The 121896-nt window shown below is 40.2% G+C and overlaps 11 protein-coding genes and 2 long non-coding RNA genes across 19 annotated transcripts; 3 read left to right on the forward strand and 10 right to left on the reverse strand.

Annotated features, from left to right (window-relative positions):
• Window positions 1-23851: 23851 nt before the first annotated feature.
• On the reverse strand, window positions 23852-28657 carry LOC113160622 (ceramide synthase-like). The gene is made up of 6 exons (XM_026357973.1): window positions 28539-28657; window positions 28328-28411; window positions 26645-26870; window positions 26079-26174; window positions 25058-25167; window positions 23852-24802 (listed from the first exon to the last, which is right to left on the reverse strand). Exons 1-6 carry the CDS (start codon window positions 28655-28657, stop codon window positions 24577-24579), a joined length of 861 nt encoding a protein of 286 aa, XP_026213758.1. The 3' UTR covers window positions 23852-24576.
• Window positions 28658-29730: 1073 nt separating this feature from the next.
• nlk1 (nemo-like kinase, type 1) lies at window positions 29731-41965 on the reverse strand. Of its 2 annotated transcripts, none has more exons than XM_026356388.1 (12): window positions 41635-41965; window positions 40601-41008; window positions 39599-39728; window positions 39430-39485; window positions 37866-37972; window positions 37406-37491; window positions 37058-37267; window positions 36678-36779; window positions 36157-36243; window positions 35658-35856; window positions 35248-35341; window positions 29731-34585 (listed from the first exon to the last, which is right to left on the reverse strand). In XM_026356388.1, the coding sequence occupies exons 2-12, from the start codon at window positions 40906-40908 to the stop codon at window positions 34537-34539; spliced, it is 1428 nt and encodes a 475-aa protein (XP_026212173.1). In that variant the 5' UTR covers window positions 40909-41008; window positions 41635-41965; the 3' UTR covers window positions 29731-34536. The 2 variants fall into 2 exon arrangements, with proteins under 2 accessions (XP_026212173.1, XP_026212183.1); XM_026356398.1 differs by lacking the exon at window positions 41635-41965 and adding an exon at window positions 41299-41619.
• Window positions 41966-43081: 1116 nt separating this feature from the next.
• On the reverse strand, window positions 43082-44427 carry LOC113157575. Its single transcript, XR_003298502.1, has 2 exons — window positions 44324-44427; window positions 43082-43918 (listed from the first exon to the last, which is right to left on the reverse strand). It is a non-coding gene; the product is annotated as an uncharacterized LOC113157575 (long non-coding RNA).
• On the reverse strand, window positions 44426-52175 carry LOC113157554 (myc-associated zinc finger protein). 2 transcript variants are annotated; one of them, XM_026353126.1, is made up of 8 exons: window positions 51494-52175; window positions 51087-51235; window positions 49701-49851; window positions 48449-48846; window positions 47193-47455; window positions 46882-46945; window positions 45152-45323; window positions 44426-44780 (listed from the first exon to the last, which is right to left on the reverse strand). In XM_026353126.1, exons 2-8 carry the CDS (start codon window positions 51117-51119, stop codon window positions 44455-44457), a joined length of 1407 nt encoding a protein of 468 aa, XP_026208911.1. In that variant the 5' UTR covers window positions 51120-51235; window positions 51494-52175; the 3' UTR covers window positions 44426-44454. The 2 variants fall into 2 exon arrangements, with proteins under 2 accessions (XP_026208911.1, XP_026208902.1); XM_026353117.1 differs by having other exon boundaries at window positions 51087-52175.
• Window positions 49847-50851, forward strand: LOC113157583. Its single transcript, XR_003298503.1, has 3 exons — window positions 49847-49964; window positions 50141-50240; window positions 50433-50851. It is a non-coding gene; the product is annotated as an uncharacterized LOC113157583 (long non-coding RNA).
• An 800-nt stretch (window positions 52176-52975) lies between the features above and the next one.
• On the reverse strand, window positions 52976-56560 carry cdipt (CDP-diacylglycerol--inositol 3-phosphatidyltransferase (phosphatidylinositol synthase)). Its single transcript, XM_026353140.1, has 6 exons — window positions 56383-56560; window positions 55950-56084; window positions 55564-55717; window positions 55184-55265; window positions 54996-55077; window positions 52976-54559 (listed from the first exon to the last, which is right to left on the reverse strand). The coding sequence occupies exons 1-6, from the start codon at window positions 56423-56425 to the stop codon at window positions 54417-54419; spliced, it is 639 nt and encodes a 212-aa protein (XP_026208925.1). The 5' UTR covers window positions 56426-56560; the 3' UTR covers window positions 52976-54416.
• Window positions 56561-58005: 1445 nt separating this feature from the next.
• Window positions 58006-78672, reverse strand: taok2a (TAO kinase 2a). 2 transcript variants are annotated; one of them, XM_026349851.1, is made up of 20 exons: window positions 78189-78672; window positions 73086-73226; window positions 70312-70383; window positions 69869-69970; window positions 69650-69695; window positions 69462-69558; window positions 68978-69091; window positions 68546-68637; window positions 68353-68446; window positions 68114-68195; window positions 67858-68028; window positions 67212-67421; window positions 66900-67028; window positions 66418-66654; window positions 65954-66082; window positions 65542-65745; window positions 64882-65121; window positions 64477-64689; window positions 63921-64103; window positions 58006-63733 (listed from the first exon to the last, which is right to left on the reverse strand). In XM_026349851.1, the coding sequence occupies exons 2-20, from the start codon at window positions 73215-73217 to the stop codon at window positions 62864-62866; spliced, it is 3417 nt and encodes a 1138-aa protein (XP_026205636.1). In that variant the 5' UTR covers window positions 73218-73226; window positions 78189-78672; the 3' UTR covers window positions 58006-62863. The 2 variants fall into 2 exon arrangements, with proteins under 2 accessions (XP_026205636.1, XP_026205628.1); XM_026349843.1 differs by having other exon boundaries at window positions 64468-64689.
• A 1862-nt stretch (window positions 78673-80534) lies between these two features.
• On the reverse strand, window positions 80535-83124 carry LOC113158859 (heat shock 70 kDa protein 1-like). The gene is made up of 2 exons (XM_026355151.1): window positions 83041-83124; window positions 80535-82652 (listed from the first exon to the last, which is right to left on the reverse strand). Exon 2 carries the CDS (start codon window positions 82615-82617, stop codon window positions 80698-80700), a length of 1920 nt encoding a protein of 639 aa, XP_026210936.1. The 5' UTR covers window positions 82618-82652; window positions 83041-83124; the 3' UTR covers window positions 80535-80697.
• Window positions 83125-85648: 2524 nt separating this feature from the next.
• Window positions 85649-92429, forward strand: LOC113158865 (serine protease 27-like). Its single transcript, XM_026355163.1, has 6 exons — window positions 85649-85814; window positions 87015-87035; window positions 87912-88074; window positions 88510-88778; window positions 90004-90146; window positions 90807-92429. Exons 1-6 carry the CDS (start codon window positions 85760-85762, stop codon window positions 91086-91088), a joined length of 933 nt encoding a protein of 310 aa, XP_026210948.1. The 5' UTR covers window positions 85649-85759; the 3' UTR covers window positions 91089-92429.
• A 452-nt stretch (window positions 92430-92881) lies between these two features.
• jmjd8 (jumonji domain containing 8) lies at window positions 92882-97086 on the forward strand. The gene is made up of 9 exons (XM_026355197.1): window positions 92882-93113; window positions 93527-93622; window positions 94255-94303; window positions 94982-95078; window positions 95213-95281; window positions 95554-95673; window positions 95889-95956; window positions 96142-96276; window positions 96531-97086. Exons 1-9 carry the CDS (start codon window positions 93007-93009, stop codon window positions 96609-96611), a joined length of 822 nt encoding a protein of 273 aa, XP_026210982.1. The 5' UTR covers window positions 92882-93006; the 3' UTR covers window positions 96612-97086.
• Window positions 97087-98355: 1269 nt separating this feature from the next.
• Window positions 98356-102749, reverse strand: LOC113158876 (STIP1 homology and U box-containing protein 1-like). 2 transcript variants are annotated; one of them, XM_026355176.1, is made up of 8 exons: window positions 102596-102749; window positions 101637-101820; window positions 100939-101137; window positions 100611-100776; window positions 100417-100507; window positions 99466-99522; window positions 99235-99351; window positions 98357-99136 (listed from the first exon to the last, which is right to left on the reverse strand). In XM_026355176.1, exons 2-8 carry the CDS (start codon window positions 101754-101756, stop codon window positions 99011-99013), a joined length of 876 nt encoding a protein of 291 aa, XP_026210961.1. In that variant the 5' UTR covers window positions 101757-101820; window positions 102596-102749; the 3' UTR covers window positions 98357-99010. The 2 variants fall into 2 exon arrangements, with proteins under 2 accessions (XP_026210970.1, XP_026210961.1); XM_026355185.1 differs by lacking the exon at window positions 102596-102749 and having other exon boundaries at window positions 98356-99136.
• Window positions 102750-103675: 926 nt separating this feature from the next.
• On the reverse strand, window positions 103676-111946 carry LOC113160568 (calpain-15-like). The gene is made up of 12 exons (XM_026357889.1): window positions 111786-111946; window positions 108360-109455; window positions 107822-108030; window positions 107449-107632; window positions 106744-106967; window positions 106507-106632; window positions 106193-106345; window positions 105926-106087; window positions 105542-105762; window positions 105311-105456; window positions 104925-105103; window positions 103676-104502 (listed from the first exon to the last, which is right to left on the reverse strand). The coding sequence occupies exons 1-12, from the start codon at window positions 111944-111946 to the stop codon at window positions 104325-104327; spliced, it is 3039 nt and encodes a 1012-aa protein (XP_026213674.1). The 3' UTR covers window positions 103676-104324.
• Window positions 111947-114020: 2074 nt separating this feature from the next.
• amdhd2 (amidohydrolase domain containing 2) lies at window positions 114021-121297 on the reverse strand. 3 transcript variants are annotated; one of them, XM_026362033.1, is made up of 12 exons: window positions 120972-121297; window positions 119704-119857; window positions 119480-119616; window positions 118269-118408; window positions 117990-118044; window positions 117548-117760; window positions 117207-117295; window positions 116773-116917; window positions 115914-116021; window positions 115725-115793; window positions 115496-115597; window positions 114021-115369 (listed from the first exon to the last, which is right to left on the reverse strand). In XM_026362033.1, exons 2-12 carry the CDS (start codon window positions 119784-119786, stop codon window positions 115290-115292), a joined length of 1221 nt encoding a protein of 406 aa, XP_026217818.1. In that variant the 5' UTR covers window positions 119787-119857; window positions 120972-121297; the 3' UTR covers window positions 114021-115289. The 3 variants fall into 3 exon arrangements, with proteins under 3 accessions (XP_026217818.1, XP_026217811.1, XP_026217803.1); XM_026362026.1 differs by having other exon boundaries at window positions 115725-116021; window positions 121163-121297; XM_026362018.1 differs by having other exon boundaries at window positions 115725-116021.
• Between the last annotated feature and the right edge of the window lie 599 nt (window positions 121298-121896).

Raw genomic sequence — 121896 nt, forward strand, 5'->3', positions numbered from 1 at the left:
TTCACTCAAAACCATTCCCTCTTACTATAAAAACCACACTTTGCCCTCAGACATCACACACACTACAACATACTGTAGTCTTACACACAGGTGCAAGAAATTCAAAACAATATTTCCAAAACTTGCTTGTGGTTCCTTCCCTCAAAACTCTTTTCACATGATGAACACAAAAGACAGAACCAATGTATACAATAGCACACACACTAAATAAATCAATAAAGATATAACTTCGCCTCAGCATCCCGTCTTTGGTCTGGGTCAGGTCAGACAGTCTCTATATTGGGTCGAGCCAGGCACCAGGGGTCAAATCCTCTTGCCTGATCCACCCCTGGCACACATCTACTGACAGGTTCCTTTCATGGTCTGGAGGTTCTCAATCTTACACTTTCATCATCAATCATAAACCATGCTGAAAAAAAAACTTAGAAAGGGAGAGTAAGCAGAAAGAAGGATGTTGGAAAACCTCGGGTTATTGGAAGTTTTTGATGATGGAGGCGACGGTGAAGCATCTTTGTCCTTGTTTTTTTTCCTCCTCACCCCCGTACTCCTCCTCCTCTCCCTCGTTGTCCACCTCTTCCTACTTTTCCTCCTCATCCTCCGCCTCTTCCTCATGCTCCTCTTCCTCCTCACCCTCGTCCTCCTCCTCATCATCCTTCTCTACCTCCTCCTGCTCTTATGGTTTGGAAATTTTAGTTTAAAAACCTGGTTATAGTGTTTTAGCAATGGAGAAAAACAGTAATCACTGTGTGAAAGTGAAATTTAGATTTTTAGTGCACGTGGACACTGTGTGGGACAAATCAAACTGCAGCTCACACAGAGACAAGCTGAGCATAAAGTAGCATTAGGTAATGGACGTGCATTAACTATCCAATTTGTAGGGCTAGAAAATGTCTTCTACTTAACCCAACACCTACTTCATCCCTGTTCAGGCAGAGTTGAGGACATTTCTTCCAACAGTCAGATCAGATGTGTAGTCTAATCTACACAGACCCTAGATTTAGTTTTCTAGAGTCATGTTTTCATATTGATGATGATGATGATGATGGAAATGTTGCACTGTATGTAAGACAGTAAATGTTAACTAACTAGTTATTATTTTAATGATCGGTCCAACATAAATATATTAAAATGTAATATTATTATTTAAGACAAAGAAAAACAACAAGTGATCACATCTGAGAAGAAATCTATAGTCCCTACTATGTTATTTGTGAATATCCATACATTCATTATTGTACAACTTTTCCTGTTAATGGTCACAGGGTCTGCAACAATTTTATCAATGGAGCCTGAGCAGGGACAGCGTTACTGTAGGAGTGATGTGATCTGATGTAAATAAGACTAAAATAATACATTATGTAGAAGTTATGATTATTGATATTACTATTGTAAATGAATCAGCACTGGTGACAGTTTATGATCCACTGAACCCTGACAGTCGTCCTCTGACACTGGTTTGCGTTTGTCAGGACAATAGTCAGGTAGGAGAAATCCATACTGTTATATCCAATCAGCTGTGACTGATATTATTCTAATTATCATACAAGTTTGGCATTTAGATTTTTCAGTATGTGTTGAAGGAAATAATTGTTTGACCTCCTCCAAAAAGTAAATTTAAGTTTTTATCAAGATCATTTCAAAAGGCAAAGATACAGTATAAATTAAAATACTGCAGTCCTGCAGTCTCTAAGAGGTCAGGTGACGTATCTTGCTGCTGTATGTCAAATGTTTAAAACTTAACTGATTAAACCCAAGTCTATATTCAAAGGAGATAAAAACTACCAAGTTATTTAAAGCCCAGTACTTGTTAATTATCATAGAGAGATCATCTGATGATTAATTGTTTTGCTAATGAATTGTGCTGCATGTTTTGTTCCATTTAGTTTTCTGTTGATACAAAGTCCAAACTAATTTCAGCAGTGTATCAGTCATGTCTTACCTTTAAGATCAGCAGGTTTGCGCACACATACTGTACAAAACACTCTTTCTTCTTACTGATGGTATGGTGAATCCTCTGCAGCCTGCTAAACCTATTGATACATTATATACTGTAGAGGCAAGTTGAAAGAAAAACATCACTTATGTCTATCCAATAGAATTAATATATTTATATATTTAATTTATAATATTTTCACGTGATGAACACAAAAGACAGAACCAATGTATACAATAGCACACACACTAAATAAATCAATAAATAAATAATTTCACCTCAGCATTCCTTTGGTCTGGGTCAGGTCAGACAGTCTCTATATTGGGTCTAGCCAGGGAGCGGGGGTCAAATCCTCTTGCCTGATCCACCCCTGGCACACATCTACTGACAGGTTCCTTTCATGGTCTGGAGGTTCTCAATCGTACACTTTCATCATCAATCATACACCATGCTGAAAAAAAAAACTTAGAAAGGGAGAGTAAGCAGAAAGAAGGATGTTGGAAGATCTCGGGTTATTGGAAGTTTTTGATGATGGAGGCGACGGTGAAGCATCTTTGTCCTTGTTTTTTTTTCCTCCTCACCCCCGTACTCCTTTTCCTCCTCCTCTACCTCCTCCTGCTCTCCCTCGTTCTCCACCTCTTCCTCCTCCCTCCTTGACCTAATCCTTCATTTCTCCTTGGATCCATTGTTCCATATCTCAGTGAACTGTCTCAGACGTCTTATCAATCTATTGAAGGATCTGATTGATGTGTTCCTTTGGAGTTGTGTGCTAGTTGAGTTCAAGCTGTGCTGACTTGAGTGAACAGTACTAAATTCTAGTGCCTTTAAAATGACCACATGGTGTACGCTAGAAAAAATAAACGGATTTGTGTGTGAAGTTCTGTGAAGTGTAGGGAACTGGGGGAGCTTTTTAATAAATAGTGTTATGGTTTGGAAATTTTAGTTTAAAAACCTGGTTATAGTGTTTTAGCAATGGAGAAAAACAGTAATCACTGTGTGAAAGTGAAATTTAGATTTTTAGTGCACGTGGACACTGTGTGGGACAAATCAAACTGCAGCTCACACAGAGACAAGCTGAGCATAAAGTAGCATTAGGTAATGGACGTGCATTAACTATCCAATTTGTAGGGCTAGAAAATGTCTTCTACTTAACCCAACACCTACTTCATCCCTGTTCAGGCAGAGTTGAGGACATTTCTTCCAACAGTCAGATCAGATGTGTAGTAGGGCCATTTGCTCTGCTACACAGACCTTAGATTTAGTTTTCTAGAGTCAAGTTTTCATATTGATGATGATGATGATGATGGAAATGTCGCACTGTATGTAAGACAGTAAATGTTAACTAACTAGTTATTATTTTAATGATCGGTCCAACATAAATATATTAAAATGTAATATTATTATTTAAGACAAAGAAAAACAACAAGTGATCACATCTGAGAAGAAATCTATAGTCCCTACTATGTTATTTGTGAATATCCATACTTTCATTATTGTAACAGCTTTTCCTGTTAATGGTCACAGGGTCTGCAACAATTTTATCAATGGAGCCTGAGCAGGGACAGCGTTACTGTAGGAGTGATGTGATCTGATGTAAATAAGACTAAAATAATACATTATGTAGAAGTTATGTTTATTGATATTACTATTACTATGAATCAGCACTGGTGAGAGTTTATGATCCACTGAACCCTGACAGTCGTCCTCTGACACTTTGGTTTGCGTTTGTCAGGACAATAGTCAGGTAGGAGAAATCCATACTGTTATATCCAATCAGCTGTGACTGATATTATTCTAATTATCATAAAAGTTTGGCATTTTGATTTTTCAGTATGTGTTGAAGGAAATAATTGTTTGACCTCCTCCAAAAAGTAAATTTAATTTTTTATCAAGATAATTTCAAAGGCAAAGATACAGTATAAATTAAAATACTGCAGTCCTGCAGTCTCTAAGAGGTCAGGTGCCGTATCTTGCTGCTGTATGTCAAATGTTTAAAACTTAACTGATTAAACCCAAGTCTATATTCAAAGGAGATAAAAACTACCAAGTTATTTAAAGCCCAGTACTTGTTAATTATCATACAGAGATCATCTGAGGATTAATTGTTTTGCTAATGAATTGTGCTGCATGTTTTGTTCCATTTAGTTTTCTGTTGATACAAAGTCCAAACTAATTTCAGCAGTGCATCAGTCATGTCTTACCTTTAAGATCAGCAGGTTTGCGCACACATACTGTACAAAACACTCTCATTCTTCTTACTGATGGTGAATCCTCTGCAGCCTGCTAAACCTATTGATACATTATATACTGTAGAGGCAAGTTGAAAGAAACTTATGTCTATCTAATAGAATTTATATATATATATATATAATTAATAATATTTTCAGCTATTATTCCATTAACATTAGTGCATTTTATTAAGTGTCTTTTTTTTTAAACTTAAAAGTTCTTCCAATCATATGTAGTTAAACATAATTAGATCTGATTTACTTATTTATTTTTTTTATTTAGTTTGAAACTAAAGACAGAAGAAAGGGTTCAAGAAGTTAACAATAAAGTCTCAATCTTTCTCGAGAAAGCTATAAACAAAAAACCAAAATGAGCCTGAACTCCTCAGGTTGAAATGAGTTATGCAGCTTTTTGCCTTTGACAACAAAGATACGAGGAAACGACGACTAGAAACAAACTGCAGAGTCTCCTAAACGCAGCAGGACAAACGAGAAAGTGAAATGAACGAGGTTGAATAAAGATCATTTCAGATATTCATATGTCCACTAATAGACGCTGTCATCGCCTGTTCTTCTTTTCCTATGATAAATATCTTGTAGATAAATTTATACACAAATCAAGAGTTGTCATCCCCAGTAAGTTGGGGGTGGGGTGGTGGAGTGGCCTTAAGGTCCGGGACAAAAAAACAAACAAAAAAGCAGAGAGACACAAGTATCAATAAACATACTTACATAATTAAACATTTAAATGCTCTATAAAGCACAAATCCCTCAATGGAAAATCACTAATTACACACGTTGCCCACTACGTTTACATTTTCAGTGCTGCTCTGCTGAGGTAGCTGAAAGTCAGGCACACCCTTGATGGGGACACCGTGCTCACTGGGTCACGCTGCTACAATAACAGCCTGTGAGTGTATTTATGTATGTATGTCGTTCAACATAAAGTCCAGCGAATACCCACACACTGTCTCATGTGGTGAAACGTGTTCATGGTTCACTGTTACCATTTTCATTCTCTTCCATCAGAAACACGAGCGAGGCTTCAGAGACCTTCACCACCTCCTCCCTGTATTTTCTCTCTCTCTTCTTCTTCTTTTTTTGTCTCAGTAATCGGAGCCTCGCCCTCGTCACCTGCTTGTCCCTTTTGTTTTGACTCATGGTTTAAAGTCAGATGTTTGGTTTGATTTTCTGTCTCTAAATCGTCAGTGCCGGTTCGGTTGAAGGGCTGTGATGCCGTTACTCAGACTGCCCTCGCTGTCAGCTTTGAAACTGTCCGGTGGCGAGTTTGAGTGTCTTGTCAACAGGCGGAGGGCCCCTCTGCAGATCAGTGTGAACCAGTAGAGCTGGAGGGGCCAGAGCAGCGCAGCCCCCAGATTACACTGCCACGGGGCCACCAAAGGCACCTTGTACACTGGGATGGATGCATACCTGCAACAGAGGACGGAGGGTGCTGCTGTTAGAGCCACACTACAAACCACCCCCTCTTTAAACTGTTACATACTGAACTATTATTACACTGTTTGAAGTATGTGCAACAAGAATTTCCATACAACTGAGATTTTTTATTCAAAATAAAGTGCTGAGACTGAAAACTGTGGGAAAGAAGCTTTAAAATGAGTTTATAAAGCAGAACAAATTGAAGAAGTTCAAGTACAGTCGCAGATGGATGCACAGGTCTGTTACCTGCCGTAGGCGTAGTACAGGTAGGGGAAGAGCAACACGCGACAGCTGAAGAACGTGAGCAGCATGAGGACTCCGTTCACTTTGTGCAAGAGAGTGTGCTGCTTCTTATACTGAGGGGAAGAAAACACAGAGAGTCAGACACAGAATTACACACTGAACATAACAGCTGTAATTAGATAGTTAACATACTACATACAAATGTATTGTATTCTAAATTGTATTCTAGTTTGCTGCTTTCCTCCAGCCACTTGTCTGCTGAAGGTTTCCTGACAGTAGCTGGTTCCAGCATCTGGTCAGTTAATGATCCAACACAGAGAACAACGGATATGTCGGCACTAGGAAGAACTGTCAATAAATGTAAATGTACTGAAATATCAGCATGAAAAACTAAGGATCTTTCTGGTACAGTAAATATCACGATGTCTGCTTTGGTAAGAAGGTGTTGATGAAGATCATGTGGACCTGGGTTTCAGTACACCTGTCTTAGAAAAACTGTAAACACTGAAACCCGGGTTGGTTTTTGTATCAGAAGGCATTTATCAGATCATTCAGACATTCTCACTACAACAACTGCTGGTTATCTTCTATACATGATTACAATGACATATATTATCAGCTGTATCTAGTTGAACAGTACAAACTTAATGTGGGACAGAAACAGCAGCTGGTAAATGTGCAGCTGATCATTGCACTTTGTGTTCTGCAAAGTATCGAACCGTGTCAAATACATGTAACATACATGGAAATACTCCAGTAAAGTCAATTTCCTTAAGTCAATATTGTACTTACTGTAGTTACTACCACCTCTGATTATTAGCCTAATGTAGAGAACTGTAGTTAATTTATAACTGTGTTAAGTATGTAGATAAAGTATCTGGATGTGAACTCATTACACTTGAAATACAGATGTTGAAGAACCTCTGCATTAAACTCATTTTTAATACGAGTGACTTGTCAGACAGTTTAATGCTTGTTATATACGTTTGTCTTCCAATGATGCTGCTGTATTTTATTAGTAGAAGCTGTTCTTTTATGTGTGGTACATCAAGAAAAAAAAAAGATAAACCCCACTTACTCTCTGATGGATTTCTTCAGTAACAGTACTAATACCACACTAACAAATACTTACTTACTAATATTTAAATAAAAGGGATTTAAATCATATGATTAAAACATAATTATTTAACACATTAACATGTAAACATTAATGTGTAAATACCTCAGAGGGTCAGTCGTCGCATTTGAACCTGTCAAAATAGCTCATTATTATTTATTTAGTTAAATTTAGCATTTCTCTAAAGGGAAGCTGCTCTTCACAGTTTCCTCTTAAAGTTAAGACACATTTAAAGATAAATGTTCTTCACAAAGCAGCTCAGTCAAAAAAAAAGCTCCTAAGATGGAAAGTGTTAATGAAACGTTACACAGATCACATCGTGCAGGGAGCGTCTTAGAGATGTGAACTAAACGTCGCTTTTATTCTAATTTGTCTGAGTGAATAACAAACAAACCACCAAACAAAGAAAAAAACATCTTAATAGTTCCTGACATTTATCTGTGAGAGTTCAACATATCTGCACTGTATCTGATTCTAGTCCTCAAAGCAGTAAACACAAATCTTCACTCAAAACCATTCCCTCTTACTATAAAAAACACACTTTGCCCTCAGACATCACACACACTACAACATACTGTAGTCTTACACACAGGTGCAAGAAATTCAAAACAATATTTCCAAAACTTGCTTGTGGTTCCTTCCCTCAAAACTCTTTTCACATGATGAACACAAAAGACAGAACCAATGTATACAATAGCACACACACTAAATAAATCAATAAAGATATAACTTCGCCTCAGCATCCCGTCTTTGGTCTGGGTCAGGTCAGACAGTCTCTATATTGGGTCGAGCCAGGCAGCGGGGGTCAAATCCTCTTGCCTGATCCACCCCTGGCACACATCTACTGACAGGTTCCTTTCATGGTCTGGAGGTTCTCAATCGTACACTTTCATCATCAATCATAAACCATGCTGAAAAAAAAACTTAGAAAGGGAGAGTAAGCAGAAAGAAGGATGTTGGAAAACCTCGGGTTATTGGAAGTTTCTGATGATGGAGGCGACGGTGAAGCATCTTTGTCCTTGTTTTTTTTCCTCCTCACCCCCGTACTCCTCCTCCTCTCCCTCGTTGTCCACCTCTTCCTACTTTTCCTCCTCATCCTCCTCCTCTACCTCCTCCTGCTCTCCCTCGTTCTCCACCTCTTCCTCCTCCCTCCTCGACCTACTCCTTCATCTCTCGTTGGATCCATTGTTCCATATCTCAGTGAACTGTCTCAGACGTCTTATCAATCTATTGAAGGATCTGATTGATGTGTTCGTTTGGAGTTGTGTGCTAGTTGAGTTCAAGCTGTGCTGACTTGAGTGAACAGTACTAAATTCTAGTGCTTTTAAAATGACCACATGGTGTACGCTAGAAAAACATAAACAGATTTGTGTGTGAAGTTCTGTGAAGTGTAGGGAACTGGGGGAGCTTTTTAATAAATAGTGTTATGGTTTGGAAATTGAAAAAACCAACAGCAGGTGGAGCACGGTTTGCAGAGACCTGTGAATCTTTTCTTGAGATCTGTCTGTATTTTACTCATCAGCTCACTACAGAGACATCAAGCTCCTCCACATACCAAATTGCTCAAAGTGAAATTTAGATTTTTAGTGCACGTGGACACTGTGTGGGACAAATCAAACTGCAGCTCACACAGAGACAAGCTGAGCATAAAGTAGCATTAGGTAATGGACGTGCATTAACTATCCAATTTGTAGGGCTAGAAAATGTCTTCTATTTAACCCAACACCTACTTCATCCCTGTTCAGGCAGAGTTGAGGACATTTCTTCCTACAGTCAGATCAGACGTGTAGTAGAGCCATTTGCTCTGCTACACAGACCCTAGATTAAGTTTTCTAGAGTCATGTTTTCATATTGATGATGATGATGATGATGGAAATGTTGCACTGTATGTAAGACAGTAAATGTGAACTTACTAGTTATTATTTTAATGATCGGTCCAACATAAATATATTCTTCTTCTCTTTTGGCTTTTCCCATCAGGGGTCGCCACAGCGAATCATCCTTTTCCACCTCACTCTATCATGAACATCTTCTGCCCTAACATTAGCCAACCTCATGTCCTCTGTTATAACATCCATATATCTCCTCCTTGGTCTTCTTTTCTGTCTTCCCTCTCTTCTTCTTCCTGACCTCCAGAGTCATCTTACACACCACCATGCGGTGCTGTCTGGCTACACTCTCTCCTACCACCACTTTGCAGTCACTAACCTGTCTCAAATGACCTCGTCTACATAGGATGTAGTCCACCTGCGTACTCCTACCTCCACTTCTGTATGTCACTCTATGTTCCTCTCGCTACTGGAAGTAAGTGTTGACTACAGCCATTTCCATCCTCTTAGCAAAGTCCACCACCATCTGTCCTTCCAGATTCCTTTCCTTCACACCAAACCTGCCCATCACTTCCTCATCACCTCTGTTGCCCTCACCAACATGCCCATTGAAGTCTGCTCCAACAACAACTCTCTCTCCTCTGGGGATACTCTCTATGACCTCATCAAACTCACTCCAGAATCTCTCCTTCTCTTCTAACTCACAGCCAACTTGTGGAGCATACCCACTGACTACATTCACCATCATCCCTTCATTTTCTAGCTTTAGGCTCATCACCCTGTCTGAGACTCTTTTCACCTCTAGAACATTGTTCACAAACTCCCCCTTCAAGATCACTTCTACCCCGTTTCTCTTCCTATCCACACCATGGTAGAACAGTTTGTATCCTCCTCCAATGCTACGTGCCTTGCTGCCCTTCCACCTTGTATCCTGCACACACAGAACATCTACCTTCCTTCTCTCCATCATGTCTGCCAGCTCTCTGCCTTTCCCTGTCATCGTACCAACGTTAAGAGTCCCTATTCTCAAACCTATGGTCCTGCCTTTTCCCTTCTCTCTCTGACCACGAACCCTTCTGCCTCCCCTCTTTCTTCGACCAACAGTAATCAAATTTCCACCGGCACCGGTCGTAGTTAACCCGGGCCTTGACCGATCCGGTATGAAAGCGTTATTGATGATTCGCATGGTTATTTTGGCAATTTTTACACCGGATGCCCTTCCTGACGCAACCCTCTCTATTTATCCGGGCTTGGGACCGGCACAGAAGTAACTGGCTTGCAACCCCTGTGGCTAGATTCCAACATAAATATATTAAAATGTAATATTATTATTTAATACAAAGAAAAACAACAAGTGATCACATCTGAGAAGAAATCTATAGTCCCTACTATGTTATTTGTGAATATCCATACATTCATTATTGTACAACTTTTCCTGTTAATGGTCACAGGGTCTGCAACAATTTTATCAATGGAGCCTGAGCAGGGACAGCGTTACTGTAGGAGTGATGTGATCTGATGTAAATAAGACTAAAATAATACATTATGTAGAAGCTATGATTATTGATATTACTATTGTAAATGAATCAGCACTGGTGAGAGTTTATGATCCACTGAACCCTGACAGTCGTCCTCTGACACTTTGGTTTGTGTTTGTCAGGACAATAGTCAAGTAGGAGAAATCCATACTGTTATATCCAATCAGCTGTGACTGATATTATTCTAATTATTATACAAGTTTGGCATTTAGATTTTTCAGTATGTGTTGAAGGAAATAATTGTTTGACCTCCTCCAAAAAGTAAATTAAAGTTTTTATCAAGATAATTTCAAAGGCAAAGATACAGTATAAATTAAAATACTGCAGTCCTGCAGTCTCTAAGAGGTCAGGTGACGTATCTTGCTGCTGTATGTCAAATGTTTAAAACTTAACTGATTAAACCCAAGTCTATATTCAAAGGAGATAAAAACTACCAAGTTATTTATAGCCCAGTACTTGTTAATTATCATAGAGAGATCATCTGAGGATTAATTGTTTTGCTAATGAATTGTGCCGCATGTTTTGTTCCATTTAGTTTTCTGTTGATACAAAGTCCAAACTAATTTCAGCAGTGCATTAGTCATGTTTTACCTTTAAGATCAGCAGGTTTGCGCACACATACTGTACAAAACACTCTTTCTTCTTACTGATGGTGAATCCTCTGCAGCCTGCTAAACCTATTGATACATTATATACTGTAGAGGCAAGTTGAAAGAAAAACATCACTTATGTCTATCCAATAGAATTAATATATTTATATATTTAATTTATAATATTTTCAGCTATTATTCCATTAACATTAGTGCATTTTATTATGTGTCTTTTTTTTTAAACTTAAAAGTTCTTCCAATCATATGTAGTTAAACATAATTAGATCGGATTTACTTATTTATTTTTTTATTTAGTTTGAAACTAAAGACAGAAGAAAGGGTTCAAGAAGTTAACAATAAAGTCTCAATCTTTCTCGAGAAAGCTATAAACAAAAAACCAAAATGAGCCTGAACTCCTCAGGCTGAAATGAGTTATGCAGCTTTTTGCCTTTGACAACGAAGATACGAGGAAACGACGACTAGAAACAAACTGCAGTCTCCTAAACGCAGCAGGACAAACGAGAAAGTGAAATGAACGAGGTTGAATAAAGATCATTTCAGATATTCATATGTCCACTAATAGACGCTGTCATCGCCTGTTCTTCTTTTTCTATGATAAATATCTTGTAGATAAATTTATACACAAATCAAGAGTTGTCATCCCCAGTAAGTTGGGGGTGGGGTGGTGGAGTGGCCTTAAGGTCCGGGACAAAAAAACAAACAAAAAAGCAGAGAGACACAAGCATCAATAAACATACTTACATAATTAAACATTTCAATGCTCTATAAAGCACAAAACCCTCAATGGAAAATCACTAATTACACACGTTGCCCACTACGTTTAAATTTTCAGTGCTGCTCTGCTGAGGTAGCTGAAAGTCAGGCACACCCTTGATGGGGACACCGTGCTCACTGGGTCACGCTGCTACAATAACAGCCTGTAAGTGTATTTATGTATGTATGTCGTTCAACATAAAGTCCAGCGAATACCCACACACTGTCTCATGTGGTGAAACGTGTTCATGGTTCACTGTTACCATTTTCATTCTCTTCCATCAGAAACACGATCGAGGCTTCAGAGACCTTCACCACCTCCTCCCTGTATTTTCTCTCTCTCTTCTTCTTGTTATGTCTCAGTAATCGGAGCCTCGCCCTCGTCACCTGCTTGTCCCTTTTGTTTTGACTCATGGTTTAAAGTCAGATGTTTGGTTTGATTTTCTGTCTCTAAATCGTCAGTGCCGGTTCGGTTGAAGGGCTGTGATGCCGTTACTCAGACTGCCCTCGCTGTCAGCTTTGAAACTGTCCGGTGGTGAGTTTGAGTGTCTTGTCAACAGGCGGAGGGCCCCTCTGCAGATCAGTGTGAACCAGTAGAGCTGGAGGGGCCAGAGCAGCGCAGCACTGCCACGGGGGCCACCAAAGGCACCTTGTACACTGGGATGGATGCATACCTGCAACAGAGGACGGAGGGTGCTGCTGTTAGAGCCACACTAGAAACCACCCCCTCTTTAAACTGTTACATACTGAACTATTATTACACTGTTTGAAGTATGTGCAACAAGAATTTCCATACAACTGAGATTTTTTATTCAACATAAAGTGCTGAGACTGAAAAATGTGGGAAAGAAGCTTTAAAATGAGTTTATAAAGCAGAACAAATTGAAGAAGTTCAAGTACAGTCGCAGATGGATGCACAGGTCTGTTACCTGCCGTAGGCGTAGTACAGGTAGGGGAAGAGCAACACGCGACAGCTGAAGAACGTGAGCAGCATGAGGACTCCGTTCACTTTGTGCAAGAGAGTGTGCTGCTTCTTATACTGAGGGGAAGAAAACACAGAGAGTCAGACACAGAATTACACACTGAACATAACAGCTGTAATTAGATAGTTAACATACTACATACAAATGTATTGTATTCTAAATTGTATTCTAGTTTGCTGCTTTCCTCCAGCCACTTGTCTGCTGAAGGTTTCCTGACAGTAGCTGGTTCCAGCATCTGGTCAGTTAATGATCCAACACAGAGAACAACGGATATGTCGGCACTAGGAAGAACTGTCAATAAATGTAAATGTACTGAAATATCAGCATGAAAAACTAAGGATCTTTCTGGTACAGTAAATATCACGATGTCTGCTTTGGTAAGAAGGTGTTGATGAAGATCATGTGGACCTGGGTTTCAGTACACCTGTCTTAGAAAAACTGTAAACACTGAAACCCGGGTTGGTTTTTGTATCAGAAGGCATTTATCAGATCATTCAGACATTCTCACTACAACAACTGCTGGTTATCTTCTATACATGATTACAATGACATATATTATCAGCTGTATCTAGTTGAACAGTACAAACTTAATGTGGGACAGAAACAGCAGCTGGTAAATGTGCAGCTGATCATTGCACTTTGTGTTCTGCAAAGTATCGAACCGTGTCAAATACATGTAACATACATGGAAATACTCCAGTAAAGTCAATTTCCTTAAGTCAATATTGTACTTACTGTAGTTACTACCACCTCTGATTATTAGCCTAATGTAGAGAACTGTAGTTAATTTATAACTGTGTTAAGTATGTAGATAAAGTATCTGGATGTGAACTCATTACACTTGAAATACAGATGTTGAAGAACCTCTGCATTAAACTCATTTTTAATACGAGTGACTTGTCAGACAGTTTAATGCTTGTTATATACGTTTGTCTTCCAATGATGCTGCTGTATTTTATTAGTAGAAGCTGTTTTTTTATGTGTGGTACATCAAGAAAAAAAAAAAGATAAACCCCACTTACTCTCTGATGGATTTCTTCAGTAACAGTACTAATACCACACTAACAAAATACTTACTTACTAATATTTAAATAAAAGGGATTTAAATCATATGATTAAAACATAATTATTTAACACATTAACATGTAAACATTAATGTGTAAATTCCTCAGAGGGTCAGTCGTCGCATTTGAACCTGTCAAAATAGCTCATTATTATTTATTTAGTTAAATTTAGCATTTCTCTAAAGGGAAGCTGCTCTTCACAGTTTCCTCTTAAAGTTAAGACACATTTAAAGATAAATGTTCTTCACAAAGCAGCTCAGTCAAAAAAAAAGCTCCTAAGATGGAAAGTGTTAATGAAACGTTACACAGATCACATCGTGCAGGGAGCGTCTTAGAGATGTGAACTAAACGTCGCTTTTATTCTAATTTGTCTGAGTGAATAACAAACAAACCACCAAACAAAGAAAAAAACATCTTAATAGTTCCTGACATTTATCTGTGAGAGTTCAACATATCTGCACTGTATCTGATTCTAGTCCTCAAAGCAGTAAACACAAATCTTCACTCAAAACCATTCCCTCTTACTATAAAAAACACACTTTGCCCTCAGACATCACACACACTACAACATACTGTAGTCTTACACACAGGTGCAAGAAATTCAAAACAATATTTCCAAAACTTGCTTGTGGTTCCTTCCCTCAAAACTCTTTTCACATGATGAACACAAAAGACAGAACCAATGTATACAATAGCACACACACTAAATAAATCAATAAAGATATAACTTCGCCTCAGCATCCCGTCTTTGGTCTGGGTCAGGTCAGACAGTCTCTATATTGGGTCGAGCCAGGCAGCGGGGGTCAAATCCTCTTGCCTGATCCACCCCGGGCACACATCTACTGACAGGTTCCTTTCATGGTCTGGAGGTTCTCAATCGTACACTTTCATCATCAATCATAAACCATGCTGAAAAAAAAACTTAGAAAGGGAGAGTAAGCAGAAAGAAGGATGTTGGAAAACCTCGGGTTATTGGAAGTTTCTGATGATGGAGGCGACGGTGAAGCATCTTTGTCCTTGTTTTTTTTCCTCCTCACCCCCGTACTCCTCCTCCTCTCCCTCGTTGTCCACCTCTTCCTACTTTTCCTCCTCATCCTCCTCCTCTACCTCCTCCTGCTCTCCCTCGTTCTCCACCTCTTCCTCCTCCCTCCTCGACCTACTCCTTCATCTCTCGTTGGATCCATTGTTCCATATCTCAGTGAACTGTCTCAGACGTCTTATCAATCTATTGAAGGATCTGATTGATGTGTTCGTTTGGAGTTGTGTGCTAGTTGAGTTCAAGCTGTGCTGACTTGAGTGAACAGTACTAAATTCTAGTGCTTTTAAAATGACCACATGGTGTACGCTAGAAAAACATAAACAGATTTGTGTGTGAAGTTCTGTGAAGTGTAGGGAACTGGGGGAGCTTTTTAATAAATAGTGTTATGGTTTGGAAATTGAAAAAACCAACAGCAGGTGGAGCACGGTTTGCAGAGACCTGTGAATCTTTTCTTGAGATCTGTCTGTATTTTACTCATCAGCTCACTACAGAGACATCAAGCTCCTCCACATACCAAATTGCTCAAAGTGAAATTTAGATTTTTAGTGCACGTGGACACTGTGTGGGACAAATCAAACTGCAGCTCACACAGAGACAAGCTGAGCATAAAGTAGCATTAGGTAATGGACGTGCATTAACTATCCAATTTGTAGGGCTAGAAAATGTCTTCTATTTAACCCAACACCTACTTCATCCCTGTTCAGGCAGAGTTGAGGACATTTCTTCCTACAGTCAGATCAGACGTGTAGTAGAGCCATTTGCTCTGCTACACAGACCCTAGATTAAGTTTTCTAGAGTCATGTTTTCATATTGATGATGATGATGATGATGGAAATGTTGCACTGTATGTAAGACAGTAAATGTGAACTTACTAGTTATTATTTTAATGATCGGTCCAACATAAATATATTCTTCTTCTCTTTTGGCTTTTCCCATCAGGGGTCGCCACAGCGAATCATCCTTTTCCACCTCACTCTATCATGAACATCTTCTGCCCTAACATTAGCCAACCTCATGTCCTCTGTTATAACATCCATATATCTCCTCCTTGGTCTTCTTTTCTGTCTTCCCTCTCTTCTTCTTCCTGACCTCCAGAGTCATCTTACACACCACCATGCGGTGCTGTCTGGCTACACTCTCTCCTACCACCACTTTGCAGTCACTAACCTGTCTCAAATGACCTCGTCTACATAGGATGTAGTCCACCTGCGTACTCCTACCTCCACTTCTGTATGTCACTCTATGTTCCTCTCGCTACTGGAAGTAAGTGTTGACTACAGCCATTTCCATCCTCTTAGCAAAGTCCACCACCATCTGTCCTTCCAGATTCCTTTCCTTCACACCAAACCTGCCCATCACTTCCTCATCACCTCTGTTGCCCTCACCAACATGCCCATTGAAGTCTGCTCCAACAACAACTCTCTCTCCTCTGGGGATACTCTCTATGACCTCATCAAACTCACTCCAGAATCTCTCCTTCTCTTCTAACTCACAGCCAACTTGTGGAGCATACCCACTGACTACATTCACCATCATCCCTTCATTTTCTAGCTTTAGGCTCATCACCCTGTCTGAGACTCTTTTCACCTCTAGAACATTGTTCACAAACTCCCCCTTCAAGATCACTTCTACCCCGTTTCTCTTCCTATCCACACCATGGTAGAACAGTTTGTATCCTCCTCCAATGCTACGTGCCTTGCTGCCCTTCCACCTTGTATCCTGCACACACAGAACATCTACCTTCCTTCTCTCCATCATGTCTGCCAGCTCTCTGCCTTTCCCTGTCATCGTACCAACGTTAAGAGTCCCTATTCTCAAACCTATGGTCCTGCCTTTTCCCTTCTCTCTCTGACCACGAACCCTTCTGCCTCCCCTCTTTCTTCGACCAACAGTAATCAAATTTCCACCGGCACCGGTCGTAGTTAACCCGGGCCTTGACCGATCCGGTATGAAAGCGTTATTGATGATTCGCATGGTTATTTTGGCAATTTTTACACCGGATGCCCTTCCTGACGCAACCCTCTCTATTTATCCGGGCTTGGGACCGGCACAGAAGTAACTGGCTTGCAACCCCTGTGGCTAGATTCCAACATAAATATATTAAAATGTAATATTATTATTTAATACAAAGAAAAACAACAAGTGATCACATCTGAGAAGAAATCTATAGTCCCTACTATGTTATTTGTGAATATCCATACATTCATTATTGTACAACTTTTCCTGTTAATGGTCACAGGGTCTGCAACAATTTTATCAATGGAGCCTGAGCAGGGACAGCGTTACTGTAGGAGTGATGTGATCTGATGTAAATAAGACTAAAATAATACATTATGTAGAAGCTATGATTATTGATATTACTATTGTAAATGAATCAGCACTGGTGAGAGTTTATGATCCACTGAACCCTGACAGTCGTCCTCTGACACTTTGGTTTGTGTTTGTCAGGACAATAGTCAAGTAGGAGAAATCCATACTGTTATATCCAATCAGCTGTGACTGATATTATTCTAATTATTATACAAGTTTGGCATTTAGATTTTTCAGTATGTGTTGAAGGAAATAATTGTTTGACCTCCTCCAAAAAGTAAATTAAAGTTTTTATCAAGATAATTTCAAAGGCAAAGATACAGTATAAATTAAAATACTGCAGTCCTGCAGTCTCTAAGAGGTCAGGTGACGTATCTTGCTGCTGTATGTCAAATGTTTAAAACTTAACTGATTAAACCCAAGTCTATATTCAAAGGAGATAAAAACTACCAAGTTATTTATAGCCCAGTACTTGTTAATTATCATAGAGAGATCATCTGAGGATTAATTGTTTTGCTAATGAATTGTGCCGCATGTTTTGTTCCATTTAGTTTTCTGTTGATACAAAGTCCAAACTAATTTCAGCAGTGCATTAGTCATGTTTTACCTTTAAGATCAGCAGGTTTGCGCACACATACTGTACAAAACACTCTTTCTTCTTACTGATGGTGAATCCTCTGCAGCCTGCTAAACCTATTGATACATTATATACTGTAGAGGCAAGTTGAAAGAAAAACATCACTTATGTCTATCTAATAGAATTAATATATTTATATATTTAATTTATAATATTTTCAGCTATTATTCCATTAACATTAGTGCATTTTATTATGTGTCTTTTTTTTTAAACTTAAAAGTTCTTCCAATCATATGTAGTTAAACATAATTAGATCGGATTTACTTATTTATTTTTTTATTTAGTTTGAAACTAAAGACAGAAGAAAGGGTTCAAGAAGTTAACAATAAAGTCTCAATCTTTCTCGAGAAAGCTATAAACAAAAAACCAAAATGAGCCTGAACTCCTCAGGCTGAAATGAGTTATGCAGCTTTTTGCCTTTGACAACGAAGATACGAGGAAACGACGACTAGAAACAAACTGCAGTCTCCTAAACGCAGCAGGACAAACGAGAAAGTGAAATGAACGAGGTTGAATAAAGATCATTTCAGATATTCATATGTCCACTAATAGACGCTGTCATCGCCTGTTCTTCTTTTTCTATGATAAATATCTTGTAGATAAATTTATACACAAATCAAGAGTTGTCATCCCCAGTAAGTTGGGGGTGGGGTGGTGGAGTGGCCTTAAGGTCCGGGACAAAAAAACAAACAAAAAAGCAGAGAGACACAAGCATCAATAAACATACTTACATAATTAAACATTTCAATGCTCTATAAAGCACAAAACCCTCAATGGAAAATCACTAATTACACACGTTGCCCACTACGTTTAAATTTTCAGTGCTGCTCTGCTGAGGTAGCTGAAAGTCAGGCACACCCTTGATGGGGACACCGTGCTCACTGGGTCACGCTGCTACAATAACAGCCTGTAAGTGTATTTATGTATGTATGTCGTTCAACATAAAGTCCAGCGAATACCCACACACTGTCTCATGTGGTGAAACGTGTTCATGGTTCACTGTTACCATTTTCATTCTCTTCCATCAGAAACACGATCGAGGCTTCAGAGACCTTCACCACCTCCTCCCTGTATTTTCTCTCTCTCTTCTTCTTGTTATGTCTCAGTAATCGGAGCCTCGCCCTCGTCACCTGCTTGTCCCTTTTGTTTTGACTCATGGTTTAAAGTCAGATGTTTGGTTTGATTTTCTGTCTCTAAATCGTCAGTGCCGGTTCGGTTGAAGGGCTGTGATGCCGTTACTCAGACTGCCCTCGCTGTCAGCTTTGAAACTGTCCGGTGGTGAGTTTGAGTGTCTTGTCAACAGGCGGAGGGCCCCTCTGCAGATCAGTGTGAACCAGTAGAGCTGGAGGGGCCAGAGCAGCGCAGCACTGCCACGGGGGCCACCAAAGGCACCTTGTACACTGGGATGGATGCATACCTGCAACAGAGGACGGAGGGTGCTGCTGTTAGAGCCACACTAGAAACCACCCCCTCTTTAAACTGTTACATACTGAACTATTATTACACTGTTTGAAGTATGTGCAACAAGAATTTCCATACAACTGAGATTTTTTATTCAACATAAAGTGCTGAGACTGAAAAATGTGGGAAAGAAGCTTTAAAATGAGTTTATAAAGCAGAACAAATTGAAGAAGTTCAAGTACAGTCGCAGATGGATGCACAGGTCTGTTACCTGCCGTAGGCGTAGTACAGGTAGGGGAAGAGCAACACGCGACAGCTGAAGAACGTGAGCAGCATGAGGACTCCGTTCACTTTGTGCAAGAGAGTGTGCTGCTTCTTATACTGAGGGGAAGAAAACACAGAGAGTCAGACAAAGAATTACACACTGAATATAACAGCTGTAATTAGAAAGATAACATACTACATACAAATGTATTGTATTCTAAATTGTATTCTAGTTTGCTGCTTTCCTCCAGCCACTTGTCTGCTGAAGGTTTCCTGACAGTAGCTGGTTCCAGCATCTGGTCAGTTAATGATCCAACACAGAGAACAACGGATATGTTGGCAGTTTTATCTCTCTGTCACAAAGACGACGTCAGACTCAGGTGATTTTACTAGAATTTCTGTCAATAAATGTAAATGTACTTAAATATCAGCATGAAAAACTAAAACTATTTTTCTGGTACAGTAAATATCAAGATGTCTGCTTTGGTAAGAAGGTGTTGATGAAGATCATGTGGACCTGGGTTTCAGTACACCTGTCTTAGAAAAACTGTAAACACTGAAACCTGGGTTGGTTTTTGTATCAGAAGGCATTTATCAGATCATTCAGACATTCTCACTACAACAACTGCTGGTTATCTTCTATACATGATTACAATGACATATATTATCAGCTGTATCTAGTTGAACAGTACAAACTTAATGTGGGACAGAAACAGCAGCTGGTAAATGTGCAGCTGATCATTGCACTTTGTGTTCTGCAAAGTATCGAACCGTGTCAAATACATGTAACATACATGGAAATACTCCAGTAAAGTCAATTTCCTTAAGTCAATATTGTACTTACTGTAGTTACTACCACCTCTGATTATTAGCCTAATGTAGAGAACTGTAGTTAATTTATAACTGTGTTAAGTATGTAGATAAAGTATCTGGATGTGAACTCATTACACTTGAAATACAGATGTTGAAGAACCTCTGCATTAAACTCATTTTTAATACGAGTGACTTGTCAGACAGTTTAATGCTTGTTATATATGTTTGTCTTCCAATGATGCTGCTGTATTTTATTAGTAGAAGCTGTTTTTTTATGTGTGGTACATCAAGAAAAAAAAAAAGATAAACCCCACTTACTCTCTGATGGATTTCTTCAGTAACAGTACTAATACCACACTAACAAAATACTTACTTACTAATATTTAAATAAAAGGGATTTAAATCATATGATTAAAACATAATTATTTAACACATTAACATGTAAACATTAATGTGTAAATTCCTCAGAGGGTCAGTCGTCGCATTTGAACCTGTCAAAATAGCTCATTATTATTTATTTAGTTAAATTTAGCATTTCTCTAAAGGGAAGCTGCTCCTCACAGTTTCCTCTTAAAGTTAAGACACATTTAAAGATAAATGTTCTTCACAAAGCAGCTCAGTCAACAAAAAAAGCTCCTAAGATGGAAAGTGTTAATGAAACGTTACACAGATCACATCGTGCAGGGAGCGTCTTAGAGATGTGAACTAAACGTCGCTTTTATTCTAATTTGTCTGAGTGAATAACAAACAAACCACCAAACAAAGAAAAAAACATCTTAATAGTTCCTGACATTTATCTGTGAGAGTTCAACATATCTGCACTGTATCTGATTCTAGTCCTCAAAGCAGTAAACACAAATCTTCACTCAAAACCATTCCCTCTTACTATAAAAAACACACTTTGCCCTCAGACATCACACACACTACAACGTACTGTAGTCTTACACACAGGTGCAAGAAATTCAAAACAATATTTCCAAAACTTGCTTGTGGTTCCTTCCCTCAAAACTCTTTTCACATGATGAACACAAAAGACAGAACCAATGTATACAATAGCACACACACTAAATAAATCAATAAAGATATAACTTCGCCTCAGCATCCCGTCTTTGGTCTGGGTCAGGTCAGACAGTCTCTATATTGGGTCGAGCCAGGCAGCGGGGGTCAAATCCTCTTGCCTGATCCACCCCTGGCACACATCTACTGACAGGTTCCTTTCATGGTCTGGAGGTTCTCAATCGTACACTTTCATCATCAATCATAAACCATGCTGAAAAAAAAACTTAGAAAGGGAGAGTAAGCAGAAAGAAGGATGTTGGAAAACCTCGGGTTATTGGAAGTTTCTGATGATGGAGGCGACGGTGAAGCATCTTTGTCCTTGTTTTTTTTCCTCCTCACCCTCGTCCTTCTCCTCATCCTCCTTCTCTACCTCCTCCTCCTCTCCCTCGTTCTCCACCTCTTCCTACTTTTCCTCCTCATCCTCCTTCTCTACCTCCTCCTGCTCTCCCTCGTTCTCCACCTCTTCCTCCTCCCTCCTCGACCTACTCCTTCATCTCTCGTTGGATCCATTGTTCCATATCTCAGTGAACTGTCTCAGACGTCTTATCAATCTATTGAAGGATCTGATTGATGTGTTCGTTTGGAGTTGTGTGCTAGTTGAGTTCAAGCTGTGCTGACTTGAGTGAACAGTACTAAATTCTAGTGCTTTTAAAATGACCACATGGTGTACGCTAGAAAAACATAAACAGATTTGTGTGTGAAGTTCTGTGAAGTGTAGGGAACTGGGGGAGCTTTTTAATAAATAGTGTTATGGTTTGGATATTGAAAAAACCAACAGCAGGTGGAGCACGGTTTGCAGAGACCTGTGAATCTTTTCTTGAGATCTGTCTGTATTTTACTCATCAGCTCACTACAGAGACATCAAGCTCCTCCACATACCAAATTGCTCAAAGTGAAATTTAGATTTTTAGTGCACGTGGACACTGTGTGGGACAAATCAAACTGCAGCTCACACAGAGACAAGCTGAGCATAAAGTAGCATTAGGTAATGGACGTGCATTAACTATCCAATTTGTAGGGCTAGAAAATGTCTTCTATTTAACCCAACACCTACTTCATCCCTGTTCAGGCAGAGTTGAGGACATTTCTTCCTACAGTCAGATCAGATGTGTAGTCTAATCTACACAGACCCTAGATTTAGTTTTCTAGAGTCATGTTTTCATATTGATGATGATGATGATGGAAATGTTGCACTGTATGTAAGACAGTAAATGTTAACTAACTAGTTATTATTTTAATGATCGGTCCAACATAAATATATTAAAATGTATTATTATTATTTAAGACAAAGAAAAACAACAAGTGATCACATCTGAGAAGAAATCTATAGCCCCTACTATGTTATTTGTGAATATCCATACATTCATTATTGTAACAACTTTTCCTGTTAATGGTCACAGGGTCTGCAACAATTTTATCAATGGAGCCTGAGCAGGGACAGCGTTACTGTAGGAGTGATGTGATCTGATGTAAATAAGACTAAAATAATACATTATGTAGAAGCTATGATTATTGATATTACTATTGTAAATGAATCAGCACTGGTGACAGTTTATGATCCACTGAACCCTGACAGTCGTCCTCTGACACTTTGGTTTGTGTTTGTCAGGACAATAGTCAGGTAGGAGAAATCCATGCTGTTATATCCAATCAGCTGTGACTGATATTATTCTAATTATCATACAAGTTTGGCATTTTGATTTTTCAGTATGTGTTGAAGGAAATAATTGTTTGACCTCCTCCAAAAAGTAAATTAAATTTTTTATCAAGATCATTTCAAAGGCAAAGATACAGTATAAATTAAAATACTGCAGTCCTGCAGTCTCTAAGAGGTCAGGTGACGTATCTTGCTGCTGTATGTCAAATGTTTAAAACTTAACTGATTAAACCCAAGTCTATATTCAAAGGAGATAAAAACTACCAAGTTATTTATAGCCCAGTACTTGTTAATTATCATAGAGAGATCATCTGAGGATTAATTGTTTTGCTAATGAATTGTGCTGCATGTTTTGTTCCATTTAGTTTTCTGTTGATACAAAGTCCAAACTAATTTCAGCAGTGCATCAGTCATGTTTTACCTTTAAGATCAGCAGGTTTGCGCACACATACTGTACAAAACACTCTCATTCTTCTTACTGATGGTGAATCCTCTGCAGCCTGCTAAACCTATTGATACATTATATACTGTAGAGGCAAGTTGAAAGAAACTTATGTCTATCTAATAGAATTTATATACACATATATATATATAAAATTAAAAATATTTTCAGCTATTATTCCATTAACATTAGTGCATTTTATTATGTGTCTTTTTTTTTAAACTTAAAAGTTCTTCCAATCATATGTGGTTAAACATAATTAGATCTGATTTACTTATTTATTTTTTTTATTTAGTTTGAAACTAAAGACAGAAGAAAGGGTTCAAGAAGTTAACAATAAAGTCTCAATCGTTCTCGAGAAAGCTACAAACAAAAAACCAAAATGAGCCTGAACTCCTCAGGCTGAAATGAGTTATGCAGCTTTTTGCCTTTGACAACGAAGATACGAGGAAACGACGACTAGAAACAAACTGCAGTCTCCTAAACGCAGCAGGACAAACGAGAAAGTGAAATGAACGAGGTTGAATAAAGATCATTTCAGATATTCATATGTCCACTAATAGACGCTGTCATCGCCTGTTCTTCTTTTCCTATGATAAATATCTTGTAAATAAATTTATACACAAATCAAGAGTTGTCATCCCCAGTAAGTTGGGGGTGGGGTGGTGGAGTGGCCTTAAGGTCCGGGACAAAAAAACAAACAAAAAAGCATAGAGACACAAGTATCAATAAACATACTTACATAATTAAACATTTCAATGCTCTATAAAGCACAAAACCCTCAATGAAAAATCACTAACTACACACGTTGCCCACTACGTTTACATTTTCAGTGCTGCTCTGCTGAGGTAGCTGAAAGTCAGGCACACCCTTGATGGGGACACCGTGCTCACTGGGTCACGCTGCTACAATAACAGCCTGTGAGTGTATTTATGTATGTATGTCGTTCAACATAAAGTCCAGCGAATACCCACACACTGTCTCATGTGGTGAAACGTGTTCATGGTTCACTGTTACCATTTTCATTCTCTTCCATCAGAAACACGAGCGAGGCTTCAGAGACCTTCACCACCTCCTCCCTGTATTTTCTCTCTCTCTTCTTCTTCTTTTTTTGTCTCAGTAATCGGAGCCTCGCCCTCGTCACCTGCTTGTCCCTTTTGTTTTGACTCATGGTTTAAAGTCAGATGTTTGGTTTGATTTTCTGTCTCTAAATCGTCAGTGCCGGTTCGGTTGAAGGGCTGTGATGCCGTTACTCAGACTGCCCTCGCTGTCAGCTTTGAAAGTGTCCGGTGGTGAGTTTGAGTGTCTTGTCAACAGGCGGAGGGCCCCTCTGCAGATCAGTGTGAACCAGTAGAGCTGGAGGGGCCAGAGCAGCGCAGCCCCCAGATTACACTGCCACGGGGCCACCAAAGGCACCTTGTACACTGGGATGGATGCATACCTGCAACAGAGGACGGAGGGTGCTGCTGTTAGAGCCACACTAGAAACCACCCCCTCTTTAAACTGTTACATACTGAACTATTATTACACTGTTTGAAGTATGTGCAACAAGAATTTCCATACAACTGAGATTTTTTATTCAAAATAAAGTGCTGAGACTGAAAACTGTGGGAAAGAAGCTTTAAAATGAGTTTATAAAGCAGAACAAATTGAAGAAGTTCAAGTACAGTCGCAGATGGATGCACAGGTCTGTTACCTGCCGTAGGCGTAGTACAGGTAGGGGAAGAGCAACACGCGACAGCTGAAGAACGTGAGCAGCATGAGGACTCCGTTCACTTTGTGCAAGAGAGTGTGCTGCTTCTTATACTGAGGGGAAGAAAACACAGAGAGTCAGACGCAGAATTACACACTGAACATAACAGTTGTAATTAGATAGTTAACATACTACATACAAATGTATTGTATTCTAAATTGTATTCTAGTTTGCTGCTTTCCTCCAGCCACTTGTCTGCTGAAGGTTTCCTGACAGTAGCTGGTTCCAGCATCTGGTCAGTTAATGATCCAACACAGAGAACAACGGATATGTCGGCAGTTTTATCTCTCTGTCACAAAGACGACGTCAGACTCAGACTAGAAGATCACTGTCTGGACCATGTGCTCTCTCTGCAACTAGCACCAGGACTCTCCAGGACTTCTCCAGGTCAGCTGCCTCTCAGTTAACCTCCTGCCAGTGTCCACTCTACTAGTCTCCAACCAACCCCACCTTGAACTACCACCAGGCTCACTATACACTTACTTTCTGACTGGCCTTGTCTCCACTGAAGTCGTGACCTTTACAAACACCTACGTTCAATTAATTTTATGTTCTAATACATTAGAAATATGATTAAAAAAGAAACTACATAACCACATGCATGACTTGAAATGACCTTTAAACCACATAAACTTAGAAACTCAAATATTTGAAGTCTGTAAAGCTCAAGGTGATTTTACTAGAATTTCTGTCAATAAATGTAAATGTACTGAAATATCAGCATGAAAAACTAAGGATCTTTCTGGTACAGTAAATATCAAGATGTCTGCTTTGGTAAGAAGGTGTTGATGAAGATCATGTGGACCTGGGTTTCAGTACACCTGTCTTAGAAAAACTGTAAACACTGAAACCTGGGTTGGTTTTTGTATCAGAAGGCATTTATCAGATCATCAGATTTAGGGTTAACATCCAAACTCACTGAGTCTCCGGTATCATCACAGTTTTCTGTACGTGTGCAAATTACCTGTATCAGGACTTTCCCCAGAGACACGGATGGCGTGCTGAGCTCAGCCAGAAACAAAACGCCCTGGAAGTAATCTCCTTTACCCTGCCTCCACAACTGAGACAGACACCCAGAAAAGAAAAAAATGTTATGATGTTACTTTCATAACCATTTCACAGTTTAACCTTTGTAGCAAGTGAAGCTCAATATGAATTTACATCATTTTTTTAATGTTATGTGTTTAATGTGAATTTTGCCTCATTTATAACATCTGTAACTGGTCAATAAGCAGCTCATGAGTGACAATAAAACATAATTTAAAAAGTTTTTGCTGTCACCGTTTGTTTATGTGCCCTCATAGACCACTGGTGCTACCACATGTGCTCAAATTTCATGTATAAAACTAATCTATAAACCTTCTTAACTTAGAATTTACTTGGAAAAATTAACAACAGTAATTATATTTCTTCTGCTGAGAAATTGACCCTTCAGTTTGCAACAATAAAAAAAGCTAATGATGGGGTCCATGTGTTTTTAAAAAGGGAAAATGTTTATTAGAAACTCATTCGCATCATCGCCATAGTTACCAGTGAGGCCGGGCAGCAGAAGGCCACCATGAAGACGTGATGCAGCACCATGAACAGCTCCTGTCGCAGGTAACCCCAAACAGCAGCTCCCACCGACCTGACGCCACCCTCCTTCTCTTCGTGACCTTTGACCTGCTGCTTGTGCCAGTAACACAGAAACATGGCGTAGATGTCGTAGGCAAAGTAAGGTGTGGCAAAGAGGATGTAGCTGTCGGTCAGCCAGTGTCTGAAGAGAGACAGGGCGAGAGAGAGAGAGCGAACGAGAGAGAGAGAGAGAGAGAGAGAGAGAGAGAGAGAGAGAGAGAGAGAGAGAGAGAGAGAGAGAGAGGTGTAGAAATATCAGATCTGATTTCAGATATTTGTTGTAGAACTGATCAATATTTCATCAGCTGTGTGCAGGAAACAATCTAACCTGTGAATCTTATCTACATTCATACCAGTGTAGTGAGTTAACTGTAGTAGTAAAATGAAACGACCTGTGAGGAACTGAGTTGACAGGTATGAGGAGTCGATGATGGGTTTTTAATCTACACCACAATATATTAAACAAAGCCTTAAGTACAGTTCTAATGTTCTTTTACTTTGAGTATCTCCATTTGATGCTACATGAAATTTCGACTCCACAACCTTTCAGAGGCAATTACTGTATATTTTTTACTTTTAACATAAAGAAACATGCATGTATTTTAAGTATTATAGTTTGTTACATTAAACGAGTGTCATCATCTCCCTGTTAACAGATATGTGTGGTGGTGTTATTGTTGATGATCGGTGCATATAATTTAATTTAAACCCGCTCCACATTGAGCACTGACACTCATCAAATGACTTTGTCCATCACTGTCGGCGTGTTTCTGATGAAGTATTTCAACATATTTTTCCACAAACAAACTTAGGAGGCAAAGTTTAGCTAAAGCTTTTATTCAGCAGTTACAAATGCTCGAGTTCACTGTTGCATGTTGGCCGAGTCTGTGGTGTGATTTGATAAACAAATGCGGCTCGGTGCTCAGACAAACCTCCTCTCCACTTTGACTGGGAAATGAAGGAGCTGACTGAGGAAACCTGGGATTTACTGAACCCACCACCACCCATCTGCCGGCTTCCTCACACTCCTCCTGGTCATCATTTCTCAGCATGGAGGATTAGAGATCTCTGGCTCTGTGTCTGAGACTGAAATAGCTCTGCTGCTGCTGCTGCTGCTGCTGGGCTCAGCTCAGCAGACGAATTAGGATCAGGTTGTTAATTAGATTGCAGAGTTTGGTTTCGTTAACAGATACAGACACAGCCACAGACAAGCGTAAGTGTTTAAACATGATTTTTGTTTTAAATCCAATATCCCAATATATTTCACTCAAAGTCACAGACGACTACCGTATATTTTGGACGTGATTGGTCCTCCGGGAACCACAAATTCTTGAACCAGTTTTTATGTGAATCCATGTGGAGAATATTGAATTAAGCTCTAAATTTGATGTGGGTGATGCAAATGGGAAACTCAAGGCATCACCAAAGCCATTAGGTTTCAGCCTCTTGGGACTATGAACTTAACTAGATTAAACTTTTTAATAATAAAAGTCCATGATGCACTTGAATCCACTAGTAATACGAGTCCATAACAGCAAAACAGTGACTTTATGCATAATGTCAAGTTGTCTATGTACTTTTTCTACTTTGGGTGCTCACCTGTCTTCTATGACGTCCCTGCAGGACGTGATGATGACACATCCGACTGATGAGGCCATGACGGCTTGAATGGACGACACCAGACTGAGACAAGTGATAGAGTCTGTTTAACAATCAGATCTTCCGTAGCTATGAGGACAAATCTAAGTTCAACAGTGTCCTAGCAGCTACACATGGGCAAAAGTGAGTTTGTGAGAGTGTGTGTTCTTACCGTGCAGATACAATGGCAGCGTCGCCCTCGCTCCATCCCATCACACGCTTTAGTGTCTGTTTGGACAGCACGAAGAGGCCGGGGAAGAAGACGGAGCCGGCAGCCATGAGGGACGACATGGCCCCTGGGTTCGCCTGTGTCTTTGTTGTGCAAATGAGTGGTGTATAGGCGAGCGTGTATGTGGTATCACTCTCTCTCTCATGTACACACACACACACTCTCTGTGGATGAGCTGCAGGGTTAAATGAGAGCAGGTTGTAGGAGCTCAGTGAAGAGGATCAGGAGGTTGGAGTTTACTGCTGCCACCTGTCAGAAGAGGTGAGCTGGTGAGGGAGGGACAGGCTGTTCTCTGGCACTTTGTTCCATCACTGTATTCACTTTTTTTTATATTAACCTGCCAAAACTTTGCAGCTTTAAACACAAAGTTTTAACTGTGCAGCTTGGGGGAATAAAATAATTGGTCGCATGAGACTTTGAATCAACCCCCGTCTGCTCTGCTCAGCTCTTCAGTTGTTGAGTTATGAAATTATAACAAACAAGAGGTGATAAAACTTACAGAGCAAGTACCAATGTACCACTGATTAATTAGTAAGAACTAGTAAATCTCATTAGTAATGTGCTACTGCTCAACAGAAAATCACTGACCTCTTATTTGTCAGAAGGACCAGCCTCGCTCAGAAATCTCTGCACTGCTGTCAGCCTGTTTAACAGGTCTGTGTCACAGGAGGCTTTGATAGGACCTCTCCACATTATGTTTTATACACATTTCTATTGTTTAAAAAGTATTAGAAGAAAGCTGCATACTGTGGCTTGAAGTCAAATATCAAAAGGTATGCACAGCTGAGGCTATAAATAAAATGTGGCTTTTACCTAATGCTAAGTGAAACCAACAAGTAGGCTACTGTTGTTTTCCAAAGCAGCTACAGTACTAACATGTAAGAAATGCGTTGTGATTTATGAAGATGATGTATTGAAGGCTGCCTCTAAACACATTGCTATCAACAGGATATACAGCAGTTTTAACCAAAATGTGATTAAATGCAAAGAATAAATGTGTACACATCTTTACTTTACTTGTCACTGTGTTCTCGAATTCAATGCTTTTTATATTTATAAAATGTAATGGATATAATTGATTGACTGTACGCAGATTAAAAAACAAACTGAAGTTCTCTCCGCACATCATTTCACAAGCTTAAAAACATATCAGCATATTATTTGATTTTGTCTTCTGAACAGTATTCAGGTAAAGTCTGGTGAGAAAAGCACTGATTGCTGAACGCAGCAGAGGAATATTATCCAGTGTCCATTTATTTATCATTCACTACTTTAAGTCTAAACATTTTTTTTTTTTAAGAAATTCAAGTATTTGTTGGGAACACAAGTCAAAAAACAAAACTTTTTGCTAAAACGAAGACAAAAACATGTTCAAAACATCAGTTTCATATTTATAGTAATAAACACATCAAGTTTCTTTTCATAGAAGAAAACGAGTCTAATCTCTATAGGTGACCAGCCGTCTGTCCTGCTCTGCTTCACTCCACTTCAGCGTCTAGAATCTGACCACACCAGAGCTGGAACAGAGCCTCTTAAACACAAACTGAATCGGCTGATCTCAGAACAGAGTGCGGGGAGGGAAAAGACCAAACACAGGTCATCTAGTTTCAAAACTGTTCCTAACCTGGAAGGATCTCTACTAACACAACAACAGGGAAAAAAAATAATAAAAACAAACAAAATTTAAAAAGTCCACAGAGAAATGTTTTGATTAACTGTTCCATAAATGTGAAATCCGTGCTTCAACTAACAGTCTCTCGTTTTATTAATGTAGATAGTTGAAACTGTGAATAAATTAGTCAATTCTTTAATCTTTGTTTAATACAACTGTGAATTAATTTTTTTTTTTTTTTTTGAAAATGGCTGGAAAAAACACATTTAAAAGATGTTTATGAAAGAATAAAAAAGTGTTGAGAAAACTGTTTTGTAATTAGAAGACATAAATTACACCAACAGGTACACCAATAAGTTTATTTCAAGTACCAATGTTTCAATCATCTCAAAATGAAGCATTGCTACTTTAAAACAACCACTTATCAGTGCTGACAGTGTGCAGAACTTCACTCATTTTTTTGTATTTTTAAATGGAACAATTATCAAAATGTTTTCTCGACTCTGGGCTTTTAAAAAGTCTAATTAGATCACAACAAACAAAAACAAAACTTTGAATAAAATCACTTCCTAAGATGAATTAAATAAAAATTACCACTAAATGTACGTTTTCGTCATCGCTGACAAACTCAACCATTGCACAGCATTCAAACCCAAAGTCTCTCCATGGGATAATAAATATACACATGCAGATATACAAGTCAGTCTCTGTGTGTCTTACAGAGACTCGCTGTGTGTTCCTGTAGAAGAGGAGCTGAGGTTTCAGGGGTTAAAAATCAGGAAACTGTCAGGAACCAATGAGGACGCTCAGGGGCCCAGTGTTTCAAAGGCCCCACCATTCTGGAGGTTCAGAGATACAAAAAAAAAAAAAAAAAAAAGAGAAATTCATCCAACTGTGTGAACACTTTGACCATAACTTTGCAAACTTTTAATCACGCGATCCAGGAACTAAATGAGGAGCTAAAAGTTCCTTTAATGTGTTTAAGTTTCTGCCACATCACGCAAATGAACAATATTGTGATTAGAGACAGTTTTAGCACACGTTGAGATAAACTGTGACATTTGTATGTTGAGTGTTCGTGGCCATCACTCTTGTTTTTGCAGAGCGTCCAGCACCGTTGGCACTAGTGACCCTTATCATAATGTTCCTGAGATCCTTGGTAAAGTTCCTGCAGTTAAAATGGGACAAGTGTCTCTGGCCCCCATGGAACCTTGAGGTGCCTCCCAAGCAAAGTGTTACTGCAATTTTCCACATTTCCATTATTCATAAACTTTCCTAATTTTTTAAATTAAATTCCACTTGTAGATTATTTCATCCTTTCGAGCATTTATTGGTTTAATCTCCATGGACATCAACTTTCAGAGACTTGAATCTTTCTGCAGATATTTGTGTGAGAGTTGCAGGAGATGAACAGCAACATTTAAATTCCAAATTCACAACTTGTTTTCATTGTCGGTACACAGCTTGTTTAACTTTTCTTCGTTTAGCATGTGTTGTAACTAAATACTATGTGTAATACTGTGGATCGTGCAAGTTCAGTATCTTGTGTATACAAATCATATCTTTTACATTTATGTTATGTTATTTTATTTTTAGGGTCAAACATCAACAGATTAAGTTAAATTAGACTAAATTTGTCTGTTTTTTTTTTTAAACAGCAACCATTGATTAAATTAATAAGGAGCATTGTTCTTGACAAACTACTAAACAAAATAAAAACGCTTTTGGGGAAATTACAATCAAGACTATTCTGAGAAGCAATCTTAAAACAAATATTAGAGCGTTCTCGAATGAACCACTGTAGTCACTGATCTAGAGTTAAACAATGAATAAAATTAACCGATATATTTTGACATATCCAGTAATAAATTTAAAAGTCAAATCTTATTATTTGACAGTAGCAAAATACTGTTTGTGGTTAGTCATCATCTTGAGCTCTGGGAAAACATCACCTCTATCTAAAATATCTGAGATATTATATAAATGAGTGATTAAAGAACGACTTCATTGATCTTAAAACTTCTAGTTTCCCCACATCACCACTGACAACATCTGAACTGAATTTCTTGAGCAGGAGCCCAGAGATATTTCAAGTCAGCAGACGTTTAATACCAGTCATACACATGAAATCTGCAAACTAGAACCACAGGATGCCAGTTGAAAATCAGTGAAGTCAGTTTAGTGAAGAGGTACTAATCTGCAGAAGTTTCATGTCTCTGCAAAAGTTTGTTCTCCTTAAACCAAGAATGCAGGACAATGTAAAAAATTGTAAACAGCGATGTTCACACAGCTTGTAGTCAACGGGCTACACATGTAAAACCTGCCAGTACGCTCACTTTGACATGAGGGGACATTCTCCCAGTTACCGTAACCCCAGGCTTGGCTCAGCCCATTTGGTAGATGAGCTGTCAAATCTTTTTATGTCATTTTGTGGTTGCCGGACAGGAATCTCCTCGGACAAAATTCACATCACACCAACAGAGAGAAGATGCTCTTCTATTCAACATCTGACTTCCTACACTGTGGAAACTGATAAGATTATATATCGATTTCAACTCGGTCGTTGTCCTGATAAACGATCAATACTGGTGCGTCCTTATGTGGCTTTATACAATTCAGTCTACAAGAGGAAACCTGAGCTTTAAACTGAAAAGGAACTAAAACAAAAAACTAAGAATAAAACAAAACAACAACAACAAAAAAACAGCAGCATTTCACCAACAACATCCTTCTCTCAAAACCTCACACTGATTCTGAGCGGCGGGGGTGAGAGACGAGGAGCGGGCACGAGGTAAAAAGGAGTTACTAAATCTGGAGGAATGACGTTAAAAGTGTGACAGGAGGGTTTCAGTTCATAGATATGCACATCGCCCACGTACACCTAGGGGTCCTCAGCCTTCGGTTTATTTCTTTTCCCCCCCAATCTATTCTTTGGGGTTTCAGATAACCGAGATGCACAGGTGGGTGGGGGTTTAAACCAGAAGGGTCGAGACACACACTCTTCGACATACATTCAATAAATTAAGAAATTTAAAAGAAATATTAAAAGTCATTGCCATCCTCTTCCTCTGTCCGCTGGTGGGGCCAGAAGTTAGAGGAGGCCAACTAAAAAATCTAACTAAAATTTGTCTACACAGTGTTCAGATAATACATGATGAGACGGGAAGAAGTCATTGACCATTTTGAGGGGAGGAAAAAAAAAAATAAGAAAAGCAAAGCTGCCCAATATGTGTAGCTCTGTCTCTGCAGAAAACCAAATAATCTTCTAAATAAGTTTGTGATCAAATAGTCTGTAGCCATGTGACTTTAAAATTAACTGTAGGGGATGAATTCCTGTTTCGTATAGTTTTGCAACCCCATAAAATTCTTATGTCCAGGCTTTATTCCTCATGCACAATATGGGCCCTAGTTTTCTGAAAAGAGAAACACTGATCCACCGCTAAACAGCTCACCGTGAACAACAGAAGCCGAGAGGGAAAACAAACAAACTAAATGAAAACAACTCTAACTGTATGTGGAGAAACACCTGGGAACTGTGGTTAAAACCTGCTACATCTGTTAAATTGCATTATTACCACTGCGCAGACGCACAAAGACGCAGTGCGACAAAAACACAGTGAGTGATGTGTTCAAATGCAGTTCAGAAAAGGAAAACCTTGGCAATGTTGCCAGATAATAGGGGTTGTTGTGTTGTTTGGCGGGTGATAACGTCTTGTTGGGGGGGGAGGGGGGACTCTACAGTGTCCGTAAATTTGGCTGGCTGGCGAGACAGCGCGCTGCGAGTGTCCAGCTCCCCCCGATTATCACTTTTTAAATTAAACCATATTGCACAGGGCTGGAATGACTTCAAAATCAACTAACAACTCTACCAAACAATTAAAATCATTATTCCTTAATGTCTCTACCAACAGAGGTGGAAAATTGAGTACCAAGTTCAGTTATTTTCCTCTTTCTTATTCCTCATCAAGCTCTTCAGCAGCATTTCTTCTTGTCTTTTTTTTTTTTTTTTTAATTGAGCACCGAAAATGCCTTGAGCAGTCGTCGTTTGGGTCATTTCAAACAGTTAAGTGGTATTTTTCTTATTCAGTAAACTTTGTAGATTTGCAGGAGGAAAATATTTGAGGATTTTCAAGGGGTGAGTCAGTTGTTTTTCCCCCTGATGTAGTTAGCTGTATAGTTTCCCGTCTGTAGGTAAAACAGATGAACAAAGAAAAGAAGAACAAAAAAAAAAAAAAAGAAGACCCAAACTCTTCGGTATTTTCAGATGCCACGGCCAATGAAATCCTTTCTTGCGTTGCTGTCGCTCCTCAAGTTGAAGAGGAGGACTGCTCATCTCTCCTCCTTCCTGGACACCTTGGAGGAGTGCCACGCAGTGGACCTGAACAAAACAACAGCTCTTTTCAGATGCTGAATATGTAACATTGCTGATTCATTCAAAGCCAATTTTAGTGAGCAATAACACATCTCGTCATTAAGGATACAAATTAAAATACTCAAAACTTGAAAATGAAATGGGTTTACAGCACCTAAAGCATTTTGCTAAATATTTATCGTCATTCATGCAGATGGAATAGATGAAAAATGGAATCGCATTTAACAACCCAATTTATTTACCCTTTCGGTTAACGTGAAAGCGGAAAAGGATGACAAATTGTTAATGTCTATTTTTATGTTTTTAATCATTTGAGTAAAATCGTAGTTAAACAGGTCAGCTCTCTGCACATACAGACTCAGAGACTTTTACCCTTTAAGTGTCTCGATTAATCCGGAAATGTGACCAATATGTTAAATTGCCACAGCAAGGTTGATAGTTTAGAGAGTTTGAACGTGTTAAACTGAAGTAAAGGTTTCAGGGGGAGTAGGTTAACGTAAGAAAAGAGCAGAGGGGGGAGACAGCCCGAAGAATATGTAAACAATACAATCAGCATTCCAAGTTAGAGCAGGACCTGACTTGATTCGTTGATTTAGAGGAAGCGGGCTGAAGTCGCAGCACAGTGAACTGAAGTAATGGACTGAAACAAAACGACTCATCTTTCTCACCTTATGAAGGTCTTGAAGGCAGCACTCTGAGGGTTGATGCACAGTGGCACCCGTTTTCCCTGCTGGTGCTCGGTAATGAAGCGGTGGATTAATTCTGATGTTGCCAATTCCCCCCAAAAAAACAACAAGAATAAAAACAATTCATTATTGACGTGATGTTTCTTTTTACATTTTCATTATGCACCTTCAGGCTACAAACAAGAAGAGCATTTTTGAGCCTAGCGCTACCTTAAGTTGCATACTTTATCTTTAAAATGACCTTTTGCGTGTGTGTATCATGCAGCCCTGACTGAACCACTTAGAACACTATATGAGTGCAATATACCCTAAATATATACCCTAATGCTAAAAAAAACACCATTATTACATTATTCTTTATTAAATAAACACAATGGAACTTGTTGTCGTACCTTTTCCCTGCCACACAGACAGCAGACTGTTTTCATAGCTGTGGCTGAACGGACGCTCAGCCACCGGCTCAAAATCCCTGGTGTAAACTCGACCACTGGGAACAGAGTAGCAGCACTGACACATGCAGGTGTGGTAACGCAGACGCCCTTCGTCCAGGTAAGGGTGGGAGAGAGCGTCACTGCCAGAAATCCTTTTAGCCTGGTGAACAAATACAGAGCGACTGAAACGAGCTGCAGACACGTACACTGATCCAGAAACAGGAACTTGTTCCCATGTTGCACGTGTTTGCAACACAGCAGATGAAAATCTAATCACTGCATTTTTAAACATAAAAACATAAAACAAGGATACACTTAGTACTACGTGTTCTGTGTGGTCTGGTTGTCAGCTTTGATTTTATCAGCTTGTGACTTACCTTAAGAGGTCAACAACACAAACATCAAATACCACCACTGCTCCACCCCCCACCAACAATGTCAAAAGGAAAATTAGTGTTACCGGATCAAAGACCAACATCCGACAGAGCAGATGCACCGCCTCATGTGTGGCTCCGTCAGACAGCATGTAGAGCACCGACAGCGACGGCTGAGGACGAGGAGAAAACCTCTTCATTTTGTGTCAGCATTAAACAACACATCTTATCACGTCTCTGTCGTATCTAGGCAGGCTCTAGAGTCCACGCCTCTCCATCCAGAATCTCACCTCAAACCTTTGTTCTTCTATTCTTTTGTTTTTTTCTGTGCATATTGCACCGTTTATGAAAAGTGTAAGCTGCTGGTTGGCATCCGTGTTTGTTCTGACACAAAAACATGTGTGCAGCTTACAAGGATACACAATGAGTTTAATGGATGTAATAACACATAAGACTTGATGACATACATTCATTATTTTGGAGTCCTTCTTTAAAAAGGTAACACAGGTAAAGATCTAAACATGTTTTGATCAAATGTTTAACGGGAGACATTAGTGCAGTGCTGCTGGTAGTGGATTGAGTAAGAGCAGACCACACAGTCACGTACCGGCTTGTGCGGCCCCCTCAGGATGTGGGCTCTGGCTCCCTCACAGGCCGACGCCAGGGCTGACAGAGGAGGAGTTCCCAGCAGGTCTGTGATCAGATCCAGCTAAAGCAGAGGGCAGAGAACAAAGTTATAGAAAGAGTTGCACCACAGTCCACTACCACAGACTTGTTCTGTAAGATAAGCTAATCCTGCATTCTCTTAAAAATGAGACTGGATATTGTCCAGTAAGCTGCCCATGCAAAAAAAAAAAAAAAAAAAAAAAAAAAAAAAGCCTGAAGGTAAGCCTTTTGAGCGTGGATGCTCTTTTTCAGCAACATCTTGTCAAATATATCATATGATTATAATTAATATATTATGATTTGATTTCATAGCATCACTACCTGCTGAATGGGACTCTGAGCCTGGAAGAGGATACGCCGTCCCAGCAGCTCTGCGAAAATGCAGCCCACTGACCAGACGTCGATGGCCGAGCCGTAGTGTCGGCAGCCCATAAGCACCTCTGGTGCTCTGTAGTACTGAGTCACCACTTCCTGGGTCATGTGACGTGACGGGTCAGGCTCTTCCACGCGGGCCAACCCAAAATCACAAATCTAACCAGAACCAAAATTATGTTAAGGCCTTTTTTCAAAATAAATGTTAAGATTTTTTGCAAAACAATTTATTTTTTCTGACATTTTCAAACTTTTAAAAAAGCCTTTTCAAAAAGCAGACACAAATTTGAGGCTTACCTTCAGCAGGCAGTTACTATTAACCAGCAGGTTTCCAGGTTTTATGTCCCTGTGCAGGATCCCAGCAGAGTGCAGGTACTTTAAACCTGAGCGAGAAAATATCATCATCATCATTTCTTTTTTCTCTGCATTTTCAGGTCACAGAATCTCAAGTTGCGCCCTCTAAGACCACTCTAGCACAAGTCTTAAATTACCTGGTTTTGTGCAGTAAAATGTATTATTCACACTGATCAACCAGGACATTGCATCAGAGTGTTGCCAGTGAAAGCTTAAGTGGTTATAAGTTCATCGGTTGTGCACCACTTTTCAAATATTAAAATAAAATAAATAATGCCAAATTTGTGCTTTTATTTTGTAGATAGGGAAAAAACACAAAAATTGTTCCAAAATAAATGTCACGTGCACATAATTCTTTGTAGAATCATAAACGGCCACATGGGCAATAAAGGTAGCCGCTCACCTCTGAGGATCTGATAGAGGAAGACCTTGATGTGGTCAGTGGTGAGAGGCTGAGGAGACACGATCACTTTGTGGAGGTCGCTCTGCATCAGTTCTGTTATCACGTAGCTGCGGGGTGGTTTGCTGTCAAGGAAAAGAAAAAAGCTTGCACATGGCCTGACCTCCACCCACATAAACATGATGCATCTCAGAGCACAGGCTGTCATTTTTAGTTGCTGAACAGGACACAGTTACTTAACAACAAGTGTCAATATTATGTATGTGTATATATTTATGTATTTATAGTGGCAAGAAAAGGTATATGAAGCTTTTGTGCATGAATTTGTCATTGAATGTGATCTGATCTTCATCTAATTTAAGAGTATTAACAAATACGATGTGCCTAAAGTAGTAAAAAAAAAAAAAAAACCTGATCTTTCATGTCTTTATTGAAAACAACCATAAAAACCTCATACTTCAACCAGGAACTTCCTGTAGCTGTGGATCAGACCTGCACATTGTTCAGGAGGGATTTTAGCCCATTCTTCCTGCAGAGCTGCTTCAGCTCTGTCAAATTCTTTGGCGTCCCATGTGTGTGGCTCTCTCTCTAAGTTGTTCCATAGCATTGAGGTCTGGGCTCTTACTTGGCCACTCCAAAAGGCGGATTTTGTTTTTCTAAAGTCTGTTGTGTGTTTTGGGTCATTGTCCTGCTGCATCACTCAACTGCAGAGTTTCAGCTGACGTACAGAAAGCTGACCAGGCCCTGATGTATCAAAGCCCAAATCATGATGTCAATGTGCTCTTTGGCAAACTTAAGGCATGCAGCAACATTCTTTTTAGTAAGCAGCAGCTTCCTTTGTGGTGTTCTGCCACAGACACCCTGCTTGTTCAATAACACACGAACAAAGATGTTAGCCCGTTCCAACGATGCCTTCTAATCTTTGGCTGTCTCCCTGGGTTGCTTCTTTACCTCATGAGTGTTTGTTGTGCTCTTGGGGTCATTTTGACATCACTTTGTAACTTTTTCCAGGTTTATGTAAATAATCAATTATTGATTGTAGATCCTCTGAAAGCTCCTTTTGGATAGGCATGGCTCACATAAGCATATTCTTCTGGTGCAGGGCAAACTCAAAAGGTTTGAGTGTTTTTTGTCATTCAAAGTAGGTGTAGTTCACTCAAGTAATGTGAAGTTTTTATGGTTGTTCTCAAACACAAGAAAGATTTGATTTTTTTGTGTTACTATTTTAGGCACATTATTTTTGTTAATACTTAGATTAGATCAAATTTTATGACAAATTAATGCAGAAAACCATGAAATTCCAAAAGGTACACATACTTTTTCTTGCCATCAAGTCTCAACTACAGGTACTAAATATACACCAGTGACCAACCTCACATCTGCAGTGAAGAGCTGGATTTAGACAGACAACTAGCTAAATTAGGTGAATTAAAAAAAAAAAAACATATGGGACAATTAAAGAACAGAAACTAGGACAGAAGGTGTGGGAAATTTAATGTATGGAATAACCGAGGAGGTTATACTCTGCTGTGCATCTGGTAGTAGTTCTTTATATACAAAAGGATACATTTCCTCAAAGCAGTCGATTTGTGGAGGCTGCAAAATGTCCAGAGCTGACAGTACCTACATGGACAGAGGAAAAAAAAACAAATTAAATCTTTGTCTCCCTACTAACATCTTAAATGTCTTGATCCATCGACTACAAACACCACGTCTCCCCTTTGTGCAGTTCTTACATTGTCATGTTTGAAGAAACACAGCATCCTCAGCTCCCTGAAGACCCTCTTGCAGGACACCAGGTTCTGGAAGACATTAGGCATCTTCTTCAAAGCCACCTTTCGACCGTCACGGGGATCAGTAACTGACCTGTAATGATGGACAGTCACATGCTTTTTAAGGAACATATCTTCCTCTGAGAGTTTATTTGACGACACACTTTAGCAGACTAGGCTATTTAATCATAACAATATGTTGCAGGCTCTCCTGTTGTGCGAGATAGTACAAGTAAACTGTAATAAAGCAGAAATTATTCTGATGCTTTGTGTCATCTAATATGAGAGTGAACCGAGTTATGTTCGGATTTTAAATTACTTGCAAATTATTCAATTTTTTGAGAGAATCTGAGGTAAAGTGTTTATATATTGTGTTGTGTTTTCCCCACATCCTAGGAAGCAACGTGACAGTCCATTAAATACACGCTGAATAGATTTTTAAGTGGGACTATGGTAATCCAGTATAAGAAACCTCATGTCCCCTGTTGCTGCTGTCCATGGTTTGTTATAGGTGGATAGTAAAAGGACGTTCTTGTCTATATGGAGTATAGGCTACAAAGCCTTAAAAACATGATTATGCAAAATGATTGAGTGTAATTTAATTCAAACTAATCACCAGGTGCTTTGATCTAGGTTTCTGATCAACCCCAGACCCCTTATGATGTTGCCTGGTGAAACCTCTCTTTTCATTTGTGTGCATAAAATCATTTAGTCTAACTCTAACTAAATGGGGTGTGTATTATTAAGAAGCCATAATGAAACTTTGTAAAAGCAGACACCATGTTCCAGTGATGGATGACTTGTGTCAAGATAGTTTCGAGTCTCTGAAGAAATTACATTAAACTAACGGAGGATGAGAAAACGGAACATGTATTTCTTACAATGGTCAACAGTAATGCAAGCTATGCATTATTGAACATTAAAACGCGCACAACACCGGTTTAGGCCTTAGTGAGGTTTTCTTACCAGACAACACCGAATGCGCCATAACCGATGGGGCGGTCCGGCTCCATCTCTGCAGGGCTGGGGACCTCGCTGGCCGGGTTGCTGTAGGGCTGAGGCACCGCTGCACCGCCACCGGTGCTTCCTCCGAGAGCTGTGGGGTGACGAGGAGTCCCCGCCGGGGCAGTGGGTCCGGTTAGGCACGGTGTGGCGCTGAGGCCCGTGGAAGGGGCTCCGCAAGAAGAGTTGACACAGAAATACTTGTGGCCCAGCTCAGAGCCCGGAAACAAGTCTCCACAAACTGTCTGCCGGCCTGCGCCGTGAAATGCCATCCCCGATACAGTCCACTTCGTCTGAGCGGCACCAAGCTGCTGCTGCCCGGCTAAGCGCGGAGGAAACACAGCTCCTCTCTCTGCATGACCCTTTAGTTTCCTGTGTGTACATACAGGGAAGAGCGAGCATCATATGTACCGATGTAAACAAGTCAGGTCGATGCCAAGATAATAAAAACAGAGATGCGGTGTAGGAAGACCCCTGCAGCCAGACCGAGGCTCGGTTATTGAGCCAATAAGTAAAAATATACACATTACAACTAAAAAGCATGTTAGTGAAAGCACAGACAAAGTCGTGTCTTGGATCTTCCGGTACAACTAACACATCAATGCTTCAAACCCTTTAATGAACGAGCTAAGCTACCTTTGTTTGTAGTAAGCTGCAGTTACCTGTTTAGTGGAGCGGCTCTGTTCACTCGGCTAACAGCATCCTAGCTAACGGTGGTTAGCAACGGTTAAAAAAATGTGAAAAATACTGTTAACCCGACATCCACCTCAGCCACAGGGTATCTCTCACTAACGTAGGCAGCTGCATTAACATTACTGCCTTGTCGCTGGAAAATGACAAAAACCCTCGCTAGCTAGCTGCATTGCTAACCAGTACTTGCAGCTAATATGTTAACTCAACATTGTCTATGACCCACATAGCTACCATCGGTCCAGTAGAGTGACCTACATATATGACAAAGGAAAATTTCATTTGATAAAATATTGAAGCAAACTTACAAACCAAGCTTGGCCAAACCAATGATGACATGGCTCGAAAACTGACTTCAAAACGGCGAAAAAGCCGAGTTAGATGCTCGTCCCCGGAGCTGCTGCCCCGGCTCTTGGGGCTAGCCGGATTGTTAGCTACCAGCTAGCTACAGCTAGCCTTGCTCGCTCGCTAGCTGGCCATCGCGTTGTAGAATCCACTGCACAAACGGCCCATAAAGGCTGTTTCTTAACTTCTCTGGATGAAATCTCATCCAGCGACTACGCGGTGATATGAAGCAGATGGAGTTATAGTCGCGTTTAAAACGACGGCTCCAGCAAGCTGGTTAGCTTGTCAGGTAGGAGGAGCTGCTAAAGCCGGGTGGGGGAGGGTCGGTGCTTTTCACTCCCCTGTAAACAATGCTAACATTACCTAGCTTAAGACCACCACCACAGAGAAGATGAAACAGGATGGAAGAGGTTCTCGACCTGGTCCTGCACATGGTTTCTATGATGAAAAATACTGACAATCAAAATAATTGTCATCAAGTTGTGTTTCACCAAATTCCTTCTGTGGCAAGTAATAAACAGACAGAAACTCTGGACAAGGTCATGTTACTCAATCACAGAGAACAGTAGACATGAAACCAATAATTACTGTCAACATAAATACATCTGGTAATTGTTGTCACTACTGGATTACCAATCCAGTAGAGACAACAACATGTCATAAATACATAAATATATAAGTAAAGGTACTCATTAGGCAGGAAAATGGGTCAGGTGTCACTGTAATGCTACTTATTTGATTATAGACAGTTAAGGTGGAGCAACCTGTTTACTGTTGCATAGTATAATACACATGACCAAAATATTCAACTTGTTTTCTATGTTTTTTTGCTATGAGAGTGCCTGTATGTAAAATGTATTAAACCTCCCTCTATGAAATATCTCTGCTGCAAGCTGAAAAACCTGTCATGATGTAATCTGGTTGCTCTGTCTCCAGTGATTGTAGACTTTGACAAATTGCTCCTCCAGATGACATCATCTCAACTGAAAGATTTTTCAGTTAGAAGCAGAGACATATTTTAATATAAGGAAGACAGAGTGACGTTTATTGGCATTCATATGGACGCATTTAACAGCAAAAGTACACAATATCACAAATTTTCCACAAGAGGTTTCGCAGTCTGCAACAAAACCACCTTGCAGGATCCTAACTAAGATTTTACCCTGAACACTAACTAGTAACTGAAGTTAATTAACTTAATTAAATGATTAAGTTATTTGTTTCCATTAACTAATATCTCCCTCTGAACTGTAATGGAACTGAAGCATACGGGTTTAAAAGGGAAGTACTCAACTACATCAAAACGGTACCTAAATGCAGCATTAAATAAATTTACTTTGTTACCTTCCACAGTTGTAATGGATAAAGTGCGTCAGCAATCACTCAGACACAGTTGAAGATGACTTCAACTTGAATCCACACATGCATTTTACTGCCTTTTAATACAGTAGTAACATGGCGCTATGCACTATGCATCAAATACAATCAATATGCACAGCCACAGAAAATATGTCACCAAGGTAGCTACAAATTACATGGCATTTGTCAAGAATTACAAATCAGCATCCAGAGTAAGAACAAAGATCATATGAAGCAGAGAAGTTATGCACATTCAATGTTCATGGGGAATATACACAAACTATTAGTTTGCCTTTATCAGCGCTATAAAAGTAAATATACTGTACATGATGGCCCATCTGAAACTGTTGTTCCCCTTTCACTCACTCCTCACTACTCTGAAAAATGTGCCAGTGGTCTGATCGATCTGACAAAGGCAAACTGGAGACTGGAGATTTTGCACTAAATTGGGGGGGAAACTAAAATAAGTCAGATTATTGAGGTCTTCAGGTTAATGTCCTCATTATAAACAAACACCAATATCAGGGAATATAAATGATGTAAAAACAGCAAAGGCTTTACAAAATCATGACAGGCTGTGCAAGTCAGTTAAAAATTGAACAATGACATGATGGCAAGTAGAAACAGCTAATGACATTATTTTCCTCCTTAATGAATGAACGGCGTTTTCCTTATAGTCTGATCCACAGTCTCTTCTCTGGCTTTGACTAATCTGTTCTGCGCGTAAGGTATGTAACACGTACAGTAAGCATGTCTCTCAGTGTTTATGCTACTGAAACAAAGGTCTGAAAATGATGCTGTCCTCATGTAACCATGAGCAGCACTGAGGATTTCCATGGCAGGTTCTCCTGGTCTGTGCCCACTTGTGGCAGTCTGTTAAGAAATAATCTTGAGAGTGAAAAAACAAACAGTTAATGGAAATGTCAAAGTAAACCATTATGCAAATAGTTGAAAAGTAGTTTCTCTCTTATGATCAATTTGTGTTCAATCACTGACATACCATTACTGCTTACATTACAACGATTCGCATTATTATACTTGTGTAAATGCTGATTCAGCGTGTTTCCTTAAACAGCAAAATAATTACAGGGATTAAAAAGAACAAATGATGACAACTAACTGCACAAGCAGCATATTTACCAGTATTTTAGCATACTGTTGCCTGTTTACAACACGCTGAGCATATGCAGTAGGTATAGGACAAGAAATCTGAGTATGCGTATTAAGATAGACTTGGCTGAACCTAATTTTTATTCCATGTTTCATGTTCATGCAGACAAATGGTTCTCATACCTGTTTTGGCTGATGTCTTTCCAGTTGTCTTCTCTGTGTATCCTCGTATAACTTTGCCCCCTTTCACCTGACTCCCCCGCCTTCATTCCCACCCGTCCCACCCCCAGGTCCCCCATTGCCCTCCCAGCGTGCTAACTGTGGGGCTGGGGGGCGATACTAGAGCAGTCAGTTACCAGCAGTCCCACTGTGCTAGCACTGGACACAGTGACAGCTACGCTGGTGGTGCCCACAGGGCCTGCGCTCGTTGGGTCAGGGCTGGGGTCGCCCTGGTTGGCGTGGGTGCCCATGTGACCCTGGAGCTGCGTGGCCGTCTTACATTGCACCCCGCAAAGCTGGCAGAGCAACACCCCGCCGGCACCTGTCCCACCAAAGCCCCCCCGTGCCCCACCGCTCTCTTTCCACTCTTGGCCATGGTGCTTCTGAGCATGGACACGCAGGTAGGTGAGGGTGGTAAAACCTGAAAAACACAAAGACTTCTTAAACAACGCTTTCTGAAAAGTTTTGTCATGTGATGATTATTTTGCATAAATTGTATTTATTTATTGTTTTTCCGACTCATTATAGTAATATATTGTTTGTTACACTGTGATTTCTGTTATTCGTCATAAAGCTGTAGTTTTTGGTGACAGGTAAGGAAGACTGAGAGCTGAACACAACTTTGGTTTGAGTGAGAAGCCTAATAAGACCACAACAGTGGGGCTTGGTGCAACTTTCCCTGAGTGGACGAAATCAGACAAACAGGAAAAAGTAAATGACAAATTTAAAAAATAATATACATTTCTGCACAAATATGAATTTAACTAGTCTTGTGTTGTTGCTCTGTCTTACTGCGGTTGCAGAGGTGGCAGGCATGGTGCTGCGACTGGTTGTGGACCCTCATGTGGTCGGTGATGTAAGCAGCTGACAGCAGCTTCCCACAGATGTGACACGGCACCTTCTCCTCGTGACGGATCAGATGGGCACGGAGACGATCCCGTGTGGCAAACGCTGACGTACACGTCTGTGGAAAGCATCAAGACATAAATGAATACAGTGCATATTGGAAGAATAGCAAAAATAATAACATACAGATGTGGAGTCAAAATTAAAATATCTAGAAATATATGTGTTGAACTAATATTATAACACAAATACAGAAAAAAAACATTCAAAGTATCACATATTGTGATTGAAAAAGTAGTTCATAAAATATCTCTTATATAACCGTATCTAGATATTTTAGACAAAATAGAATATGGCACCCTCAGTATCACATGAACTGATAGTCTTAAAGTAAATTAAACAAACAAATTGTCAGATTTAAAATGGCCTTGCGTTTTTCTCACAGGACGCTCTCTGGTTCATGTTAAAATCTTCTTCTCTTTCAGCTTTTCCCATCAAGGGTCGCCACAGCGAATCATCCTTTTCCACCTCACTCTGTCATGGACATCTTCTACCCTAACACTAGCCAACCTCATGTCCTCTGTTAACACGTCCATATATCTCCTCTTTGGCCGTCCTCTTGTCCTCCTGCCTGGCAGCTCCATCTCCAACATCCTTCTACCAATATACTCACTATCCCTCCTCTGAACATGTCCGAACCATCTCAGTCTGGCCTCTCTGACTTTGTCGCTAACACAGGCAACGTGATGGTTCATGTTAAAATAAACTTTCTAAACATAAATGTAGTCTTTTAAACCCAGGTTGAAACCAAAAGGAGTAATTTAAAGCTGTTCACCATTTCAACAATCAACCTCATAGGACACTCTTGAGTACAAAGAAACACTGTCAGTCACATGTCCCAGAGTGCTATGTTCTGTGCTGTTTAAAATACACCTGCCTCTCCAAAAAAAAAAAAAAAAAGTCACCACCTGACTAAGTACTAAGTACTGAGCAAAGTAAGCAAATAGGTAAGAGCGTCTAATTGAATAATTTCATGCATGGATGATTATATTTCAGCTGGCAAGTACAGAAACTGGGTTAAGAACTGTCCAATGCATGATTAAAGACTGGAAAGATAGTGGGGAACCATCATCTTCGAGGAAGAAATGTGGTTGAAAAAAAAAATCTTGAATGACTGTGATTGGCAATCACTCTTAAAAAACAACTGCAGTCGTAGAACTCACGACTATGTTTAATAATGAAAGTAAGAGCATTTTCACATGCGAAGAGAACTCAAGGGATTGGAACAGCTGTGTCGCCTTAAGAAAACCACTTCCACCTCAGTGAGGCTAATCTGAAAAAAAGGGCTTCAATTTAGTAGACAGCATAAAGATTGGGCTCTGGAGCAATGGAAGCAATGGAAGAAGATTAGGTGGTGTTCCAGAGTGATGGAGCATCAGGGTAAGAAGAGAGGCGGGTGAAGTGATGCACCCATCATGCCTAGCGTTTACCGTACTGCCTGTGGGGGCAGTGCTATATTAAAATATATAGCCAAACATTAGCAGAACTCAGGAAAAGAATAAATGTTGTGACATTGATGAAGCTCATCGCAACGATGCCACGGTGAATCAGAGTTAAAGGCGGTCCAACGAAATATTACAGGTCAAAGGCAGGGTAATATGTGAGGAGGTCGTTACCGTGCACTTGAACGGTCTTTCTGTAGAGTGCACCTGTCGAACGTGACTGTTGAGGTGGTCTGGCCTGAAAAAAAAAAACACACCAAACACAAAAAGAGTCATTACAAATAATAAAATATCTATATACAACACCTACTGGTTCTTCTGAAAATGACTGAGTTTGTTAGCCCCACTGCTATATGGTATATATTTGAAAAACAGAAAGGACTGTAACAGTCCCCCAGCTAATGGATTTATGTAAAGATGTAAAACTGTTTGTGTGAGGCTGCACATTAGAGCCGGTCAACGTTTTTGCGTATCTCAGTCTATACCTGGAGAAGGCTTTGGCGCAGTGAGGGCAGATGTAAGGTTTCTCCACGCCGCCTTGATGTGAGCGCACGTGGTAACTCATCCTGTCTTTCCTCTTGAAGCGCTGCTGGCAGATGGGGCAGGAGTAGGGCTTCTCGTCTGAGTGGGACAGACGGTGGCGGTTGAGGTGATAGACGTCTCTGAAGGCCTTCCCACAGGCCTCACAGGCGTGATTCTTCCTCACCTGGTTAGTGTTGGGATTGGGATTGGGAATGGGATTTGGATTCTGTCAAGCAAAAACAGATATAATTGCTATATATGCTTTGGCCAATTATCCATCTATTTCAATGTGTCTCAGTCAGCTGTGAGAGGAAATGGCCACGGTTAGCTTTATAAGATACATGACCACATAACCGTGAGGCAGAAGCAGCATCAGAGAACTTTAAAATCAAGAGCAAAGAGTAATGTCTGAATCCACACCGATATCATTCTCTGTGGGTGTTAACACATGACATTATTTAAAAGCTATTTGAAATAATAGAACTGTGCAGTTGACCCAAGCCAGACACAACATTGTTTACTGCATCCCACCTCCACGGTCATGTCATCAGGTGGCTGTTACATTCCCCTCAGTCATTCCTGCTCGGACACTTACTATTTCATGTTTGTACTCTTTTATTCTTAATTCTGTGCTTATCTTATACGGACACTTCAGAGTCTAACACTGAAACTCATTCTTTGTGTGCTTAAATACTCGGCTAAAAAAAAACGTATTCTCCTTGTGATTGTGAGAGTGTCTGCGATGTCGTGAGGGGAGGGGGAATTAACAATTTATTGTCATTCCACCCTGACTTATATTATTGAGTTATTTTCCATCCATCTTACTTTTTCTGTATATATTCACTGAGTTTTCTGTATTGATGTTATGTTATTTCTGTGGACATGGAGCAGGGTTTCTGCATGTTGATTTAATTGTTGATTCACACCTTTTTCATACCTGTTCCATACTTGAATATAGAAGTATTATGGAAAACAGCACGGCTGTAACAACCAACCCAAGGTACTTTTTACTACAGTATATCAGGTTTTTCAGTATAAAATATTCCTAATATTGCAGTCCACTCTAAGGTGAAGACTATTTGGTAGAGAACAAAAACCAAATTGAGCCAAAACCGTTGGAGAAAACTGAAAAATAAAATCCTACAACCAGGGTCGACTTCTCACATTCAGCTCCCTCCATACATAATAAACTCAATGACTCTCTTCTCAGTGAACCCACCTGCTCCATGGACCCGACAACAACAACAGCTGCTTGGATGGGTTGAGGCGGCGCAGCCATGGTTACGGTTGCCTGGGCGATGGACACAGAGACTGGCTGGCTCTCCTGGTTCGCGTGCTGACCAGGCTGGGGGAGGGTCTCTGGGGCAGGAGCGGGGCTAGGGAGAGTGAGAGGAGAAGGCTGTGTAGGAAGGGTGAGATGGAGGAGGGACAGAGGGACTGTCTGCTTTTCCACTCGTCCTCCCTTCCCTCCGTCCTCCTTCTCGCGGCTGGCTCGGTCCTTCATCTTGATGCCCGTGTGCACCGACTGGTGCCGCCGCAGGTTGTAGCTGTTCTTGAACTCTTTGTTGCAGGTGGCACAGATGTGGGCCGGCCGGCACGGTTTGATGAGCGGTTTGACTGAAGACACAGCAGAGGGACAAAGTTAAACCTTTGATTTGACTTTTACATTTCAGGTTTAAATGATCGGTATGTTTTGTCGTAAAAGTCATAAAAAGGTAATAGTGGCGTTCAGTATCACTGCTTGAGAGAAAAGAAAAGCGTTTCTGTCTATGGAGGACAAAATGTTTTAAAATTTGGTTACAGGCAACTGTAGAGACATTTCAAAAGAAAGACAAACATTTTATAAGTTTTCTCATTTAATGAATTTTAAAAAAGCTTCCAAATATTATATTAGATATTTTTTAATTCTAACCCTCAAATTCAACTGGAAAAATCTATTTTTGTTTTTTGAAAATACATTTTGTAGTTTTAGGTGCTGGCAATTTTCATTTTATGTCACTTTTACCTCATTATATTTACTTTACAGCTTTAGTTACTGGTTACTTTTTGCAGATGTAGATTTTTTTTTTTTTGTCCTCATTTAAAAACACCTTTTGGATTTGGCTGAACACATATGGACTACACTTGTACATTTATTTCATCAACAGCATTTAATTCAATAATCTTTAAAATACAATGTTTGCATACTTTATAATTGTACTTAGAATTTTGCCGCAATTATGGGTCATGACAGTTGTATAAAAACAAACACTATTGTTTATTAAATAGTGTTGCACAATAAAATATAATGTGTTTACATTAATAACAATTAGCGATACTTTCAGTGATCCAGTCAATTCAAAAATGACAAGAAATAATTCTAAAAAAAAAAAAAAAACATTGCCTGTTTTTATGCATAGTATTGTATTAATATTGCATTAATTCCAGCCTTGTTTCATAGGAAATTGCTACAGTCTGAGCCACCCCCTTACCAGGCAGCGGCTCCTCACTCAGGGCAGCAGTGTCGACAGTGGATGGCGGTGTCACAATGTGCTCTGCTGAAGGACTCTGTGCAGTTCCTGTCAAATCCGGCAGCAGCTCAGACTGAAGAGGTGTCTCAGGCTGGCTCTGTGTCGACGGCGTCTACCAGAGTTAGACAGAAACATACTGCTTAACTACTCCAATAAGCACACACGTTCTCTAGATTGTGACTATTTTCATTGGGGTTTTTTCAAGGCCAACTTGAATTAGTTTAAGTAGGTAGCTATGAACTTTTTTGGCTATTGACAACATCTCATAAAGTTAACATGACAAACATGTTGCCTACGTTCAACTATTTTTATCTGTTGTCAATCTACAGTAAGTCCAATACTGAGTTTTGCCATTTTCTCTAAATCATCTCTGTGTCTGTTGTGTAAACTGGGTTTAACAGGGCTTGTCAGATGATGCCTGCAGCCCCTGGAAACACCGAGGAATGACAGTTGGGAGATATCCTGTTCTGAGGTATCACAATCAATAGTGGAAGAGAAGAGGTTGGTGCTACTTCACACATTTTCAACATGTTTGCTTTTTAAAACACATTGATCCCATAATGATAATTAATCAAAGTGCAGTGGACACCTCGCCCGTGGGAGCATTGGATTATGTTTACATTGAAGACAGTAAAGTTCTGAGCATTCACTGCTTTTCACAGCCTTTTGTCAAACTAAATTTACTTTCCCCAGGTTTTGGACGGAGGCTCAGACAAAACAACACCTTTAAAGAAGTTCCTCTGAGCAAGTTGTGGACATTTCTCCCCATTTACTCTACACAATGAAATGATCATTAGCTGCATCCCTGCTCTGTCAAGTCGAAACATTTTGAGGTCTTTATGACCAAAATTGGCCCCCACCACAACCGCTTCCATCTCTGCGTGTCACTTTCTAGTAACCTGCTTCAATAATAATATTATATAGGAATATGCATCATGTGGCGGCAACATTGGCTAAGTGCTAAACCCAGATTTTGATACCTGGTCAGACACAGTGTTCAGTAGTGGGGAGGCCCTGGTCATGTCAGTTTTAGCTGTCTTCATATTTTAAGTTTCTAGATGATCAAAGGGAACAAATTAACTAAAGCTCCACTGGACAAATCAGAATATTAAACATGGATCAAGTCTCAGTGACCATTTGTGATGGAAGCTCCAACCTGCCAGCTGGAGGAGACCAAAGCAAAGGCCAACTTCACTCTGACCCCTCTGTGACCTCCACCATCCTCTACACCCCCCCCCCCCCCCCCCCCCTCTTTAATGCAAACATGTCAAGCACCCCGCTGTTCTCTCCTCCCCCCAGAAAAAAAGCAAAACCCACAAAGCGGCCCCAGCATCAATGAACACTTACCTGAAAGAGGAAATTACTCCAGGAGGTATCCATCCTGACGGACTGAGAGCTAACCAGGCTGGGGTCTGAAACGGGGAGGGAGGAGGGCAACAGAGCCGAGGAAGAAAAGCTCCAAGTGCTGCTACGACAACAAAGTCTGAGGCCTGTACCTGCCCGGGTAATTAATGGAAATATGAAATGACACCGGACGATACTCAGCGTCAATCAGCTACGACATATTAGTGATTAGACTGCTAGGAGCTGTGAACATCTGTTGGCAATACACAGGCACTGACAATGTTGTTTTGTAAATGCGACAAAATTGTTGGTATGATGCTTGCTTTAATGGTGCATTTTAATACAATTTGCTTATGTCTACTGTAAAAAAATTTTGCGAATCGCATGCAAAATAGACATAGGTTTTATACATAAAATGGATGAGTAATCGAGTCGTGCTAATCATAGTCAGCAGCTGTTGAGGAGTCATTTATTTTGCGGTAGCTCCGAAAAAGGCCGCAGCGCTGGGTCCCAAGCCTCGGCGTTGCGTACAGCTCGTCCCCTAACTAGAGAGCTCCTGGTCGGCCGCGGTCCATGGCTCCGCCTCGGTGTCTCAATCGACAGGATGACATCTTTCTCTTTTTTTCAAACTCTCTCCATCTCTCTCCCACCCTCCCTTTCTGTCTTTCTTCCTTTTCTTTTTTTATCTCTTCTTCACCCCCTCTGTCCCTCTCTGCTTTAAAGGGAAAGTATTTTGTGTATGCACCCTCCTCTCCTTGCGGACCCCGTCTCCTCCTCTCCTCTCGTCCCGTCCCTCTCGCCCCCGCCGCCGCCGCCACTTCTCGATAGGCCGACAAATAATGAAATCCCACATTTACAGAATCATTTCGACCGACAATTCCCCCCCGACTTGGCGTAAAAGAAGGAAATCCAGCGGTGCTTGTAAAAATCAGTCACCTGGACCGTGATTACCGGATAGTCCCCACTCTTAGCTAAAATGGTGTCGGGTTTAGCTAAAACAAGGCTTTATCTCCGAGAATCTTAAAGGTAACGATGCGCGCAAGTGCAACAGCTGGATGTTACCTGGGTGCGCATGACGTCCACACAAGACTCCATTCAAAAATAGTTGAATTTTATGTTCATTTGCTTGTCGACTGAGGTTTATGTGGATAATTAGAAGGATCGGCATTTATTTTTAAACCATTAAAAGCCGCTCAAATTCGGCTTCCGTTCAATACACCAAGATGTATGTTATTAATAAAAATATACACCTTTAATACCAGCCCTCTTCTTTTTAGGGTGGGCAATAGAACATGGAAATGTCATCATTCATTAGGTGGATGCACCATGAAATGCAGATGAAAGACTTTTTTCAGATTGAATTGATTCTTGTAGGGAAACATGATATATATATATATATACATATACATACACATACACATACAATCTGTACAGCCAACACAACCCACTTCATATGTAGGCATGGTACATATGCAGGTACAGTATGTACAGTGACTTAAAAGGGTAGAAGCAGAAATATCTCATTTACAGAACTGCGCAAAACTGATTCTACAAAACGTTCTTGTACCAATAAACACGAATACTGTGTACATGTATTAAAAATATTTCAATTCTTGCACGCACACAGTATTTGTGTATCATACATGATGTTGCTGTTGAGTAATGATTGTAGTGATTACTTGTTTTCTGGCAAAATATTATTACTTTTATTTGGATAGTAAAGAAGCAGAAAAACTAACTGAAGTCTGTGACTGTAAAACACTGACTGGTATTCAAGGCCTTGATTTTTTTGAAATATAAGTTAAACACTTTTTAAGGACAAGCAGAAACCCTGTGAATAAGAGAAACAAAAAGCTTGTTTTCATTGTCTTTATTTAGCATTTACAGTGAATTCAGAGAACTACAATTTACATATATTTTTAAATATAATATTGGACTTGGCTTTTCTGATATACATTTATATTTTGTATAATAATTCATTGTAAGTCATGGGTTCCATGAAAAACAAGCAAATATTTCAATTTCAACACTTTTTACACACATTCTGCATTGAACCATGGCTTTACAGTGTTCGATATAGCAGCACACAAGTTAGTTCAGTGACTTAAAAAAACAAAAAAACAAAAAAACAAAAACAACGCAAACCCACAAACGATAATACTTGGTGCTCTTCATGTGAGGCATAAAAAAACTCTTCCTCTACCACAATCATAGAATATTAGGAAATTACTAACTACTAAAGTACTAACCGATCAACGCCCTTTTACTGCGACAATCACCACTTCACCAGCATGGAGATAATAGCAGGAATATCAGTGAGTAAACACTAAGAATGACAAAAACAGTGGCTAGAAGCTCACAAATGGAATATGTACACAAGCTCTTCCTGCTGAGTGCTGTGTAAAGAGGTCTGTGGTGTTTTTAACAAGAACAAAAGGATGTAATCTGCAAATATGTTGAGGGTAACTTCAGGATTTTTGGTCGAATATTTCAGGGAAAAGAGGAATTAAAGAAGTGTAGACCAAACCAAATCAGATGTTTTCATATCAGATTCATCTGAGATTCATCTCTGATCCAATCATTGAGCATTTAGGCGTGTAATGGGAACACAAGTAGAATGATGTGATGTAAAATTTGGGCGTCACTAACAGGATGCTTGTTCACTTTCTGCAAAGTAGAACATCAGGCTTCACTGAGGCTGCTTTTTCTGAGCTCTGAAACGTATTTCACAAACATACTGTGATATTTTTTTAAACTGCAGTTCTTTTGTCATGATTAGAATTGAAGAAAAAAAAATGCTTCTAAGGCTTTTTAAGACATCAAGGAAAACACAACAAATCAAATTGAATTTGCATTACAAAAAAAGACAACTAAAACTACATAAAAATAAAATCAATAAATAAAAATAAAGAAATCAGACATTTAAACTCTAGATTCACATGTATGTTTGTGCTTATTCTGTCCAAAGTCTATGCTATGCAATGCTATCTATGACTGAGCAAACTGGAGCTAGACGCGTCTGTGACAGTGTGCTGGATAAAAATGGAGAGAATCAGAGCTCAGAAAAATTACCTCACGCAGATGTTCATCTTTCTCTACAGGAGGAAACAATCCACCAGACTGCTGGATTTGAAATTGCAATGTCGCCATTTTTTGTCAATAAATGTTCTTTTCTTTTTCTCTGACGTGGTCCAACAAGCTGAAGTCGTTCCTTTAGTTCAAGTCAACAGTCCACAAAGTCTACCGTTACTCCTTACCAACAAACAATAACAATAATAAATAAAACCATGGTGGACTTGATGCTCGAGTCTCAGCCGACTCGCTCCTGACCTGTTACTGCGTCTTCATGGTCTTCTCTCGCTCGGTGGCATCCAGGGCGGCCATGTTCTGAGAGGCGGTGATGAGGTGCAGGACGCTGATGGCGGACTTCAGCAGGCAGATGGTCCCGCAGAGGCCCTGCAGCCAGTAGAGCCAGGCTACGGCAGGGAGCACAGACACAAAGCAGGTCAACCACACTGTACATTAGCCCATACTCGTAAACCAACAGCTGGGTTGAATGACAAAATCTTATAAAGTTACGTTTTAGAAATATGTATATTATATTGTATACCAATTATTACTTTACACATACAAATATTTGATACAGTAAGCAATCAGAGACAGCGTGAGGGTTTGCACAGTGCTGTGTTTTATCATAGCTCCAATTAGCCACATTCAAAAACTGGCCATCATAGAGAGGTGGTTTTAAAACATGTTTTCAGTGCGTCCACAGAGGCGTTCACAGTGTTGCACTCAGTTGGAACCTGACAACTTAATAGATGCATTACCGTCCAAAATCCTGCAGACTGTGGATGTTAATTGAGGCTCTGCGTGTTAATTACAGTAGGTCATGTGGGGTGGGGGGCATCTTACCAGCGGGTTCCTGGATGTGATAGAGAACGTAGAGCAGGCAAAAGAAGAGCTCGTTCCCAGCACACATCACAAACAGCACCGGCTGCAGGACACAAAAACACACTCAGAGCCACTCTTAAGAATTTTAGACCAGCAGGTGAACAGTAGAATCACAACAGAGTGAGAGAGCGGCAGACACAGCTCCTGACCTTAGATGTGTAGTAGATTCGGAGGATGGGGTTGCCGCTGAGGTCGATGGTTTTGTGACTGGCTGAGCCCTTTACAGTAGAGCTGAGGATGACAAAGACAGAAATGATGAACACACAAGTTGAACAGTACAAAAATGGCTTTTTGCTAAATTACAATAACTGAACCTAACTGATGTGACCAAAGCTATTGGGACCTGTGATGTACAAATAATCTGCAGGTAAATGCAGGGGAAGAAAAAAATGAAAACATGTTCTTGTCACTAGCAGCAGACCATGGAAACAGTAAGTTAATCTAGATGTTTGGATTAATGCCATCCAGGAATATTCAGCCCTGGGGTTAAATGAAGGTAAAAAAGAGGCTTTTTTTAGAGCATATGTACCTGTGCAGATGCAGCCAGTGGCTGGCGATGTCCAGACACATGCTGAGCTGGAAGAGGAACGTGTAGGAGGGGTAGAGCAGAGACAGGTTCACCAGCAGACACATGGTTGCACAGCGGTCTGTCAGCATGTCCAACATGGCTCCAAACTTGGTGGCTAATGGAGAAAACAGAAAATTAGGAACATGTTATCTCTAACTAGACTAGAGACTAAATCCTGTTCAGTATGAGGTCCTGATCAGTATGTTCCTAAGGAATACAGCAGGATGGAGGTGACTGTGACCGTCGTCCTATTTAAGGGAGGGTAATTACTGTGTTCTTAACTGACATAATGGAAAAGTAACATCCCCATCATCCCCAGTGGACGTGACTCTCTTGCAGATACGCACACTGATTAAGGGCCCGTGCAGCGTGGCCGTCAAAAGCATCAAGCAGAGCACTGAGCAGGTAGCAGAAAACTGCTGGCCATGGACAGCAGGGCATCAGGTAGAAGGACAGAAGGGCCAACACCACACGAGCATAACCTGCAGGGACAGAGGACAGATTCATACAAAGAGACAGATACTGGAAGTTAGGTGTTACTAAGTGTTGGTTACTAAATGGTGCCACATTATGATTTCATTCGAAGGATTTTTAACCACTGAATATCACAAATAGCTATATAGAAAAAGAAAAACACATCACGTTTTGATTTTTATTTACTATATTTGGCACTTTTTTGAATGGAGTTTGGACTTGGCGCATCCACTGTACGCTGCTAACGCCAAGCTAGCTGGTTACATGTTAGCAGAGACGGTAAAAAAAAACCAAAAAAAAACTCACCGATCAGATTGGGAACGAAGAGGAAAATGTTTTCCTGTGCCATCTTTGAAGTCTGCGGGCGACTGAGGTGGAAACGTCTTTCTGAATGTATGTAATAACTCGTCTTTGTCGGGGAAACTGTACTGAGAACAGTTGAATTTGGTTGAACGACGACTTCCTCCTCACAGCGACTTCTGGTAAGTGGGAAAATTAAAAGCACCACTTCCGGTGGATTTGTTTTCAGAATAAAAGCTTTTTTGCCCTTCAAATAATTAAGCAACAAAAATAATACATGACACCCATTTACATATATTCTGTACATGCGTATAACTAAAGACAACTTAAAAACAGTAACATATACATATATAAGAACTATATACATGTCTTGTTGTATACATTGTATTTTTGCACAATGCATGCAGCTATCATATGATTCCCTTCTTTCTTACTTCTTACTGACATAAACCTGCAAGACATGCATTATACAAAAATATACAGTGTGCTGTGCAGTAATTATTTCCTGGAGGTCTGGGTTAGTTGATGTTTCAAATATCCTACTTCCTGACACTTAATTTGTTGATACCAGCACAGGGGGAACTGAGGCTGATTTTACAGCAGAGCCTTGGAGATTTATAAAAAAAAAATCCTATTATGTACTACTTTGTCTTTTCTTGATGGAAAGGTACTTCCACAGTGATGATGGAGAGAATGTCTACACATGCTACAACAATAGTCAAGGTGATTTAGACATGAAAGGACCAATCACCGACTTAATTAATTTAAAGCAAATGCTGTAAATAAAAGCTCATGTACGCATTATGTGGAATAGTCTATTTCACAAAAACTATTATTGGATTATAATCACTAATGAATTCATGTGCAAGGCTGAAGCTAGTTTCAGTTACTTTAAAGTTGGTGTCAAATTCTTCCCAGAACTGAATATAGTCGTTCATCTTAAATCCTTCATTTGTTGATTATTACATTACTAATCTGAATCTGCCAAGTAAGGAGTAACTAGTGTTAGTAGTGCTAGTGGAAACTGAGAATAGCTCCTGAAGGTAACTGTGGTAAAAACCAAACTGTTTTTAAGGTGATGCTCTCCAGCGTGTTTCACCAGCACCAGTCAGAAAACATCAAAACTACAATAAAAACCCAACACATCTGTTTTTTTTTTTCATTTAATTCTCCAAAATTATTTTGTTACATTTCTGTACAACTCACTTTTTTTCCCCACCAACTCTCCTCCAAACGTTATGCATTGAACCTGAACATTTTCAACTTGGCCATCTGCTTTTAAAACGGACTGAAATCCATCCACGTCTCAAACATCCATCCTGCCTTTCACGCAAACACTGACTCTTACTACAACAGTATTCTCCATTATCATGCTCAACATTGTAGCTGCTCCTGTCAGTTTAATAACCTGCTGGCTACAAACAACAACCACAGTCAGGGGGTGGTTTATGGATTTTAGGTGGAGGGGAGGCCTTTTAGTAACACTGAATCCCACAGAAACATTTAAAACTGCACCAGGGAACTTGTAGACTTAAACATAATAGTGCGACATCTAAGGAAATGTATTTTTTGGGCCATCAACTCTTAAAAAGGACGCAGGTCTAAAAGCAGCATTTCCTTTTTTTTTTCTTTTTTTTTTACATTTTTAACCAGAATTTTTCACAGAGGACACGTTTAACCTTTCATTTCCCTTCTAGATAAAAGCTGATCACACACAAGGTTCAGTAAAAGTTACATTTTAAAATATCAAACTGTTCTTGAGTGCACCACAGAGCCAGTCCTTGTTTTTCTGCCCCCTGCTGCATTTTCCAGAATCTCTTTGGGTTTTGGACTCTTAAGCACAAAAAAAAAAAAAAAAAAACAGAAAAAAAAAAAAAAAAAAAAAAAAAAACTTGAAAATGTCGTCTTGGACTTCACACATTCTTCTGACATTTTATAGATGAAACAACCTGTGAATGTTGCTGAGGTGGGACAATTTCATGAAGATTTGTCACCATTTTCTGTCTATTTGTACAAAGCTGTTGATAGATTGACGTAGGCCTGCGACTAATCACTGATCTGCAGCATCAATAAATCAATATTCTTTCATCTATCGCGTGAGGAAATGACGTAACAATGTACATCACAAGTTCTTAGTCCAAGGTGACATGTTCAAATTTAAAGACTCAAATATATTCACAATGATAAAGACAAAGAACAGACAAGAACATTTCCCTAAATGTTCCTTAGATTTTGATTTGGCAAACAGTTTCCACAGTCAGCTCATTGAGTGTGTGCTTTTGGGATGTGCAGTCAAACGTCTAATGTTGCTCAATCCAACATTAGTGCCTCTGATGCACAAAAACATTTCCTTTGACGTGTCTTGACCTAAACTTCTTCCCCAGTGCAGCTTTAATTGGCAAAAAACAGAAATTCAGGAATGATTCGCACTGAAATTCTTTACAAAATAAAACATAACAAAACATAAAAATTGGCAAAATGAAATCTCACAGTTGAATTTTTTTTTTGTTTTTTTGACAGTTAGTAGAAAGGGCGAAGCGCAGTCCATCCACCCCCGAGCCAGCACATCCCTACCACACATTTCCATCATAAAGACCAGTACAACATGTTGTTTGACTTGTTTTCACACACTCAATGTCTCTTAGTGTCTCCGCTTGGGATTAAAGTCCAGCATGTCCTGTAGTGATGTTGTCAGCGGAGAGAGAAAATTAAACAGAAATTTTACAGCTTCCACTCTGAAGATGGTGTTAGTTAGGACTCGTCCGTCCCCTCCTGCTCTCATTCACCACTTAATGTCAACATTTGCACAAAAATGAGAAACAACAGATTTATCAACAGTCAGTTTTTTTTCTTTTTTTTTTTTTGTTTAAATCCACTCAAACATTCTTTTACTATCAGTGCAAATGAGGTAGACATGACAACTAAAGACAGCATCAGATCACACTGGGGCCGGCTCTCTGCAGCAGAGATGGAGCCTCACGGAAATCAAGAGAAATCCTGAATTATTCTCCACCTGTCGTGACCTGTGAGACGCTGCAGAGAGAGACCACATGATTCTTCTACCCATTCGAACTATGCAAAATCAAATGATGAGGTGCTTACTTGGGAATCAGCAGAGCGGAGTTCTGCTATGGAGGACCAAAGTGTTCAAAGTTAAACTGATAAATGATCATATGCAGAAGTTGTGTAAAATATACGTATATTGGGGGAAAAAAATGTAATTCAGAAATTCTGAAATCTCCTCTCATAAAATGTTATTTCATCATTCAGAAATTCATTTTTTCATATTATACATTTTTATGCCAAAATGTCATAAAAACCTCCGCTTCACTACTTGAAAAATGATCCAAACACTCAGTGATCAAGGTAATTATTATCCACTTGTTTCAGTTCTACCTTGTGACTGTTGTGTTGATTGACTGCAATGATGTCTAAAGCAGCTGAAAATTAATCAGCAACTATTTTGATAATAAAATAAACTGGCTCATTCCCTCAGCAGAAAGACAATTCCTGATGCTACAGTTTCAAATGGGAAGATTTAAACCGAATATATTTGTTGGTTGGTCCAAATATGACAGTTTTAGGATGTGAGAAATCATAAATCTAAATGATGACACTCTCCCCTTTTTCTTTGTTAGATCTTTCGAACAAAATACTTGACAGATTGAGCAAATAAGACCAAGACAAATTAATTAGTAATGAAATGAACTATTATTTGCAATCCTACATGAAATGTTATTAGATAAGAAAATATTTTTGAAAAAAAAAAAAAAAAAAAGAAAAAGCATTTTGAATACAAAATGTCAAATATGAAAAAAAGAAATCCGAAATCCTTCATTATTGTGGAAATGAATGATGAAATAACATCAACAAGGTTTTTTTTCTGATTAGTTAATTTCTAACATAAGTTGTTCGTGGTCATTTATTTATTTAACATATTCTTTTTGGGGTCCATATCCTGCAGGTTACAGTGTTTCTGGGGAAAGTCCTTCAAACAGCAGAGTGAGAAATATAAGATACAAATAAAAACTAAAATCATGGCACCAAATGTAGCGAAAGAGTCTGGAAATATGTCTGTTAATCAGTTCGACTGTGGACACACCACGTTTTAATACTGGCTCAAAAATAAAAAGTAAAAAAGGTAGAACGCAGCCCTGCCCAGAACTGAAGACTCCCACCCTGAGACCTCGACAGGAATGCTGGGAAAGGTAGTCCTTTTTGTCCTCCTTACAAAATGTTATTTTTTATAGCTCTATCACAGTAACATTGCGTTTATCCCCCACCTAGTGGTCAAAATTGGCAATTACATTTTAAAAACTTAAAAATCAGCAAACGACATAAATATTCCAACTGCAGTAGTAGTAATAATAATGATAGCATCTATTTGTCTGCATCTAGTACAAATCGGTTTAACTCACATGACAAAATAATCATTATTATTACTCTAACACAGTCTCAGAGTTAGTGCTTCTATGTACACTGGTAAGTACAATGCAAGTCAAAAGTGTTTGGACAGTGAACAATCTTCAGTATACCTGCTACATTTACACAGGTATCTTACATTTATATGCATTTATATAAATAGGTAGTGTGCATGGTATTCATACAAATGCTGTCTGTACATAAGTTCCATGCACTGAATTGAACTAATTTGTAATGGACATGTACATCTTATCTACAGATGCAGACAAACTGTGGGGAGATAGGTGCAGAAAAGCTGTCACACACACAGACACACAGACACACACACACACACACTTTCAGCAAGATCGCACGCAGATTTAGTGCCCGGCTCACTCAAAAACACTCTCTGGCAGCATCCCTTAAAAGGATTCGACATTTGGGGAGATCTTCTTGTTTGCCGTTTTTCTCACATTTGGAAATGAGAAGACCGGTATTGTGTGTGTCTAGTACAGGCATGAAACTAAAATGTGTGTACATCAACATGGAGTCTTTTGGCAGACACGTAAACACAGCGGGAGCAACTTAGAGTTCAGTGTCTTGCCCAAGGACATCCAAACTGGTATTGTTTCTATAGCAGTTATTTAGTGTCATATGATTTTTGTATCAGGGAGTCCATTAACAAAACAGAGATGCCTCATGTGACAGATTTGATTGTGCACTCTAACCTGAGTTTTATTCAGATTTGAAAAAAAGTGCACAAAGCTAACAACATTATCAAGTGAAATTCCTGCAACCACTTTTTTTTCTTCCCCTCACCAGACAACTCCAGTGCAAACTGCTAGATAGCCAATAATGTCTCCTTTATTTTTGGACAGAGTGTAAATGTGATTTTTGAAGTTGTTGGGAGTGTCTAAGCTTTTTTTTTTATTTTCCTTAAACAGAAGGAACTAATTCTGTACGGAGATCTAACCCATTACAGTAAAAATAACCTTTACTGACTTTTGCTAAGACAGAAAACAAGTTTATTTCCCCAAAATGTCACAATGTTCCTTAAAAAAAGATTACAGGGCAGTGGTAGAGTTGTCCAGGGTCAGCTCAACAAACAAGATGGCAGTGTTTTCTTTTTTTAAATTGTCAGATACAGAACCTTATCACTACAAATAAAAGAAATGTGTTTTCAAGAAATCCTCCCCTGGTTTTCTCCTGTGCTGTTCTCCAACCCCACCCACAGCCCACACCCCGCTGAACGTATGAAACACTTAGAAATCAAAAATTGGGGTTTACAATTTACCGTTATTTACATAGTTACAGTGGTTTTGAAAGCACCGCTAGCCAAGTGGAAGCTCCACAACTGGCGCTCGTTGCTCAGTTCCATACAAAATGAAAGCCAAAGCGTAAAATTAAACTTTAAAACCTGCTCTGTGACGCTGAACTCCAGACGGGTTCAGCTCAAATGGAACCTCAAACTGGTCCAAAAGTCAACTTGCATCTCCTGCGTTTACACCTGCTCACAACAAAATCTGTACTGTGCAACGGATTCAATGAGTTACAAAATGAACAAATGCACTCGAGGGTTTTGTTTTTCTTGGATCTTCAATGTTTCGACATATTGTTCACTCTGCAACACATGGCTCATTTTTCTTGTGTAGATCTGTCTCTGATTTTAGCCACTTTCTTTTGGACTGGTTTGTTTCATCACTGTTACAATACAACAGTGATCCTCTGGGGTTTCAATATCGTTATACAGAACGTATAATAAATGTGGCTGCTTATTAAGAACACAGGCGGCCCTGTAGTGACTCATTAAAAACATCCTCTCTTTCTATGCATGTGCATGGAAAACAGAGCACACATCAAGAAAGGAGATCTTAAAATTTACAATTTTTTTTTTATGGTTTACTCTGATCTAGCTCTTAAAGACCTGTTTGAAATTACAACTAACCTCTCTCTCTAACATGAGCATAGCTCTGCGTTTGTTCTGAAATTTGGTTGGAATACCTTGTAGCCCTGTTGGTGGTTGGTTTTCTTTAAAGAAGCAGAACACGGATCACAGATCAGAGCAGAGAGGAGATCGAGGGCAGCTTCATGAGTAGGAGAGGTGAGAGCCGTTGGAAATGTGAGAAGTGACTGATGTGCTCCGGCTGAGACCTCCATCGCTCCCTCCGCTGCCACCAGGCCCACCAGAGGCCGTCCTCCTCAGTGGTTGGGGGCTGTTCCTGAGGGCCATAAGACTGGGACCCCTGACACTCAGACCCCCGCCCCCATAGCCTCCCTGTGACGATGAAGACGATGAGGCAGAGGAGGGAGGAGAAGAGGAAGAGAGAGAGATGGGGGGAGGTGGAGGTGGGGGAGGCAGGAGAGCCAGGGACTGTGAGGAGGCATGGGAGGAGAGATGGTGGTGGTGGCCCTGGGAGTGGTGCGAGTAGTGGCCCCCACCTCCCATCCACTCCCTGGCCCGCTCGCGCTCCCGCATGTCGCGCTCGTGGCTGTCACGGTAGAGCTGTGGCGTGCTCTGGTGGTGTTGGTAGTGCTGGGGGAGGTAGTGCTGCTGGTGATGGGAGGAAGAGGAGTGGCCCCGGCCACTCTTGTTCAGCTCACTGTCCCTGCCGAGGCCATGGGAGGAGGTGATCGACTCTGCCCGGTTGAAGCCGCCTCCACTGTGGTTCTGACTGCGCCAGGACGGAGTCGCCACTGAGTTCTGCACGCTGTGGCTCCAGTGACTGCCCGAGCGAGGGACGGGTCGTGACGGCCAGCCGCTGGAGCCCGATGAGGGACTAGGTGTGGGATAGCCCTGGTTGAAGGCCTCAGCTGGGATGCCGGTGAGTGCCATGTTGCTGAAGCCAAGACGCATGCTCTCCGAGTCGAAGGCCTCGATCTCATGAGCCTGACGCTCGAGCAAAGTCCGGATTCTCTCCGACCGTTCATTCTGCAGAGAGAGCATCTCCTCCTCGATCTGACAGACAACAACAAGCATTATGAACATTAGCACTGCAGTCAGTTGTAAGTAAATTAAAGTAAACCAGAAGCATCTCATCATGACTTGGCCAAAGAAATAATAACGTGTATGTGGTCTAACCTGGTACTTGCTGACAAACAATAAAACAAAGTGTTGGAGTGTTTAAACTTGCAGGTGTCCATACCCTTTGCTCCAGCAGTGCTCGGCGGATCGACACCCTCTGCTCTAGGTCCTTCACCTCCCGTTCATGCTGGGTGTCCGTGTGGATCTTGATCTTGCTCTGGTAGGCATTCAGCAACTCCAGCTCCTGCTGCAGCTGCATCCGCAGCACCTGGTACTCAGCCTCCTGGGTCTCATCGAGCCGCAGCTGTGGCAACAAACAGGGACGAGCCTCGGTATCAGTAGAGCACAATCTGCTCCGATCGCTGATGTGAACCAATGTTATTTTATTGACAATTAAAATTAGCAAGTATTACGCTGGAGAATGGTGGCCGAATGTATGGTGTATGAATTAAAACAAAAACAGAGAACTGAAGTTTGTAACTATGGTTAGTAGGCCTTGTTCAAATGTAATTTTCTAGGTTATGGTTTGTCCTGCTTTTATTTTCTAATTGACAGCTGCAGCTTTGTTATGATTAACACATGAAGACAGTGTTGGTGCTGTAGTGGGTAATGTGTTGAGGTGTAGAGGCAGCTCTGCAAGTGTAGAAGGTGCGCGGAGGTTTCCTTGCCTTACTCACAGCCTGTGTGGACAGCATGTCGTTGACGGAGTGGTCGTACTGCTCGGCCAGGATGGCCAGCTTACGTGTTTGCTCCTCTTTGAGGCGTTTGAGGACAGCTTTGTGGTCGGATTTGGGAGTGCTCTCCAGCAGGTGGTTCCTCAGGGCTTTGTACTGACGAGTCTGGATCTTACAAGTCTCCTGGAACTGGCGCTTGATCTGCAGCTCTTTGGACTGAAACAGGATGGTAGTAGTAAGTAGGCAAGATGATTTGACAACAGCTGTTAATTTGTGATATTTTAGCATTTGATCATTGATCATTTTTGCAGATTAAAATAATTTCCAGGACATTTGGTTAACAGACATTATTCTAGATAATGTAGGATTTTAACATCAGCTGATGTCACTCTATATGTCTCTTCATACCTTGAGGCTCTTGGGCTGCTGTCGGACCTCCATGGCATGTTTCTGTCTAAGTTCTTGTTCGCGGCGCTTGTTGTACTCCATCTGGTTGGTCAGTTCAGTCTGGTGTTGTGTTCGAATTAGTTCGGCCCGGGTTCGTTGCACTGAGCTCAGTTGCCTGAACTCCAGCTCCTGGGTGGACTCGTGGTGCCGCAGCAGCATGGCGCACTCCAGATCCTTCTGTGTTTGCTTCTTGTTCAGGTCCTGGTGAACAAAGACATGTCAAAACAAATCCATGTAGGAGAAGAGAGGAAGAAGTACAATGAAAGAATATACAAGCCACGTGCGTTACCTTATTTCTAACACATGCTACAGTTTGGCTGTGTCTCCGTTTCTAACCTGCATAGCTGGATGGTTTGAGGAAAAACTGATTTTGTAGACCTACAGTGTAATTTCCATTGTGACCATTTATTATAAATTCATCTACAGCTCTGTATTTGTGGTCCATCTAACAAATTGTGACTAGACCAAACGTAAATAATTATGTTAATTATTCAGTAAACAAGAAAAAAAAAAAAACACTGGTGCTTCCACAAAACATGCACATATATACATCAAATATAGAGGAGAATAAACATAATAAGACAATTATTAAGAAAGGTAAAGAGCATCTGAAGTTTTTACCTCTCTGAGCAGGTCCTGCTCCAGGTTGTGGCGAGCCAGCAGCATCTTCCTCTTGTACTGGCGACACTGCAGCTCGTAGTACTGCCTCTGCCTCCTGAGCAGGCTGGCCTCTTCCTCTGCCTGCATCTGCTGCAGACATTCCTTCTGACGGATCAACCATTCCTGCTTCTCGCGTTTCGGAGTCGACTGGTTCTCACTCAACTCCTGGTAAAGGGGGAAAAAAAAGGGAAATAAATAAACATCTTAAACTAGCTTCAAACTTCACCTCATCATTTTACTGGTTACTTGCCTGTCATTAACAGGCTATAAGCATCAGTATGCCGCATATGTAAATGCTGCCTTCAAATGTCAAAAAAAGCACCCACAAACAACACAGTCAGCATAAACAGTGGCGTTAAATGTAAGCTCGTACCTCTTTCAGCTGCTCTTTGCGCTGACGATACTGGCGCTTCTGTGACTCAAGTAAACTGGTCAGTTCTTTCTTCTGTTGGCCCAGTATGTGCTGCTGGAACTTCTTTTCCTCTGCCAGAGCTGCCTTTGTCTGCAGGAGGTCATATAAAAAGGCTCAGGTTATAAACCATAGCTTCTGACTCTGTGATTGTTGACTGAACCAACAAAACAAGCAACTTGACAAAAACAGTTTTGGATATAGGTTTTCATTGCTTTCCTTTTTTGTGACTATGACTTAAACAATGAGAAGGGAAAAAAAAAAACGGGAATACAACATCAACATAAAGATTATATGAAGTCCTAATTAGAAAATAGCTTGCAAAAGAGTTACACTGACCATACTGAATGGTGTATACATTTTATATGAACTCAAGTAAACAAGGTACTAATGTGATCACGTTACTGAACTGAGTATGCTGGTCTCACCTCTTTCTCCAAGATGGCCTGGTGCTTCTTTGACAGCTTGTCAGCCTCAGTAGAGAAGCTGTTCCTCTGGTTCTCCAGCTCTTTGTCCAATTTCAGCTGGTGCTCGTCCATCTCTGCCTTCAGCTTGTTCTCCATCCCCATGAGCTGCTTCTGGTGCTGCCGCCTCATACGTTTGTATCCTGACATCTGCTCTCGCAGAGCAGAGCCCTGCTCGTGTTCCTGAATCTGGCGGGTCACCTGGAGGATGGGAAGAAGGAGCAACTCAATTCTGATATTTTGGAGCTGGGCTCTCCAAAGACCTGACGTGTTTATGTTTTATACCTGCTTTACATTCAGCTCTAACACCATTTTAAAACTTAAAGTTAGATGATGCCCATAAATACTATAAGTCATCATATATTTGGCCACAATAACAGTACAATAAAAAATGTATACCATCAAATGCCTATTCAAAAATTATCATTAACAAAAATGAACCTTACCAAGGAGGCAGTTCGGATTGTGGCAAAGTGGTCGCGGTTGCGATAGTAAGCTCGACGGCGTCCAGTTGAGGGAGCTTGAGGTTGATCCATCTCTGGCTGGTAAGGGTCATCATAGATGTTATCCTGACCCTGAGAAGGGTGTGTAGTTGAGAGAGGCGTTAGAAAGTCAGATTTCACTTAACCTATCACATTGACCAGGAAATTCAAAATATTTTAGAATGTCAAAAATAAATGACAAAACATTAAAATTCCCAAGTTTAATATGTTTAGAAGCAGGTAAAGCTGCGAGACTTGAATGAAGTTGGTGTTTACCGTGGGCCGGTGGATGATGGAGCTGTTGGAGGTCACGGTGTGCTCCCCCTCCTGCATCATGGCCATCTCGCTGCTGCTATCATCGGAGGCGTCGGCCAGGCTGTTGACTGAGCTGCTTTGGGAACTGGCTGATATGGACATACTGGGAACTGACTGGGAGCTCTCCATGCTGTTGACTGTGCCTGTCCGCAACAGGTACTGCTCCACCTCCTGATAGATATACACACACACACACAAAATAGTTTTGTTTATTTTATAAACAGACAAACCAGTAGAGGTTCAGACATAAAATAAAGGGAAACACTGAAATATCATATTTTTTTAAACTGCATGTAAACTGGATGCGATGTGCTTTAAATAACTTCAATGTCAAAAAATTTAAAGTGAACATCAAACATAAAAAAGTTAAAGGCATAGAAAAGTTTTGCAACTGATTATTTTGTCATTTCAAGCTCTGTGCCAAGTTGAATTTGCTAAAAATGTCCACAGTTCTTCCTTCATTGCATAACACACTTGTACTTGTTCCTCCTGTCCACCTCTCTTCCTTGATCTCTACCCATTCCCTTTGCCCTCTCTTTCCTCTACTCTTTCCTGCCACAGCCACAGGAATGAATTCCCCCAAACACAGACTTTATCCTCCACTCACCTCTTCATCCTCTCCTCCCTCAGACACGGGGCCATTCTGCTGGGTCTCCTGGAAGAGGATCTTCTTCATCTTGCGGTACTGCAGGTTGTCCAGCTCCCGCACTGCATCCTTGGTTCGGGCAATCAGGTCCATAATCACTGTCAATGGACGCTCACGGCACAGAAACCGATGCTACAGGGAACGGAAATAACAGATGAGCACATTTACACTGCAGAGAATAAGAAGGTGCTGGGTTTTTAGCTTTGCTTGTTCTCACATTCAGCAGCACATCAGAGGTAGGCCGGTCCTGGGGAATCTTCTGTAGGCAAGAGTCAACAAAGTTTCGGAAAGAATCAGACCTGTAGAGAAATATGAGATTATGTTAGTAAATACAATTAGTCATGAAGAAGCTGAAGAAATGAGAAAGAACTATTTTAGTACTTCAGGTCTATATTATTAACATCCATTATAGCGATTAAACTAAGATTGAGCATAAGGAGATAAAAATGTTCTCACCAGTGATTGGACTGGAGGATTGGGCTTTCATTCTGAGCGATGTGGTATAAGGCACTCATAGCGTTCATATTAAACAGCGGGGGCTTCCTCTCAGCTGTGGAAACACAAAGCTTTCAGTATCATATTGTCAAATTGTGATTTATTCACATAAGCATGCTCATCTAAGAAACAATAGTCTGATTGCAGTTCATACCCAGCTCTATGCAGGTGATGCCAAGTGACCAGACGTCCACCTTGCCGTCATACTGGCCCTCGTCCATGGCCAAGATCACCTCTGGAGCCATCCTACAAAGAAAAGCAAAACATCAATGATAATAATAATTTCCATGAGTATAAAACAGCATAAAACAGTGTTAGTACTTTGCATGGCCAACTTTGTCAGATAACTGCACCATTAAGGACACAGTGCTTGAATTTTTAAATCAAACTGTCAAAATTTTCTCTTTAAATTTAGAAACAAATTTAGGGCACAATGTAAAAACTAATGACCGATTGAGACAAAAAAACATTGAGAGGAAGAATAAACCAGATGTCTGGAAACCATCTTTTTCCACACACTTGTTATTTAAACGTAGCTGATGTAGAAGAGAGCAGGTTTTAGTTACACAACAACAACAACACTCACCAGTAAGGAGTTCCTACAAAGGAGTTGGCTGGAGCCACAATTGAAGCAGAACCAAAGTCTCCAAGTTTGACCTGACCAGGCTCCGTCAAGAGGATGTTACCTGCTTTCACGTCCCTGTAAAAGAAAAACAGGGGTCTTTTACATACATGTAAAAATGTGCTACTAGCCATCCAAGTATATTAACGGCCACCTACATATATTTAGCTGTTGTTTTTTTTTTAACCTGAGAAGAACTGGACATAAGCACAGATATGTGGCCAGAATCCTGAGACTATGGAAATCAGCTTCTAAATTCTTCATTTGAGTAGGGGTGGACAAAATATGAGAAACACAACATGTTTTAACTGTACTACCAGTTACTATTACTTCAGAAATCAATTAGCACCATTCATTCCTTCACACCATTACGTGTTGTGGACGTAATGTCATTATCAATATTATATGTTGTTCGTGAGTGAAGAACCAAGAGTGAAAACTATTTTACCTGTGAATCATATTGTGAGAGTGTAGATATGCTAATCCCTGCAGTGCACCATGGGTAATAGCAGCTATTTCAACTTCCTGGAGTGGTTTTTTGTGAACTGGAAGGAAAAGAAAACAAATATGAAGTGTCACTAACAATAAGAGACCATCATATAACCATGTTTTCATAGCTAGAAATGATAAACTGACCTTCAAGGAGGTCTGAGGCTGAGCCAAGGCAGTACTCCATCACCAGCTGAGGAAGAAACAATTGAGCATGAGCATCAACACATATTGTTTAGTTATATTCTTATTTCTATCACAAATAATCCACACATGGAGGGTGCCAGGTAGTTAACCTGCTCTCATGGGTTGTGTGTGGAAAATGTGGATAATCATTTCCAGAGACATTACAGTACAAATACATACCCATGCTGTGTGCTCTTTCAGGTAACATCCCCGATACTCAATAGTGTTTGGGTGGCGAAGCTTCTGCAGGAACTTCACCTCTTTAATAATGTCCTGCCACTTCTACACATGAACACAAAACACACTGCGAGTTCATCATCCCTGTATGTCTTTTATTTTAGAGACAGACGGCTTGTACTGGAGAATACTAACAGCGATAAAATGTTATTTTCTCCAAACACCAGTATTAGAAAACAGTTCTTAGAGTTTGGAACAGTAGCAGTTTCCTACCAGTTTAAGTTAGATATTTAATCAGTGTATGTACTGAATACTGAATACAAACACTGGGAACTGAAACATTATGAGTCCATGTTTGTCAATAATTCAAGAATAATATTAATAAAATCTCAGGACAAATAAGAAAGAAGAGTTAATGTGAAAGTGACGACCATCTTCTTCATTACCTCATTTGTCTGCTTGCCGCTGTATGACATCTTCTTGATGGCCACCACCTCATTGTTGCGCACATCTCGGGCCTATTAGGCAACAGAAATACACAGAGTTTATTTATTAAGTTTATTTACACACCTAAGTGATGCTAATGACAGAGGGAGAAAATAGAATGTAACCTGGTTACTTGAGTGTGTGTAAACGACTAGGAACTCAAAAACTCCATTGTGTTCGTACCCGTGGCACAGTATGTTTTTCTTATGGCACAAAATGCAGAACAGTGCTACCACACATGAATCAGTCACCTTTGTTCTCTCAATTTTGTCTGTATGACATTTTATGACTTCACTGAAGTCATAAAATGTCATACAGACACTGAACAGTATGAATAAAGCTTGAAGGGGCTATGCCATATCTACACAGGCTCGGTACTAAGACTCCAATGTTATGCCACGGGCTGTCATGTTGACAGAGATAACAACAGGGGATTGCTAGAGCTGCAATTGCCAGCTTGCGTTGAGTTTAATGCTGAGGACAACAAAGAATTCATTTAATATCAGTCTTGTTTTTCAGTGATTACACTACAGACCTTCTGCTTCACCCGCCCTGCAGAACATCTGCAGTCAACTTTGGGCTTTATTTCTTAAATGTTTTGGTTTGTCTCAAACTCATGCCATACATTAGCTATAGTCTTCTGATAAAATGTCAAAGTGGTGTTTATGTCAATATAAATACATTGGATTTGTCACTAATAATAAAAAAAACTTCATTTGTTAATTTTGCATCATTACTGCTGTGGATGCTTCTTTTATCATATTTTCATGAGAATAAAGAGGGGAATTTCAAAATAGGACCACTTGGTGGTGCCATAAGATCAATCTGACACATTCAATGACCAAAGATGTACACAAATCCATTTGCCAACCAAACTACACCATTTATTTTTGGATAAAATAATCATATCTCAAAGCTATTCCAAGTGCTTAATCCTCCAAAGAGCTTAATCCTAAATCCCAAGTGAGGATGTTGCCATCAGACACCAGACAAAAATCATGTTCTACTGTGATGACACTGACAACATGAAGTCCTACACCAGGCTGCGAACAACTAAATGATGTATCATCACCATTTCTACTGACAATAATTAAAAATAGCAATAATAGTAGGAGCCAGTAGAATAGTGCAAGCTTTAAATTAAATTAAATAAGATCTCTGATGTTGTCAGTGGCCATTTAAAGACATGTTCCCTTTGACACACACCAAGTACACATTCAAGCTGAAGGAAATACTGTATAAAGGCAGCAGCACTCTTGTTAAATTGATGCAAATTGATGCACATTGTCTATTTTGGTAGCGCATCTCTAATGGCCTTTTAAGGATCCTCTGAAACTCAGACATTCAGTGCGCCAGTGAGAACATTGTGGAGGTGTAAGTCTACCACACAGCCTGAAGAATATTTTACAGGTAAAATGAGATGTGCAGCTTAGTACATACACATGTTGTGTTCCCACTGTTTTTCTAATTAGGTGGGGGGGGGGATCTCATATTCACAGTTTCTTTTATAATGATAAAATGCAGATAAGACTGAATCGTCAAAACCCACACAGACTAACACTGGGTACTGCTCAGGCCTCCTGGGCTCAGTGTGCATTTCTTAGGGACCTGCTTAAAAAAAAAGCAGACAAGCAGAACAATTACATTTTCTTCAACATAATCTCACCCCCGTGCAGGTGATAACTTTTTACCTGGACACATAAAAACAAAGCATCAGAACCTCTTGATGTCTACATATCTTATATCATACAATTACTGAGTTATTGTTTCTTACAATTGAAAGTGAATCAGTAAGATGGTCAGCTGTTAGAGTTACAGAAAAAAAACTGGATAAAGCTGCTTTTACCACACTACCCCCACAATTCTCAGATTGGTGGTAGTGGCGGTGGAGGGGGGGGGGGGTCTTGTGTCCCATTTTTGTTCCTTTCTGAAACTGACAATCTGACATTCACACCCACTTATGGGGAGTTCACACATAGGGAGCCAAAGTAGTTGGCTGCCACTGGGCTCTGGCGGAGCTTTAGTTCTGGAGGTGTGTGCGCTCAGCACGTTTATTTACATATTATGCTATGACTGGGCGTATCTTTTATTTTTCCTGATGTCTTTGCCACAGCCCAACACCCCAACAGATTAGTTTTTACAAGTTGTTCTTATTTTTGTCCCGGTAAGTTTTGTTACATAACATGTTGAACATGCGTAGTAAGTAATTGAGAAACCGAGGCAGCACAATGCGCTTCATCTCTGTACGGGAATTTTGTGTAAAATTCACTCATGTCAAGTAGCACAGAGACTCTCTGCTTTGGTTTCCACTGGAATCAAGAGGCTTCCGATTGGCTCCCAACTGGCTATCACTGAACTCCATCACAGCATATCGGCATAAAGTTCAGCTATTTTTTTTTACTTCTCCCAGTTGCATTGCTGAGGTCCTTTTGTTTCCATTGACAAAGAATGGCAGCCACTGCTAGCCCAGTGTCTTGTCCACTCCATCACTACAATTTTAACTTTTCCTGTGAATAACTGGGGTCAACAGTCATCTTCCATGTTTTGATCTGGTATAAAGAAATCTGATTTAGGTTGAAGAGAAAGTCTTAAAAACTATCTCTGATGATAAACCATCCCTTAAACTGTCAGCTTGTATCTGGTTCACAGATTCTTGTAAATGAAAAGGCTGCGCGGAAACTGGACAAAACCAAAACTACTTGCAAGAAGGAGATGGACGTTACATCATACTCACAAAGTACACAGCTCCAAAGCTCCCGTGGCCAATCTCACGGAGGTCAGCAAACAGCTTCTCCGGATCATCTTTGCAAAAGAGATCTGCCACATCTGGGTCCTTCAGATTGCCCGCCCGAGCATTCGAGGGCATGGCCAGGGCCTGGATGACAGGTCAGAATACAGGTTAGTGGTGACAGACTACAGTAACATATGGAAATGTGACAATATCCAGGTTTTTATTGCACATGTCTTGGTGTGCTTTTTCAGAAGGGGTGCACAGATCAAATATTCAGTATTGGGATAACTGGCTCCCAAGCTAAGATATAGCCCATGTGAGCTTAGATGGCTAGGTAAGTGCACTGCATCCTCTCAACAAATGTGCTTTTTGCTCGTTTTGGGTTTTTTTTCTTCTTTTTTACACAACTGTTTAAGAAAAATGAAAAACATGGTATTGGATCGGACATGAGTGGTATTAAATCTCTTTAACTTTAAAACTACTGGTCAGACAGAGAGAGCAATACAAAGACATCTGTGAATCATTGACAATATGTGTCTACTTTGCTTCAGCACATTACACATTTCTGATTTAACAGCACAACACATGAATATTTTTTGTTGATGTCATCAAATGCCTGGCATTAAAGTCAAAGGAGGTTTTAATTCTTGAATACTGGTGGGGGGACTGCCCTGTGGTTTATTTTTGGATCACGGACTCTGTGCCCATATTGTACTTGAAGCGTCTGTTTTCCACCTCAACTGAGCAAAAAACTCATCTAATTAATGTGTTAAACATGCTGGAAAATGCATTCTTGTACTATTGCGACCCATATGCTAAAATGCCTCTCATGCACCAAAAGAGAGACTTTATCAGCTTCCATGATTTTTTGAATCTGTAATATTTCAGAAATGTCATGACTGACTGCTTTTGGTGTAACAGTGTTATGGTTAGCTCTACAACTCTATGGTAATTTTAAAAAAATCTTATCTCCCACAGTTGGTCTATGTGGGACAGTAATCATCTGACAAGTTGTGACATGAAGACAACCAACAGTTACAAGGAAATCCAGGATGTTAAATCTGTGTGAGGCCTGACAAACTGGAGAGAGCGAGTTATGAACCACAAGAAAAACAAAAAGAGTGACATGAACATCGATGAGTGAGTACTGGTGTGGGGGAGACAAAATGGCAGCTGGTTTTCACAAAGTGCACTTCAACATGAATGCATTTCAATTATTAACTGTTCAGTTTGGGCTGAAATGTGTGACGTCAAAACCATAAATGATGTGAAAGCCCAACTGCTTCCAAAATAAAAGATACAGCAACAATCAGCTTTTCTGGTTCTACTAGACCTGGTGACATTCAGTATCACTCTGTGTATTAAATACAACCAATCTGTCAAAAAAAAAGGCAGACAATACATGACTACACTACTAAAAATACTGTATATTTATATTGAAATGTTGAAAAATATACTTAGAACATCTATTGTAATCTACTGTTACAAAAAACTCAAATACAGCTGCAACTCAGTGTTAGGTAATAATCTTTCTGCTTATAACATCTTTCATTTATATGAATATCAAAAGGGTAAGGAAAGTTACCCACTGCAATTTCCTGCAATGTCACTGACCAACACTCCCAAACGTGAAGACGTTAGGTTTAACACACATAAAAATAATTAATCAAATTTAATTTTACTCTAATATATCCCACGATATGGTGTCCTGCCATAGACACTCCAATTGTTCAAGACTGATGAACTCACATGTTAGCTATGATGCCTTCAAATCTTTGCCTATTACTCTGAGTTGTTTCTTTACCTGAGTGTTTGTTGCACTCTTGGAGGAGTAGCCACAGTCCCAAAGTGTCTCTATTTGTAGATTGTTTGTCTAACCGTAGACTGGTGAATTTTTGAAGTCTTTGGCATCACCTTGTAACTCTTTTATGGGTTAAGGATTATGTAAATCAGCTATTCTTGATCATAGATCCTCTAAAGGCTCATTTTGCTGATGCATGGCTCACATAAGAGTATTTGTCTTAACTTTTAAAAGTTTGAGTGGTTTTGACAGTCAGCGTAGCCATACTACACCCTCAAAATAAATTTTTTCCAGGTATTTATTCCAAGGATTCACATACTTTTTCCACTAGCACTATGAGGTTTTATGGTTGTTCTCAATACAGATGTTTCTTTGGGGTATTTTTTTAGGCACATTATATATGTTAATACTCATCAGCCACTGTACATTTATATTTATTCATTTGGCAGATTGTTTTATCCAACGCGACTTACGAGGAAGCTACAAGGTACAAGGCAAAGGCAGGGTAAATGTAAGTGTAAGGAGGTCTTGCCTAAGGACCCCTAGTGGAGGTATTCGAACCCCAGCCACACACCACTATGTTACCAAGCCGCTATACTATACTGTAATACACATCTCTGTGGTCTCAGACTACAAGAGAAAGAACTTATGTATAAAAGTATGAAAACACGTGTTTTCATACTGACAAGCACAGTTAAAAATGTATTTAAAGTCATAAACCATACGTGATGTAAACAGTCAGGTTTAAATTATGGCTGCAAGTAATGATGGCAACCTTTGTTGTTTAGTAGAGGAATATTTTCTCATTGAATCATTACAACCAAGTCCAAGGTTCCATTATCAAATGTCTTATTTGGACCAAACAACAATCCAAAACTCAACTAAGGATAACAACTGATGAGCATAAATCAATAAATAAGCTAACAAGAAGCTAAATAAGACAATAGCGACACATTCATTCTTTTGCCAGAGCTCATAGTGGCGTCTTCAATTTCCAAATGTCTCACTGGAAAAAAATATGTATCAAAATTATCGACAAAGTAATTGATTATTTGTGTTCAGTTGTAGTTTAACTTAAAGTGTTATCTAAAGGGAAACCCAAAACTAAACAGTTAATTCCACACATGACTGTGTTGTGTCAAACATGGAGATCAGAGAGCAGCAGAAAGCCAAAATGACAGCACTCAAATCAAAGATTGGTATAAATAAAACTGTAGAAGAGACTGACTGAGCTTCAAATCAAATCATATAACTACATCAGCCCAATGAAAGAAATGTCAGCCTGAAAACTGAGCTGTGCTGATTGACTACAGCAACATCATTTTATAATGGGGTTAATGTAGCTGCTCATCCTTGAGTGTCAGCTGGAGCCCTGAGGAGAGCCAACAACATAACCAGGCCTCTGTGAGTCGGCGAATACATGAACATACTGCCTTGGGGTCCCTGTTAAACATAGTACAGCAGGCCTGTTCCTTTTAAAGCAGTGCTGTGTAAACGCTCTAGTAAATCTGTGCTAGACAAAGAGACAGATTCCCAACCTCCCAGCCCCCTGACCCAATATTATTTCAAAATGCAGTGAACCAATTTCCAGTTATGTGTTATGTGGCACTCATTGCCCTGATGGTGTTCTGTCCAAGGTAAGAAAGCTGACACATGCAGCTACATAAAAAACAACTGATTAGAAAAACACAAAGAAGAGAAATGTCTTCCTCTGTAAAAAGAACAACACGTTTTTCCAAATTAGAGAATTAGGCACTCAAGTTGTCAGTAATGTACTCTATATGGTTGATGTTCTTGGTTCTGCCAATGATAGAACTCTCCTAACATTTGTGGTTTTCATGACTAAGATAGCATTCTCTAAAAAGGTCCATTGACTGGAACACATAATCTGATATAGATATATATGTAAAAAAAAAAAAAAACTGACTGTGGTTGTCTACCACTTTGACTCAGCTTCACATTAGAACGCAAAAACCACCAATACATTTTTGAATTCAGAATACATGTCGTGGTTGATATTATTGTCACTTTCCAAGGAACAGGGTTGTTCCAACACATTGAAACACTGGGTGAGCAAGTTTCTCAACTAACTATGTGGAAAAAACAAACTCATGCATGTTCAATCAAGTTAAATTTGTAGACAGCAGAAGTCACTAAAAACAGAGCAAAAAGGGAAGCAGAATCCCAGACTGTTCATTTTTAACATAACGTGTGATTTCATATTTGAGATCACATGGCTGACCTCAGTCTTGGAAAATGTGCTGCACAATATATGCTCCTTGTTGGGGGGTGCATCTATTAACATCAATAAAAAATCTTGCAAAGCAGATATTGTCTTTCACCGTGTGAGAGGAATTGTGAAGATGTGTGTATCTTTGGTTTCAAGTTTACTTAAGCCTTACATCCACCACTGACTCAAAACAGAAACCTCAAATCTATTAACTTTGTTTGGTTTTGTAATTACAACAGCATAAGCAGCTTCCACTCCACCCTTGTACATTCATTCCCCCCTCAGCAGCTCAGCTGACTTTTGCAAGCCTGAAATCTTATTTATTGTTGTGGTTAAAACCAAACATGCATTTGCTAGGCTGTTGATCTTAATAACGGCAGCTGATGCATGTTTATGTGGGCAACCCTACGTGACAATGACAGCTCATGTTGACTAAAACAACCAGTTGAACGAAAAAGAATAGCAATAGTCTTATTAGCAGTTAACATTGACAGTTGACAGGCTAGAAAAAGACCCGGGCCGAAATGGGGTATGGTGCAGATCGCCAGCCGGGAATCGGACTGTGGCTTTAACGGGGGTGCGGTGATGTGGTAACGGGCTATAAGTCACCAGGCATTTGGACCACTGGAGGCCCGGTAACTAACGATAGTGGGTGAATCGTTAGTTGCAGCCATAGTTTTAAGACGTGTCGCAGAGGAGATCAACAGATCCCCGACAGGAAGTGCACTCTAACCACAGACTCCTGTTTGACAAAGCCGGTGCTGTGAAGCTCCGGGTGTTGGTTCTTGTTGATGAGTTAACGGTCGGTTCGACAGAACAAAAAAACAACCTCACATTGCGCCAGAGTCACATTCAGATAATAAACTATTTCATTTGTTATGTGTTAGAAGTTAAGAGCAGCAAATTTACACATTTCCTCGATTTACCGGAGGCCTTCGAAAACACATGCAGGACCATCCGGTGTCCCTGGACTCACATTTGAAAACGTTTGGAAAAACCTAACTAGGTTAACTAGCATTGTAGCCAGCCTTAGCCGGGCAGCTAACGTTAGCTAGCTGAATGTAGCATTACTTACCGCGGCTTATTGTGGTTCCGCTCTGAACCGAAAAACAACTGTTAGCAGCCAAGCTAACGAGCCTCTATCCTCATAGCCCGGGTATCCCCCTCCGCAGATAATTAACACAACGTTTGGTCCATTTCCACCGATGTTCCCCCTGATTTAAGTGCGACAGTGTAATCGATTACCGGCATCCAAATTACACGTACTCAAATATAAACTTCAAGCTCGCCAGTTGTCTCTCTATCGTCACTGGGTGACTAGCCTTAGCTAATTGGATAGCTTAGTTTTGATAGCCTGAAACGTTAACATTAGCTGTTCCGCGGGGTGTGGTTGGCGTTTCTCCGCAGTGCCCCACTTCCGAGCATACTGTCCAGTTACACCGAGCCTCTTTAAAATACACTCTTAAATGTGTCTTAAAATCTTCGCCCCATCCTGAGACTGGACTTGTTCCTTACACCGTTTTTGTTCCTGCTAAATACAAGATGGCACAGACTGGTGGGGCGGGACTCAAGTGTTGACCGGAAACAGGTTTGTTCTGTTTCCGGTGAGGTTTCCACCTCACAAATAAAAGGGTATAAATAAATCGACCTACATAATATTAATAATCTAGTACAAAGGCTCGAAGGCTTGATGTAATGATAATTGTACAATCCTGCGTGTGTGTTGGTCACATGGCCCTATAATAAAACATGTTAGTGTTAAAGTGTTAAAGAAGAAATGAAAATCCAGGTACCAAAGCATATGCAGTTATACGCAAATATTTTACAAGAATACAAGTGACAAGAATTAAATGCACCCCCTTCTCACTAACTGCAAACTCTAACTGCTAGACCGTAAAGGGATTACTGTGTATTCTGTATTAATTGCTGTATTACAATTTTATGGGCAATATTAAAATCAACGAGCACAGACTGTGGCAACATATAAGTAGCATAATAAAATAAAATAAAAAAGACTGGTTTCAGTATTAGGAGTGGTGTTAAATTATAACTGAGAGATTCAAGATTCAAGTTTTTTGAATCTTGAATGCTGAAGGTTTATTTTTATCAGTTATGTTTGCAAATCCAAATAGTAATACTAATCAGTATTAGAGCAAACTATATTTTAGAGATTTTTTGTTATATTCAGATTCAAAACACTGTACAAGAAAACAGTACAACAGCAGTAATAAAAGTGTATAATGATAGCATGATGATTATGCAAAGTAAACTGCACGATTGATTGAGATAACTCTGAGTGCTTACTTTAGGAGCTCAATTGTTATTATCAGCATAATAACAAGATCTTATGTTGTTTTAGAGACAAAAACTACTATTAATGTTAAAGTAGTAATTTGAAGTTGGTTACTTTTAATACAAATGCACAAAAATGCCATCATTTCCAATAAAACAAAATGTTCTTCATTATGCCTCAGCCTTGTGTAGTCTATGTAGTTTTACTATTCATTGCACTACTAAAGACAAGTTGCTGGAAAATGTTTTACTTACAATAAAACGAAATGAAGACACTCCATCTAAAGTTTAATAAGAACGTTACTTTACTTACATCTGAAGCGATTTTCTTTTGTAAATGTATCTGATAACCCAGTAACCTGTGTACAAGGGTATGGTTATTGTTATGCCAACATACAGGTTAAGCCGATTCTGTAAATGAAATCACCAGCAAACATCTGCTACTCTTATTTGTCAAAATATAAAATAGCATAGAGACCAAATGGTGATAGTTCAATTTCTATAATGAAACTTAACAGTATTATTTTACAGACAATATTACCTTTTTAAATTATTACAATCTCTTGAAGCAGTGAAGCAATCTGCCAAAAAGAAAGTACAATTGCGACATCTAGTGGCAGCGTTGCAAACGGCCCTGCTACTTTTGTGGTTTATAATCAATGAACCATATATTTTTTAATCTCAAAGTGTACATGCAAGAGATGTTTAAATAAGCTAATATGATTTACATTTTTTTGTAATTGCTAACACACATTTACTGAACCTGGGTTTCACATGATCTTCATCATCACCTTCTCATTCCAGAAGTTTTCTCTTGCAAATGTGGTAATGTGTTCTCATTGGTTTCACACATTTTTAACATTCCTATTCAAAACATTTTGTTTGTTCATTGCAGAAAGAAAACAGTACAGTACCCTGTGCAGTGACGAATGTTCAAATTAGTGTAGTCCAGATGTATCTATAGTAGTCTAGACTCTAGAGTATCGGATCATGTCAACTTGAGTGCAGTATTTTGTTGTTCAATGGGTAACGACTGAATGAGAAAAATTGAAAGATATGCAAAAATTATTCAAAATGCATTTTCAAGTTAGCTAATATTATTGAAAACATATGAGATGAAACCAAAGACTTATTTACTTATCATCTTTATTGCAAAGTCCAGCAATGCAACAATATAAAAATACATGAAGACATTGTCAATTATCAAGTTCTTCAAAACAGAAGAGTGTGTGCAAACATGACAAAATGTCAGTACAGTCCCAGTGATCAAACAGTCCACACCAGGGGCCACTTTAGTCCACCTCCTCAATAGTGGGCCCCTGGGAGCCGGCCCGTGCCTGCTCTCTACAGCTGCCAGTGGGCATTTCTCCCTGATACAACTTGCTGATGATGGGGTTACACACTTTCTCCAGCTCTTTCTGCTGGTGTTGGTACTCCTCTTTATCAGCCAGCTGGTTGTTCTCCAGCCAGGTGATGGTCTCATCACACTTCTCAATCAGCTTCTTCTTGTCCTCCTCACTAATTTTGCCCTTCAGGTTCTCATCCTGGACGCTGCTCTTGATGTTGAAGGCGTAGGACTCCAGGGAGTTCTTGGCAGCGATTTTGTCCCTCTGCTGTTCGTCCTCAGCTTTGTATTTTTCAGCATCCTGCACCATCTTCTCGATGTCTTCTTTGCTCAGTCGCCCCTTATCGTTGGTGATGGTGATCTTGTTCTCTTTGCCGGTGCTCTTGTCCACCGCAGACACGTTCAGAATGCCGTTGGCGTCGATGTCGAAGGTGACCTCGATCTGCGGGACTCCTCGTGGTGCAGGTGGGATTCCTGTCAGCTCAAACTTGCCCAGCAGGTTGTTGTCCTTGGTCATGGCTCTCTCCCCTTCGTAGACCTGGATGAGGACCCCGGGCTGGTTGTCAGAGTAGGTGCTGAACACCTGGGTTTGTTTGGTGGGGATGGTGGTGTTGCGCTTGATCAGGGGCGTCATGACCCCTCCGGCTGTCTCGATTCCCAGGGACAGAGGCGCCACGTCCAGGAGCAGCAGGTCCTGAACGTTGCCTGAGGTATCCCCTGTGAGAATGGCGGCCTGGACAGCAGCACCGTAAGCCACCGCCTCATCTGGGTTGATGCTCTTGTTCAGCTCTCTGCCGTTGAAGAAATCCTGCAGGAGTTTCTGGATTTTGGGGATTCTGGTGGAGCCTCCCACCAGGACGATATCTTGGATCTGTCCCTTGTCCATTTTGGCGTCTCGCAGGGCTTTTTCCACTGGCTCTAAAGTTCCCCTGAACAGGTCGGAGCACAGCTCCTCAAAGCGAGCTCTGGTGATGGAGGTGTAGAAGTCGATGCCCTCGTACAGAGAGTCGATCTCAATGCTGGCCTGGGAGCTGGAGGACAGGGTCCTCTTGGCCCTCTCACAAGCTGTGCGCAGCCTCCTCAAGGCTCTCTTGTTCTGGCTGATGTCCTTCTTGTGTTTCCTCTTGAACTCCTCCACAAAGTGGTTGACCATGCGGTTGTCAAAGTCTTCTCCACCCAGGTGAGTGTCTCCAGCTGTGGATTTGACCTCAAAGATACCGTCTTCAATGGTCAGGATGGACACGTCGAAGGTGCCTCCACCCAGGTCAAAGATCAGGACGTTACGCTCTCCTGACTTGCCTTTGTCCAGACCGTACGCGATGGCGGCTGCTGTGGGCTCGTTGATGATCCTCAGGACGTTGAGTCCTGCGATGACTCCTGCGTCTTTGGTGGCCTGTCGCTGGGAGTCGTTGAAGTACGCTGGGACTGTGATGACGGCGCTGGACACCTTGTGGCCCAGGTACGCCTCGGCGATCTCTTTCATCTTCACCAGGACCATGGAGGAAATCTCCTCAGGGTTGAAGGCTTTGTTCTCCCCTTTGTACTCCACTTGAATTTTAGGCCTCCCTTCATCTGACACCACCTTGAAGGGCCAGTGCTTCATGTCAGCCTGCACCACTGCATCATCGAACTTTCTTCCAATCAGTCTCTTGGCATCAAACACGGTGTTGGTGGGGTTCAAAGCCACCTGGTTCTTGGCTGAGTCCCCAATGAGCCTCTCTGTGTCAGTGAATGCCACATAGCTGGGGGTGGTCCTGTTACCCTGGTCGTTGGCGATGATTTCTACTTTCCCGTGCTGGAAAACCCCCACACAGGAGTAGGTGGTGCCCAGGTCGATGCCGATGGCTACACCTTTAGCTGCAGACATTTTCACTGGAGATGGTCGCCTGTCAAACAGTGAACCTATATTGTAGAAACAAACAAACTAAACATTAGCATGTGAATACACCAGTACTCAGTAGTCTGATATTCACATTTAAAAATCACAAAATATATTGTTTGGTTTGAGTAAATTTACAATCAAGACACCAGAAATGTGAGATGTGCTTCTGAAAAATGTTTAAATGTTTCTAGCTATTTTCCCCTTTAATTACTACACAATAAACACCATCTTCATATAGTTAATAAAAACATCAAAATTAGAATGAAAATTAACTTTTTCTTCTGACATAAAGGCAGAGCAAATTACTCTGTTGAGCACATTTATTTACAAATAAACCCAATATTTTTCAATGTAAAAACTAACAAACACACCAAAATAAGACAATCAAATTATAAGGGTTGAACTTACAGTTTGGTGTCCAGTGCTCTGAGTGATGAAGAGGATGAATCTGCTGCTTCCTCTCTGGATCTTCTTGTTCTCCGCTCTGATCTGTTTCTGTCTCTGCTCCGAGCTGCAGCTTTATATCTCTGAAGTTCACTTTCTGGCTGCTTCTAGACGCTTCACACCGTCAAGGTAGCCTCATTGTAAGACAGCACTTCCGGCTCGTTTTTTAAAAATAAAATGCCTCTTAATAAATATTAAGTACAAGTCAATTACCTTGAGCGCTCATTTATCTTATTTTGAAGGGACAACATATCTGTTCCGGTATGTTTGTGTCAGTTTCTACCTACTCAGCTGTTCCACTAAACACCAGCCAGTGGCAGCAGAGAGCGCAGCTTTCGTAACCGGATGAATCAGAGGAAACTTCTGGAGCGAGTCCGAAGTTTCTAGAGCACTTGAGAAAAACCCAGAAGAAATGATCTACTCTTTGTTTGTGTGAGTGATTCATAGATCAGTGTCATTCACTGTGTTTATTCACAAGCTAACAAAATTCACCTGAAAGAACAAATGAAATATAACATAAATAGACATTTAGAAATGATGTTTTTTTACTATAGTAGTCTGACCTGGTTTCTAAAGGTGATTATATATCATCCTGCTTTTGGCCCATTTTTGGCTCATCAGCAGCTCATATATTATTTTTTATATTAAAATTACAGATTTTTTTACACTTTTGAGCCAGAGCAACTTCCATTACTTTTAAGTGCTCACATCAGGTATGAATTTACCAAAGTATTTGTTTTAAAACTTCAAGGCAGAAATGAAATAGATGAAAACTACATTTACAGTAGAATGCTTAGAGTATCTCCTTCATAAAATATTTACATGAAACATTTGTTTTAAAATGTATTTGAATGATTTTCTCTCAAAAGAGTCTCTTTTGCTTTGTCATTCCTTTTTTTATTTTAATTTATTTTAATTGGGAAGTTCATTACATCACATATTTTTGTATGACTTGTGCTACAGAAATATGATTGTACTATAATCTGAAATCAATTGTATTTTTTGTTAAGGCAGGGGATTTATTTGGATTTATGTTAATTAACAGGATGCCAAACCAACAAACAAACAAGACACTACATGTCACAAAACATAATATTTTATAAAATCACCCAAGACGTAGAAATTATGTTGAAACATTTTGTATCCTAAACACCTTCTAACTATATAGAAGGATATATATATATATATATATATATATATATATATATATATATATATATGTATGTGTGTGTGTGTGTTTGTGTTATATATATATATATATATATAACACAGCAGCATTACAGCGGGCTATATAATCCACCGACAGAGACTTCTCATGTTGTTGATTTGAATTACATGAACCTAAATGGAACAATACTGGAAGCATTAGCTGATTGAAGAGCAAATGCTATGTAACAAATAGGTCTAACCATGATACAACAATTAGTAATACCTAGTATTCAATTGCACAACATTTATTCTACAGATGACAGAAGAAAGGCCTTTGTTAATATATTGATTCTGGTTATGTGTATGTTATGTAAGTGGAGCACCTCACCCTGATCGCCACAACTCATCACAATACACTCCTATTGTTCATGTCTCTCAAGAAATCCTAGAACAGTAAAGCCTATCACAACTCTCAAACTGCTTTTTTGGTGTAGACTCTCTATATGTTGTGTTGTTGTTGTGTGGTTTTGTTGTCAGATCACCTGGAGCTTTCCTCTGACAGCGCCCTCACATCCAGGTCAACAGCATCTGTTGCCTGTTGTTTACTTCTCCTGCAGCAATTTTCCACCATGTGACAAACATATGACTTGAACTACTTTTTCTTGTGCTGCCCTAAAACCTATCGCTAACTCTAACCATATACCTGATGCCCTCACTCCAAAGGTTCTGCAGTATCATTTATTTGATCCCAAATTTACTGGGTCTGTACAGTGGCCTATTTTTTAACAAATGAAGGTTGTGTTTATGGTTTTAAAACACATCCTTGTGTAGATCTCAGCGATTCCTATTGGTTTTTCACCTCCTCTCCAGCCTCTAGATGTCCTCATTACAATTCCTTTCCCCTCACCTCTACACCTGTATTTCTGTAATTACCCAGCCTCTTGAAGATATTCAGCACCAGGTAAGTTTACCTGTTGTGCCAGCTCTGTTTCTCCCCTGATTTTCCACCTGTTGGATGGCTTCCTGTTTTGAACATTTCTGGATTTCCAAGAATCACTTGTCTGTATATTGTACTAACTAGCTAAATATTGTTTCATATTGTATGAAATTATTTTAGCGGCTAAGGTAGGAATCTCTACTTTCTTTAAGATTTCACAAGATTTCAGGTCCAAGCTATAGATGTTCCAGGGGCACAAAGTGAGGAGACAATTTATAAAGACAACTCTTATGAAGATGTGTGTAAAGTTTTAGAAAACTTACTTAGGAATATCATTACCATTTTAAATTGTTTATTGTTGCATTTTTTCTATTTATAATTTTTTGACATTATATTTTAATATGGAATAACAACAACATTTTCAAAAAAATCCAGTTAAAAAAAAAAGGGGTTACACCCTGTCTGTAAGACATCAAGATAAGGTGCTTCAACCTACAGAACAGAAGGGCAGGTTGATTGAGGCCACACCTTCCTGCACCTTCAGCAGACTCTGTGTGACTCCTTCGTCAGTAGCCGGGTAGCTCAAAGAACTGCACTATGGATTACAGGCTGATTGTTTGTGGCTTCATGCTGTGGGCCGTAATAATTACAGGTGAGTGCCATTAAATATTTTATACCTGTTCTCAGTAGAGTACCACAGTTGCTTATATCATTTGTTGTACATGTAGTGACCACAGTCAATTTACATTGTACTTTTCCCCTTTGAGTATTTGACAAACAAATCGGGTCTAAACCTCTACATCTATTTTTTCACCAGTATAAAATTCTACACTGTTTAAAATAAATAAATTCCTCAGTGGAGTATTTACTTACTTCATTTTGTACTTTTCTTAAGTAGAATAATAAAGAGGGCCTCTCCTGGTAGGGTTTTTCTGGGGACGTATTTGCACTTCTACTTACTACTACGTATTGACTTTGTCAATACCTACTTCTCTGCCAATTTTGAGAAGTACACATTTTACATTTTACCTTTTACCTACATTTATTTGACAGCTTTTCTATTTGCTAATGAAGACTTTGACAACAGTAAGATTCTAAATATGATTGATGTGTTGGTCTGTTTTCAGTCTTTGGGATAGGATGACTCGCTGCTCCACTGTCAGTTAACATGTTACAACATAACCCACATACCTGTTATCAGTTATTGTGGCCCATGATTATGATTATAGTAGGGGAAAACTGCACCTGCCAAAATGCCAGAAGATGATTTTAACAAAGATCTGGTGCATGATAACTCTCAGCAAACAAAAGATTTAAGTTGTTTCAATGGCCGCTGGTTCCCATAAGAAATGTCTACAGCTAAAAGTAGAACTAGAAGTTCCTGAAAATCTCATTCAACGAGCACAGTGCTTGAGTAAATGTACTAACTTACCAACTATGTAATACCTTGGTGTAGCTCTGATCATCAGTAGTGCCCCTGTTTCATTTAAAGAGAGCCACAGTGAAAAACTTGACACTGTTGAAACATTTAGAAGATACGACGCCTGATTCACCACATGACCCATCACTATGCACTGATGTAAAATAAGTTCTTTCTTTTCTTGGAAATGTAAGAGGTCAACATGGTGCCATGTGTTATAGCTTTTGTTCTACCTAATTCCACAAATATCAGCCTCACCCAGTATTGTGCCAACCAGCCAAACTTCTCATTAATAACAGATACAATTTTTATTTTTTTATCATTTGAAACAAATGTACAAAGCAGACGCTTTCTATGGCTACAAACAAATAGTAAGAATAATAGTAAGAAACTAAAAGTTTTACTTTCTCTTTGTCTCTCTCCCTCTCACAGGAAACAACGCACAGCTGGATGGTGAGTGTTGATTTCTTATTTTCTTTCTTTCTTTATTTATTACATTTTCCTTTTGCTCTCAGGACTCTCAGGCTGTGAACTAATCACAGTCAGTGATGTTGTTATTGCTGGTAATGTATTAATGTTCTGTCATTCAGCAACGTGCGGTGCCAGCATGCTGTCAGCATGGGAAACAATTTAGCAACCCTTACAATCGTTAATAGTAATAATACATTTTATTCGCTCAAGGACATTGTACAATCAACAATAGATCAACACAATAAATAAACACAGGACAAAACAGACTATACAAGCACAAAAGTAGATTACAGTGAGTAGGAAATCCTAAAGAGGTAGGTTTTGAGTTTGGATTTAAAGATATGAAAGAGAGTCAGTGTTGTCCTGTGGTAATGAATTGCAAAGAGTAGGGGCAGAACGGATGAAAGCTCTGCTCCCCATGGTGCTAAGACGGTCAGGGGGGACATTGAGGTGGATGGCGGAGGAAGATCTGAGTGAACGAGAGGAGGATGACACCAAGACTCTTAACCGGGGGGTGGGGGAAACAGAAAAACTGTCAATACACAGGGAAAAACTGTCAACTTTGGCAAGTATAGATTTTGTGCCCACAGGGAGGAGTTCCGTTTTATCACTGTTTAATTTCAGGAAGTTTGGGATTAACCAGAGTTTAATATCAACTAAGCAGTTGATAAGGGAGATGGGAGGGAGTGTTGAATTTGGCTTACTGGAGAGGTAGAGTTGGGTGGGAGTTGGGTTTATCTGTGGAGTCTTGCTGTCATATGTTTATAACCTAAACAGCCAAGCGGTCCACACATGACACAGCGCACAGACACAGGAAGAAACCGCCGTTCAGTAACTCTTTTCACTGTGTCTGTCCAGTCTGTGGTGTTGCACCACTCAACACAAAGATTGTGGGAGGTGAAAATGCTGCTCCAGGATCATGGCCCTGGCAGGCCAGTCTGCACCGGAGCGGCTCACATTTCTGTGGAGGCTCCCTGATCAACAACCAGTTTGTCCTGACGGCTGCTCACTGTTTCCCCAGGTGAGCTTTTGGTCCTGTCACCTATGCAAACAAATCACAAAGCAACAAAGTGAACGCAAACAAGGGAGTGGCAGGAAACCACTTTTCATCATGTTGTCCTTTACATAGATAGACAATTACCATCACACTGTTATCATCACAGTTCAGGTCAGAGCTTTATTTATCTCTGAGGCCCCTGTGAATTTTACCCCTCTCTAATTTTAGTTAGTTTGTCATAGTGTGCTGTTTTAATCAGAAAAAACACCCAGTGACAAAAATGCGTTTCTAGAGAGTTTTAGCTCTGAAAAACATACCGGGAGATCTAACAATACACGAAAATCTAAAAGTTAGATGAAAGGATAAATAAATCATCTTTATTACATCTCTTATTCATACAGCAGCAGTGAACCTGATCTCTTTCAACTGCTAAAGTTGTTTTTTGCTGTTTTGTCTCAGCACCAGCACATCAGGTCTGACTGTCTACCTCGGACGTCAAAGCCAGCAGAGTGTGAATCCTAACGAGGTGTCTGTGGCAGTGTCCCAGGTCATCAAACATCCAAACTACAATTCTAATACAAACGATAATGATGTGGCCTTGTTACAACTGTCCTCAACTGTTACATTCACCGATTACATCAAGCCTGTGTGCCTGGCAGCGACCAACAGCTACGTTGGAGCTGGGGCGAGCTGCTGGGTCACAGGCTGGGGAAACATCAACAGTGATGGTGAGAATTATGATGAAGATGACGTTTATTATTACCAAGGTCATATTAACCGTGAGTAAACCAAAAGGATTTCTGTGATAAATACAGAATACAGGCCCAGACATCAGAAGACACTAACAGGGTCAGCTAACTCACCTGTTCTCTTTGAAGAGGTGAGTTAGTGGAGGTGTTTGACGACACCGCTGACACTTAACTCACCTCACAGTTTCAATTCACAGATGTGCCAATAGCAAACTGTGAGCCTGTTCTGGCATAATGACTTTAAAGGAGTGGTTCAAGGAGGTGGATCATGCTGCAATAATGCCGTCTTTCCACATAACCGGTCAAATGAAAGTAATTGGGTTAACCTGCAGCATTCCCAAAACAGAAGTTAATTAAGAAACATCTTTTCATATTCTAATATTAGCAGGCCTTTGAGGCACATTTAGGGCTGCCGGCTAAACCTGGATCTTATTCACAATGGAAAATAGTAAAAAAAGTACATCAGTTGTTTTTTTTTTTTTTATTGAGCATATCTCAATAGCTGTTTATGAACACATTTTTGGGGAAGTTGTTGTTGAGTGCTACTTTATAAGTTTCCTGATTAACTGGTCAGTCAGGTTTATGGGGACCTTTGAACACATTTTTACCGGGATGCGACTTTGTTGCACTATAGTTCATTCTGATTTCATATCACATATACGTTTTTTTCAATAGTCTTAACGACTTGTTTCTAAGTAGTTTCTAGTACTTAAAGCTGTAAGTAAAGCTGTGTACTTGATTCCTTATGTAGATCTTACATGAAAAACATCACAAAAATCATTTTGACTCAATCAATTGCTTTTATTCATTTATTACAAAATCAATCAAATTCATTTGAGGGGTGATGATCTTTCAAAGATCTCATTTCATTTCAACAAAGAAAGGCTCAGTAATTTTCTACAACAGCTGGTCACTGTCTCATCAAATATACAGAAGTCAATAGTGTTTCTCTTTTCCTACTTTCTGCAGCGCGTGAATCCTCATTTGATAATCCAGTGAGACTTTGTAGCAGGAGGATGGTTTATGTGGGACTGAGGTGAAATCTATTTCAGTGTGTGTTCGTGTTATACACAGAAACATCAAAACAACAACAACAACAACAACAACAAAAAACTTCCCGTATGTCAAAGGTTGCACTTTGTTTTTTAGGTCTCAATCCCTCAGTTCTTTAAAAATGAATGTTTCTGTTTTCTTTCTGTCTCAGTCCCACTCCCTGCACCTCAGACACTGCAGGAAGTCAATATTCCCATTGTGTCCAACAGTGAATGTAATAGTGACTATAGTGGCGGAATCACAGACAACATGATCTGTGCTGGTGTGCCTCAGGGAGGACTGGACTCCTGCCAGGTGAGTCTTTAAAACACTAGTCCATCAAGTAATAACACAGATTTAACGAGTCAGAGTGGGCTGCGCATTCCAGGATGTGTTGCTTAAGGCGATTGACCCATATCCAGCCTCCCATTCAGCTCAGAGTTTAAACATATCAGCAGTGAAAGTGCACAAGGATTCTCAGCTTCAGCTCAGGTAGATAAAATAGGCCCACCCAGTTAATCATCAATCATCTACTGTGACTGATTTCTGTTCGCAGCTACAACAGCATTTTACTGTTGTGGCTGTCACTGACGTATCTATTCCTTGTCAAATATGATTTATTGGAACTGGTAATTAAAGCTACTCATAAGGTAACTAGGGGTTATAGCCTGCAAATGGTCAGTACTCCCATCCTACATGTGTAGGATCTCACAGACTGAAAGAGATACAACACATGTTGTTTACTCTTGTCGTGTTATTGTATTTTTATTGTGCACCAATAGGGCCTTTATCTGTCCTATTGGTGCTGCTTTAACAGGCACTGTATAAATGACTGGTACATAACTGGTGCTGGCTTACATTTATGTCTTTTTAATTGTAATCAGTGGCACACCACAGAGACTCAATTCTTCCATAACTGCCACTACACAAATACATTTGCTGATGATATATAACCATTATGCTTGACCTGTGCAGGGGGATTCAGGCGGTCCACTGGTGATTAAAAGCAACACGTTGTGGGTCCAGGCTGGAGTGGTGAGTTTCGGCGAAGGCTGCGCTCGGCCCAATTTCCCAGGAGTCTATGCCCGGGTGTCCCAGTATCAAGCCTGGATCAACATCCAGATCTCCAGCAACGAGCCGGGCTATGTCACTGTGCAGAACTCTGGTGACCCTGTGACCACCGGAACGGCTCATTTCATCTGCCTCTCAGTGCTGTCCGTCCTACATGTCGCCTTCTCTTTCTTTGTCCTGTCATAGGAGGTTTAAAGATGCTGTAGGGTGTCAGCTCAGGTAAATGCACCAATAATGAAGCAAAAAACTGCAAAAACACCTAGCTGAAGAACAAACCTTCTGGTCTAATATTCTCTATATTTTTTAATCATAAAAAGTCTTAAATCAAACAAAAAAAAATGTTGTATTTTGAAAATTGAAAACTATGAAAATGAATATTGCAGCTTAAGAATGTTGCCTGATGATTATTTTTTAAATTAACTTATTTATTGCTTTAGGCCAATTGATTACAAAACCAGTGAGGTTAAGTTTTGCTTTGGGTAAGACACTAAGCCAGAAAGGATTTGTGTTTCTGTCTTCACGTGATCGAAACTTCTGATAATCTACACGTTGATAAGAACTGTTTAAATGAGGAAATGAACTTGCTGCAGGCTCTACATGTAGATACAGAGACAGAAACTAAAAAGTTGTTGAGCCTGTCGGTGCAGTAAACCCACATCATCAAACACAGTGCCATGTGATGATTTACAGCCCCGTGTCTTCGTATCTAGTATCTATTGTCTGCAACTAAACAGGAAAAACATTTTGTATGAATGGAATGTAAATGACTATTCAAAAGTCATCAAAACATTATCAGTAAACACATCATTAAATGCGGACAGCACATTCACTGTTGTGGTGACTATAGCATTACTGAACATCACAAAGGAAGGCAAGGTTTAGAAAAAGATAATGTAAATACGACACGGTCACTTCGCTGCACACGTTCATGCTCTGATGAAGGATTACAGTATACCAATACATTATTATGTTTTCATAGTGTTTCCTTATTAAGTATTTAAACTGAACAGATCCTGGCCTAAAATACATCAAACCATATTAAGCGATATTAAGCATGATGTTTTGAATCTTTTGTGACTGTGAACACAAATACTGAACATTTGTAAGCTTGTATAATCTGGATTCTGATAAGTGATATACCAGGAGTGATGATGACAAAAACAGAAGTTCACTTTATTACCTCTTTTATTTAATCTGTTATAAATAATTACTGTACTGTTGATGTTAATGTCTTCAATGGTTTTACGCTGGGAGCCTTTAACAAATGTACACATTTATATGTACATTAATGAGTTGTCAACAATTAGAAACTCTTGCACTGAGTACCAGGCAGATTTATTGCTTGGCTTTCTACTTAGTTCTATATATAAATGTCCTGCTCAGGTTTTTCCTATTATTATAACACAAATGATTTATTTTTAACCAGGATCTGGTTTCTGAATGTATTATGGTCTGTAAAATAAATGCTTTTTCTTATGGAACACAAAAAATGATTTCAGAGAGAGCAAATAAACCATAAATAAATTACAACTGTTTTCTTGAATCTTGAATGACGGAGGGGGGCAGTACTGGTCTAAGAATCAGAAGAGGGAGTTTATGAGCGGGCAGATGCTGGTTTGATCACAACATTTTATTGAAGTTCCCCACCAGTGGTAGTTCATAGAATCTTTCTAAAAGCGAAAAAGTGAACTTTCAATATACATAATACATTTGTCACTAATAAGGAGTGGCAGGTGGTCACATAATTAGTGACCACAATATATGAATTACAGTTTAACCTCAATTATTGTGGGCATGACAAAGTACAGTGAAACTAGTTGTAGAAATGCTTTTGGCCACACCATGCGAATAAGTTTCGACAGGTTATTTTGTTGTAAATGTATGAGTAGATGCATAATTTTTGTGCGACTACTGTTTTAGGCCTCAGAGTTCCCATCTTCCGTGAACGCGCCATTGTTCCGCTCAGATTAATGTGGTGTTTTCTGATTGGACCTTTTACAGGAAGTGACAGTGTAGCTCATGCTTTGTGCTTCTTTGAGGTACTCTCCTTCAAAACGCTTTATTTTCTCCTGAACTGAGATAAAGTACAGTTTGGTGGGTTTGAATGGAACATATTAGGTCTGCGTTCCTCTCATGTACGCAGCTTTCTGTTTTGGTATGCCTTTTAGTTGTCGTGAAGGCAGAGGAGCCGTCAGATGACAGAGGAGGCTGGTGAGTTTATAACCTTAGACTAGTTTCAGTATTAAAGTGTCATTTTTAAACTGTTTCTTTTGCAGCTTACATTTTCTAAATCTCCTAGAAAATTAGCTTCGCCAGAGTTGATAAACCGCAAAATAATACCTTTAATAATACCTTTAATAATACCTTTAATAATACCTTTAATAATACCTTTAATAATACCAATTCTATGCTGAATGCCCATAATTCACTTCAGCTGCAGAGGTTGATTTAGGGAACATCTGTAAGTTACTGTTTACAAATGACATGATGCTGTTTTATTTTCCAATATCTCCATATTAACTGACTCATATGGGTGAATTAACTTTTGTCCCATGTTTTATTCCGTTTTTCAGTATGCCACTGTACATTACACTAATCTTTACTTGTGCATCTGTGTTGTTCAGGTCATTAAGTTCAGACTTCAGTTTTCAGGATGAAGGTCCCTGTAACGTTGATGTGCTGGACGGTTCTTCACTCTCATATCAACAGTTTATTGAAAGGTATGAATGAAGGGATTTTTCCTGAAGCAGTTTTTTCTCCCTTTAAAGCGACTGATCTGTCCTGCTCATAGTTTTATTCACATTTGCTGCTAATATCATTAGAAATTACACACAACGTTCGAAATCTCACAGATTACACTGCTTCATGTCCCTTCTCCTTTCATTCAAATTACATTTCCTATACATTGTTTTTTTTTTTTTTTTTTTTAAATAATCATTTGTTTACAAACTGAATGGATAGGTGTTAGATCTCAGTATTATTTTTTAAATGAGTAACTATATCAGTGGGACATTATGTCAGCTGGTACACTTCTCACTCCTATGTGGGAATCAGAAATGGGACAACAGGTGGAGAAGGACACTCCTGATCTCTGACACAACCCTGTCTACTAACACTTCTCCTGACACCAGAATTCAGTTGTTAGTCCAATGTACACAGTTTCTGTAATAGCAGATATCTTTCTTCTACGGAGCATTGCACCAGACTTCATTTGAAAATCTGCAAATTAAACGTCTGTTTTGATAAAGGGAACATTTGCAGATTTTGTTACCTTGCAGATGTAAAAAGTTTGCCTTTAAAAGTCCACTCATTGACTCAACACTGCTGATGAAATGATTGTTTCCATTTGTAGATATGCTTACAGCAAACCCGTCATCCTGAGAGGTCTGACTGATAACACGGTATGTGTTCAGTAATTACCTGTGTGCTCTTTGCATCTGTAACACATTAGTTTGAAGCCTTTAATAAACCATAACTGATAATTCAAACATTACAAAATCAAGAATCAAGACACGCTACAGATGCTAATTCATTGCTGTTATTGTGTTAACACATGCTTTATAACTATAGTGGCTTTTTTGCAAATAAAATAATAAAAGGAAAAATCCACCCAGTGCCTGTAGTTTTAACCAGTGATTCCAAACCACAGCATGTAGATCTGTATCTGCCAGAGCTTAAAATATGTGGAGCGGATCTGAAAAATAAAAACTAATACTGTGCCAAAAAAATAGTTTAGGACTCTTTGATGCAGATACATGCATTTAAAGAGCTGTGTGTGGATTTTTCTTACCTGCCTGTACATACTGTAGAGTGCAGTCTGTTGGTATCAGGACAATAACTTCACAATGATGCTGTTTTTCGTTGTCATTAATTTGCTAATAAATACTGCTGTAATTCATTCAGTGTTCATGTAACACAGTTTCTGCTAAGCCATCATTATCATTGTCAAATTTGAAATCCAAAGTTCTCCAGTATCAATACAGTTCGTCACGAACGGCCCTGACACCTTCAGACTGTGCTGTGTTAGAGCAACGAGCAAAATGCTGGAGTTAAACAACAATATACTGACTTTGTTTTAGAAATTCAGGTTGTTGTGCTCCAAGTCAAGCTTACTACAAGAATATGGCGACCGGAAAGTGAGGCTCAGTACAGCTAACACTTACTCTTACAGGAAAGGTATGCATGTCTACACCCATCAGGCTCCGCTGTGGTGACCTGACAGTAACCCTTGTGTACAGCAGGGATTTTTATTATTTTTATTTATTGGGCCGCTAAACACTCACTGACTTACTGAGATCAATCTGTTCCAGTGGACGTCCCTTTCCAGGAGTATGTGGATGTTTTGCTGAGGCCTCAGTCTACAGACGTCCTCGGCAGCAGTGAGTTAAACCCTCCTCTGTCTCAGGAAACCAGGTTCCTTGCTGCCATGCAGATGTGGGCAGAGGTTCCTGAGGCTCTAAGCAAAAACTTAGAAATTTGAGCAACACAGAAGATCTGTTTATTGCTTTGTCAGGAAATCTCATGTGCAGACCTGAACCAAAGTGTCTTAGTACTTCTGATACTGTCTTCATATGTACAATATGTGGCTATCAGCTCCAAGCCCAGTAATTCTTACCCAGGACGTAAATCCATTTATTTCTCTCTTCTCCAGACACGCTGTATTTCTTTGGAGACAACAACTTCACAGAGTGGCAGAGTCTGTTCGAGCACTATGAGCCTCCACCCTACGTCCTGCCTCTCACCACTGGAGCCTACAGCTTCGGTATCGCAGGTCAGTGTTTTCCCTGCAGAGCTGAATGTCATTTTTCCACTGAGATTGTAGTAAGCTAATGAAATGTTTTAAAGGGGTCAGCAGTGAGAAACGGGTAAGAAAAGGAAAAAGCACTGTAATCACACAGAACCGCAATAAATCGAGATGTTCTTTTGATAAGGTATCGTGTAGTTTCCTGATGGATGTTCACCTAATAGGTTCTTTTTGGACCACAGGTCCTGGTACAGGAGTTCCTTTTCACTGGCACGGTCCTGGTTATTCTGAGGTCATCTATGGTAGAAAGGTAAAACTTTGTCGTTTTGTTTGATTGAGGACATTATGTGAAGCACTTTGTAATATGTTTGAAGAGCGCTCTATAAATAAAGGTATTTATTTATGACACACATATTAACACTGTGTCCACACAGAACTCATGAGTGAATAATCGAAATCTTTCAAACTTTCAATAATTTTTTCTCCCTCACACAGCGTTGGTTCCTCTACCCGCCTGATAAGGAGCCGCATTTCCACCCAAACCACACCACCCTGTCCTGGGTGACAGAAACCTACCCCAACTTGCCCGAGGATGAGGCTCCACTGGAGTGCACCATCAGAGCTGGAGAGGTAACGCTCACTGTGGCTGAGTCTGGGTTTTATAGTCCTGAAATATTAGTGTATACAGTAGGTAGTGTAGCAACGTTCAGTGTTTAGGTTTCTGCTCTTATTATTTTTAGTGCACTAGAAAAACGAATGCTTGGTTATTCAGAGGTTTACTTTCACCTTGTCTCATGACCTAGTGGTAACGATACATATCATATTCCAGTGTCTGTAGGAAGTTTTCCTGTTAACATCTAACTGTCTGGATCTTTTTCCACCAGGTGCTCTATTTCCCCGACCGCTGGTGGCACGCAACACTCAACCTGGACACCAGTGTTTTTATCTCCACCTTCCTCGGCTGAGCTCCTCGTCAGCTCTCCTGTGTTGGTTTTAGAATTCAACAATCTTTTATGAACGATTATTTTCCCCTGGAACCTGACACAGCAGACAAAAGCATTCAAATGTGGATTCAGGGATACACTGACATTTCAGGAAAAACATATTTGTATTATATAGTGTTTTATAATAATAATGATAATGTGTACTTTATGACCAAAGAAACAAAGCTTCTACGTCAGGATCAAATGTTCATAGATCAGCCACATTAGTACCCCCTGCTGGTTTTCATTGGTGCAAATAGAAGTGGATGATTTATATGAATTGTCTTCAAATGTTTTATTAGTCTGTGAAATGTCATGATGTAATAAAGAACAAAATGTCTTCTGTAGCAGCCAGATCCTTAAACATTTTCCAGTGCAGGAAAAAGTCCAACTGTCAAACTGTCACCCTGATCTTCAACTGAAAACTAGTTTCCATAAAAATGAAGAAAATCATTTAGTTTTTTGTCTTTAATTTGATTGATGCACAGCTAGACACTGTCAAACTTAAACAGCCGATCATGGCCACACAAGTGAAAACACACTGGACACAAACACCTAGAATTAACCAGCAACATATCAGGCATAACTTAGCTTATAAAAGAAATGATGAGAAAACATTCTTGAAGTAACATCTAAATTTACTGATCTGTGTACAAAATAAAATCTTCTGCGTTATCTGGAATCAGGTCCCTTTAAAAAAACAACACACTGTCTCTCTTAAATTCATAAGATTATGGGTTTCTTCCCCGGTTTGCCAGCAAACGCAACATTTTTAAACATTTACAGTGATAGTGATGCAGTTTTGGAAGCAATTAGGTTAATCTCAAAGAAAACTGAAGCAAACCGGATGCACCTGACCGCAGTTTGCAGTGCAATGCCACAGGGCATGAATATGACTGAATACTCTCTGAAGCCATTGTATAATCGACTTACTGTCCATAAAGAGACTGATTGTATTTAGCAGTTGCTAATTCTCAGAGCTACAGTCAAACCTGCAATTGCTGCCATTTTTGTGTTTTCTGTCCATTTTTGTTAACATATTTTGAATATGTGTATTTTGAATTGAATGGACTATTTTTTTTCCTTCTCTGTTTCTGCCCATTCAGTCATATTGACCACTGCACCGTCAGTCCTCAGACAGTCTCATTTAATTGGTCACATAAGCTCAACAGACAATATCTCTGAGCTCTAACTGGTCCTGACCATTAGATGATTCCACAGTGACGTCCTGTTTACATAGTTCATTGGTGTTACTAGGACAGGGCTGCAGCCTGATTTAGTAAATGATTGATGAATACCTGGTGAAAACCAATCCAGACCCTTTCACATTTATATTCTGGAAAACGGATAAGATTTGATAACGTCACAGAATACACTAGCTTGACACCTTGGGCAGCAAAAAAAAAAAGGGAAATATTTTTAAATTTCATTTAGTGTGTTATTCCGTTCTAGTTTTATACACTGCCTGTCCAAAAAAAGTCATCTGGATTTAACTAAGCAAAAAGGTAAGAACCTCCTATTGGATAATTACTGTATGGATGATTATGCTTTAGCTGGTAACAAGTTATTTAACCATAACTGATGCAGTGAGTAGCTTCTTATTTCTTAAGCGTCCATATCTGAAGACACATCCTGTGGTTGTGAAAAAAATGTTAATCTGTTTAGAAGGGTCAAATTATTATTAATTATTATTAAAAGAAAAATCAAAGAAAACATCTAAGAAGATTGATGAAACTACTAAGAACTGTCCAACGAATTATTAAAAACTAGAAGGATAGTGGGGAACCATAATTTTCACACATGGTTTGGCCACTACAAAGTCCAGACCTTAATCCTATCCCCAGAATGTTTGGGATGTGCTAGTGAAGACCTTCCACAGTAGTCTAACTCTCCCATTATTAATACAAGATCTTGGTGAAAATGAATCCAACTCTTGAGAGGAATAAATGTGGAAGCTTATCGAAACGATGCCACTGTGAATGTGTGCCATAATCAAAGCTAAAAGCTGTCCAACAAAAGTGTGTGACTTTTTTTGGGATGGGCAGTGTATGTTGTCTTTAATTTCCCTTGTTCTCCTTTTTCTCACTGAAGCAAAAGCATCTGTATATTTTACATTTGCTCTATCCAGCCGCAGCTGAGCGTCACTGAAACCTAAAACACAGTTGATTGTTAAACTACAGCTCCGTCAAGTTCAAGAGACCACGTGTTTTGATGTACTCATCGTGGTTTTAAACCAGTTTTAGACTGTAAGCTTACATTACAGCGATGACAGAGCAGCAGCTTCTCTGGATGACTGAAGGCTTCTACTAAAGCACATGTGACGGAACAAACTGATTGTCTTGATTCACAAACTATCACAAAGACCTCCTTCCTGTGAATGTTCAGTAGTCCTCCACCCAGCCATTCTCCAAAATAAAAGCATCGATGACTTCCTTCATGGCCAGGTTAGGAATGAGTTGATCTTGGGTCAGTGGAGTGCGCGTCACTGGGTCAAAATGGCCGACGCGCTTAAGGAAAAGAACAAACAGTATAAGAGTTTGTGAAAATGGTGGGAAAACATTTTAAATTATTTTTCTCTATGTACAGAGTTGGGAGACGTTTTTACCTGTAGGTGCTCTTCAATGTCTTTCCTGTCATACGTGACGCCACTGGGAGTGATACACGGCTCTCTCATCAATTCAAAGCTGATCTTTCCACACAGGTAATCTGGGATTTCACGCTTCTGCCAAACACACAACAAATACAATCTATATATGTGTCTATATCAGGAACGTCAATAGGATTGTTGTTGTCAACTTGAGGCACTGTTTACTAGTACATGAAGAGTTACACTTACCTTCCTCTTCTCATCTACTTGACAGAACAGCTCCTCCATGTCTGAAAGATACTTGTCCTGTGGAGACACACAGATTAGGGTCAGGGTTATGTGTATGTATATAATAGTGGTACGTGATAGATATGTATAACATCACAAGACAAAAGCTAATACATACTTAAGTCAGAATAATTTAAAATTAAGAATAATTACATGAGGGTTCAGTGTGTTTCTCAGCTGAGCAACAGAATGAAAAAAAATGGCAACGCAGGTTAGTCCCAACAGATTTACATAGTTCTGTCTAATGCCATCATGAACCATCTAGCATCACTGTAATACATTTAAATAAATGTCTTGATTTTTATCTCTCCTTCCTATCTTCTTCTTCTTCTTTTCCTTTCGGCTGTTTCCTTTCAGGTGTCTCCCCAGCGATTCATCTGCCTCTTGCTTGGCAGCTCCCTCCTCAGCATCCATTTACCAATATGTTCACAATCTCTACTCTGAACATGTCCAAACCACCTGAATCTGGCCTCTCTGACTTTCCTAAACATCTGACATGCACTGTCCCTCTGATGTACTCATTTCTGATCCTGTCCATCATTGTCACGCTTAAAGAGAACCTCAAATTTTAAGCTCTGCTTCATTCATTCATTCACAAATGCTTTCTGTCTTTATGTGGCTAGCCCTCATTCCTCTGCTTTCCAGAGCACTCTGCATAGCTCAAAACCCCTAAAACACAGTAATATTATATATATAACCAGCACACTCACAATAACTTAAAAACATTACTAAATGTTACTAAAAACATTTTAGTAACTGACTAAAAACTTTTATACTTGAACTGAACAAAAACAACAAGAATTAACAAAATATTTCCCACCTCTTTATCTATGAATTAGATCTGAAAACAAAAAAATAATTACAAATTAAAATTAAGTGTTTCTTGTTTATATAATAATCATTAAAACATACATGCTTTGAGTGGATCTCATTGAGTTTGTGCTGAGTTCTGCTGTCATCGGACTTGTTGTCCTCTTGTTTCTGTCTGCAGCCCTCCAGTTCTCTGTCGATTAGAGCACACAGACACTACTTCAGGACAATTTATGGAATAAATCGTTTTTGCAATTTTTGCATTTGCCAAATAACTAAGTGTAATTTGGACCTGCCTCTTTTTCTCAGCAAGAATCAATCTGGTGAGGTACGCATGCAGCTCACTCTCTTGGTTGATCCTCCTGTCCTCCATGCTGTTCCAACGCTTCTTCTTAGCTATCCTCAGAGCACTGGGGATGTCGTCACCAAAGTTCAGCCGCTGCTCCTTTGCAAGGTTATAAGCTAAAAAAAAATTACTTACACAGTGGAGCATTTAGTACCTAAAACATCAGATATTTCACTTGGGAGTTGATGGAGACCAAAAAAGAGACTTTGATGTTGACTTCATGATCTAGCTGATCACAGAATCTAAATAGATCCAGTTTTAATCGTCATCTTTAGTACCTTTCTGCAGATTGCCAATGGCTTCATCATAGTTTTCCATCTCCAGGTGACACTGGCCCATGAAGAAGTGAGCTTTGACTGACTGGCTATCCAGCTCCAGAGCATGTCTGCAGTCTGCCAGAGCTTTGTCGTACTGCTGCAGCTTCACGTAGCACAGTGCTCTGTTAGTGTAGTACGCTGGGACAGAGGGGCTGTAAGTCTAATGGGACAAAAAAAAGAAACTGTATGGCTGCAACGAACCAAAATTTTTAGTCCAGATACTCATTCCAATATATCAGCTCAAGTTATTTGCCAATACCAATTCATAATCTAACACCAAAGCATTACTTTTTCCCAAATTGGAAAAGTGTATGGAGTGGGACCAATTACATGGTTATGCAGCACTTAAATTAACATAAGTAAATACAAATATATGCTTCAAATAATGATCAACGTTCATCAGCAATTAACCTGATTGTTATCAATTAACACTTCGGCACTATGAAGTATCAAGAAATGTGGAAACGCTTTGCGCAATCTAAATATTACAAATAATAAACAATAATCATCATTATAATAATCATACTCACAGACATTATTATACTTAATGCCTGTGAGTAAGGCAAACATCTTATCACTAGGAAATGTTTAAGACGAAAACTATGTTGCTTGTCACACTGTGCTGCTATTTCACATATACCCCATCACCCAGTCATTACTATGGCTTTGCTGTAGCAGCCAGAGGCCTCCAGGTACTTGCGGTTCAGAAAAAGGCGGTTGCCCTGCTCCTTCAGCTCCTGAGCCGACACCGAGGTGTTTTTCTCGGGACTCTCTGACATTTTGTCCCCCAGGCTCGCTGCACCGCTGGCAGCTGCCTCTTCACTTTGCTTCCCTATCCTGACACTAAGATCCAACAAGCAGGGCAGAAATTGAGACAAAAAGAGAAAAACAAATTATAGCAAAGTTATAAATATGACATAATTTCAAATGTGGGAACAACACAAAGCAGCAAAATAAAATAACACAGTGCATTTTATGCACAATGGATTGAATCTTTTTATTTCGTGAATACACTGTTTATCTTGTAGCTTTGTCAATAAGGTTGTTTTTTCCAAAATCCTGACGTTAGAGTCTTAATAATTAACTAGTAGTTAAACAAATGTAGTGGGATGAAAAGTACAATAACTCCTTGTGAATATTACTGAGTAGAAATATATCTATCCATCTGTCTGACAACAGACACGTTACAGAAGTTACCTCGTACCATGATCATGGATCATGACGTGAAATCATTAGTTTTACCTGTTTGTTTTTTGGTCTTATTGTGTCATCATTACTGACACATGAGGTTTTTCCTTAATTAACTCTCATTACGTTGAAATTTGAGCTGTCGCCGCTCAAGGAATCTTAGTTATTGCGTAGCTACCGTCAGCTAACCCTCTGCTATTACGCCACCATTTCCCACATAATTACTTATTTGTCCCTAAATGTCCGTGTGTTGTGTAGCAGCTTGTTCTCTCTCAGAGGAGCATTCTGCAGCCAACAAACCCCCGGAACAACATCGACTAACGCTGGTTAACGTTGCACCGCTGAACGCAGCCAGTGGGACCTTAATACGACACATGCAACGTTAAGCTAACGGTACATTTCACCATGACGTGTAACGTTAACTACATACCTGATGTTCCTGTCTGATAAAAACTTGGCTGTAAACAGATGTGTATTTATGTGCAGTAACTGTTAGGTAAAAATAACCCGATTTAATGTCGTTTAGCTAGCTGGCTAACTACCTAGCTACAAGTTGCAAATTAGCCAACAGATGTTTTGGTTTTGACCGGTGACGCAGAACGCGTCACTGGAGACAGGCCCAAAGCCACGCCCATTACTATCATTATAATTATTCATATTTCGTGTTTTATTAAAGATAAATGTTTTTCTATTGAAAACAATATTTTATTTTATAAAAATGCTTTCATGATGAAACATTTTCTATTCAACAACTGTGAAAAAAAAAATATTTAAGTTAAGTAAAGTACATTTTATCTTTTAATAAAACCTAGCCCACACGACGACAGGTCCAGATGCTGAACATCAGCATCAGACCAATGCAAAATCATCACTTTTTAAATTAAGTGATTAATTACGTTCATTGGAAAGGAGCATGGACTCTTAATCTTGGGTTAGGGTTAGGGTTAGAGGTTAGAAAGCAATTCATATTGATGTTTTCATTGTGTGAATTGCAACCTCAAATTGTATTCCTGCAGTGTGACTTATAATACTATCAAGTGTGATATATATAAAAAATATATAAAGTGTAAAAAACTTACCCTTTCCTTTATAGATATTTCAATCAAAAAGCAATATATTTTCCCACTTACTACTGTGTTATAGAATTATTCATATATTTGATTTGACTAATAAAATCTTTCCCATGACATGCACCATCCTTGAGAAGGTGTAATTTTCAACTTGTCTTCACATGGAGGCATCGATCAGGATGTTGCCCAGTGACAAAGTTCTGACGTTGACTTGTATGTTTCAAACAGTCTGTATCTAAAGATCCTATCAAGCACAGACATTTTGGATGTGGTGAGTAACCCAAGTAACCTGCCGTATAACTCAATAACCACAACCTTGATCCCAAAAATGTAGAAAGATAGACCACAGATAAAGAGCTATACATCTTTTAATTGATGATCAGTTCTAAACATTTGCATAGTTTTTATGTCCTCTCTAACAACATCATAATGGTTTTGAATTCATGAGAATATTTTAAACGTCTCCTTTAAAATAAAAGGCCGAAAGAATGCAGCATAGTTTATAGTCCATAAAGTGCTAATATGATCACACAGCGACTCTGAGCTGTGTTGCTAGATGGAAACACCATTTAAACACCCTACATGTATAAAGACTGCAGTACGGCAGAATGCCAATGGGAAGAATTAACACCATGTCTGTGTTTTTCAAATTCTTGGCAGCCAGTTCAGAAACAACTAACTTAATAACTTCTGCTTATCTATCATCAATGCAATTAATGACCTGAAAAATATCCTGATGATCTGAAATGGCAAATATAAAGTGCATTGTGTGTTGACTAAATGTCTTTCTGCAGGGATCTGCTGCTCCTGGACTGGATGAGACATTTCTTGGAGGTGGATGGGCTCTGAAGACACACGGAAATGATGCAAAATTATAGCATCTACATCCTCTGGATAATCCACACAAAATAATCCAACATCTTTGGGAACTGGGCCTGTTTTCTATCAAACATTCATATCAGACAAGCCAGCATAAGTCCCAAATTGTTGGACTGCCTCCATGCTGATCCCAAGTCGGTGTATGAGAACACATCTGTCATCTGTTCATCTGTTCATCTCCCATTTTGACTGACTGGCTTGAATGAGCAGTCAGAGGGGTCGGGGCTGATGCAGACCTGCGGTCTCTGGGCTCAGAGCAGGACTGTGTGTTGCCTTCGAGGGGCTCCAGTTCCCCAGAGAAGCCTGGGCAGCCTTACGGTGAGCCAGTCTGTGTGTGATGGAGAATCCAGCATTTCCCTCCAGCTGAGACAAAACTACAAGCACCTGCCTGAGAGAGAGAGAGGAACAAAGCTTCATTCACAACCATCCATGACTGACACATCATGATGTCCATTGATGGATCCTTGTTTGCACTGTTGCTCTTTTATTTATCTCATCTTTCTCTGTGTCATAGAGCAACAAAGATGTCTGTCAACCATTAAAAACACATCAACGAGCCACATTGTTTTTTACTATGAATGCACATAATGTGGTTTATTTTGAATCAATCCCATATAAACTGCTCTGCAGGACCAAATATTCACTATAGCACAAAATGTGGATTAATCCCCCACTGAAAATAGTCCCCATCAAAAGCACTATGTCTTTCTACATACTACAGTAAGCAGCTGTTTTACCATCAGTTGTTTCCTGTGAAATGGATCCATTAACAAAGTGTTGGTTTCACTAGTGATGTGTGTTGCAGTGAACCTGTGCAGAGGAGGGATGCTGTCGACGGTTTTGAGGCTGCTGCGTGTCGACACCACATTGAAGCTGTCGCTGCAGTCACAGGACACATGCAGGTGGTGTCTGGGGTGTCTGTTCTCCACCATGACGATGAGTCCTGCCCAGCCGTGTGTCAGGTAGTAACAGGTCATCCCCTCTCGACCCTGACACACACAAGAAGTTCAATACGGACATATCAGCGACTTTTATGATTTGTAGATGCTTTTATTCAGCTGCTGCCGTAGGTTTTGCAATTTTTACAATTCAATTTATGTTCATGCTTCAGCCTTAAATGTTGACTTGGTATTTAACTTCCTCTGTCTTTACTATGCAAATAAATTTGATTAAAAAGTGAGTTAATGCAGCATCACCTCATGTCTCTCTCCTTTACTTTCTGTCAGTTGATTGATGGCATCAGCAATGGTTGTGTTAGAGGCTGTCACTTGCTCCACCATCACCAGCCTGGAGCTATAAACAGCCAGCATGTAACCAGGTGCCTCTGATCTGCCGTCGCTTGCTAAAAACACACAGTAGTAGCTTAATAACAGATTAAGTATTAGCATTAAATATCTAAAAATATTTAGTTAGTTGTTTTTGCTTACTTGTCCCGTCTGTGAAGGTGCTGTGCCAGTGGTTAAAAGCACAGCAGAGCACCACGTATTCCCCAGGCTCCAGCATGACGTCGCAGCCAACAAAGCGCCTTACCGAGCGCCGGCTATGAGCCAGCAGACGACCAAGCGTCAGAGTCCCGGAGCTGTCGTAAGAGACCCGAAACACCAACACACATAAATCCAACAGGTGGCTCTCTGATGTGTCCCATCGCCTAAGGAATCACATAAAACAGAGGAAAGTTAGAGACGTGCAGCAAAATACTCCAACAGACAGTAACATCAGGTATCAGACTGGTCATATGCATATGACCTAAAGGACCATAATAAAATAGAAACTGCTGTTGAGGTGTGGTAAGACTGTGGGTGTTACTCTACCTGCTGCCCTCCTGGAATAAAGCCAGCTCCACAGCCGTTCTCTCCAGCACTGTGATCGACACCACTGTCACAGGGACGTCCGCTCCTCGAGGGAAAACACCTGGGACCCGAACCTCGTGCCAGTCTGAATGAATCTTACAGATATCCACTGAGTCAAAGTACCTGCCAAGGACAAACTCTTTACTGTTCCATTTGTTGAGTATGAGTTTTCCTGTAAAAATGCAAACATTTTGTTGCAATTCCTTATTTCACCATTTAATGATCTACCTGATAAAATCCCAGAAGTCAATCCAGAACAGCCCATCCTCCGCTCGCTGGGCACAGAGTTCCCTCTTCAGATGTGGAGGCCAGTTTGGCCAGTCGTCAGCCCAGGGTCCGGTCCAGGAGAACCGACCCCATGGGTTTCTCAGTTGCAGTAATCTGAGGACAGGCAACAGACGATAAATACTGCATACAAAATCCAGTGCACAGACCTAAATTGACTAAAGGTGTACAAATATTTCCACTGGGGCCACCTGGGTAAAGTTGAATCAACATCTCAAGCACAAATACGGCCAAAGAAAACTGAATTGTGTCCTCACCTGTGGCCGTCGACATCTCGCACATCAAGGACGGAGTAGGCGTGTCGTGGACGCAAACCCAGAGACTCGTACTCCAAGTCATCCACCTTCATGTTACCTCCTCCACAAGATGCTCCCATGAGAAAACTAGCAGCACATACGACTATTAGGATTAATTATTATAGAAAGGTTATCAGCTTTAACACAGACAGCGTTAAGGCAGTTTCAGTCCTTTTAGAGACTTTTCAAGACGCTCACCCTGCTTCTTTAGAGCTCAGCATTTTGGCCCAGATGAGGTCTGTGTCAATGGGCTCCTCCCTGGGGTTGGTGGCGCTGACCTGGAGGGCCAGCGATTCACAGGGGGCCCCTGTCAGCGTGGACAGGCCCTCGATAGCGCGACCCGCCTGCAGAGCAAAGTAGGAACCGTGGAGTTTGGCCAGAGCTTTTTCTATCAGAGCCACCCAAAGCTGCTTCCGCTGGGCCTGGAGAAGGAAAGTGAGGGCAACAGAAAGGATTAAGAGAATTTCTAATTAAGTAATTAACGTCAGCACCACCGCCTAAAAATGATCTGTGGTGATGAGCAGAAGAATTTAACCCTGGGGGACAAAAGTGCAACAGAACTCAAGACAGAAATAACTGAAGTCGCTGGTATGTTATTTGTCAGGTAAAGCACTATTAAGAAGATGCAGTCATTTTTTAACTACTCCAGAGACGAAAAGTAGAAGAACCCAATTGTGTTCAGTCAGTGGCAACTATAACTCAACTGTCCATTCACTCAGTAAACATAAAACATCAGAGAAATGATATAAAGATTTGAATTATTTTTTATATCAACATTGCATCAAATCTTACACAGAAAATGGTAGCTGATGCTGCCAAATACACATAGTTGTACAATAAGTAGTAAGTGAGTACAATAAAATGTACATAATGGGTAATTGAGGTGGGCTACAAACATTTCACCTGAGAGAAGAGGAGGTGGCTGTTCTCGTCACACGGCAGCATGTCGTCCACTAACACTGTGGTCCACGAGCCGTCTTTGCAGAGACGCACCTGATAGGCTCCTTCTGCACACAACAGGCGGGTCACCATCACTTTCTCCACCAGGTCGGGACGTTCAGCAAGAACAGCCAAGGCACTCAGGAACCTGTTCTCCAAAACATTCAGCAGACAGAAGACACAAAGCTGCGCTGGATCCATCTGGAGTTCAAACCACCCACTGAACAAGAACAAGCTATCATTACTTCTTTTAGTTTTTAGCAGATATTTAAACATTAAATGTGCTAAACGTTAAAAACACTATGTTTTCTTGAACTGATATTTTGAGTCATCTCACCAGCAGTTACCCAGAAGTCCCTGCAGGATGTCAGATGGGCGAGGCGTGCGGAAAACAGACCACTTTATCCCACGGTCCCTGAAGTTGCAGCAGTTGATTTCGTGGGGACGAAGCCACTTTTTGACCCGATGCTGGACACTGTCGTCCACGGGGAAACCCACAGACTTTGGACCAGGAGGGAAACTGTCATCCACAAACGTCACTGCGTTCTGAAATGAAGGGTTGAAAAGGGAACTGTGGAAACAGAAATACTTCCCAATGTCTCTCTTACAGTATCTGATACCAAGCCCTGATTTTCAGTTTCAGTTTTGTTCTATATGTTACTTATAATATGCAAATAAACTTGGAACTTGGAACAATACTTTTGTGTAAGTCTCCTTTGGGTCTTCTCTCACAAGCTTGTAAGTTCCTTTTGTTTCAGTTTGTTTGATATTTTCTGGGAACATTGTATTTAAGAGTAGCTAAGAATCAGCGAAACAAATGTCATCTAGAGTGTAAAGGGTCATGTACCCTGACTGAGCGTGAGTCGTACACAGACCTCTCTGCAGAAGCTGACGATGTTCTCCCACAGATGTTTGGCCTCTCCTTCATCGCTCTGTCGCAGTGCCTCCACCAGCATGCTCTCCTTCCTCTTCGGGGAGAGTGCGGGTTTAAGCTGTGTGGTGTGTTGCTGAGGAGTGTGGCAGGCCAGGCAGTATTTGGCTTGGCCCCCGTTAATGAGAGTGCATGCTGGGCATGACCACTCCGCTGGCCTGTTACCAGGGACCCCACCCGGAGGAAACGACACAGAGGCATCTGATGCAGGTGACAGAGGAGACATTTCCTCTTTAAGGGTGCTGAGCCGTCTGCCTGGCGGAAGCTCCGGCTGTGCAGTCAGATGTGAAACAGCGAGTGATGAAGGAGAAGCGCTCATGTTATGAGTTTGGCTTAGGCAAACATCTGGAGGCGGCACTTCTCTGCGACTGCAGGGAACTGCGTTATTATGACCTGAAGATGACCTGCTGTTCAGTGAGGGGTTTGTGTTTGGATATGAGGCTTCTACCGGTAAACTCTCCCCTCTGGTTGATATGGAAAGTGAAAGCGCTCCTGCTGCAGGTTCTGGTTGCTGTGCTGCTGTCTGGTCACGGACCTCGGGCATGAGCAAGGCCTCGGCAGGGATCTGAGGGAGAGACAGTTTGCGTGGTCCGCCACAAGCAGAGCAGGACATGGAGGTAGGGGTGTTCTGCAGAGTGCACCTCAAGCAATCCCAAGCCAGGCTGTGTTTATCTGCGTCATCTGACTGTTTTCTGTTTTGCTGCCCGCCTGGTTCACTTGACGAAGACCTCAGGGGACCGGAGCAGCTACTGGAGCGCTGAGGTCGAGGCTGGTCTGCAGATGAGTCCCGGGGTCGATCCAGTGATCCGGTGTAGCCACACAGAGAGCAGGACAGACTGTCAGGGGAATTTGCCAGTGTACAGCGTGGGCAGGACCAACGGCAGTCCTCCCTGCTGGTCCCGTTCCACATCCAACGGGTGTCCGGTCGTCGCCGAGGGGCTTCACAGATGGAGCAGCGGGGGGCACCAGCTGCGTTCAAGAAAGTACAGCAGCCGCAAGCCCACTGGCTCCTCTGCATGGGCATCGAACCAGACGAGAAACTGGAGGAGAAGAAACAGGACTTCACAAATGGTTTTATAATTGTATTATTGATGCAACACGTGTGTAGACTCTATACATTAAATTCTCTAATCTAATTTTCCATTTTTACGATGAGTTTTTTGACTCAAATAGGTCTTCATAAAGCTCAGCCTGTCTCTGTGCTGCTGAAACATTTGCATTTACCCTCAGGGATCAATTCTTACATTAGCTTTAATCTAATTTAAACATCTCCTGAATAATTGATGAATATGACTATTACCTGAATTTATCACAGAACTGAGCAATAAATAACTATTGATATGATCCCCCTGAAACTGCTTTTTAGAGGATGTTAAAAGTAAAGTTCAGAGATGACTGATATTTGGTATTTATTGGTACAATAATCATCATAAATCTCACCTCTAACAGTGAGCGTGAGGCAAAAATATTTTCAGCTCTGGTTTGTTAAATCTCTTGGGAGCAAATGGATGCCAGAGAAGAAGAAGAGGGAAAACTATAAATGGGTACATTTTTCGATACCCTGTGGTAGCTGATGGGGGGAAATTAAAATGTATGAATATGGAAATGATACATAAAAGCTGCAGCACAGTAGCTGCAGAAACTATTATTGAACTGGTCTCTCACAGAGACTGACGACTTCTTATCTTCCACATGTACCACCCCAGCTGTTTCACCACAATAAGATCAACTTACAATCTGTGCAGGGTGTTCATTCGTCTATAATAGACTGCAATTAGGCCCAAAAAACACTGTTACACATTTATGATTTATGTTCCCCGCTGTGCTCAGGCTGTGAAACAGGCCCAGATTATCTGTGCTATCCAGGGAGAACTTTAAAACTGCAGGAACCAGTGGGACATCTGTGCAGAAACTGGCCCACATTTTCCAACTGTATTCTAAGTAACTTGGCATAAAGCCTGAAACTTAGATTGGAGCCCAACCTGGACGGGTTAGCGCAGTGCAAACGCTCTCTAAGATACAGGTGTTTCTCTCCACTGGTGCAAAATAACAAAGCAGACTAACTTTCCTTTGCTGTACTGGAGTGTCTCTTGCAGATCCTGCCTTCAGCACCTTCACTTCACAAAGTATACGTACAGGAAACACTGGAAAGGAATCACATCTGATTCATGTAACTAAATCACTGCTGTTTCATTTTTTTAATTTTTTTTTTCAATTTTACAAATTGATCTCTGTGCATCAAATGTAATGTAGGATGATCTGATCCAGACCAGGACAATCATCAGGGATTTCCCCAGTAGCGTTACATTTCCTGTCAGTGAGTAACTTGACCCTCGCCTGGCACAAAGTCGGACGAAGACTGGGGCAATGTGGAAGCAGAGAAGACTTAAACTGCATGGAAAACAGACAGTATATCAGAAAGAGACGCAGTAATAATTAATAAGTGGAGGTTTGAACATAACTCAGGAAGGGTGGAGTTTACTGTATATCGACTAGTTCATAAAAGATTCATGGCCACATGCTTGAGCTGAGGATGTACTATAAATTAACACTATAAATTAAATATAAGTAAAGTTGCAATATGTGGCCCAGTAACCTTAATAGGTCATCATAATCATAATCACTAATTTTAACACAGAGGATAAAAAAAATAAACACGACAACAAGTCACTGTCTCAGAAAAGAGACAGTGACTTGTTGGATTTAGCCCGTATTCATACTGTGTGCTACCAGGTCCTATTTGATAAGGTGCCTTGATACTGGTCCCTTCCATTAACACATTTTCTGTCCAGGTCTGTCAGTTCTCTCCATGATTTGCATGGACAGAGTCTCAGTGAGCACGTGGAAGGAGGTCAGTGACGTGACGTGACGACTGCATCTCTGGTTTTTCCTGATAATGTAGTTACACGAGCTTAATTGGGCTGTGACCTCTGGGGTGCTCTGTCAGGTGTGTAGCAGTCGGGATGAGCGTGTGAACCGCTAAGTCTGAGCCAACGCTGGGAACTGATGGAAACATCAAACAAACTGACGGGGGGGTCAGGTTGATGTCTCAAGAGAAAGGAAATGAAGTGAATTTGCTCAGAGGCTGATTTGTTATTATAAAGACCACTAATGCATGCCTGGGAAGAAGTGTTTACCGCCACCGTTGCTCGTTTTCCTCCAGGAAACCCAGAAATATCCAAATGCTGTTGCTCTTCACGCCTTTTTTCAGGAACATCGTGGTCTGCTACATTGTCAGGTTTTTTTACTCCCCAGGAAATTGGGCTGTTTTCACACTACATTACTTTCTGCTGCCTGGCCTGAACAACAGTGTCTTTTCTGGGATGACAGCTTTACCCCCACTGTTCTCCTGTCTGTGCTCCTCACTAACCTGCGCTCTCTGTGCCTGCCGGGCCTGGGTAGCTGCCGAGGGAGGAAGGTGCTTTGGCTGCTCCTCAGACATCCCATGATAGGCGAGGGGGGAAGAGCAGCACCCCGGGTTGTGGCCTCACCCTCCACGTCTTCAACAAGGGAGGAGGTGGAACTTCCCATGGTGCTGCTGGATCAGGTGAAAAGACCCTGAAGGACAAGAAGGATCAGAAATAATGGGACTGTAATCTCTGCAGTAGGAGAACGTCACACAAAGGGAGGAGAGCGTCAATCTATCGGTGTTAATGATAAATTAATGATACATACTATATGTGCATATACAGTCGCACGGTTTGACACCTAACATTAAAAACCCATTAAAAACTGTGCAGAACAGAGGAAACTGCAACAAAAAAGAGGCATTTATGTAAAATAACCATGAGAAGTAGTGAAAACTAGCAAGTACAGTACATGTATACAAGTACTCTGCTTAAAAAGATGCGTATTACTTCATCCTCCTCCTTTAAGCACGGGCACGCACAGTCATTTGATTTAATCTAAATCTAATCTTAACACAAAGTTGAAGTACTTAGCCCTTGAGTTTTTCTATTTTATGATACTTTACACTACTACTAATAATACTTTTTACAGCAATTAATTATGTACTGTTATAGACATTTTAAAGGGGAGTTAGTTCCACTTCAATCATAAAAGTGTCAGTAATAATAATAGAATATAAAATTTGTGTTTGACATTGCTCAGTTTAGAAGCATGCATGACAGCGTACTTCGGTTACACTCACTATTCCCACGTAATCAGTACTGACAGGGACGAAGTAGCATCAAAGCTGCATCTGTGGCTGACATTGCTCACACTGTTACTGTGGCTCTTTCGTGAATCAAAGGGAAGTACATGCACATGTCACATCTTGCTTATTTTGTATCTGAATGATTCAGCCTCCTCCCTGATCTCGCCACAGTTTTGTCCTTGAACAAGGACTTGAAATCTCTGTAATAACCTCAAGAGCTCCAGCATCGGATGCACTGGATAAGGACACACTGAAGATGGAGACATATGATCTATGTTTTCTATTACAATCACTAGTTTTATCAATGTAAACTCAAAATCACATCTCTCCCTGTGTCTCCTTCTTTGTGAGTGTGTCTTTTATCTGTCTCTGAATAAAAAAAAAAGACCAGATTCATTAAAAATGAAGAATTCATACTCTTTGAGTGGTTTGCCTTCAGAGCAGCTGGCATCCAACTGAATCCCTCTGAAGCTCAATGCAGATGCTCCTCTATTGCTGATACTGAAGTTCGCATAGACTTAAGGTAACCTGGTGCACCTGCAGTACTGCTGGAGGCTGAATGAGAGACTGCAGAGCAGCATGGGGACATGAAAACGAACAGCAGCACCGTGAAGAGCCCGACTTACCTGACTGCAGCGAGGATTGTGCAAGAAGAGGAGGGGGGGGGGTATTACTTCCAGCTGCCTGACATCTCCCTGCATCCTCCTTTAATTTGAGCACGGGCTTGCACAGTCACCACTGGTCTCCTTTCACAATCTCTGTCAAGCGTCGGGGAAAACAAAACACTTCCTGTCGCACGCTACAAAATAAAATGCCTTAAAAAAAAGAAAACATGAGGGGGACGTCACTGTTTCCCACTGTTACCTTCCATCAAAGCCCAGATTAGTTTGTTAACCAGTTCACAGAAAGTCATTTTCCAATCAAAAAGATCTCAGCTTCTGTAAACATGAGTGATTTATTATATAGCACACTTTAATTATTATTGAGCTGCATCAGGAAATGAGGATGATCTCCTTTCTCTGCACTGTTCCTGTACCTATAGACCTGATTGCAGCCACTGTAGACACTCATCCCTAATTTCTGTTCTCTAAATATAGTGAGAACACGTTTGTTTACCGTTTCCTTGTTTTAGTTTTATCTTAATTTGTGGCTTGAAGTCTTTTATTTTGAAGGTCGGACCCTTTCCCGTCGTCTTCGGTCTTACTGTCTCCATCTTCGTGGACAGCTTTTTGTTTTTTTGTTTTTTTTGTTCAGGGACAGTTTAAGGACATGACACGGGGCAGCAGACGGGACACACGGACCTTCTTTCACACCGAGCTGATTTCTGTTTCCTCCTCACGGTCGTGAAAGATGCGGACACTCGTCAGCCTCGGTCTTTATCATATTAGCTTTATTGTTTATGACTTAGCTAATCCTTTAACCCGACACCAATCACAAATGAAATATTACTTCAATATGAAAGTCATTTAATAATCGGCCACTGATTTATATTTATATTTACATTTCAGGAGCTGCTTGTATAGTTTTTGGTTGTAACACTGAAACTATTAAGCTCAAGAAAAGTAGCACATGTATTTATTTATTTTTTATGTAGTTGCATTTCCATTTAGAATTTACTTATAGCCTATAAATAAACCGATATGATGTACATTTCCCTTATATGTCTATATGTATTGTAATAAACAGGATGATTAAAAAATACTGATATGATACTTCAAAGGTTACAGTCAGATTCAATGACAGTTGACTTCTCTTTTATCGTTTAACAACAAAACGTTTGTGTTTAAAGCAAATCCATGTAATATGATTAAAATAAAATCTAAATCATCTGGAAACAACAAGGGCATGATCCTTCTTAAAACTCTTCATATGAAAACTACTTTTCTGGATGGACCAAATATAAAGTTGTCATAAAGGCCTCTCTAGCACTAGTGCAGACTACAGGACTTTGTGCTGCTCACAGGTATGACGTCTTCACAGGTGAGGTTTACGGATGATGTAAAAAAAAAAAATCAGAGGCTGGGGCAAATGGGGGGTTTGATTAAGATACTCCCCGGGTGAAAGGTCACGGTGGGGCAGGTTTTGTCCTTTTTGCCCAGGTGCATATTTCTGTTTTTATATTATTATTTTTTATTTAACCAGACACTTGTCTGTGTTTGTACAAAAAGGCGGTAAAAGAGCACAGATTGGTTTTAGAAAAGCAACAAATGAGATGTTGCCAAGAGAACGAGCACAGATTAACCTTTAATCTACAGAAATATAAATCAGACAGAGTGAATGCGCGAGACACATACTGTATAGAGACCAATGTATGTAACTGAATAAGATGTAGAGAAGTTAGTGTACTGCTTTTCTCCCACTCCACACTCATCTTCAACACACCCAAACTAGAAGCGCATTTAGATTATGAGACAGTGAGACTTAAATACTGCTGGAAAATATGGGACAGGCAAATTGTGGCAAAAGCCTTGTAGTCTGCACTAAACCTCACATCAATCTGAGTTTGGTAAATTGTTTCAGAGGTTTTTGTTTTGTCCTGGTTCCAAACACTTTGGTCTTTAAAATGGTGACTGTGGATGTAGAAGTAGAAGAACTAAAGATTAATTTTGCTGTGTGCTCTGAAAGCAGTCAACAGATTTGTGGCTCTATGGGAAACAGAGTCCCCTTGAAGGCATGGATGGTTCCCGCTGTCTGGCCAGTTTCCATCAGCTTATTCTTCTATGGTTCTTTTCTCCACACCTCCTCTCCATTAATATAGGTGGCCCTGACGTTAAGAGCGTCATCAATTATAACTAGATCTGCAAAAGACGTGTATGTGATTTAGGCACAAGTCAAACACACACAGAGAATTGGTTCAATGCGTAGGAACAGTTAATATGTTCATGCTGCAGGAATGTGGATTCTTGTGGCGGGTAAATCCTGACCTGCGTCTGAGCCGTAGTCCAGGTTTCCCTTTTTGTGGCTGATGCCCAGAAGCTGAGCGGGATGGAGCGAGGCAGCTTCAAGGGCCTCCTCTACACTGCAACCTGTTCTAGTGCGCACACAGACACACACAGACAAACACACACACACACACATATCAAAAAGACAATTCAGAAAAGACGGGAGAGTTGTTGTGACGTTATAAAGGGGAATCTATTCACACAAGCTGACCTGAAGCCTGTTTGAAGTGCCGTACACACATATCCATTGTGGCTATGCTTCCGCTGAGAGTCTTAGTGCCTAAAAGAGAAACAATAATTACAATCGAGTTCAAAACACAGACAGCATATGAATTAAAACTCAAAGACTTGTCAGTAAGATTTGTGTTAATCTGTTTAAATACTGCTAAAAAACTGAGACCTGCTACGTAAGCGTGGAGACCCTGGATCTCGATGACCTGCTGACCCAGAGTGTGACGGCCAGGAGGGAGACCCATCGCCGTGATTGCATCAGTCACCAACACCAAGCCTGAAAATAAAGTCAAACTGGTCAGTGATCCTCACCATCTTAGCATGTTAGCCTGCTAATACTGGCAAATTACCAGAACCCATTAAGTACAGCTGAGGATGATGGGATTGTAATTATTTTTTGGTTATGAACTTATTTTATTGCCCTGGTGATGGCACTAGAGGAAATGTTGAAAGTCTGAAATCACATTTAATCTAAATTCATCACGAGGCATATCTCCCAAGGCGGCAGGAATGCTACACATGTTTATGGTAAGAAGAAATGTATTTTATAGGCCATATTTCACATTCTGCTTCACTGTGGAAGATACAACAAGGAGAGAAGTCGAAGTAGAGTTTGGGAAATGAGAGATGGCAACAGGCAGGCTGTTCTATTTTTATGGCCTCTAAAATGAAAATGCAAAAGCCTGAACAAAGGAGATACCAGCTGTTACAGGCGCTGATAATGGCTCATTGGGCGTACTGGTCTGTAAAAAGTGTGAGTCTTCAGCTGGGAACACCAAATGTACACACAGCAGAACACGCCGTGCAGTCACAACTAATGATGTACCCACAGTGGATAATTAATCCACCGCAGTCTAGATGTGAAGGCATCTTGAGGGAAGAAAAAGATGAAAACATTTGACTATATACAGTATTTGACCAGACTGCTGAAGGGAGTGTTTATTACCAGGGAACTCAATTTCTATCTTATATTTAGTGCTGAAACTCTGAGCTAAAACTAAAGACATAACGTTACAGAGACCACTGACCTGACGGGTGAGCTCTGTGAGCGATTCGCAGAGCAGCAGGGTTGGTGTGGATCCCATCTGCTATCATACCATAGTAAACTGTCCGGCCTGCAGGAACCTGATCACTGGTCAGCAAACCCACTATACCAGGATCCCGATGGTGGAACTGAAGTGCAGCAGATCAAAGACAGAAGGATAATCATCCCACTTCATCCCATCCCACAAAACAAACTTAATTTACTTCATCTAATCCGGTATTTTCTATATGAACATCTGCACGCCGGCTGGTGAACACAGTGGAGCATTTATCAGCTAAACAACTGAACATTTCCCTAAGTGGAGAATGTATGCACCCTTGACGTGATAATGTTATACTGTCAGTGACATGCGGCAGCTGTGAATCTGTCCACAACACAGCTCCTATCTTATCTTAAAGAGATGTAGGTGGAACTCACAGGCAGCATGGCATTAAAGAGGTGAGTGATGAAGGAAGCTCCGTTCTGAACGGCCTCCTCAGCTTGGGACAGGTTTGCTACAGAGTGACCTACAGTGAGGAAAGATCGTGAGTTAACACGTGAATGAACCTAACAGAACTGTGTTGTGTTCTTCTCCATTTAAAGCTTAACTCCTTCACATTTTCATTATTATTATTATTTTCATCAAGTCAATACCCACTTTTTGATACTAGACATCGTCATCTTTTATAATTCACTAACATCAGAGCCCGACATCAGTTTTCTCAGAGCCTGATAGGTTCTTGTAATTCAGCGGATGTAGTTGAGTAAATGTTGCTCACCTAACGACACAGTGATGCCCCTCTGGCAGAGCTCCCTCACCACCGATTGGCTGCTTGCCAACTCAGGAGCCAGTGTCACCATGGCAACGTTGTCCAGACTGCCATAGGCCTCCATCAGGTCCTCGATCCCTCCAGACCGGAAGGTACGGAGATACTGCTCTGGATGAGCTCCTTTTTTCTCCACACTGATGAACGGACCTTCCAGATGAAAACCTGAAAACACAGAGACAGAAAGGAGATCAAACGGAGGTAAAAGATTTTAACATGTAAATCTGTCAGTAATACTCCTCCACTGCTGATAATGGTCCCTTACAAATACACATTATCATCCTGTTTGTGCAGAACCATGTGACTCTCCTAACAGACTGCAGAGCCGAGACCTGAAGTCACTTTTGCTGCACCTCAGCTGTCTTAAACTTGTGCTGCAAAAGTCCCATCTTACCAAGAACTCCAGCTCCATGCTGTCCTCCATTGTGAACTTTGACCTGAGGCAGAACCTGTAACGCACATTTTGATTATGATGAGATCTTATAATTAGAAAATGGCTAAAAGCTAAAAGCTTCATTTAATAAATATTAAAGGTAAAACCAGGGATATTTTAGTCTGAAAAATGTTCACTTCAAGTCGCAGGTTTTTGACAGCAATAACAACAAACAATCAATTCTGTGTCTAAAATGTGTAGTGTTCATCCTCAGGTAAGCATTTTCACAGGTGATGTTACCTTGTGGTAGACCACAGGAGGAGAGGTGACCAGCGTTGGACAGAAGGATGTCACACCGTGCTCCAGAATCCTTTTGGCAACAAATGAAATTCCCTTGCTGACATCCTCAGAGGCCTGAGAGAAGTCGATGCCATATCCTCCTAAAGGGGGAGGACAGGTGATGAGGACACGTCGACCACAGACGTATTGATAGTGTCTGGTACGACAGTGGCCAGAAAAAGTATGTGAACCTTTTGGCATTTCATCTAAGTCAAGAATATTAACAAGTATGATAATAGAAAAATAAGTGCTCTAAAATAATAACACAAAAAATAAAAAAGTATGTGAACACTGGGTCATTGTCCTGTAGCATCACCTAGCTTCTGCTGACGTATAGACATTCTCACATTATCCTGAAGAACTTTTTTGATTCGGCAATTGGGATGATGTAGTGCTCCGTTCTTTTTAAATAGTTCAATCTTACTTTCATCGGTCCACAAAACATTTTGCCACATACCACTGTGGATTGTCAATGTGCTCTTTGGCAAACTTCAGATGTGCATAATGTTTTTTTTAGCAAACCGCAGCTTCCTTCCCCAACTGATGCCTTCAAATCTGTGGCTGTCACTCTGGGTTGCTTCTTTACCTCATTAATGAGCGTTATTGTGCTCTGGGGGTCATTTTGACTGGCCGCCCACTTCTTGGTAGAATAACCACAGTCCCAAAGTGTCTCCATTTGTAGATTGTTTATCTAACTGTAGACTGTTGAGTTTCTAAAGTCTTTTAAATCACTTTTTAACACTTTCCAGCTTCATGTAAATCAACAATTCTTGATCTTAGATGCTCTGAAAGCTCCCTTATGGCTTACATAAGCCGAACAATAAGTGTTTTTTGTCAGTCAAAGTAGCTCTAGTCCACATCTCCAAATTATATATTATAATTATCTCAACAAGACTTCAGTTATTCTAACACTTGACTTAGCTTTTTGGAGGTCATTATTCAAAGAGTTCACATCAGATCAGATCAGAATGTTTTTCTGTGTTATTACTGAAGGCACATCATATTTGTTAATACTATTGAATTGGATTTTGACCAGATCATATTTTCTGTAGATAACTTTTTGTAGTCAGGAGGTTGTGTGCATTGAAAATACACACAAATGTACCCTGCAACTATTTATCTAAACTACTGCTGCCTTATCAGCATGCCGAGTTGTGTGTGTGTGCATTTACCGTTGATCTGAACGTCTATAAAGCCCGGGGCGATGATGCTGCCTTCACAGTCCACACAATTATCGGCGTAACCATGCTCATCAAAGAACAGCTTCTCTGGATCTAAAATCCTCCCTTCGCGCACCCACAGGTCCTCCCTGCAAACACACACAGACTTGTTTTTTTTTTCTTTGTTACATCATAATTGGTGGTATCTGCAGGCCGGTTGTGCTTGTGTGCTATACCTCTGCAGCTGGTGGTCTCTCAGTATTCTGCAGTTGATGAACTGAGTGATAGGAGCATCAGACACCGACTTGTTGGACGGCATGTTTCTTCTCCCAGCAGACAAGGGGAGACAAATCCACTGCTCTGCTTCAGATGACTGGAAAAGTCTGAAATCTAAGTAATAAATCAAATATCTTTAAATGAACAATTATATTTATCATTTATTAATAATAAGTATTATACGTCAATAACATACAATATTCTATAGCAATGAGTTATAGAGTTGGTGAAATAATATATCTCTGCTCAGATCAGCGGTCGGTATCAGCTGGTATTAGAATCACTACTGCAGAGAGAAGATATTGGACTGGTCGTTACCACAGACTTTGAGGGGCAGATAAGTGAAAACGCTGCAAAAATTATTCCAATGTGAAAACCTTCAGAATCAGTAAAGAGTTCAACTGGACATTTTGCATTTATGGTCTGCGGAGTCATATAGAGTCCTTCCCCCAAATGATCTTTGACCCCACCTGACCCCGAACTGGAACTGGGTTTTATCTGTCATTTAGTCTAAGCTTACTGACATAACTGAGTTAGACAAATAATACATAATAATAAACCACTTTTCATCATAACACAGCACAGTTCAACAGCAATGCAAAGTGATGCCTCAGTACTGATCATACAGTTGAATCACCTCTAAAACTATACAAAAACTAACTCACCCTCGTGAGGGAGGACTTGAAAAGAACTGCATTACATTTAGCTTGTTGTACCTAACAAACTAAGAAGCATGGTTGAAATGTTTATGGAGTGTGTGCACATCACTGATTGCTCAAGACCTGTCTTGTTTGGCAGCCTGGTTGCTGTCGTTTACACTGATGTTTGATGGTCAGTGATGGTTGGTATACTTCATTTTTCTATTTACCACTGACAGTGGGAACGGAGCAGCAGGGCCTGGCTCAGATGAAGTGTCCAACCACAGATGCACCGGATTAAACATATCTGATATCTTATCACAGTGGGTGCAGCAGCTGACTTTGACCTCTGATCTTCTTTATGCTTTCATGGCGTTTTGGATTGTGTTGCAATATTCAGAACAAGTAATAACCCCAGCCATCGCCTTTATTTAAGGAATTAATTATATAATTCTGTACACGAAGACTCCTGCAGACTGGTTTGGGAAAGTCTTACTTCTGGCTCACGAGTTACGAGGAGCGAATATGCCAAACCCCATGCAGAAATGGGTACATTTAACGCATTTTTAGCTGTAACATAACTTACATACCTTGACATGGGAAACCGAAAGAGTTGTGAGAATATGTAGATTCCAATAGTCAACTCGGCATACACTTAGCCCACGACACGATTATTATTTCAGTACAAGTTTAAACCTGAGTCTACGACACTGTCCACACTCTGAGCTAAGTCCCAAAGTGCGGCACGCTACATTAAAATGTCAGATTTGGGCAAACGTACATTCTCGTATTTGTTCCAGCCGCGCTGGTCTATAGAGTCGTCAAAAAGCAAGCAAAGACTTTTGTTTTCCGATGATAATGTACTTCAAATGTCGGTAATCCAGAGGAGAAATAAGCTTTTATACCAAACAGAGGAAGCGGATGAAGTCATGTGACGGAGCGGAGCTGCAGGTCAGCTGATCAAAACAGAAAAATGACTGAGTCTGCACTTTCCACACTTTCCTCACATTTAGTGAGTGTGGCATAAAGTACAGTCATCATTAGTGAGAACATGTTCGGATCCCATACAAGTACCAATGCATTAGTCTATGTAGAAATACTCAGCTATAATTAAGCGTCCTGCGTTACATTTAAGTAAAAGTACAGAGGTACTGCAGTATATACCACAGCAAAATGTAGTTAAAGTATCAACAGTAAAAATAAGTGCAAAGAACTGTGACTGATATTGTATATGATTATATATAATGACCTGCAGAAATTATTTCCTAAACATCAATGATTAATCAAACATCAATTTAGTAGTTCATCTTTAAATTAAGTCCAGGGAGGACAGTGTAGTGCTGACAACAGCTCTGCTGTCCATGGGAAGTGGTCACGGTTAGGAAATCAGTTTTTGACAGACAATCACTTTTTGTGAGGACGCCCGACCACACCAGACAGTCACCAGATACATCACGGCTGTGAGGTGATTAATGGGAGGAGAAAGACTCAAAATCAAAGTTGTGATACATACTG

The sequence above is a fragment of the Anabas testudineus genome, chromosome 8 (assembly GCF_900324465.2).
Source record: "Anabas testudineus chromosome 8, fAnaTes1.2, whole genome shotgun sequence".
NCBI classification, from domain to species: domain Eukaryota; kingdom Metazoa; phylum Chordata; class Actinopteri; order Anabantiformes; family Anabantidae; genus Anabas; species Anabas testudineus.

Excerpts from the sequence above, each read along its gene's own strand:
- LOC113160622 (XM_026357973.1), bottom strand. The coding sequence starts at position 28,657 with ATGTCGTCCCTCATGGCTGCCGGCTCCGTCTTCTTCCCCGGCCTCTTC. Across the intron at positions 28,412-28,538 it reads GCTGCCATTGTATCTGCACG|TCTGGTGTCGTCCATTCAAG; the intron begins GTAAGAACACAC and ends CACTTGTCTCAG. Across the intron at positions 26,871-28,327 it reads AGGGACGTCATAGAAGACAG|ACACTGGCTGACCGACAGCT; the intron begins GTGAGCACCCAA and ends GTCTCTCTTCAG.
- nlk1 (XM_026356388.1), bottom strand. The coding sequence starts at position 40,908 with ATGGCATTTCACGGCGCAGGCCGGCAGACAGTTTGTGGAGACTTGTTT. Across the intron at positions 36,780-37,057 it reads CTCAGAGTCCCATTCAGCAG|CTGGATCTGATCACAGACCT; the intron begins GTAGTGATGCTA and ends CCTCTGCTTTAG. Across the intron at positions 34,586-35,247 it reads GCCTTCAAGACCTTCATAAG|GTCCACTGCGTGGCACTCCT; the intron begins GTGAGAAAGATG and ends TGTTTTGTTCAG.
- LOC113157554 (XM_026353126.1), bottom strand. The coding sequence starts at position 51,119 with ATGGATACCTCCTGGAGTAATTTCCTCTTTCAG. Across the intron at positions 49,852-51,086 it reads GGAGTAATTTCCTCTTTCAG|ACGCCGTCGACACAGAGCCA; the intron begins GTAAGTGTTCAT and ends TAACTCTGGTAG. Across the intron at positions 46,946-47,192 it reads TGCGCCAAAGCCTTCTCCAG|GCCAGACCACCTCAACAGTC; the intron begins GTATAGACTGAG and ends TTTTTTTTTCAG.
- cdipt (XM_026353140.1), bottom strand. The coding sequence starts at position 56,425 with ATGGCACAGGAAAACATTTTCCTCTTCGTTCCCAATCTGATCG. Across the intron at positions 55,078-55,183 it reads GAATCTACTACACATCTAAG|CCGGTGCTGTTTGTGATGTG; the intron begins GTCAGGAGCTGT and ends TGTGTCCTGCAG. Across the intron at positions 54,560-54,995 it reads TCACATCCAGGAACCCGCTG|CCTGGCTCTACTGGCTGCAG; the intron begins GTAAGATGCCCC and ends TCCCTGCCGTAG.
- taok2a (XM_026349843.1), bottom strand. The coding sequence starts at position 73,217 with ATGCCCTCGAATGCTCGGGCGGGCAATCTGAAGGACCCAGATGTGGCA. Across the intron at positions 70,384-73,085 it reads GCTTTGGAGCTGTGTACTTT|GCCCGAGATGTGCGCAACAA; the intron begins GTGAGTATGATG and ends GTTGCCTAATAG. Across the intron at positions 69,971-70,311 it reads GCGGCAAGCAGACAAATGAG|AAGTGGCAGGACATTATTAA; the intron begins GTAATGAAGAAG and ends GTTCATGTGTAG.
- LOC113158859 (XM_026355151.1), bottom strand. The coding sequence starts at position 82,617 with ATGTCTGCAGCTAAAGGTGTAGCCATCGGCATCGACCTGGGCACCACC.
- LOC113158865 (XM_026355163.1), top strand. The coding sequence starts at position 85,760 with ATGGATTACAGGCTGATTGTTTGTGGCTTCATGCTGTGGGCCGTAATA. Across the intron at positions 87,036-87,911 it reads AAACAACGCACAGCTGGATG|TCTGTGGTGTTGCACCACTC; the intron begins GTGAGTGTTGAT and ends GTGTCTGTCCAG. Across the intron at positions 90,147-90,806 it reads GAGGACTGGACTCCTGCCAG|GGGGATTCAGGCGGTCCACT; the intron begins GTGAGTCTTTAA and ends TGACCTGTGCAG.
- jmjd8 (XM_026355197.1), top strand. The coding sequence starts at position 93,007 with ATGGAACATATTAGGTCTGCGTTCCTCTCATGTACGCAGCTTTCTGTT. Across the intron at positions 93,114-93,526 it reads TCAGATGACAGAGGAGGCTG|GTCATTAAGTTCAGACTTCA; the intron begins GTGAGTTTATAA and ends TGTGTTGTTCAG. Across the intron at positions 93,623-94,254 it reads TATCAACAGTTTATTGAAAG|ATATGCTTACAGCAAACCCG; the intron begins GTATGAATGAAG and ends TTCCATTTGTAG.
- LOC113158876 (XM_026355185.1), bottom strand. The coding sequence starts at position 101,756 with ATGTCAGAGAGTCCCGAGAAAAACACCTCGGTGTCGGCTCAGGAGCTG. Across the intron at positions 101,138-101,636 it reads GCTGCTACAGCAAAGCCATA|ACTTACAGCCCCTCTGTCCC; the intron begins GTAATGACTGGG and ends TTGTCCCATTAG. Across the intron at positions 100,777-100,938 it reads CATTGGCAATCTGCAGAAAG|CTTATAACCTTGCAAAGGAG; the intron begins GTACTAAAGATG and ends ATTTTTTTTTAG.
- LOC113160568 (XM_026357889.1), bottom strand. The coding sequence starts at position 111,946 with ATGGGAAGTTCCACCTCCTCCCTTGTTGAAGACGTGGAGGGTGAGGCC. Across the intron at positions 106,968-107,448 it reads GCCACCTCCTCTTCTCTCAG|GCCCAGCGGAAGCAGCTTTG; the intron begins GTGAAATGTTTG and ends TTCCTTCTCCAG. Across the intron at positions 105,104-105,310 it reads GTAAAGGAGAGAGACATGAG|GGTCGAGAGGGGATGACCTG; the intron begins GTGATGCTGCAT and ends TGTGTGTGTCAG.
- amdhd2 (XM_026362026.1), bottom strand. The coding sequence starts at position 119,786 with ATGCCGTCCAACAAGTCGGTGTCTGATGCTCCTATCACTCAGTTCATC. Across the intron at positions 118,409-119,479 it reads TATAGACGTTCAGATCAACG|GAGGATATGGCATCGACTTC; the intron begins GTAAATGCACAC and ends CTCCCCCTTTAG. Across the intron at positions 117,296-117,547 it reads GGGCATCACTGTGTCGTTAG|GTCACTCTGTAGCAAACCTG; the intron begins GTGAGCAACATT and ends TCCTCACTGTAG.